Source organism: Theropithecus gelada, chromosome 4 (assembly GCF_003255815.1).
Source record: "Theropithecus gelada isolate Dixy chromosome 4, Tgel_1.0, whole genome shotgun sequence".
In the NCBI taxonomy this organism is placed as follows: domain Eukaryota; kingdom Metazoa; phylum Chordata; class Mammalia; order Primates; family Cercopithecidae; genus Theropithecus; species Theropithecus gelada.
The window spans coordinates 66087147-66231325 of NC_037671.1; positions in this window are offsets into that span (position 1 = coordinate 66087147).

Here is a 144179-nt window from a genome sequence, read left to right on the forward strand (position 1 = left end):
CCAAATTTTAAATATGCAGATTTTTGGAAGTCTAATTATTTTCAAAGATATTAATTCTCTAATTATTAAGACAAGAAAAATACAGTCATTAAAAACATTTCTTATCTTGTCAAGGATACTGATTCAAAAATGCATTTACCATGATAAGCAGCCAAAAGAGAAAGAAGAATGAAAATAATGAAATAATAATATGAAAAAAATGGGAGCGGGCCGGGCACGGTGGCTCAAGCCTGTAATCCCAGCACTTTGGGAGGCCGAGATGGGCGGATCACGAGGTCAGGAGATCGAGACCATCCTGGCGAACACAGTGAAACCCCGTCTCTACTAAGAAATACAAAAAATAGCCGGGCGAGATGGCGGGCGCCTGTAGTCCCAGCTACTCGGGAGGCTGAGGCCGGAGAATGGCGTGAACCCGGGAGGCGGAGCTTGCAGTGAGCTGAGATCCGGCCACTGCACTCCAGCCTGGGCTACAGAGCGAGACTCCGTCTCAAAAAAAAAAAAAAAAAAAAAAAAAGAAAAAAATGGGAGCAATGTGAAATATCTAACCTTAATTTTAAAGGAACAGATAACCATTGTACTTACAGAAATTATAGGCTTAAGTACATACGTCAAATGTAGAGAAATCTGAAAGAGTATGCTTAAAAAGATGGGGAAAAGATGCAAAAATCTGATATTTTCTCTAATAAATTTATAGTATATACAATCTCACAATGAATTACAGTTAAATCACTTTACTAAACAAGACTTACAATAACATAAGAAGTAAGTTAAATACTTACATGCATTTCATCTACTATAGAATGAGCGCTAGCTTCTACCATGGCTCATATTATTTTCTCTATCTAAAATATTCTCCTTTTTTTGCTTTGTCCAAAATTTTTCTTTTCCTGCAATGTTAGTCAGAATTATATCTCTTCAACCAATCATCATTTTTTCCTCCCCAAGTCTCAGAAGGACCACTAACCTCTCTTTTACTTAGGTCCTAAAATATCTTAGTATTTTGCACCTATACAATAGTATCCATTTAATTCTGTCTTGGTTTGTATTTAGTTATATACAGAATTTTCTTCTCCTTTTGACTATAAATTTAAACTATATTAAATTATCTATTTTCAAAATAAGAGACTTGGTTTTATCTTTGTATTACTAACAACACTTACAACCATGCAATGGTTATGGGGATTATAAAAATAACAATATTAGCTAACACATTAATGTATTGCTTACACAGTTTCAGGCACCATTCTAAGGGCCTTACATATTATCATGTCATTTAAAACTTGTCTAATACAATTGGCATTATTAGTACTGAGTTTTCAGTAAAATATTATAAATCATATTAGCTATCTGCCTTAAAGTATATAGTCCACTTAAAAGTTGAGATTTTTTCTGTCATGAAATGTCAATCTTAAGTGAGATGTATTAGAAGAGACCAACTTTATGGTAGATTAGAACACGGCCTTTAGATAAGGTCAATGCACATCTTGGACATTAACTAGTTGTGTGATAGAACCCAAGTTCTTTTAATTCTCTTATTTATAGTTCCTTCAACGTGAAAAAATGATATTTTCCTAATGGACCTAAAAGAAAAGAAATATTATGCGTTCAAGTAACTTCAAATATGTTAGGTATACAGTATATATTGTAAAACCCCACCCATTCTTATTGTCGATGTTTTAGTTTTTACATATTCATTTTTGTAGAGAGAGCTGAAGGCAATTCTAGGGACAACTGAGGGTGGAAAAAGGAAATGTTTTAACTTGGTCATATTTTTCACATACAACCACTATTTTAAAGACATTTTATATATTTTTAAACATTATTTCAAATATGCAGACAAGTGTAGTGAAAAATGTAAGATATGTCTGTAAACACTTCACCCAGATTATTCAGTGTGTCATGGTAAATTTTAGGTAACAATTATAAAAAGATATTATACCTGAAAGACATAATTGAAGCTTCACCTGAACTTATTCCTGTCTCTCCCCAGATTTAACTTTTTCTTAATTTTAATTTTAATTATTTTGTGACAAGTTCTGGCTGTGTCACCCAGGCTAGAGTGCAGTGGCATGTGTTGTCAGCTCACTGCAACTTCCGCCTCCTGGGTTCAGGTGGTTCTCCTGACTCAGCCTCCCAAGTATCTGGGATTACAGGTACATGCCATCATGCCTGGCTAATTTTTGTACTTTTAGTAAAGACAAGTTTCACCATGTTGGCCAGGCTGATCTCTACTCCTGACCTCAAGTGATCCTCCTGCCTAGGTCTCACAAAGTGCTGGATTACAGGTGTGAGCCACCACGCTCAGCTGGTCCCTCCCTAGATTTAACCCAAAGTTGGTATCTATCCTATCCCTTGATGTTTTCACACTTTGACTACATATATAAATATATACAGTGTATCTAAATATATACATTATAATATCCAGCACTGTTATGATGTAAAAAAAATTTCTTTAACTAGGAGTAAAATATGTGTTCACAAGAATAAGTTTCAACTGGCTCTTTAAATTGAGTTACATAACATGCTCTCCATCAGTGTATGAAAACCACTGATTTCCCACAAGTTCTACAATATTTGGTAAGAAAAATTAATTTTGTCAATACATTGGTTATGAAATTTTATCTCATTTTGGCAATAAATTCAATTTCTCTTTCAGATTCCCTTTGCCTTTTGTCTTTCTTTTCTGTTGATATTTTATGCTGATGTTTCTATGTTTTCGACTTTGCACTGGTTATACTAGGTTTTTATATATCTTTATACATCAACTTTTGTCAGTATGTAAGAATGTTTTCATAGTTTGTAAACTTCGTCTTTATTAACTTCATTTAGAATGCTAGTAACTTGACTTCTTATTTCGATAAAACAAATTCAACAAGCCAGAAGAGAACTGCTACGCTTACTTTCCAACAACTGCATCAGTCTACCTTACCCACCAGCATCTATCCCTCTATGTTTTGTCTTCTGTTTTAATCAATGTCCTATGTGTGTTCCTATGGAATGTCAACAATTTCCCTTGTGGACTAAATCCGGTTTCCTCTTCAGCTCCAAAGAAGATAAAAGGATAAATTTTAGGAGTGACCCTCCTTTTCTAGGAGTGACCCTTCTTCTCTAGGGTCATTCCTGAAGTTGCTCCTTTTATCTTCTTTGCTTTCTGCCTTATCATTGTTTCCATTCTACTGGACTGTTACAATTAGCACAAAAACTTTATTAAATGAATTTTTTCTTGATCATGTGTTTTCTTTCAGTTATCACCATATTTCTAAGTTTCATTTTGTACCAGAATGATTTGAACTAATTACTTGTATTTAGGGTCTGTGCTTCAGTATATGATTTTTTTTTTCTCAACAGACTGTAAAACCCATCATTCTTAAATAATACTTACTTGGTTACTGGAAATCTTAATTTTGTCATGCTGATGAACAAGCCTGTCTTCATTTTATTTCACATCTATAAACTTTTCAATAATTTTTTTCTTCTTGAAACATATATTTATTCTTTAGCTTATCTTCGTAATTCATCAGTAGTTCTTATTTAAAAAGCATACTGTCATCCTTTCTGTTTTAAATACTGGAGTAACTTCTCTTTTATTCTCTAACTACACAGCTGACTTATGATTTTCGGTACCATATCACATTGATCATTTCTTTTTTTTTATTTCAGTCTTTGAGTGTAGACTCATGCACTCAGCTGTCTTTACCATCTCCACTTGGATGTTTAGTAAGCATTTCAAATGTAACTCATTCAAGAATAAATCCTTGATTCTTCTGTCTCGAAGTTACTCCTTCACAAATTTACATCAACTAAATAAATTCACCATGATTCCTCCAATTGCTGAGGCTCTAAACAGAATTTAACTTTAATTTTTTTTCCTCACACTCTACATGCAATTAATTTACATTAAGTGGTTTAATTGGTCCTCCTTAAAAATTTATCCTAAACCTCATACTCATTTATTATCTCCACATTCTATCCAAGCTGCAGTATTCTCTCTGCTTGACAACAGCAATGTTCTCTATACTAGTCTCCCTGATGCCACACTTTGCCCTAGTTGTTAATTCTCCAACCAGGGTAACATTTTTATTTCCATTTTACAATTTATTTTAAATTCAGGGGTACAGGTTCAGGTTTGTTATATAGGTAAACTTGTGTCATGGGGGTTTGTTGTGCAAATTATTTTATCACTAATCTCACAAAAATACAAATAACCATCAGAGAATATTATGAACATCTCTATGTATATGAATTATAAAATCTAGAAGAAATGAATAAATCACTGGACACATACATTCTCCCAAGACTGAACCAATGATAAATTGAATCTCTGAACAGGCCAATAACAAGCTCTGAAATTGAATCAGTAATAAATAGCCTAACAACCAAAAAGAAGAGCTAGTATATTCCTACTGAAGCTATTCCAAATAATTGAGGAGAGAATCCTCCATAACTTGTTCTATGAGGCCAACATCATCCGGATGCCAGAATAATATTTTCAATGGCAAGCAGATAATGTGATTCGCTTGCACAGAACTTTGCAAAGTTTTCTCATGACAACTGAGATAAAATCCAAGGTCATCATCATGATTTCTAAGAGTTGTCAAGATATCCCATGCTTTACCTAATGTTTTAATTACTATGGCTAAAATATTTCTTGCTATTCATGTGAATGTTTCTGCTTATATTTCTTACTCAAATTATCCTGTATATTTTTGTTCCTTTACCCCTACACATGCGTTTTTGAAACATATTGCTCAGGTACACAAAACTTATCTTGGAATTTTGACTGGAACTGAATTGAGTTTCAGAAAATCTTTTATATTTTTCTGGTACACATGCTTTGATTTATCAGTCTAATATAAAATATAGGAAACCACATTCAAGAAGAAAAAGAAAGATTAATTAATATAAAAGCATAAAATAAGAAAATTTAAGAAGAGTATAAAACTAAATGAAAAATATAAAAGATTATGAGAAGACATTGAAAATTAAAGAAAATTTAACTTTAGCAGATATAAAGTTTATAAGCAATGGAGATAAAACATTCTTTAAACAAGGCAAATATTAGTTCTACAATATAAAACTAAAAATACACCATTAGTAAATAATTGTTTATGTATGCAGATAAAATGAGAAATTGAAAACTAGAAAGTGAAAAAGATTCTAATAATAAAGTACATACAAATTTAACATGTGCAATGAGGACTAACATAAAAAGAATATAAAATAAAGCATGTCAGATGATAAAAATTATAAAACCAAGTTTTAAGAAAAATATATACATATACTAATTTATCATACAATAAGAAAATCATAAAATGTTCCAACTGCTGCAGAATGATCACCAGATCATTGCAGAAAATAAAAGGAAAACCTTAGCAATGCTAATGATATGTACATTTTTTATTGGTCTTTTTTTTTAAACTTTACATATCCAAACATGAATTTATTTTATCCTTCCAATTAACAAGCTAAATGCAGAATTCTGTTGAAAATCGTGTGCTTTCAGAGTTGTGAGGACAATGTATTAATCTATTGTTTTCTTTGTTATTATACTTTGAGTTCTAGGGTACATGTGCACTATGTGAAGGTTTGTTACATATGTATGCATGTGCCATGTTGGTGGGCTGCACCCATAATGTATTGGCCTTTTAACAAAGGCATTTTCTTGACATAATTTCATATAGGTTCATCCTCAGTTTCAGAGTGGAAAGATTATTGATGGGGAGCTAGCTGCAATGTTCCACACCTGCACCCATTTTGCAGTCCCCACATTCAGCAGGGAACTCTCAGCAACTCCATTGCTCTTCTGAAGCCTGTGACACGCACAGCCTAGATGCTGCTAGCTTCACTGCAAGCAGTCAATTAGTATTCCTGCAACTATCCAGACTTTAATTTGTGAATAAACCAATTTAGAAAAACAAATTCTGTGTAATGTGTACTTCTATTTATATTACTATAATAATACATTAAAATTGGAATTTGAGTGGGAAAATGCAGAGATAATGTGACTTGTTAGAAACAGAAAGTTAATTGAAGCTGATAGTTCATGAAATTGAGTAGGGTTCATGAAGGTCTATGACTACAAAGAAGGGGATACTAGGTTAACAAAAGCCATAGAGTGTGAGGCAACAAGTATATAGTAAGAGAGGCAGATAGTGGAGAAGCAGAAAATAACAGGTATATGGAAACTAACTGAGTCACGATTAATAATAAAGTGACTCTTTATGAAGTCGTTAGCATTTCCAGCGGTCCTAGGTATAAGACCTCTGACATATAACACTTTTTATTTAATGTCCTTGGGGCTATGTCTTTTGTCATATGTATATTTATGCCAAATGTTCATTATTTGAACCAGTCTAAATTGCTTCTTCTTTATAAACTATTATGTTAAAAATTTAAAAACCCTAAAGAAATTGAGTGAAATTGTCTTTGAATAAAGTAAAAACAAATGAAGAATCATAAAACAAAAGAATCATCGTTTGGCCTTGATTGGGATTAATGAAATAATAAACAAAATCAAAGTGCATTTCTGGTCAATATATTGACCAAACAATAGGAACAGTATTATTTTGTAAAAAGAGACAATATTTATGTAATTTTATAAGAATATAGGCCGGGCGCGGTGGCTCAAGCCTGTAATCCCAGCACTTTGGGAGGCGGAGACGGGTGGATCACGAGGTCAGGAAATCGAGACCATCCTGGCTAACACGGTGAAACCCCGTCTCTACTAAAAAATACAAAAAAACTAGCCGGGCGAGGTGGCGGGCGCCTGTAGTCCCAGCTACTCAGGAGGCTGAGGCAGGAGAATGGCGTGAACCCGGGAGGCGGAGCTTGCAGTGAGCTGAGATCGGGCCACTGCACTCCAGCCTGGGCGACAGAGCGAGACTCCGTCTCAGAAAAAAAAAAAAAATATATATATATATATATATTGTTCTTTGCTTTATAATTTTATTTCAAAAGTAATTTTAATTTTAATAATTAAATGCAAACTTTTGCTAGTCAAGGCAAATGATGCTATGATTGCTATTTTCAAACAAAAGGTGGTTTATAATACAATAAGAAAAACAACATAGAAAGCAAATTAATTATGTAAAAGCTGAGTATTTTATTGAGATGCAGAAAATCTACAAAAACTGTGCATGGATTTGCACACATCTGCATTTTGCTTGAGCTTTTATAAATACAAATCCCTTTTACTAAAAAGTTCATCTTTTAGGCTGTGATTAATTTCTCTAGTTATTAGGTTAAGCTTCTTTTCTTAATTATTGCTACCTAAACCTCCCTTCTAGGTCTCCTTTACAATAGTCTCAACTATTGTTGAGTTTTCCTCTGATTTTTCCTGTTTCAGTTATACTTGACTTTTAATACTTCTTCAAACTTATACTGTGTCTTCTTTACATTTTTTCCTCCAGTAATAACTACTTTTTATTCTATTGTTTAAATCATACCATTTTTATTATTAATTAGGTAGGAAACACAGACAAGCCATACATTCTCATTACAAATAACAAAATAGTAAAAGTAAAACTAGTATTATAGTAGAAGTGATTAGCAGTATAATTAAGAGTGGAAATATAGTAAAGAATAATAGAAGCTATAAGAATAAAATTAGAATTATTTCTATCCTTTGAACTGACAGAGTAATATGTATTATGTGCATTCCACTTTCCAATTCCACCAGTTATCCACAGCTGAAACCTGTAAGTTGTGACTAGAATCACTTTAGGTCCACAAGGAAGGTAACTCCCAGTTAATATGATTAACTATTAATATTATTGGGTTAATAAAGCTCTGAGAAATATTAATAATGGAATTTCAGAATTAATTAATTATCTTTTTAAAAATTTATGGGTACATAGTAGGTGCATATGAATATGTATGTATGTATATACACATAAACATACATATATGGGGTATATGAGGTATTTTCATACAGGAATGCAATGTGAAATAAACACATTATGGAGAATGTGGTACTCATCTCCTCAAGTGTTTATCCTTGAGTTGCAAACAATCTAATTACACTCTTTAAGTCATTTTAAAATGTATGATTCCATTATTATTGACTATAGCCACCTGTGATGCTACAAAATATTAGGTCTTATTCATTCTTTCTATTTTTTTGATACCCATTAACCATCCCCACTTCCCCCATCAACTCCCACTACCCTTCCCAGCCTCTGGTAACCATCCTTCTACTCTCTATGAATTTGGTTGTTTTAACTTAGATCCCACAAATAAGTGAGAACATATGATGTTTGTTGCTGAAAATATTATGCCTAAATTTTACATATAAAGACGTTCAATGTAAAAAAGCTACGTAGTCCTGGACAATTCATGATATACTATAAAGGTATGTAATAATCACACTTAGTGTATTCTTAATAAACTTGTCTTTGAAGGAAGCAAGAAAACTAGGAAGATATGAATAACATTGTTTTGATGATTATTATAATTTAATACATAACAATAAAAATGGTCAAAGTACATTTCTGATCAAAGTACAAAAAGAAAACATCTATATGTCTTTCTAGGGATACGAATTAAAAAATTCATGTAACTTGCTAATTTTAAAGAAAACGTTGTATATATATTTCATATATGGTGATTTATATATTTTACGTGTATATATGTGTGTGTGTATGTGTGTGTATAGCTTGTTTATACATTCTCTCACATATTTTAACTCAGAAGGGATATTTATTCTTAGTTCCTTCCATCTCTGCAATTTCTGACTAAACTCACTTGTTTATTGCATAGGCATTAGGTAAGCCACTTTTTGGAGCAATGACATTTTTCCTCCTGCTGATGCCCTTTTTACCAACCTTCATGCTTAGCTGTCTGGAATCTTTATCTTTCACCTAAGTCCTCTCTACAAAGCTCCTTGCTGCTTCCCTGTAGTTGAGCTTGACCACACAGAGCATCATTATCCTCCTGACTTTGCACCACCTAATGCTTCTAGGCTTCTTCCCAATTTTTCATTAGCTTAGAAGGAATATGGAGAAATCCATTTCTTAAACTAAAATAATAGTCAACAGGCAATAGTTTTCTAGTTTTTGTTTGTTTGTTTTGGCACTAGAGGTTAGTTTTATCTATTCCAGGTGGGTTTTCTTGAGTACGTTTACCTCTTCATGTTTGCATAATTCTAATTTTTATTATTGAATTTTATTTAGCTTTTAAATAGGAAGATGAAAATAAGTAAAAACAACACATGTATTTTCAGATAGTTAAGCTAGAGTTTGTTTGCTATTCAAAGTAGATTTGAGTACTTTGATTTGTAGAAAGTCTTAATAAATCACTAAAAAGGGTAGTTTAAAATCCAGTAGAAATTTAAATAGTTAAAAGGCAGACACTAAAAGGCACTAGAGTAACTTTAGTCCACATGTAATTAAATAAACCTCACTATCTCACTATCCCTTAAGAATCTGCCTCCTGTACACCTAAGAAAACCAAGTTTAACAGTAAGTTTTACTTATACAGAGGATTGAATTCTCAAAAGTTATTTTGATAAGATGTTAAAATGATGGCCGGGCACGGTGGCTCACGTCTGTAGTCCAAGCACTTTGGGAGGCCGAGGCAGGCTGATCACCCGAGATCGGGAGTTTGAGACCAGTCCGACTAACATGGTGAAACCATGTCTCTACTGAAAATACAAAAAAATAGCTGGCCGTGGTGGCGCATGCCTGTAATCCCAGATACTCAGGAGGCCGAGGCAGAAGAATCGCTTGAACCCGGGAGGCGGCGGTTGCAGTGAGCCGAGATCGCAGCACTGCACTCCAGCCTGGGCAACAAGAGCGAAACTCAGTCTCAAAAAAAAAAAAAAAAAAAAAAAAAAGATATTAACATGTTGAAATTTGGGGGACAACCAGAGCAATACCTAATGAAATATCTCTGGGAGGATTCCAGTAAATCTAAATATATAACTTAAATTGTTCAAATTACACATGGTAAAATGCATTTCTAAATTTATTAGAATTGATAGCAAATGAATACATGTGAAGTTTATTTATTTATTCATTTTGACACATGGTCTCACTCTGTTGCCCAGGTTTGGAATGCAATGGCAGGATCATGGCTCACTGAACCCTTGATGTTCTGGGCTCCAGCAATTCTCCTATCTCAGTCTCTCAAGTAGCTGGGACTACAGGCATGCACCACCACACAATTTCTTATTTTCTGTTGAGACAGGATTTCATGAATTGCCTAAGCTGTTCTTGAATTCTGGGGCTCAAGAGATCCTCTTGCTTCGGCTCCCCAAACTGCTGGGATGGAAGATGTGAACTACCCAGGATGGCCGAGATGCAAAGTTTAGATGTGATATACTTGTATTAAGCATCAAACGACCCCAATCTTCTCACCTTATGTTTCTGAATAGTTCTTTTAGATTTTTAAATGTCACAGTGACTGAAGATATGTTGACACACAAATTTGTGGAAGAGTTTTTGATAAATATTTGCAAACTTTTTTTTTTCAGAATCTGTTAATTTTGGTGTCTTTTTGTCCCTTTGAGATACACACACACACACACACACACACAAAATGTTTTGCTCAAATTTTGCAACTCTATTCAATCAGCAACCTTATTCGAATACTGTTTTGCCCAGCTTTGGAAAAAAGTAGACAGTGATGCTGCCTCCACATCACTACACCCTTAAGATTATAGTACCCATTTACTACTAGTCATGGCTCACATTTACTCATTTCTCATTATGTGGAAGTGCATGCTACATACGTTATCTTATTTAATCTCCACACCACCCAAGGAAGTTAATATTTATTCTCCGAATTCACAAGAAGTAATTTAACATTTAGAAAAGTTAAACAACATGCTGACTATCAACAGCTAGCACCTAAAAAGTTGAGATTCAAACCCAGATACTCTGACCTCAAAGTGTCTCCTCTTATGTTTACTTATTAAACCACAGGCTTAATAAGTAATTAATTAGTTAATAATTCAAACTAAGAAATAACTTTCATTCAATGTATATACTCTTCTTTCGACCTTAGCTTCTTTAATGAATATTAATTTATTGAAACAATCCTAGTCGTGTTAGAAAGCAGTAGGACTCAGAATGGCAGGAAGTAATATTTTTTAAGGTAGACTCAGGTAGACTCAGGTGAAAAATATTTGATACCTAAATCCTTTTTTTATTTAAAATTAAATAAAAGTAAGAAGATTTGTGAAAGAAATCTAATATTAAAATTTTGGCTACTTACATTAATTAGAGATAAATATCAATAAGAAAATTATTGCTTATTTGAATATTGAAATATTCTAAATTTATCAGTTCTCATCTTGAGTGACTTTGTGTTCTAAATTAAAAAATGAAAGTTACATGTAATTCAGAATCTAAGATTTGTTCTGTATTCCTATATTTGAAAGAACCTCAACACTGAAACTATTCAGAGGTCGGTTGAACTCATTGCTCTGGTACTTTTTAATTGAATTATTTATAAAATAAAGAAAAATAATAACATTATGGTTTTAGGCACTTGTGATGTACACATAAAACAATATACCTTCTGATAATTTTTTTCTAGATGATTACTAAATATTACCACTGTTGAAAACATCTTCCCTCTTCTCCTGTCCCAAAGAAAATAAAACAAGGCAAATGTGACTGAATCAGTCCATAATATATTCTGTTAACATACTCGTTGGTTATAAAGTCATTTAACCAAGACGTTTATTGATTTATTGGTATCTCATTCTTTTCATAATGATGCTGTATCAATGAGACATAGGTAGATGGACTCTTGATAGTGAATAACATGTCTCTGAGATTTTAAAATATTTGAGTAAGATAAAGTTTTCTAAAATTCTATAAGAATACGCAGCTAGCAATAGAAAACATTTTTCATTGCTTTATTAAAACAAATGTTCAATAAATTTAAACTTAATAAAACATCTTTCTAGAACTATTTTTGGAAAAGAGAAGATTAAACCTAAAAATGTTTGGAAAAATATTAGAAGGATGCTTTTTACTAGCTATCACATAAAGATAATTTAAAGTAAGTGTGAAAAATTAAAACAAATATTCAATCTGAAAGTAATATGCCATAATTAAAATAAGTAAAGTAACTCAGAATCAATACAATTTAGTTTCAAGTAAAATATGTATAAATAAGTGTGAACATTTTGTGTGCAATACACTTTTAAAGTGAAAGGGAATATTTGTCAATTTAAAATGCTGAGATAGTTGGCTCCATTTGGAGATCAAAGAATTAAATAACTATCAAGCAAAACACACCAGAAACATGTGCTCTATCTAAAAGTTATTTTTTTGAAATAAACCAATAAATACAAAAATTTGAAAGTGGATAAAGTGAGCATTTTATTTGGGAAAAACATTTCTCAACTTTAGAACTAAGCTAGAAATCACTCTGAAGAATGTTGACTCAAAGTCTAAATATAATTCCCATAAGAAAATCAGTATAAGCAAAATTCAAAGAAGGAAGACAAAATAAATTGACATATATATGTCTTTATATTATTATCTGCAAAAGGAAAATTAATGTCTTCAATGAATGAGGTTTGGAAAACTGAACATTCACAGACAAAACAATAAAATTGAACCTTTGTCTTCCATCACATACAAAAATTAATTCAAAATAGATTAAATATTTAAATGCAGAGAAAACATAGTGGGAAATCTCCTAGATATTGGTCTTTGCAATGCTTACTATTTGTTTTGATATGGCATTAAAAGAACTGACAACAGAACAAAAGTAAACAAGTGGGACTACATCAAACTAAAACACTCTGTATGAGATGGGAATAATGCAGGGTGGTTACAGGAGAATAGAAAATTTCAGGCAGCAGTTTCACATGACTAGCAAAAGGAAACTGTTGAAAGAGCTGCATAAGCTAGAGACTGATAAGTCCCTGACAAACCAGGTTGTGGAATAAGCTGGCTAAGATTGGCTGGACACAACATGGCACCTGATTTGAGCTGCGTTTCACCTACGACCTCATTATGCACTTATCAACATACTAAATCCCACACTCACCAGCACCACGACAGTTCCTGAAATACCCAAATTTGGTATAGAAATAGGTGGTGCCACAGTTTTGAGAAATCCTCACCTTTTTCCAGGAGAAATTGAAACAGAAAATCAGATTAGATTGAGTATTTGATTAATAAGAAAACACTGTCTTTGCAATTGCGTTCCTAAAGATTAGGGCAAAGGCAAGTCAGATGCAAAGGTGCAAGAGGTTCTAAAGATCAATTTGAGCCTTTGTCAAAGTTACAATCAACAGTTTACAAACCAGAAAGGCGATAGAGCTAAGACTTATAACATGGAGTGTGTAGAAGAGAGAGAGAGAGAGAAAGAGAGAGAGACAGAGAGAGAGAGGGATGATCTAGGAAAGAAGAACAATCAGGTAAAGAAGTATCTATGGGACTTTTTGTTTCTATCACCATACTTCCTTTAGCAAAGGATTTAAAAGTTGTGAGGGGACTATTCAACCAGCAATGCTAGTCAAAGGACAATTCATTAAATGAGGGAAAGCATCAGTGAGTTATCTATATCAGTGTCTTTGACTCCTGGAGCACCAGAGGAGGCCGACTTGCAAAAAGACTTGCGAGGAATAAGGCCCTGTGAGGGGCCTGATTCTTCATTAGTCCTAGGCACAGTCACTGTTTTGATCCAGAAATATTTTAAAAAGTAAATACACTGATAAAAAGAGAAATCAGAAAAAACCTGCAGAAGCAAGCAGTGTTCTGAGCTACCATGGAACAGTGGAAATCAAACACTTGGAAGGTGAGACAAGAAGTTTTTTTGTTTTCTGTTTGTTTTGTGAGGAACTTCTAGATTGCTAAGTGAAGGTTGTAGAAAATCAGTTGAATTCCACTGACAGGAAAGCATGGAGTTAGTTTCATTTTCTGAAGAGGCCAAACATGCCTTGTGTAAGCGATAGTAGAATGATATGGAAATGAGATAAAATAGTGTCTTCAAGTAGTGTTTTCTCTCCTGCTTGAATTAAGATGTTGATTGCAAGTCTAGTATTGCCCTGCCACCGGTACAGATCTGCAGCAGTTATTAATACATTTATCTTGTTATTTGGGTTGAGAGAAGGGTTCACGTGAAATAATTTTTTTTTACCATGTTTAAAAGAAAGTCAAGGGAAAACCCCAATTAAAAACTGACTGCTATTTTATCAAAACTCTATCTCACGCCTGAAAAGCGTCTTGCATCTTACCTACAGAATTAACAATAGGTACATCTTTATTTCTTCTCTTTGGTTATTATGCAATTAATATAGATCAAAAAAGAAGGCATGGCATAATGTAGCCTAAGTAATAATTTAGATATCTCAAAAACATTTACAGTAAATTACTATTATTTGTGCTAATTTTTTTAATACATTTTTCTGGATTTAGGACCAAAATGTTTAGAAATTATTCGTAAAAATGCATAAAATAGTAGTGATAAACATAATTCATTGTGAAAACTGGGCATGCGAAAGCAACTCTATATGGTAATATAAATGTCACATGAACTACTGAAATGGAACCTATTAAATTGTTTTAATTGAGCTTTTGGTGTCAAAGTTTACAATTAGGTGGTATTTGCTGGCATTGGTAATTGGATGTTTACAGTAGGACAAACGCAATTCTAGGAAAATTGAATATCTTTTCATCATAAGAACTTTAAATAATGGGAACACCAAATCTACATTGGAAAAAAAGATAAATTAGGACACTAGGGCCCAAGAAACCGCAGGACTTAAGAAAATTTTGGATGAAACATTAAAATTGCATATTTATTCATTGATATTGTCTCTTTCTTCTTTCCATTTTTCAAGAATAAAATATATTATTAACTAGAGTGGCTATGTTGTACAATTGACCTCTTGAGCTTATTTTTCTAACCGGAAATTTGTATTCTTTGATCAATATCTGTCTAACCCCTATGCCCAGCCACCCCAGCTCATGGAACCTCCATACTAGTCTCTAGTATGATCATCTTTTACAATTCCACATATGAGTGAAATAATGCAGCATTTGTCTTTCTCTGCCTCACTTATTTCACTTAGCATAATGTCCTTCAGGTTCATCTATGTTGTCACAAATGATAGGACTTCATTCTCTTATATGGCTGAATAGTAGTCCATCATTCATATTTACTACATTTTTCTTACCCATTTGTCCCTTGGTGGACATTCCTACATTCTTACTGTGTGTGATTCTATCTGAATTTCTAGGTATCCTGGCATGTGTATTTTAATGTTAACTGCAAGAGAAGTAAGAATTTTTATTCTTCTCAGAAAGTTGATGTTCACATTAAAATAACAAGATAAAGGATCAGAAATTGAAAACCAGGGACAAAATCCAGGATGTAAGAGTAAAGGGCCAAAAAGATTAACTAAATTTGAGAAAACATAATTTGAAGTTATTTTTAGTGTTATATTAATATATATAAGAATATCAAAGCTAGTAAAAAGAGGGAAAATTAGAGATAATTACTCTCCTCTCAGGCTGAATATAACAGACTGGAGTTAGGAATAACAGCTGATTGTTTACATTTTAAAGAAAAAAATACATATATATAGCTCTGTGTCTATACTGATTGAAGAAATTCCCACCCTGAGATAAAGTATTTCATAAAGAAGTTTACTTAGAAGCCTATGTAAGATAATGTTTGAGGAAGTGGATGAGGCTGGATTGGGAAGAGCAAGAAGCTAATCGGTAACGTGGTTGCCCTTGAGACCTCAGCCAATCATATAGGGAGCGTGGGAGCTAGGATGGCCTTTCTCAATTGTCCCAAATCAAAGTAAGGCTGCTGCTTTGAATTTCTGCATCACGGAAAACTGGTTGGCTGCAGGGTGAAAAGTTGGTTGCAGGGTGAAAATGCAACTTTGGGCTAGATATATCCCTTTGTCCAAAGCAATTTCAATTGACATTTGAAGCTCTAATCCATCAGTGGCCAAATTTTCTAGCAGCTAGTGGATATATTTGCCCTGAAGTGGGATTGGACAGAACACGGCAGTATCTGCTGCAGGAAATATGTATGTTAGGAGGTGATAAATCTTTCAGAGAAAGGTGAAGCAGGGCAAAAAGTATCTTGTGACTGAAAGGGTCAGATTGTGACAGAATGAGGTTCAAGTACAAAATGGCTTTATGACACATAACACTTTTTGAATATTGGGCATAAATATATTTTTTTTCAAGGAGACACTAACATAATGTTATTTAGTACAGAACGGTTCTCAGTATACAGTTTTACTGCTACTCTATAATTGTTTATTACAATGCTCACAATTAGTTAATTAAAAATAAGACCCAATGAAATACTCAGGTCATAGCTTCTTAAATTGGATGTGGCATTTTCTTTCACACCATTTTTTAACAACATTTCTGAGAGGTCTGCACTTCCTGGTGTCTAGCTCAATTCTTGCATTTTTTCCAATGAGTTCCTATAAGAATTTTTCTGAAAAGGAAGTGGATCACAAAGTTGAAAATACGGTTTTTTCAGTTAGAATTTTTTTGAATTACATATTTCCAATGTGACGTTGGGCATGAACTTAAACATTTAAGCCTCCTTTTTTTTTCTTTGTAAATCCTTTTTTCTTTGTAAATCAGCGAAATCTTGTTAGTGATAAAAAATCGTAAGTATATTAAGTACTTAGCATAGGACATGACACACAATAACTGTTTGTTAAACTGTATATTTATAGTATTATATGTGATTGAAATAGAAACTGCTGTAGCAGTAACAAGATTGCCCTGATTCACTCTTAAGCAAGCTCTTCCAGCAGAACTCACTGTTTCTATTAACTTTATGTGAATAAGTTTACCATAAAAGGACTGAATTAAACGGATCAACCATACATCGCTTTAGAATTTTGCCTAGTGCAAAATTACACAGTGCTACAAATCACCAACATGTTTTACACTTGTTTCTATGAACTCAGTAGATTCTTAGTTATGCATGCATGTTTATAAAGAGTTAATTTAATAATTAGATTTAATTGTAGTATGAACTTCATTAAAAATACCAAAATGTAATACAGGTTATTGGAAGTCTTTAAAACAAATATTCATATGCAAGATATCAGAATACAGATTTTTTAAATGTGAGCAGGACAGATGATGCATGCATGTTACCATGGCAACCCTGTAGAAAGACTTTATTTCAGTGCTTAGTACCACACCAAAGAAAGTGTCCTTTCTAAACCAATGATTCTGTGATAGAGGCACCTATGGAGCTTATCATTTGAATTTAAGAAATCAGAAAAAATAAGTGATTTTGCCTCCTCTAGTGAAATTTCTACCTTATTGCCTGAAAAGCAAATAAAGTGGTTCTTATGAATGATTTATTTTGAACAAGTCACTGTAATATAAATGGAATAATCTTTGGAGAATGAAGAGGCCCTGGGCAGTAGCCTGTTGAAGCAAAAATAACAAATACAAGTGGGTACTTTTGCTTTAGTTCCATAAGGGCAGAGAAACTAATGATTGACTCTAAAAGAAAATTCTGCATTTCAGACCACCTAAAGACTCTGGGAAGCAAAATAAAATGTAACTTATAAAGTTAGATAACTAAATCTGGTCATTTTGAAGATAACTTTAATTTTAAATTTAGATGGCCTCAACTGGGTCCTTGAAAAGTTATGCCCTAATTTTTAATGATTTTCTTTTCCTCTGAACTAGTTACAAAACAGAACATTTACTATTAACACCATTTAAAAGTTACTATGGAATAAGTACATAATTTTCTCTTGGTTGTAAATCTGTATTAATTATGCTTATATAATGCTGAGAATATAGTAGATGTTCAATACATATCTGCTTTAATGATTGAATTAAGACTTTTGGGAAACCTAAAATATTTGTAGTATTGGAAAATAGCTTAAAAAGACGCCAAACAGGAGGTCTACATTGTGAGCTTCACTTTTTAAACTCTATATAGTATTCATATTTGGACCAATCTCTGTTCTGATCATATCTCCTGCATCATACCACTATATCATATTCTCAAGGCAAATTGCAGACACAAGATTTTTATAGTTAATGGTTTTCATGATATATGAGAGAAACACACTTGTATCCCTAGGCCGACACAATGAGGAGTTGAGAAATTACAAGTCTCTCATTACACAGCATCCCCTTGGAGTTAGGAAGTGTTTATTCTTGAGAGTCATATGAGAATTATATCCATGCAGCAGGAAAACCTGATTTAGACAATGAATTGCTTTTCAGATATGCAGAAAAATGTGACTTGGACAATAAATTGATTCAGATCAAGAATAAAGCATTTATTTAATGGCAGAATATATATCTTGTATTGACTCCATTGTATTTAGAACCTTGAGTACCTCGATTCCTCTATATACATATATTTCTTACTTACCTATATATAGTTATATCTATACATTTCTTACACACACACACACACACTCTTACATATATACACATATTTCTTACTAGGAAAACATCAACATATACAGTTTTCTGATTTATTTGGTGTACTGAATTCTGAAGGATAGAACCCCATACTGGTAGAGTATTGTCTTTGAACTAGTGCTTCTGTTGTGCTTTCGATAGATCTTCCCTGTGAACTATCAGGCCAGCAGATTCTGGGTAGCCCAAAAGTTATGTTATGAAGTGACTCCTATTTTACAAGCTTAATTCCCATTTGCTATAAAGTACATTTGTTAGCCCAATGGAATGTTAAGTAGGCTACAATTCTAACAGTTCAAATTCTCTGTAAAACTTTAGGTTGTAGCCAACTGAGGCCCTGATGGCAGAAAATATAAACTCAACAGCAGAATAATTTTCTAAAAAATAAATAAATAAATAAATAAATAAATAAATAGTTTCTAGAATTGAAGAGTTCCAGTGTAGTCAAACTGAAATCATGAGGACAGTTGATATCCTCAAGACATTGAGGCACATCATAGGCATAGTATTGGTGTCTGTTGCTAGGAGAATAGAGATCTAAAAGTAGCAGCAGAGAGCCTTACCTTGGTAACAAGGAGTATGAATTTGCGCCAGTGTAAGTCCCGTCCCTGCTACTGTGGCCATTTTCTTCACATGTCCATCATGCCAGCAAAACAGACAGTCTGTTGTCAACTGATTTGATCATTTGTTGATTTGGTTGGTTAGTTCGTATTTTGTGAGGGATGTTCACTGTTCCACTTTTGCCCACTTTCATATATTCATTTATATACATCTACCTTTGAACTTCTTGATATTGGATTTTCCATTTTTCATCCCCCCAAGGCCTGACCAGCTTGCTAAAGAATTTATCTCTGTTTATGAGTTCATATATTATAAACATGGCCCACAGAAACTGGATGAGTATGTGCACCCTCTGAAGTTATTCCCATCAGGAGGATTTTCTCTTGTTGATATCTTTCAACATTACTTCTGATTAGGGCTGTAGTCCAGTTCCTATTCATTTGTGAAAGGCTTTCATAAAGCAAGCCAACTAATTCATAGATTATGTGCAGGCATTTTCCTCTTTCTTCTACTGGTGAGGCAGGATCTACAATATAGTTAAAGGTATGAGCTGAGTGAAGGCCTCTGATACAACAGTGGAATATGGCATAAATCTCTGGGCTTCCTGGTCATGCAATTTTTGTTTCCCTCAGTTCTTACTCTGCTCAATCATGGATAAAACAACTCCATCATACTATGGATTGTTACTATCCTCTTAAATCTTATTACTCAATGGATCTAACAGTACATGCATGATAATTTATAGCACCAGCTGCACCTGGGCACTTGATGTCCTATAATGAAGCTTCCTGTTTATACCAGGGCTCAGTAGGTCTCGGAAGCTGTTTCTTAAAAGACTCTTAATTTTCTGCAAGAGGGTCAGGAATTTGCTATGTAAATCATCACCTTGCATTATGGATCTCCTCCTGGGGATCCACAAATCGTATACAATTGCCACAATTGTGGTTATTCCCACAACCACCAACACCAACACCTCCAACAGAATGTTTAAGAGTCGCTTTCCTGGCCACTCAGATTTGCTGCAGAGCAAGGTTTCACTCAAAAGCAGGCACATTTTTTTCTGTATCACCCCATATATGATCCAGGTATTATTCTTGATGTGCAATGTACTGCCTCCAGGATTCAAAGTGCCCCACCAATTTTGGCACTACTTTGGTGTATAAAGTTGCAATATTTTTATCTTGAAAAGGATGTCCCAGTACACTGTCTACCACTTTAACCCCCCAAATTTGATGTAGTTTTAGATCCATGATTCTTCATAGAGCTTATTTTATACTCTCTGGAGTGCTATATCTCATAAAGACTTCCAGTAAGCTAGCCACTTCTCACTCATCCTGCCAATCAACCTCATGTTTCTAATGTAATGGATCCATATGAAGCTCTAAGGGATGTGCAGCCACTCCAGATTTCTTTGTACTAAGTCAAAATTCAGAAAAATTAAAGTAGACCATAATAAAAACCGTAAAATATTTTCAATTAATTAATTTTATTGACACACAATTGTATGCATTTATCATGTATAACATAATGTTTTGAAGAATATGCACGTGGTGGTAAATCTAGTTAATTAACAAATGCTCTCCCTTGTAGAGTTATCATCTTTTTACTGAGAACACAACATCCACTGTCAACATTTTTTAATAACACAATGTATTGTCCTTAACTATGAGCACGATGCTATATAGTAGATCCCGTTAACTTATTCCTCCTATCTAATTATAGTTACAGATCCTTTGACCAACATCTCCTTAAATGTGACTGTAAACTCTTTTTATTTCTCTTTTCTGCTTGGAATAGAAAATAGTACATTTACCAAATCAATGGGCAGTGCATCTCTTTGTCTAATTTTCCACAGTACTTAGATTAATATTGTAAAAACAACGGTAATTTTGAGTCCATATTTAATCAATAACAAATATTAGCCAACCTAGCATTATGTGAAACATTAATGCTGAAAGCATTCCTGACACTATAGAAGCAACCAAACTTTCTAAATTACGGTTCTTGCCTTCAGAAGTAAGCATCAAGTTGAAGATCACAGCTATTTAAGTCAAAAATTGTTATTGTTTTTTGAGACAAAGTTTTGCTCTTATCACCCAGGCTGCAGTGCAATGGAGCCATCTCGGCTCACTGTAACTACCACTTCCTGGGTTCAAGTGATTCTCCTGCCTCAGCCTCCCAAATAGCTGAGATTATAGGCACCCACCAGACGTCCAGCTAATTTTTTGTATTTTTAATAGAGACAGGTTTTCATCATGTTGGGGTGGCTGGTCTTGAACCCCTGATCTCAGGTGATCTTCCCATTTCAGCCTCCAAAGTGCTGGGATTAGAGTCATGAGCCACTGCTCCAAGCCCAGAAATTAATTTAAAATACATAGTCACATGTATTCATAGAGAAAATATATGTGTATGAGTGTTCAAAGTTATAATTTCTGAGGAATTTTCAAACAAAACAGCGTGCTTAAAGTTGCCCTGAAAAATTAGAAAATCTTCAGCAAGTTCAAAAGAGTGAATGCCCTTTCAGACCCAGAAAACGTATCAGTACCATTGTAAAAGTAACTAATTTATACATACATCAAGCAACTATTTTGTAACTTGTATATCATGCATCATATGTTTATAAGGTGTTTTGCAAAATTGCAAACACATTTTATATATATGATAAAATTTAATTATCTCAATGACGCTTTAAGGTATTTTTGTATCTTTAGTATATAAACGAAATGAAATATTTCTGGAGGGTTTAATTAACCGTAAGTTTCTAGCTAGAGAGTAACAAAGCACAACAGGTCTCTCAAAAAATTCAGCTTTCCTCTTTTGATTAAAAATCAACTTTTCTTTTTCTCACTGAATTGATGTTGAATGGTATTTTATTCCGTAAAATTGTTCTAATGACAACTAGAACAATTGATTGACAGTCAAATGCGTGACACTTCACAACACACACAATCAGTTCAGTGTTTGCCCAAGATTCTTTTCAGGCAAGATATTAAAGTTTGTGTCATCATTTCCTCTTAGATCCCCTGCCACTATGTTGTTCACCTAAGTCTAAATTGAATGAAGATAAAACTTACTACTCTATACAAGTCAAAATTTTGTAGCATCTCTAAGTAGACAGCAGTGCGTGCAATGTACTAGGGATGAATTAAATGATGAAGAATATTATTTCTGTCCTCTTTAGGCTACAGTGATGTAAATAAATATCCTTTGGATCTACCTGGCATTTTAAGTGTTCTTTCTCTCTAAATTGGGAATCAAATCTATCAGTTTCTGGTGACAATAGAATAATGAATACCTTAAATTATAGAAAACTTGATATTTTATGTTTAGTATTATTGAAGATACTTTTAAAGAAGCTTAAAATTTATCAAACCACCCTAAAGTATTATTTGGACTAATATATTTTAAAATCAATACTTTCATAAAGTTATCAATAGATAGGCTTCACAAGTGTTAAGTAGATAATATTGAAATCCTTTAAATCAGGGAGTATTTTTTGTCAAATTAGTCATTGGATAGCCATTTTTCTCTGGCCAAAAATGTGGTTATTTAGCAAAAGAATAAACTCTGGATTGATTCTCTGTCATGGAACTTTACTCTGAAGAAATGGCATAAATGGCTAAATTGTGTGCAGCATCTATTGTGATGAAGCTTTAATATCCAATACTAATAGGACATAATTCTTCCCATAAAAGTAAGAATTGATACTTCACTAAGACATTCAAGTATTTGTTAATTTATGTATTTATTTTTAAATAATTAATTGAAAAATAAAGGTTATATATATTGAATGTGTACAATGTGATTATTTGATGTGTGTATTATTGTGTAATGATTACCACAGTCTAATTAATTAATATATCCATCATCACCTATGTTGTATATTAGATCCCCACAATGTTTTTATTCACCTGAAAGTTTTATACTTTAACCAATATCTTATGATTACCTGCTCTGATACCCCTGGCAACCACCATTCCACTCTGCTTCTATCTGTCTGGTTTACTTAACCTAGCATAACATACTTCAGGTTCTCTGTGTTTTCGCAAATAACAAGATTCTTTTTTCATGGCTGAATAATATTTCATTATATATGTACCACATTTCCTTTATACATTCATTTATTGATGGATACTTAGGGTGATTTCGTATCTTTCTATTGTGAATAATATCACAATAAACATGGAAGATACAGATACTCTTTAAGATACTTATTTCCTTTGATATATGCCCAGAATATATGCTGGACTGTATGAGAGTTCTATTCTTAATTTTTTGAGAAATTTTCTTAATGTTTTTCCTATGATTCTACCAACTTACATTCCCACCAGCAGAGTACAGGGTTACCTTTTCTCCACACCCTCGCCAACTTTTTTTTTTTTTTTTTTTTTTAATGATAGCCATCCTAACAAGTGTGAAGTGATTCCTCATTGTGGTTTCAACTTGCATTCTCTGATAATGAGTGATGGTGAGAAGCTTTTCATATATTTGTAGACAATTTGCACGTCTTCTTTGGAAACATGCCTATTCAGACACTTTGGCCATTTTTTATTGGGATGGTTGTGGGTTTTTTGTTTGTTGTTTGCTATTGGGTTTTGTAAAATTTATCTGTTTTGCATAATGATCTCTTATTAAGTACATGTTTTGCAAATATTTTCTCCCATTCTGTAGGTTGTATTTTTATTTTCTTTGCTGTGTAGAAACTTTTAGTTTTGTGTAGTCTCAGTTGTTTATTTTTTTGTTGTTGTCGTTTGGGCTTTTGATGTCATATTTTAAAAATTGTCAGGGAAAATTTTTCCATGATTTCTTTAAGAGCTTTATGGTTTTAGATCTTATATTTCAATATTTAATTTATTTTTAGTTAATTTTTGTATGCAATGTAAAACAAAGGTCCAATTTCATTTTGCATGCAGATAGTCGGTTTTTTTCAGCCCAATTTATTGATGAGGTTTCCTTTCACCATTTTATTTTATAGCTGTCCTTGTCAAAAAATTAATTGATCACATATTGGTTAGTTTATTACTTAGTTTTGTATTCTGTCCCATTGGACTGTATGTCTCATTTTATACCAGCACCATCTTCTTTTGATTACTGTAAGTTTGTAATTTAGTTTGACATCAGGCAGTGTCATAGCTCCAGTTTTTTTCTTTCCAAGATTGGTTTCACTACTGATGTTCGTGTGTTTGTGTGTGTGTCTGTGCTTCCATATGAACTTTTGGATTGACTCTTTTTTTGGAAAAAGGCCACTGAAATCTACAGATTGCTTTCTGTATTATGGACATTATAATGAATACACTCAGAAAAGCTGCAATTTACAAAATCATCATACAAATATAAATTGTGTTTCTATACTTTGACAACAAACTGGTGGAAAAATGAAAGCATGATTTCATCAAGAAGTATAAAATACATAGGAAAACATTTAAGCAAGGAGGGGAAAAATCTGTATACTGAAAATGATAAGGCATTGATTAAAGAAATTGAAGAAGGCCGGGCGCAGTGGCTCACGCCTGTAAATCCCAGCACTTTGGGGGCCGAGGAGGGCGGATCACGAAGTCAGGAGATCGAGATCATCCTGGCGAAAACGGTGAAATCCCGTTTCTACTAAAAATACAAAACCAAAATTCGCCAGGCGTGGTGGCTGGCGCCTGTAGTCCCAGCTACTCCGGAGGCTGAGGTGGGAGAATGGCGTGAACCCAGGAGGCGGAGCTTGCAGTGAGCCTAGATCGCGCCACCTGCACTCCAGCCTGTGCAACAGAGTGAGACTTCGTGTCAAAAAAAAAAAAAAAAGAAACTGAGCAGGACAAAAATAAATTGGATGATATCTAATGTCTGTGGATTGGAAGATCTTTTATTAACATATACTGAAATTTTCAGAAAAATCTTCACAGAATTGCATTTTTCTTTTCTATTTTATGGATGATGAAATTGAAACTTCAGGAGGTTGCATAATTACCTTACTATCATATTACTAGGAAATGGATGTCCTGTATTCAAACCCAGAAAGAATGATTCCAAAGCTACATCAAAATGATGCTCTCTCTTCATATACGGGAATGTTTATGAAGAAAACAAGAGTGCCTGTATATGCATGTGTACATGTATATTCATATAGGTATATATTCATATGTGTATGTATATGTACACATTTATATATAAATTCATGTATAAATTTATATGTATGTGTATATATGTATATATAAATGTATACATTTATATATAAGTGTATATATGTATATATAAATATATAAATTTATATATGTATATATAAATATATAAATTTATATATGTATATATAAATATATGAATTTATATGTTTATTTATATATAAATGTGTACATATACATATGTAGATTGTGTCTTATTTACCATAAATATTACTCCCCTTTAATGCATGTCATTCAGTACATTTACTTATTTACAAGCTTGTGAAACTATCACCACTCTCTAATTCTCAAATATTATTGTCAACTCCTCACATTCTGTCTTGGTCAATTTTATGTTGCTGTAGCAGAATAATACAGACTGGATACTCCATAAAGAATAGAGGTTGATTTAGCTTAAATTTCTTGAGACTGGGAAGTCCGAGAGCATGGAATTTACATCTTGTGAGATAATTCTCGCTGTGTCATGATATAAAGGAGGGATTACAAAGCAAAAAGGCAAGAACAAGAAAACCAATGAGGGCTCACTTTTGCAACAAAGCCATTCCCGGGATAATACGCTCACTCTTGTCAAAATGACATTAATTCATTTATGGGAATAGAGCCCTTATTAACCCTTTAATCTATTTATGAGGACGGAGAAATTAAGTTTCCCGCACAAACTTCTAGAGCACACATCAAACAGTAGCATATCCCCCAAAATCTGTATCAAATTGTAGTCACACACCATTCCTACCTCCATCAACTAATCTAACTTTTATCTCTACAGTTTTGCCTGTTCTGAAGATTTCATGTAAACTAAATCATATGATAAGAAAATTTGTTTTCATTGAATTCTTGAACTTACCATGTTTTCAAGTTTCATTAACATTGTAACATGTATTAACGCTTTATTCCTTTTTAAGGTAGGTAGATAGATAGGCACACACATATATACTTGATTAACATTTGTGTTGTTTTTACTTTTGGAGTGTTATGAATAAGGTTGCTATAAACATTTATGCACTAGTTATTGCATGCAAATGTGTTTTCAATTATTTTGGGTACATATTTTGTAGTGGTAGTTTGGGGCCATAGCAATTCAATATCTAACTTTCTCAGTTCAGCAAACATGTTTTTCTTGTCTTTTCTTCCTTCTCTCTTTCTTTCTTTCTTTTTCTTTTTTTTTTCTCTGTCACCTATGCTGGAGTGCAGTGGCATGGTCTTGACTCACGGCCACCTCCATCTCCCGGGTTCAAGCAATTCTCCTGTCTCAGACTCCTGAGTAGGGGCTATAGTCGCATGCCACCATGCCCAGCTAATTTTTTGTGTTTTTAGTAAAGATGGGGTTTCACCATATTGGTCAGGCTGGTCTTGAACTCCTGACATTAGGCGGCTCACCTGCCTAAGGCCTCCCACAGTGCTGGGATTACAGGCCTGAGTGCCCGCCTCAGGCACAAAAATGTTTTTGATGTGCTGATTTCCATCAGCAACTTAGGAGATATCTGATTTCTACATGTTCTTGCCAACATTTGGTTAGCTTTACTATCTCTTTGATCTTTGGCAGGACATGTATTTTCAGCTTTAAGTTCTAACTTAAAAAAAAAAGAGTGCTCATAGCTCCTGATTTACTGTTACTATTTCATAGAGTTACATAAAATATACTTACCTTTTATTTTATATTTCTTTAACTTGGTGGAAAATATTGCATGTCTTTTCTGTTACACTCGTACTAATGGGTGTAAAGTGGCATCTCATGTGCTTCTGATTTGTGACTTCATAACTAACGATGATTAACATCTTTTCTTGTGCTTATTAGCCATTTGTGTATATTATTTGGGGAAATATCTACTTTGCCCATTGAAAAATAGATTTTATTTATAGAACAATTTTAGGTTAACAGCAAAATTGACCAGGAAGTACACAGAGCCCCATATCCTACTTACATATATGCAACCTCTCTCATGTGGAAACCAGCACCAAAATGGTATGTTTTGTTTCACCTACAATTAGACATTGTTATTACCCAAAGCCCATAGTTTACATAAATGTTTCTCTAGACATACATGGTTTTTGAGAAATATATAATTACACGTGTGCACCATTCTAGTATTAAAAAGTGTAGTTTCACTGTCTTAAGAATCCTCTGTTATCTATTTATGTCTCTTTTTCCCTGGCAACCACTGACCTTTTTTATAACTCCATAGTTTTGTTTTTTCCAGAATGTCATATAGTTTAAAACATACAATATGAAACATTTTCAGATTCACTTCTTTCATTTAGTAATATGCATTTAAAGATCTTCCAGCCAGGCATGGTGGCTCACCTCTGTAATCCAAGGAACTTGAGAGGCTGTGGTATGTGGATCATTTGAGGTCAGGAGTTTGCGACCAGCCTGGCCAACATAACAAAACCCCCATCTCTACTTCAAAAAAAAAAAATTCCATGTTTTTCCTTGACTCGATAGTTTGTAATATTCCATTGTTTACATGTGCAACTGTTTATTCGTTCACTTACTGAAGGACATCTTGATTTCCTCCAAGTTTTAGCAATCATGAATAAAGTATCTGCGTGCAGGTTGCTGTGTACGTAAGTTTTCAGTTTATTTGGGTAAATACTAAGAAGCATGATTACTGAATTGTTTTGTAATAGCATGTTTGGTTTAGTAAGAAACTGCCAAACTTGTTCCAAAATGGCTATACTTTTTGCATTCCCACTGCCAATGAAAGGGAGTTCTTGTTGCTCCACATTCTGCCCAGCATTTGGTACCAGATTTTTAAATGTTGGCTATTTTATTAGATGTATAATGTTATCTTACTGTTTTTTAATTTGTATGTCCCTAATGAGATATGCTGCTGGACATCTATATACATGTCATCTGTATATCTTTGCTGAGGTGTGTGCTAATTTTACCAGGTTGTTCATTTTCATAATATTGAATGTTAAGAGTTCTTTGTACATTTTGAATGAGTCTTTTATCACATACGCCTTTTGGAATTGTGTCTCTCACTCTGTTTCTTGCCCTCATTACCTTGACATTGCCTTTTATACACCAGAAATGTTTATTTTAATAAAAAATATAATCAACTATTTATTTCAAGATTTTATTTTTTGCTTTTGGTGTTATATCTAAGAAACCAATACCATACCCAAGGTCATGTGTATTTTTTTCTATGTTATCTGTTGAGAGTTTTGTACTTTTGCCTTTCACATTTATGCTTATGGTTACTTTTGTATTAATTTTTGACGGATATAAGATCTGTTTCTAGATTTATTTTTGTATATAGATGTTCAATTTTTCGAGTGCCATTTGTTGAAGATACTATCTTTTTCACACTGTATTTCATCTGCTCTTTTTCCTAAAGACCAAGTAATTTTATTTTTGTAGGACTATTTCTGGACTTTCCATTATTTTTAGTCTATTTTTCTGTTTGTTTTTTCTTAATCATTACCACATTTTCTTGTATACTTACTGAAGATTTATAGTAAGTCCTAAATTAACATAGTGTCATTCCTCGGGTTTTATTCTAATTCAATATTGAATTGTTCATATCTTAGTGGTACAGTGTTTTAGCAATAGCGAATATGTTAAAGGTGAGTTTATAAAATAGATAGCTTTATCTATTAGACAAAGTCTATTCCTGGTTTATTGAGAGTTTATCATGAAATAATACTGAATATTATTAAAAGCTTTTTACTGGGTCTATTGAGAGGATCATGTGGTGTTTATCTCATTATTTATAATGTCTTATTACAATGGTTGATAATTGTGCTTTGACATAAACTTTTATTCTTTGAATAAATCCCACTTTGTAGTGGTATATAATCTTTTTATATGTTGCCAGAATGTGACTTTCTACTGTTTTATTGAAGATTTTTAATTTACATTTATAAGAACATTGGTTTGTAGTTTTCTTTCCTTGTGATGTCTTTTGCAGGTTTTATTTTTTTTTATTTTTATTTTTGGATTGACATATTTATTATGGTTAAAATGGCAATATTTTACAAAATGACCTTCAGATTAAATGCAATCTACAGAAATAGGCAAACTGAAAATACATATGAAAATGGAAGCATCCCAGAATATTCAAGACAATTTTGAAAAAAAAAATGTTGGAGGATTTATGCTTTCTTATTTCAAAACTTATGGGAAAGTCACAGTAATCAGGACAGTGTAATACTGACAAGAGGATATGCTTATAGGTCAATGCACTAGAATAGAGAATCGAGAAGTAAACCTGAACATCTATGGCAAATTCATTTTCAACATGAATGTAAGACAATTCAATGAGGAAAAGATAATTTTTTTTCAAAAAATGTTAATGTGACAAGAGGATATTCACAAACAAAAGAAAGAATTTGAACTATTGAACTACTACTTTACACTATATACAAAATTATGTCAAAATAGGTAAAATAATCTAAATGTAGCAACTAAAACCAAGACTAATAAAGAAGAAAAGAAAGAAGAATCAAATAGATGCAATAAAAAATGATAAAGGGGATATCACTACCGACCCCACAGAAATACAAACTACCATCAGAGAATACTATAAACACCTCTACGCAAATAAACTAGAAAATCTAGAAGAAATGGATAATTTCCTGGACACTTACACTCTTCCAAGACTAAACCAGGAAGAAGTTGAATCCCTGAATAGGCCAATAGCAGGCTCTGAAATTGAGGCAATAATTAATAGCCTACCAACCAAAAAAAGTCCAGGACCAGATGGATTCACAGCTGAATTCTACCAGAGGTACAAGGAGGAGCTGGTACCATTCTTTCTGAAACTATTCCAATCAATAGAAAAAGAGGGAATCCTCCCTAACTCATTTTATGAGGCCAACATCATCCTGATACCAAAGCCTGGCAGGGACACAACAAAAAAAGAGAATTTTAGACCAATATCCCTGATGAACATCGATGCAAAAATCCTCAATAAAATACTGGCAAACCGAATTCAGCAGCACATCAAAAAGCTTATCCACCATGATCAAGTGGGCTTCATCCCTGGGATGCAAGGCTGGTTCAACATTCGCAAATCAATAAACATAATCCAGCATATAAACAGAACCAAAGACAAGAACCACATGATTATCTCAATAGATGCAGAAAAGGCTTTTGACAAAATTCAACAGCCCTTCATGCTAAAAACGCTCAATAAATTCGGTATTGATGGAACGTACCTCAAAATAATAAGAGCTATTTATGACAAACCCACAGCCAATATCATACTGAATGGGCAAAAACTGGAAAAATTCCCTTTGAAAACTGGCACAAGACAGGGATGCCCTCTCTCACCACTCCTATTCAACATAGTGTTGGAAGTTCTGGCTAGGGCAATCAGGCAAGAGAAAGAAATCAAGGGGATTCAGTTAGGAAAAGAAGAAGTCAAATTGTCCCTCTTTGCAGATGACATGATTGTATATTTAGAAAACCCCATTGTCTCAGCCCAAAATCTCCTTAAGCTGATAAGCAACTTCAGCAAAGTCTCAGGATACAAAATTAATGTGCAAAAATCACAAGCATTTGTATACACCAGTAACAGACAAACAGAGAGCCAAATCATGAATGAACTTCCATTCACAATTGCTTCAAAGAGAATAAAATACCTAGGAATCCAACTTACAAGGGATGTAAAGGACCTCTTCAAGGAGAACTACAAACCACTGCTCAGTGAAATAAAAGAGGACACAACAAATGGAAGAACATACCATGCTCATGGATAGGAAGAATCAATATCGTGAAAATGACCATACTGCCCAAGGTTATTTATAGATTTAATGCCATCCCCATCAAGCTATCAATGAGTTTCTTCACAGAATTGGAAAAAACTGCTTTAAAGTTCATATGGAACCAAAAAAGAGCCCGCATCTCCAAGACAATCCTAAGTCAAAAGAACAAAGCTGGAGGCATCACGCTACCTGACTTCAAACTATACTACAAGGCTACAGTAACCAAAACAGCATGGTACTGGTACCAAAACAGAGATATAGACCAATGGAACAGAACAGAGTCCTCAGAAATAATACCACACATCTACAGCCATCTGATCTTTGACAAACCTGAGAGAAACAAGAAATGGGGAAAGGATTCCCTATTTAATAAATGGTGCTGGGAAAATTGGCTAGCCATAAGTAGAAAGCTGAAACTGAATCCTTTCCTTGTCTTTTGCAGGTTTTAATATCAAGCAAAAGCAGGCCTCACAGAATAAATTTTGAAGTATTCCTCCATTTCTATTTTTTCAAAATGTCTGTGAATAATTGACATTAATGTTTCTAATTAAATTTTAGTTATATGAATTAAATATTCTTCAAATGTTTGACAGAATTTACCGGTGAACTCAACTGAGCCTGGGCTTTAAATTGTTGGAAGTCTTTTCATTACTGAATGAATCTCTTTCACTGTTGTAAGTCTGTTTTTAATAGTTCTTAATTTTTTATTGATATAGAAGAGATGTACATATTTTGTGGGTACATGTGATATTTAAACATTCATCTAATATCTAATAAAATCAGGGTGACTGGGGTATCTATCCCATTAAACTTTTATTTTTATGAATGCTGGGAACATTTGAATTATTTACTATTAGGTATTTTAAATATACAATAACTTGTTATTTACTATAGTCACTCTGTGATTTATCAAACACTAGTTTTTTTTTTTGTTTGTTTGTTTGTTTGTCTATCTGAACTTTGTACCCATTATCAGCCTCTCTTCACTTCCCTTCTCCCAACCTTTCCTGGACTCTGGTAAGTGCCAAGGTACTCATTATCTTCATGAGATGCACTTTCTCAGCTCCCAGATAGGAGTGAGAACATGTAATCTTTGTCCTTCTGTGCCTGCCCAATTTCACTTAATATAACAACCTCCAATTCAATCCATATTGTAACAAATGACAAGTTTTCATTCTTTTTTATGGTTGAATAGTATTCCATTATGTATATATACAAAATTTCTTATCCATTCATCCTTTGATGAACACTTAGGTTGATTCTACATGTTTGCTACTGTGAATAGTTTTGCAATAGACATGGGAATGCAGATATATTGGTTTTATTTATTTTGGTTGTATATCCAATAGTAAAATCGCATGATAGTTTTTTTCTTGTTTGCTTGTTTGTTTTTGTTGTTGTTGTTGTTGTTTTCTGAGACAGGGCCTTGATCTGTTACCCAGGCTAGAATAGAGTGGTGCAATCTTGGTTGACTGCAACCTGTGTCTCCTGTGTTGAAGCAATCCTCCCACCTCGGCCTCCCAAAGTGCTGGAATTATAAGTGTGAGCCACCACACCCAGCCCATATGTTAGTTCTATTTCTAGACTGTGGAGGAAACTTCTTACTGTTTTTCATAGTGATCAGGCTAATTTACATCCTTACCAACTGTGTACGAGTGTTCCACTTTCTCCATATTCTTGCCAGCATTTGTTATTGCCTGCATTTTTGATAAAGGTCATTTCAACCGGGGGTGAGATGATATCTCACTGTGGTCTTAATTTTCATTTCCCTGATGATTAGTGATGTTGAGCATTTTTAAAATAAAGCTGTTAGTCATCCACATGTCTTCACTCAGGTAATGTCTGTTTAGATTTTTGTTGTTTATTTATTTTGAGATAATGTCTTGCTTTGTCACCCAGACAGGAATGCAGTAGCATGACAATGACTCACTGCATCCTCTACCACCAAGGCAAAAGTGATTATCCCACTTCCATCTCCCAAGTGACTGGGACTACAGGCACATGCCACCATGCCCGGTGAATTATTTATTTTTATAGAGAAGGGATCTTACTCTGTTGCCAGGGCTGGTCTCAAACTCCTGAGCTTAAGTGATTATCTTGTCTTGGCCTTGCAAAGCGTCGGGATCACAGGCTTGTTCCATCATGCCTGATCTTTTGCTCATTTTTAAATTGCATCATTTATTTATTTTGCAAATGAGCTATTTGGGTTTCTTTTATATTTTTGTTATTAATAGCTGGTATATGAATAGTTTGTAAATATTTTCTACCATTCAGTGGGCCATGTCTTCACTTTGTTGATGGCTTCCTTTGCTGTGTACAACTTTTTATCTTGATATAATCCTGTTTGTTAATTTTTGCTTTGGTTGCTGGTACTTTTGAGGTCTTACTCAATATATCTTCCTCAGACCAATATCCTGGAGCAATTCCTCAGTGTTTCACCTAGCATTTTTATAGTTTGAAGTTTAGATTTAAGCTGTTCATTCATTTTGATATGATTATTGTATATGCTGAGATACAGGGGTCCAATTTAATTATTCAGCATATGGTTATACGGTTTTCCCAGCACAATTTATTGAAGAGACTGTCCTTTCCCCAATGGTACCTTTGTCAAAAATGACTTAGGTATAAATGCATGAGTTTACTTGGGGTTTCTGTAATGTATTTCATTAGTCAATGTGTCTGTTTTTATGCCAGTGTGATGCTGTTTTGATTACTATAACTTAGTAGTATATTTTGGTTCTTCTGGGTCTTTTGTGGTTTGATATAAATTTTCAATTTTTTTTTACTTTTCGGTAAAGAATGTCATTGGCAATTTGATTGGAATTTTGTTGGCTTTATAGATTGCTTTAGGTTACTGGACATTTTATCAATTCACTTTTTCCAATCCATGAGCATGGAATAATCTTTCCATTTTTTTGTCAACTATTTTCCTCAGTGTTTTATAGTTTTTTTCTTGTAGAAATCATTTATTTCTCTGGTTTAATATATTTCCAGGTGTTGTATATTTTTGTAGCTATTTTAGATAAAATGGCTTTCTTGATTTCTGTTTCAGATTGTTCATTGTTGGCATTTATAAACACTACTGATTATTCTGTTGATTTTATAACCTGCAACTCTGTTGAATTTTAAAAATTAATTGTATCAGTGTTTTGGTGGAGTATTCAGGGTTTTCTACGTATATGATCATGTCTTCTGGGAACAAAGAAAATTTGACATGTTCCTTTTCAATTTTCCTTATTTATTTCTCTTATTTGATTGCTCTGGCTGAGATTTCTGGTGTTATGCTGAATAAAAGTGGGGAAAGTGGCAGAAAAGCCTTTCAATTTTTCTTCATTCAGTATAATGTTAGCTATGAGTATATCATATACAGTCTGTACTCTTTTGAGGTACATTCCATCCATACTCATTCTGTTGAATGTTTTTATGATAAAACGAATATTGAATTTTATTTTATTGAATTCTTTTTAGAACCTATTAAAATAATCATTTTTTGTTATTGGTTCTGTTAATGAAATGTATCACTTTTATTGATTTGCTTATGTTCAACTATCGTTGCATCCCTCGGATAAATCCCATTTGATAATTGTGGGATGATCTTTTTAACGTGTTGTTTAATTCTGTTTGCTAGTATTTTGTTGAGATTTTTGCATATACGTTAATCAAGGATGTAGGTCTGTAGCTTTCTCTCTCTCTCTCTCTCTTTCTTTCTTTTTATTATTTTGAGACAGAGTCTTACTCTGTTGCCCAGGCTGGAGTGCAATGGTGCAATCTCAGCTCACAGCAACCTCCACCTCCCATGTTCAAGTGATTCTCGGTCTCCCAAGTTGCTGTGATTACAGAAGTGTGCCACCACGCCCAACAAATTTTTTTTTTTCTTTTTCTTTTTCTTTTTTTTTTTTTTTTTTGAGATGGAGGCTCACTCTGTAACCCAGGCTGGAGTGCAGTGGCGTGATATTGGCTCACTGCAAGCTCCATCTCCCAGGTTCAGGCCATTCTCCTGCCTCAGCCTCCTGAGTAGGTGAGACTACAGGTGCCGGCCACCATGCCTGGCTAATTTTTTTTTTTTTTTTTTTGTATTTTTAGTACAGACGGGATTTCACCGTGTTAGCCAGGATGGTCTTGATCTTCTGACCTTGTGATCCGCCCGCCTCGGCCTCCCAAAGTGCTGGGATTACAGGCGTGAGCCACCGAGCCTGGTCCTTTTTGTATTTTTAGTAGAAACGAGATTTCATCACGTTGGCCAGACTGGTCTCGAAAACCCGACAACAGTTGATGCATCCACCTCGGCGTCACAAAGTGCAGGGATCACAGGCGTGAGTCACCTGCTCGGCCATGGCCTGTAGCTTTCTTTGTTTTTTTTTTTTTGTTGTTGTTGTTGTTGTTTTGTTTTGTTTTGTTTTGTCCTTGTTTGGTTTTGGTAATAGGTCATTGTTGGATTCAGAGAATGAGTTAGGAAGTATTACTTCCTCATCAATTTGTTTGAACACTTTGAGTAGAATTGGTATTAGTTCTTTAATTGTTCAGTAAAATTCAGCAAGGAAGTCACCGAGTTCTGGGATTTATTTTTTATTTTTATTTTATTTTATTTTTGGGGAGACATTTTACTACTTTTTCTATATGATATGGTTTGGCTGTGTCCCCACCCAAATGCCAACTTGAATTGTATTTCCCAGAATTCCCATGTCTCGTGGGAGGGACCCAAGGGGAGGTAATGGAATCATGGTGGGTTGTCTTAATAAGTCTCACAAGATCTGATGGGTTTATCAAGGGTTTCTGCATTTGCGTCTTTCTCATTTTGTCTTTCTATCTGCATGTAAGAAGCACCTTTTCGCTCCCGCCATGATTCCGAGGCCTCCCCAGCCATGTGGAACTGTAAATCCAATTAAGCCTCTTTTTCTTTCCAGTCTCGAGTATGACTTTATCAACAGCATGGAAATGAACTAATACACTATCGGATTAATTTTTATTGGTTTGTTCAGGTTTTCTACTTCTTCAAGATTTAATCTTGGTAAGTTTTATATGTCAAACAATTTATTCATGCCTTTCAGGTTTTCAATTTTTTGGTGTATAGTTAGTTGTTCATAACAGTTTGTAATGATTTTTTTTGTGTTTGTGATATCAGTGGTTATGAGTTCTTTTTCATTTCTAATTTTATATATTTGTATCTTCTCTATATTTCATAGTCTAGCTTAAGAATCATCAATTTTGCATATATTTTTAAAATAATCTGTATTTTAATTGATCTTTTGGATTGTGTTTTTAATCTTAATTTCACTTTTTTTCCTGCTCTGATTATTACTAAAGTTTTCCTTCTGCTAAATTCAAGTTTGATTTGTTTTTGCTTTTCTATTTCTCTCTGTTACATCATAAAGTTGTTAATTTAAATTTTTTGATGTAGATGTTTAATGCTATAAACATACACCTTAGCACAGCTGTTGCTGTATGTTATAGATATTGTTATGTTGTGTTTCTGTATTCATTTCTTTCAAGAATTTTTTTTTTTTTTAATTTCTTCCTTGACCCAATGGTCATTCAAGAGCATGTTGTTTAATTTCCATGTGCTTGTGTGGTTTCTAAGATTTCTCTTCTTATTGATTTATAATTTTATTTCTTTGTGTTCAGTAAATATACTTGATGTAATTTGGACTCTCGAATTTGTTGAAACTTGTTTCCTGACCTAGCATATGATCTGTTTTGTATAATGTTTCACATCCTATTGAAAAGAATGTGTATTCAGCACCAGTTAGGTGAAATATTTTGTCAATTTAAGTTAGGCCTATTTAGTCAAGTGTGTAACTTAACTCTGATGTTTCTTTGTTGATTTTCTGTCTGGATGATTTGTTTATTACTGAAAGTGTAATGTTAATATCCCCTACTATCATTGTATTAGAGTCCATCTCTCTTTTTAGATGTATTAGTGTTTGCTTTAAATACTTGAATTCTGTGCTGGGTACACAGATACCTGTTTGTTATATGCTGTAGCTAGGTTGAACGCTTCATCATTATATAGTGACCTTTGTAGTTTTTTTTTTATAGTCTTTGACTTGTAGCCTATGTTATCTGATATAAGTGTAGCTACTCCTGTTCTTTTGGTTTCTATTTCCTTGTAATGTGTTTTTCCTTATCTTCACTTCTGGTCTTTATTTTTCTTTACAGATGAAGCAGTTTTCTTCAAAGGCAACATATAGTTTGGTCTTGTTTATTCATTCAGCCATTCTATAACTTTTTATTGGGTAATTCAATACATTTACATTCAAAGTTCTTATTGATAGGTAAGGATTTACCAAAGCAATTTTTTACTTATTGTCTAGTTGTATTGTATCACCTTTCTTTCTTTCTTCCTCTATTACTGCCTTTTTTTTTTTGGTTAAGATATTTTCTCTGAAAGTATGTTTTAATTCAGTGATTTTCTTTGTATATTTATGATATGTTTTTGCTTTGTGGTTATTGTGAGACTTACGAAAACATCTTAATGCTCTGTCTCCCAGGCTGGAGTGCAGTGGCCGCGATCTCGGCTCACTGCAAGCTCCTTCCCGGCTTCACGCCATTCTCCTGCCTCAACCTCCAGAGGAGCTGGGACTACAGGTGCCCGCTACCGCCCCTAGCTAATGTTTTGTATTTTTTAGTAGAAACAGGGTTTCACCGTGGTCTCGATCTCCTGACCTCGTGATCCGCCCGCTTCCACCTCCCAAAGTGCTGGGATTACAGGCGTGAGCCAACGCACCCGGCCCAATTTATGTAATTTTATATTGTCTATCTCTTTATAGATTGATGTCGATATTATTGATTTTGATAGATTTGCCTTTTAGTCTTCATGATACAATTATGAGTGAGTTACACACATAATTATAGTGTTAGAATATTCTGAGTTTTTTTTTTTTTTTTCTTTCAGTATTTACTTTTACCACTAGGTTTTATGCCTTCAAGTGGTTTATATTTGCATATTAGCTTTTTTATTTTATTTTATTTTTTGCTTTTCTTCAGATCGAATAACTGTAGCTTTTTTTTTTTTTAAGATGGGTCTGGTGGTAAAGAGTTCCCTCAGTTTTCGTTTGGAAAAGACTTTGTCTCTCCTTCATGTTCGAAAGATAGCTTTTCTAGACACTATATTTGTGTTTGGCAGTCTTGTTTTTTAGCATGTTAAACATGCTATCCCATTCCATCCTTATGGTGGAATGTTACTTATTAAGAAGCTTTTTTCCAGACACATTGGAGCCCTTTATATATGTGCTTCTTATCTCTTGCTGCTTTTAGAATCCTCTCTTTTCTCTTGACATTTGAGAGTTTGATTATTACATCCCTTCATGTAGTTTTATTTGTGTTGAATCCGGCGATCTCTTACCTTTCTGTGTCTGGATATTTACATCTTTTTCAAATTTTGGAACATTTTCTGTTATTAATCTTTGAATACAATTTTTATTCCTTGCTCTTCCTCAGCTACATTTTGAATACTAATAATTTTTTTTTTCTTTTTTTTAGACGAAGTCTTGCTCCGTCGCCCAGGCTGGAGTGCAGCGATCTTGGCTCACTGCAACCTCCGTCTCCCAGGTTCAAGAGATTCTCCTGCTTTGGTCTCCCAAGGAGCTGGGATTACAGGCACGTGCCACCACACATGGCTTATTTTTGTATTTTTAGTAGAGACGGGGTTTTGTCATGTTGGTCAGGCTCGTCTCTGACTCCTGACCTTGTGATCCGCTTGCCTCGGCCTCCCAAAGTGCTGGCATTACAAGCGTGAGCCACCGTGACCAGCCAAATCCTAATAATTCTTATTTTTATTTTTTTCTTTTGGGGTAATTTAATTATCTGTATTTGGCATGTGTTCTTTATCTTTTTCGTTCGCTTTTCTCCTCTGTGTATTTTATAATAGCTTATCCTCAAGTTCAGTAAGACTTGCCTGTGATTCATCCATTTTGCTTCTGAGATCCTGTAATAAAATTTTCAGCATAGCAAATATACTTTTTACTTCCAAGATTTCTGTTTTATATTTTAAATTATTTCAATTTTCGTTACATTTCTCTGACGAATTTCTGTTGCTTTCCTTTTTTATTTTGTGGATTATTGAGTTTCCTTAAACACGCTATTTTGAACTTTTGATCAGAGAGCTTGCCTTTCATATTCCCATTAGAATAATTCTCTGTCTCCTTGTTTATCTGGGAGGTTTGGGTTTTACAGTTCCCTGTTTTATATTGTTACTCTGCATTTACTTCTATGTCTTCATTGAAGGATTAGTTATTTATTCCAGTTTTCTCTGTTTGGTTTGTTTCGATTTTTGGATATGTTTGTATATAGATTTATTTGCAATATACCTGTTGAATATATTTTTCCAAGGTCACTGCCTCCTCTTCAGCACTAGATGGCACCTTAACCCTGTGTTTACCTCAGCTCTAGAAAAAGTAAGAGCATTGCCTAGCCTGAATGGTAGAAGTCCCCCAGGGAATATTCTGGCAGTGTGGGAAAACTGGCTAGGAGTTTGTGCCTATAGGACTTGTGAAACTCCCTTTTCTTTTTTGAGACGGAGTTTCGCTCTTGTCACCCAGGCTGTAGTGCTGGAGGACAGTGGTGCCATCTCGGCTCACTGCAACCTCCGCCTCCTGGTTCACGTGCTTCTCCTGCCTCAGCCTCTGGAGTAGCTGGGATTACAGGCACACGCCAGCATGCCCGGCTAATTTTTGTATTTTTAGTAGAGACGGGGTTTTAGCATGTTGGCCAGACTGCTCTTGAACTCTTGACCTCGGCAGTGATATGCCCGCCTCAGCCTCCCAAAGTGTTGGGATTACAGCTGTGAGCCGCTGAGCCCGGCCTGAAACTTATCTTCTGTAGTTTGGTGCTGCTAGACAGCCACTCTGTTTTGACTTCTTCTTTGGCCAAAACACAGAGGAAAGTTTTCCTGCCTGGAGATACTAGTCCCACCTTCTCCCCTGTATGTAGCTGTTTTCAAGAAGTTTTCTCCGTTCAGGCCCTCACAATAATTCCTGTGGATTACGGCAGGGATAGGTTTTCTATCAGGGAATAAAAGATGTAGAAGCTGGTGTCTACCTAGATCTACTTTTTCTGATGTAGTAATCTGATGAGTTGGGGGTGGAAGGACATTCTGCATGCTTGGTGCCTGGCAGACTGGGGAAAGAATATTGCAGATATAAGTCTGATTCTCTTACCATATGCTCCTACTTTTTTTCATTTCTCTGTGTTCCAGGGAACTGTCTTTTCCTCATATTTAAGTTCTGGAATATTGCTGGTGATAATCTTGGCAATGTGTATTTGGTTTTGATTTTCTGTAGTTGGGGTGGTGGGTAGTAAAGCCAGCTGGCTTCTACTTTCCCGTTTTGGCTTGTTATAGGTCTTTTTAGATTTTCTCTTTATGGTGAGTAAATTTTGGTACCTTGTATTTCTAGAAATACGTGCATTGCATTGAAGTCATTAATAAAAGTTGTGTAACTCTTCCTTGTAGGCGTTGTTTATATATTTTTGGTGCTACTGGACAGCCATTTATATTTTTGTATATTTATATATATTTATATGTATACATATTTTTGTGTGTGTGTGTATATATATATAAATGTATGACACTAAATTCAACAACCATTATTAATGTGCGTGCGTGCGTGTGTGTGTGTGTGTATAAGGTTCGGCTGTATCCCCACCCAAAGCTCATCTTGAATTGTAACTCCCACAATTCCCACATGTTGTGAGAGGGACTCAGCGGAAGGTAACTGAATCATGGATTCAGGTCTTTCTCATGCTGTTCTCGCAATAGTGAATAAGTCTCACGAGATCTGATGACTTTGGAAAGAGGAGTTCCCCTGCACAAGCTCTCTTTCTTTGCCTACCATCATCCATGTAAGATGTGACTTGTCCCTCCTTGCCTTCTACCATGATCGTGAGGCCTCCCTATCCATTTGAAACTGTAATGCCATTAAACCTCTTTTTCTTCCCAATCTAGGGTATGTCTTTATCAGCAGCATGAAAACGAACTGATACAGTAAATTGGTACCAGTAGAGTGGGGCACTGCTGAAGAGATACCTGAAAATGTAGAAGCAGCTTTGGAACTGGGTAACAGGCAGAATTTGGAACAGTCTGGAGGGCTCAAAAGCAGATGGAAAAATGTGGGAAATTTTGAAACTTCCTAGAGACTTGTTAAATGACTTTGCTCAAAATGCTGTTAGTGATATGGACAATAAAGTCCCGGCTGAGGTGATCTCAGAAGGAAATGAAGAACTTGTTGTAAACTGCAGCAAAGGTGACCCTTTCTATGTTTTAGCAAAGAGACTGGCAGCATTTTGCCCTGCCTTAAAGATTTGTGGAACACTGAACTTGAGAGAGATGATTTAGGGTATCTGATGGGAGAAATGTCTAAGCAGCACAGCATTCAAGAAGTGACTTGAGTGCTCTTAAAGCATTCAGTTTTATAAGGGAAGCAGAGTATAAAAGTTTGACAGCCTGACAATGCAATAGAAAAGAAAATTCTATTTTCTGAGAAGAAATTCCAACCAGCTGCAGAAATTTGCATAAGTAACAAGGAGTGGAATGTTAATCCCCAAGACAATGGGGATAATGTTTCCAGGACAGGTCAGAGGTCTTCACAGCCACCTCTCCCATTGCAGGTCTGGAGGTCTAGGAGGAAAAAATTGTTTTGTGGACCAGGCCCAGGGTCTTCCATTCTGTGTGCAGTCTAGGGACTTGGTGGCCTCTGCCCCAGCTGCTTGAGCTGTGACTAAAAGAGGCCAAGGTACAGCACTGGTTGTGGCTTCAGAAGGTACAAACCCCAAGCTTTGGCAACTTTCACATGGTGTTGAGCCTGTGGGTGCACAGAAGTCAAGAATTGAGGCTTGGGAACCTCTGCTTGGATGTCAAAGAATGTATGGAAACACCTGGATTTCCAGGCAGAGTTTGCTGCAGGGGCAGGGCTCTCATGAAGAACCTCTGCTAGGGCAGTGCCCCTACACAGAGTCCCTACTGGCGCACCATCTGCTGGAGCTGTGAGAAGAGGTCCACCAACTTTCAGACCCCAGAATGGTGGATCCACTGACAGGTTGCAATGTGCACTTGCCGAAGTCAGAGACACTCAATGTTAGCCTATAAAAGCAGCTGAGAGAGAGACTGTACCCTGCAAAGTCACAGAGGTGGTGGTGTCCAAAACCACTGGAACCCACCTCTTGCATCAATGTGACCTGGATGTGAGGCATGACATCAAAGGAGATCATTTTGGAGCTTTACATTTGACTTCCCTGCTGGATTTTTGACTTGCATGGGGCGTGTTGTCCCTTTGTTTTGGCTAATTTCTCCCATTTGCAATGGCTTTATTCATCTAATGTCTGTACCCCCATTGTATCTGGGAAGTAGCTAACTTGCTTTTGATTTTACGGTCTCATAAGTGGAAGGGACTTGCCTTGTCTCAGATGAGATGTTGGACTGTGGACTTTTGAGTTAATGTTGACATGAGTTAAGACTTTGGGAGACTGTTGGGATGGCATGATTAGTTTTGAAATGCGAGGACATGAGATTAGGGAGAGGCCAGGGACAGAATGATATGGTTTGGCTGTGTCTCCACCCAAATTTCATTTTGGTTTGTAACTCCCACAATTTTCATGTGTTGTAAGAGGGACCAGTGGGAGTTTAATCACAGGGTAATTGAATCATGGGTGTGGGTCTTTCTCATGCTGTTCACACAAAAGTTATTAAGTCTCACAGGATCTGGTGGTTTTAAAAAGCGCAGTTCCCTTGCACAAACCTCTTTCTCTTTGCCTGTGGTCATCTATGTAAGACATCACTTGCTCCTCCTTGCCTTCTGCCATTATTGTGAGGCCTCCCCAGCCACGTGGAACTGTAATTCCATTAAACCTCTTTTTCTTTCCAGTCTTGGGTATGTCTTTATCAGTAGCATAAAAATGGATACATATATCTATATATATGTGTGTGTGTGTGTGTGTGTGTGTATAGATACGTGTCATTGTATATTTTTTTTGTAAGGTCAATAATAATGCACCTTCTTTCTCTCTGAGTTTTAGTAATGTGAACCTATCTTTTTATCCTTGTAATTCTAGTTAGCTTTTGTAAATTGTATGGATCTTTTAAAATAATAAGCCATTTTTAAATTTTATAATTGTTCCTTATTTTCCGTTTTTTAGCTGTAATCTTTTTTATAGTATTGATTCAGATTTTTTCTTGTTTCCAATTAATTTTACACTGGAAGTCTGGTCATTGATTTATTTATAGTGTCTACAACTATAAATGTCCCTCTAACACCACTTTAGCGTCATTTCTTTAGTATGCTGTATTTTCGTCTTCCTCTCCAATTATTTTTCAATTTTGATTGTGATTTTATTTGACTCATTCCATATTGAAAAGTGCATTGTTTAATTTTAACCTATTTATACATTTCTCAAATTTGTATTTTCATTGACACCTGATTTTATTCTATTTTGTCTGGAGACCATACATTGTATGAGTTCAATTCTTAATATTTATTGAGAATTTATTTGTGGCTTACAATAGATTTTATCCCAGGGAAATATGTTTTTTAATGTATTTAATATCCATATTATTTTTTTCTCTTTATTATTATCAAATGTGGGGCACTGAAATCAACAACAAATATTTATATACTGTTTTTTTTTCATTAATTGCATCACATTTTACTTCAACTGTCTTGGGACTCTGATGACCGATTCATACATGCTTTTAATTTTTATGTCTCCCTAATTATCTGACCCTTTAATTGTTATAAATTGTCATTGGTAATTTAATCATTACATTTTTTTCTCCAATAATAATTTCCATCTTAAAGTCCATTTTGTCTGATACTAGAATAGCCATCTCATCCATATCTCTTTTGGTTACTGTTTCCATAGTGTACCTTTTCCTCCTTTTACTTTCAACTTAGTTGAGGTTGCATTCTAATGGGTATCTTTTGTATAGTGATATAGTTGAATCATTTTTTAAAAATTTATGTTTTTTGCCTCTGCCTTTCATTTTAATGTTTGCTGTATATACATGTACTTAATTTCTCATAATGTAGAACTTGCCTTATTTTCTATTATTTTTCTATTTGTTTTCTGTATGTTTTATGGTTCTTTAATAGTCCTCTATTAACATTTTATTTTATATTAAATACCGATTTTCTAGGGTATGATCTTAAAATGCTTCTCATGTCTCTTAGTATTTTTATTATTTTGAATGGCTCCACATCTATAATTACTATTTTAGTGTACAACAATCTAGTATGGCAGTAAAGAAAGTTAATTTTAAAACAACACCACCACTTTATTTGTATAGGTTTATTTTCTTCCCTCTTCTTAGTCTATTTTTGTACCACAAATGACATCGTTATACAATAAAAATATATTAACTCATTTTTAAAATTATGTTTATATAGTTATCTTTAAATCACTGAGAAAAAAGTTATTATAAAAATATTATGTATTTTATATTTATGTATTTAGACACATTACTGGTGAGCTTAATATCTCCATGTTGAATGAATTACTTTCCAGTGATCTGCTCTTTCTGCTTAAAGGACTCTTTGGTATTTTCTGTATGGGAGGTGGGTGTGCTAGCCACAGTGTTTTGTTTTTTAGTTTTGTTTATATGAGAGTGTGTTATTTTTCCTGTATTTTTAAAAATTACTTTTGCTGGATATAAGATTATTGGTTGCCAGTCTTTTTATTTCACCTCTCACCTTGAATATAGCAACTCATTACCTTCTGTCCTCTATAGCAACTCACTACCTTCTGTCCTCTATAGTTACTAATAATAAATTAGTTGTTTATTTTATTGTATATTTCTTCTTCATAATGAGTCATTTCTTTCTTTCTGATTTCAGATTCTCTCATTGCTGCCTTTGACAGTTTAATTTTGATGTATCTGAGAATCTCTTTGAGTTTCTCTTATTTAAATTTCTTCAAACTTTTTATGAATAGATTAATTTTTATTCTCTGTGGGAAGCTTTTAGTAATTAGTTTTTTAAATTTAATTTTTATTGATAATTGGCAAATAATTTTACAATACAATCCTTTTTTTTTTTTTTTTTTGAGACAGTTTCATTCTTGTTGCCCAGGCTGGAGTGCACTGGCACCATCTTGGCTCACTGCAACCTCTGCCTTTTGGATTTAAGCGATTCTCCTGCCTCAGACTCCCGAGTAGCTGTGATTACAGGCACCTGCAAACACAAACACCTAATTTTTTGTATTTTTAGTCTAGATGATTTCACAGTGTTGGCCAGGCTGGTCTCGAACTCCTGACCTCAGGTAATCCAACTGCCTCGGCCTCCCAAATTGCTGGGATTATGGGCATGAGCCACCATACCTGGCCAATACAATACATTTTTACAATACAATTTTACAATATTTGTGGGGTACGGTGTGATATTTAATTGCATGTATATATAGTATAAGGGTCAAATTGATGTATTCACCATATTCATCAGTTCAAACATTTATCTTTTTTCTGTGGTGACAGCATTCAAAATCTTCTCTTCAAGCTATGAAGTTATACCACTTTGTTACTTCTGTAGTCATTGTACTATGTAATGGAATACCAAAAGGTATTCTTTCTGTCAGAAAATGATACGATCAAACTAATTTTCTTCTTTCCTGTAACTGGCAGGCTTCTGGTTTTCATGACTACCCTGTTTTTGAGGCTGTTATTTTGCTAGGTCACCATGAAACTTGGTCAAGGAGGATAATAATTAGAGATTATTTTTAAAGGCCATCAAACTCAATATTCTTACAAAGATTTATTATTTTTCTCAAAACAACTCTCGGTATTGTTACAAACCTTTGGTTATTTTTAATAGTTCTGAAAATGCTAATTTTGATGTTTAATCTTTCTTCTTATTCTCATTGGATAGGCAGATGACCTTACTCTGCCCTTCTGCTATCACCCAGCAGAAATGTTTTAATTTCAAATGTAATAATAATTAAAATAATCTAGCAAGCAGTTTTGAGACTTATGTCAGAAATTGAATGAATGAGATTCTGCACTTGACTCAAATAAATATGAGATATATTATAAAGAAATGATTTATAAATAAACTTTTTATTAAAATATGTAAGAAAATACTATTTTGCCAGAGAGAAGAAAAAGCAAAATTTGGGTAGGGTTAGGAATAAAAATTCAAAAATAAAAAAACTAATGAACTGAAACTTGAATGAGAAATAGTAGTTCACCAGGTTAAGAGAAAAAAATAAAGAATATTCTCAGCAGGAAAATTGGTAAAGAATAAGAGTATAGCCAAGAATTTCCTTTCCTTTCCTCTAATAATTACAATATTTGAAAACAAAAAAAGCAATGCTCATAATGTTCTCCCAAATATCAATAAAAATATATAAAATGTAAGATTTAGCATAACTGTATAGTTTTTCTTAATATCATATCACACAATGTCTGGAATCCTTATGTATCTTTCTATCACTTTGATATATAATTATTGCACTTTGCAAAGTTTATTTTCATTAAATATTAATATTAATTTACATAATCACATTCAAGGAATTTATCATAAGCCAGAGAAAAGTATGTATTCAGGTTCTCAAATTTGTCTGACTCAAACATCTAACAATTAGAATAACTTCAGATTAACAAGGAAAGGCAAAAACTTCAGATTCTGAGAATACACACACACACAAATACATACATACAGACACATACACACATACACAAGCACACAGGAGATGAACTGACCAAAAATAAATACTGACTCTTAGAGTAAGCCTATTACAAGTTCAGTAAATACTGCAGAATATACTTGGTGTTTTCTTTGCTCTGCTTCTGTATACCTGTACAAAATCAGATAATCCCTCTCCATTACCTCAGAAACAAAGTATAAAAATTGAATGATGCTCCCCATATGAAAATTTGACTCAGCAATATTGTTCTTATTAGAAAAGAAAGAAGCAAAATGATTAATAGACACAAGAATACTGGCATCAGTAAAAATATTTACAACATTTTTTAACAATAACGGCATGATAAAAATTATGCTGTCCTTACATGTATGTAATACTCTAAGAAATACACATGTTTAACACTCTTTTCTTTTGCAATTGAGTAATGCATGTAGAAATTCAGTTTCAAGCAATATGATAGACTAGGGTCACAAGGAAAACATTCCTGGGGTTAAATTGATAAAATTTTTGCATCTATTTTTTTATTACTGTTGAAGGATAATTTGCATACATTCAAATTGAACAAATTTAGTCAATAATTAGATATTTATTCAATAAAAAATGTGTATGATGATTCATGATTTATCAGTTAATTCTTAAAGAAAATATACCAATTGCAATTAAATATGGATTTAATAACAGAACATTGAGGTATAATAAACAAAAAGCTGAGAGTATGAACATGAAAAGCAAATCCATATTATCTTCATAGAGTTTAACACAACAATCTCACTAGCTAATAAAATAACTAGATACAGTATCTGTGAGGGTATAGAAAATCTAAATGACACTATCAAGCACCTTAAATATTATTTATAGTTTGCTACACCTAACATTTACAGAATACATATACATATATATATATACTTGTGTATGTGTGTGTATACACATATATGTGTGTAACAATGAAAATTTTGCTATGAATACAATTTTATAAAACTTCTTATTGTACCTGTACAAGTATTTCTCTAGGGCTTATATTTAAGGGTAAAACTGCTGGCTCATAGTTTATGAGCAAACTAAAATTTACAGGAGAAAGTGATTACATTAATTTAGTTCCATTATGGGATGCAACAAAATGTTTCATATTAGAAATTTGATACATGAAAAATTAATGACTTGAGCATCTAACTTTAAAACAAATCTAAAATCTGTTGAGAAAGAAAATCATAAACAGAAGTGCAGAAAAAAAGTAACAAAAGCAAATATAAAATATATAAACCAACAAAATCAGAAGTTGATTCAGTAAAGAAATAATAAAATGAATAACTGTAGGAAGGATTTTTAGTGATCAAAAGAAAGAAAGCACACCCGCAAATACCTGCAACAATAAAAACATAATGTATGACAGGTACAGGTAAAGTTACAATTTAGAATTAGACCATTACAAAAACTTTATTACAAATTTTAAAGTGCAAAACTTTCTTAATTTTATAATATGTATTCACCAAAAGTTTATAAAAAGTAGGCCTGTTTGTCAGTTTTTAGACATTATCCATTAAAGACAGAAACAAAAGAAAAATAATTTTTTATTCTCATTTGGAAATGTACTGAAAGTTCAGTAGAGGTCAAAAAGACTGAAAAAGAATTATAAAACTTAAGGAATGAAGAAAAAAATGAAAATATTGTTTTTACATATTATGGTTGTCTACACAAAAATGCCATAAAGAAATATAAATGTTATAAGAATTAACCAAAAAATTTAACAAGTTTTTCAAATAAAATATTAATATTTGAAAAATAAAAACTCATAGAAGAGAGAAAATGAGATTTACTTAAAAATAACATATCTAATAGAAACAAAGTTAATGTATTTGCACAAGTAATCCAATCAGTTATATACAAGTTCTTCATTTTTAAGTTACTAAACTGTGTTTACTTGATTGAAATTATCAATAGAGTATATTCTATGTTCTGTCTGTGAGAATTAAAAATGAAGAAATGTAAATTCTTCCCAAATTGATCTTCTAAGTCAATGTAATTCCAATAATCATTTCATGCAAATTAAAAGAAAGAAAGAAAGAAAAGAAAAGAAAAGAAAAATGAAAGAAAAAGTAAAGAAAAGAAAAGGGAAGGGAGGGGAGGGGAGGGGAGGGAAGGGGAGGGAAGGGAAGGGAAGGGAAGGGAAGAAGATGAATTCTGGTTTTAAATTTCACAAAATATTACTTGTGGATGTATTGAATACTTAAATTTGAGAGGCAAAATTTTAATACTTTGAAAAGGTATTTATTGTACTATGGGAGGAAAATATTTTTAAAACTGTACAGAACAGAAATAATAAAAGAACAGATAAGATAGGCTACATTAAAATTGTTATTATTATTATTATCTTTTACTAAAAAACATGAAAAGCACAGAGACAAAACAAAATCAAGGTGATAGCATCTGTTAAGAAAAAATTCACAAGGTAGGAGAAAAAATTTATAATAGTTGATATTTAACAGAAAAATAATTTGAATCAATAAGAAAAAAACGAGAAGTGAGAAAGAAATATTAATAGGCTTACTGTAGAAAGCATCAGTGACTCAAAATATAAAAAGCTTTTCAACCTTTATTTATCACAAGAATGTTAAATGCAAAATGAGATTTCATATCCACTAGATTTACATGAAATAATGAATCAATATCAAGCGTTGGCTAGAGTGTTGAACAAAGGAAACTCTAAAACTATGGGAACATAAATTAATGCAATCAGTTTGAGAACCAATTTGACATTGTCTAGCAAATATGGACATGACAAAGCAATCTTCTCCAAAAGTATCACCCCAGAGGAAATGATTTTGATGTATCCCAGAAGGCATTTGTAAGTGTTTTAAGAGATGGTCATAATAGATAAAATGAGTTAATATCTGTAAAATACAGAGTAAGGTTATAAATAATAATAATAGTAATTATTTTTTAAAACAAAAATGGAATTTCAAAATCCATGTGTTCATCATTAGTAGAACTGAAATATTCTTGTATATGCATATAATGACTACACAGTATGAGTTAATATGAATGAATTGCAAGTATATACATGAACATGGGTGAATCTCAGAAAATATTTTTGAGTGAATACAATTTGAAGGAATAAATATACAGTATGAATTATTTTACATAATATCCATAAATAAAAAACTAATTGATGTTTCACTTAATGTTTATATGTGGAAAATTATAAATAGAAGAATGAGAGAAACATAAAATTTAGAAGTGTGTTTCTTTCTAAAGGGAAAGAAGTTAATGAAAATGAGAAAGAGCATCCTTCACACTTCAAAGTTACTATAATAGTAATTATTTTCTCTCCATTAAGCTGAGTGATGTATTATGGAAATCCATTTTATTCCCCTTATTAGTATTCCTTTATATTATATACAATCATTTTGAAGTGTATTTCAAAATAAAAACATGTTTAAACATTAGGGGAGAATCTAAAATAATCATGGAAATGAGTCAAATTTGATAATTTATTGCAACAGTTAGTCTTTGAAGCTCTTTTTGTCTACACTGTTTGATTCAATGAAGCATTACCATTCCGAAGCTTTTATTGGTAATCCAACAACATATTATTTCTTTTAAAATTGTCAAGTTTTCAAAACAAGTTGACTAAGTTTTAGAAAATGAAAGATGAGATTGGAAGTGATATTTCAGGATTAGATTCTAAAAGATTTTTATGATGTGATAAAAATGCAGATTGCATTGTTTCAGCAATATAATTTTTAAAAATAATGAATAATGTGTTTATGTTTTTTGGATCAGTATTTGTTTTAAAAGTAATTAATGAATAAAAAATTTATGGAATTTAACAGTAGTTCTGAGGGGAATTGGCCATTTAATCTTTTAGCTAAATGCATATTTTTGACCCAAAAGCCTATGAAATATGAATTTGCATGCTATGAACTTTCACATATATTTAACTTGGGTTTCTCCAGGTGTTAAGTAGAAACATGTATGTTAATATACACACATATTTTTAACAATATATTTTTCTCTATAACTATTTTAGATATTATGATTAAATTGAAAGAATACCCTGAAAGGATAAGACATGGGATATTTTATTTAATTATTAATTCAGTTTGACAAGAATACTCACTCATAACATTTTTGTATTATTAGGTTTTATATTGTTAATAACAAAATTATTAATTGTTAGCTCTTTGTGTAAACCTTAATCTGCATTTTCATTAGTACATGACTTTATTATTAAGTTAAATTATTATAACACCATACTTTGAAAAAAATGTCAACATTCACTTTTTGATAGGGTACATTCTAAAATAGCTATATTTAACTTTGCTTTGGTTTATTTCATTAGTCATAATATTTATGGTACATATGTTGCTGTAATAAACATTTTTTGTCTTTTACTCAAATTTCAGTGTAATGCTGATTGGGATGATTAAAAAACATTTTTCAAGGCCGGGCGCGGTGGCTCAAGCTTGTAATCCCAGCACTTTGGGAGGCCGAGACGGGCGGATCACGAAGTCGGGAGATCGAGACCATCCTGGCTAACACGGTGAAACCCCGTCTCTACTAAAAAATACAAAAAACTAGCCGGGCGAGGTGGCGGGCTCCTGTAGTCCCAGCTACTCCGGAGGCTGAGGCAGGAGAATGGCGTAAACCCAGGAGGCGGAGCTTGCAGTGAGCTGAGATCCGGCCACAGCACTCCAGCCTAGGCAACAGAGCCAGACTCCGTCTCAAAAAAAAAAAAAAAAAAAAAAAAAACATTTTTCAGAAAGTGAGTATCAAAAATCATAATCTACATGTGTATGTAGAAGATGCTAATGAAAATTTTAGAAATTTAGTCAAATAAACACAAGCATATATATGTACATACATACATAAATATATAAATATTAGCCATATTTATATTTTTATATTATTAGGTTTTACATTGTTAATAAACAAAATTATGAATTGTGAGCTCTTTGTATAAATCTTAATCTGTGTTTACTAGAGAAATTAGTATATGATGTTATGATTCTTAAATTAAGTTCTTATAACAGTGTACTTTGAAAAAAATGCAGGCATGAACTTTTTGGTTTGGTGCATTCGAAAGTAGCTATATTTAACTTTACTTTGGTTTATTTTATTAGTCATAATATTTATAGTACATATGTTGCTTTAATAAAATTATTTTGTTTTATGACTTCAGCTCCATTGCTTAACGAAACCTTTAGCTATTAAAATGCTCTTTAAAGTCACATAGATTTATTTTGTTATTTTTGTCGCATTTAAAACATATCACCTTTTGTTCTGTCAGCTTCTCTCAACATCAAGTTGGAACCATCTCATAGTAATGGCCAGATGAGTAACAGCTTTACTTATTTCATTTCTCTAGTGAGTTTTCTGCCTTGCTGTCATCACTTCTACCAGTTTCACTCAAAATTCAAAGAAACTTTTTGCTCTACTTTTTTGTCTTCAGTATTAACATTAGAATAGACCAGTAAGTGCAAATGATTACTCTCTCTCTCCCTAGTCTTCCACAAGATCTGTATCTTGTTCTCCTCAAATATGAACCTGCCTTTCTATAAATTCTGAGAGCAGGTATACTACAGAAGTTACCTTTTTTCAGATGCCAGTAACTGAACAGTTGAGTTTGTCAAGTAGTCTTGTAAGTTCATGCTGACAATTCTTACATCCTTTACTTTCATCTATTCCTCTCTAGTGTCCGTATTTAGATCTGAATCTATGAATATGCTAGTTCCAGTGGGTAGACAAAGCGTCAGGTTAGCCTTTTTCCTCAGGTTGTATAGCAATTGCCTTTAAACCTAAGGAAGGAAATATGTGTGTGTGTGTGTTTGTGTGTGTGTGTGTGTGTGTGTGTGCGCGCTTATTCATTTGACCTGTTTGGAAAGGTCATTTAGATATTTCTTTTGCCTTGTGAAATGGAATTATGGATTTTTTTCTAGTAAGCCAGGCACTTTTCTGTGTTTCTATGTATGATTGATTTATCCAACTATGCCCTAGATTCCAAGTTCAGTTTTCATAGTACTCGTTAGCTTAAAATCCCAAAAGTATATTGTAAGGCAGAATAGTCAATGAAAGGAAAACAGACTCATCAATATTGAATGTACTGTCCAAATAGAATTTGGTGCCTGAGGTCAGCAGAAGAGCTATAGTTCATATCTCTTGCTTCTGGTAATAGCTTCTGGTCCTCTTAGACATCTCGTACGCCTTGTTCTTCAACTCTTCTTTCTATGCTTAGGGTAGCTTTTTGAAATTGAGTGAAATCACAGCTACTATTTTCTTTTTGTTTCTCAAGTCATTATATATGTATGATTTTCTCCATCTCAAAGCTCTATCACCATTGTTTCTCAGGAAAATACCTATCAGTTCTCTCCTATTATTTTCAGTCTCCATTCACTACTGTTTTAGGGGAATAATACCACAATATTTATTATGTTTATGTCTTTAGCGTTCATATTTTAGATAGTGGCATCTTTGGTGCAAAGATTGTTGTTTATGTACTAAATAAAAGTCTGTAGAAAATTCATATTGGTGAAAAAAAATGATAGTTTTTTGATGTTTCTAATATTGTCCATGTCCAAACCTAGACCAAAGATATCAACCTTTTCTCAACATTTTCCTTCTTCAGAAATATATATACCTTGACTAGTCTAGTAATGGCCATGTTGTTTACACAGTTATCTCTTTTCATCATTTGCTGTATTTTCTTATGCATACTTTCCTGTAAAGGCTATCATATTATAGACACAATAAAATTTCTCTGAACTTAATTCTTAGGTTGCATCTGCATAGGCATAGCTACAGCATGAATCTTTTTTTTCTCTTCCATATCAAAAGGAATATAAATTGTATACAGAGAAAATGCAAATTTATAGTGTTCTTCTTTTGCCCATTAAAAACTTTCTGATACTGGCATTTCTTCTTCCCAACATTTTCCAGTGTTAAGAAAAACAAGCATAATAAAATATTTCATCAAAACAGATAGTTGTATTTCCTCGACCACTAAGTTCAAATAAAATCGACCTTTTTTTTCAATCCTGGAAATGAGCCAGGCTTACTTCTGCTTCGAAATTGTGTACCAGCCTTTGCCTTAGAAATCCAGGGACAAGCCTGGCTTCCTGTAATGGGGTGTCAGCCTTACGCCATCTCCTTGTACAGACCTTGCTTGCTGTATGTATATATGTATGTGTGTAAATAATCCTTTGTTATCTCTGCATAAAACAGCAAGGTTTAATTTTAATTCTATGATTTTTATCACTGTGTTTCCACTCAAGAATGTAAGTCTTTAAGAGCAGAGACCTTGTCAGTATGGTTCAAGATTATTTTCAGCATGGAGGAAGTATCCAATAAAAGTTTGTTTAAAGAGTAAACAAGACTCATATTCTTGATATCAGAAATGAAGGTAAATTGCTATTCTATAAGTAATTCCTGAATTTAGGGTGTGAATGATATTTATGTGATATGCAACATGCTAACACATATACACACTACACACACAGGTGATCTACCTATATTTCTAGCCATCTATCTATCTGTCATGATCATCATCTATGAAATAGTCTATTTCAAAAATACCTATTTTCTGTCAGAAATATATTTTTTTCTTTTCAAGATCTGAAAATTACTTGCTATGTGACCAGCTTGGTAAGTCACTTTCTGAGCTTTGGTACATTCATCTCAAAGCAATATCTACTTTCTAGTTTGTTATAAGGCTTATATGAGATAAGGTATGAGACGTGCTTTGCCTGTAGCAGGTGATAATAATAACCTCACACCACAGTTAATTTTTCACCAACAAATAAATAAATAAATTTGACCAAAAATAATGACTATGCAGTAATAAAAATGGTGTGACACAGCCTTTGAGTTAAATTGTTCACACAAGCTACTGAATAGCATGATCATTCTATTTGGATGAATTTGAATATTCTGTATGTCTAAAATCAGATATTTAAACAAATCTTGAATGGAGTTTATAAACGTAATGGTTCCAAATTAAATGCCAGTGATTAAGATTCATGGCCAAATTTGTCTTTGGGAGTTTTTCTGGTATTATAAATATAGTGAGAAATATTTTAATCCTATTTCTCAAAAATATATTTTTTACCTTAAACCAGATAGTCTTTCATGAGTAATAATTGTAGCGCGCACCTAATTCACATAAACTAGCCATTTGGGTTAAATAATGGCTGAGTGTGTTTTCTACTGCTATAAAGTAGTGATTTCCATTTGGGGATCAGCTCAAAGGCTAAATGGAATGTGTTGGGTTTTCCTGTTATCAACTAATTGACTCTTTATGTCTTCTACGCTCCATAACAACTTCGATCAAATTTCAGATTCTTTATATGTATAATATTTACTATATAAAATATATGTTACTTTATGCATTACAAAGAGTATAGTATAGTTTATAAGAACAGACTGCAGCCAGATTTAAAAGAGATGCAATCTTTAGCAAGTACTTAATGTTTTCTGATTTCATTTTCTTTTTCTGTAAAATGGTAACAATAATAGTAATCACTTCTGAATTATGGTGAGGTTTCAGGGAGTTAATATATATGCAGCACGTAGAGAAGCACCTATTACACAGGAAATGTTGAATGTATTGGCTACTATTATTTAGAAATAAAATTTGAACTACATTTTCTGATTGCATTAAACATGGTTATATATCATCCAACAGAATAGTATAATTTGGTTCTATGCTATATATTTATGAATAAATGGCTGTATTAGTCTACAGGTTTGGGCAGAGGTTTTAAACATATAGTGCACCAAATAATCATCAGGTGTGTTAAATGAAATCCAGATTTCCTCACTTGCCTTTGTAGGCTAATAGCATGGGGTGAGGTGGATGTCTGTAGCTTAAAAAATTACAACAAATTATTTTATATAACATGGGGTAAATATAAAGAATAACTTACTTTGAAGATTACTAAGAAAATTACTATGAATGTAGAAAATTATGGACTCCTATAACATAGATCTCAAAACCTACTTAGGGATATAGCACTGCAGCTGTAATCCAAGCAGAGTTGTGACACCAGATATATAAATACATTTTTAAAAAATTATTTGAGTTCACAGTGGAGAAATAGATAAACTTTAATGGATGACATTTTAAAAGACTTCTAATTGGAGGTGAAACTTAAAGCATAAATGGTATTTTAATTAGTAAATCAATTAATTATAAGAGGAGAACAAAAGTTGAGAAGATAATTGAGATTTTTTAAAAAGGTACTGTATGAACAAGGTGACATAAATATATGGGTGTGTGTCTGTGTAAGCACAGCTATTCCCGTATACATATATGTAGATCCATACATATTTTGCATATATACATAGTATACATATACATACAAACCTACATATACCAGTATACACAAATAAGTAGAATAATAAAATCTGAGTTTAGATGGTAAAATAGATTGGGTGAGTTAAATACTTCAAATTATTAGACTTGTTAGGAAGCTCTTAAAGTTTTATACAAGTGAAAGAACAGAAATTAAAATTAAGGTAACGATTCTTGAAACTAAAATAAACTTAGCAAGATGCTGTCAACAATAAGCAGGGGATATTGGAAAGGAAGTAATTAAAAATAATCTATACCCATAGATTATCTGAAGCTCTAATCCACAGTGTTAAAAATAAGAATCGAGTTTACCCTTTAGAGTACAGTGGATGGAAATGAAGACAAGGGGAGACTTTGGAGACTGCTAATCTTCTATTTCTTTATCTGAGTCTGGCTACATGGGTACATTCAGAATCAGTATTCTAGTTACATGGGAGTGAACCACGAACTGGATTATTTCTACTATATCATATAATGTGCCAATGGGAGATATCTGGACTTTCATTTAGTCAACAAACAAATACTCATGACCTACCAAGTGCTGGGCACTTTTCTAATCAAAGAGAATACAATGAGAGAAATAAAAGCACAATATTTTGTCATGACGTACACTTGTGATATACTCTATTCTACAAATAAATTATACTTTTCAAGTTAAGAAATAAGTATGAATATAAAAACAATAATTTTAAAATAACAAATCTAATGTATTCATCAAAATGATCAAAGGTTTTGACCTTTACAAGGGAGATGCTACAAGAGGATATGAAATTTTTCTAAATTTTCACTATTTGTCAAAACATCTTTTAGCTTCTGTTCTTAAACTGCATCATAATTTATAATATACTTTAAAATATTTTTACTGTTGTATAATTTAAATATAGCAAAATGAACAGATTACAGTTATTTGATGAGTTTTCTGCAATCTCCAACACAGCCAAAATGTGAAACATTTCCATCACCCTTGAAAATTTCCCCTATGTCAGTCTTGCAGTCAAATCACAACACTAGTACTTCTGTTCTTTCTGTAAGCTTAGTTTTGGCTTTACTTAGAACTTCACAAAATGTTATCAGCCATAAATTATTTTTATATATTGATACATTATATATGTATTTGTATTCCATATATAGGTATATGTTTATACATGCATATGCACACACTGTTCAGATCTTTTCTCATTTTCTAATCAGGTTGTTAGTTTTCTTATTGTTAAGTTTTAAATTATGTACTATTCCTTCTTTCACTTCATTATATGCCAATAAGATAGAATGCCTCAATTGCTTCCAAGAAAAAAGTAGTAGATACAAATGCGATGGTATCTCCATTATATCAGACATATTCCTGCTCTTGTCTATAACAGAAGTTTATCTATTTTTGTCTGCAGTACCTTCCATTATATAAACACACAAGTTTGTTAATCCAATAACATACGATAGACATTAAATTGTTTTCATTTTGCAGTAATTAATCAGTCTACTAATAATATTATTGTAAAAGTTTTTGTGGCAATTTTATATATATATATATATATATATATATATATATATATATATATATATATATATCTTCTAAATATATATATATATATATATATTCAAAGGGAAATAATATATATATATTCACATAGATGTGAAATTTCTGTGTCATTATTGACATTTTATATACTTCATAATTCATATATTTTTGTTTTTTATGGTGTCTTTGCATCAAATATAAGCTACATAAAAATAGGAAACATTTTGTGTTTTGCCTCAGTGTATCTAATGTGATTTTATAAAAAGTATCTAGCACTTAATAAGTGTATATTTCATTTATGAGAAATGGTCAAACTTTTTTTAACGTGGTGATAGCATTTTTTATTCTCACCAGCAATTTATGAGCACCATTTGTTTCAAATCCTCACTAAAATGTGATATTATTAGGCTTTTAGCTTTTATTTTTAAGAGCATAATGTCATTTATTGTTTGGTTTAAATGTGTTTTTCTTATGGCAAAGACTATTAAGCATCTTTTTATGTATTTAGATATTTTTATATATTCTTTTGTGAATATTTATTCCAAGTGTTATGCTCATTTTTATTTATTCTATGTTTTATTTTTTATTTTTCCTTCCAACTTTTATTTTATGCTCTTGGGTTATATGTGCAGGTTTGTTACATGGGTTAATTGTGTATCATGGAGGGTTAGTGTACAGTGTATTTCATCATCCAGGAAATGAATATATTATCTGATAGGTACTCAATCTTTACCCTCCTCTCACCCTCCCCCCTCAAGTAGGCTTCAGTTTCTATTTTTCCCTTCTTTTCATATATGTGTAACAGTGACTACTTCCCACTTAATAGTGAGATCATCTGGTATTTGATATTCTGTTCCTATGTAGAGGTGCTTAAGATAATGTCCCCTAGCTGCATGCATGTTACTGAAAGGACATGACTTCATTCTTTTTTGTGGCTTCATAGTACTCCATGGTGCATATGTACCATATTGTCTTTATCCAGTCTATCATCGATGGGCATTGAGGTTGACTCCATATCTTTGTTACTGTGAATCGTGCTGCAGTGAATGTACATGCGCATATGTCTTTATGGTAGAACTATTTACACTCCTTTGGGTATATATACTATAATAGGATTACTGGGTCAAATTATAGTACTGTTTTAAATTCTTTAAGAAGTATCGTCAAGCCTGTAATCCCAGCACTTTGGGAGGCCGAGACGGGTGGATCACGAGGTCAGGAGATCGAGACCATCCTGGCTGATACGGTGAAACCCCGTCTCTACTAAAAAATACAAAAAAACTAGCCGGGCGAGGTGGCGGGCGCCTGTAGTCCCAGCTACTCGGGAGGCTGAGGCAGGAGAATGGCATGAACCCGGGAGGCGGAGCTTGCAGTGAGCCAAGATCACGCCACTGCACTCCAGCCTGGGTGGCAGAGCGAGACTCTGTCTCAAAAAAAAAAAAAAAAAAAAAAGAAGTATCCAAACTGCTTTCCAAAGTAGCTAAATTAATTTACATTCCCACCATCAGTGTATAAGGGTCCCCTTTTCTCTACAGTCTTGACAGGATCTATTGTTTTCTAACATTCTGATTGGTGTGAGATGGTATCTTATTGAATTGGTTTTAATTTATATTTCTCTAATCATTAGCGATGCTAAACATTTTTTCCTCATTTTTGGCCGTGTGTAGGCATTCTTTTAAGAAGTGTTTGTACATGTTATTTGCCCTCTTTTTAATGGCACTGTTTGTTTTGTTTCTTGTTTATTGATTTGAGTTCCTTATGAATTCCGAGTATTAAACATTTGTCAGATACATAGCTTTCAAATATTTTCTACCATTCTGTAAGTTTTCTGTTATCTGTTTACTCTGTCGATAGTTTCTTTTGCTGTGCAGAAGTTCTTTGATTTAATTAGGTTCCTCTTGTCAATGTTTGCATCTGTTGCAGTTGTGTTTGCAGTCTACATCATGAAATCTTTGCCAGGGCCTATGTACACAATGATTTTTCCTCAGTTTTCTTCTAGAGTTGTTATAGTTTTAGATTTTACATTAATATCTTTCATCCATCTTGAGTTGATTTTTTTATATGGTGAAAGGAAGGTTTTCAGTTTCAATCTTCTGCATATGGCTAGCCAGTTGTCTCAGCACTACTTATTGAATAGGAATTTTTTTTTTTCTCATTGCTTGTTATTGTTGACTTTGTAAAAGATCAGTTTGCTATAGATACGCATCTTTATTTCTGGGTTATCTAAGCTGTTCCATTGGTCTATATGTCTGGTTTTATACCAGTATTATGCTGTTTTGGTCACTGTAGCCTTATAGCATAGTTTGAAGTCGAGTAGTGTGATGGCTCCAGCTTTGAATCCTTTTGGTTAAGATTGCTTTGAATATTTGGGCTTGTTGTTTGTTCCATATAAATTTGAGAATCATTTTATTCCTAATACTTTGAAGAATGACGTTGGTAGCTTTACAGGAATAGGGTTGAATCTGTAAATTCCTTTGGGCAGTGTGGTCATTTTAATATTAATTCTTCCACATGTCTGGTTATCTGAATCTTTTTGTTGGCCTCTAAGAACTTGTTTAATAAATCTGGTAGCTCCAATATCGAGTGCACATATATTTAGAATCATTAAGTCTTCCTGTTTAACTGAACCATTCATTATAATGTATTTTCCTTCTTTGCCCTTTTTCATCATTGTTGGAAAATGAATCAACAAAGTCTTTTTTGTCTGAAATAAGAACAGTGACAACTGCTCCTTTTTTGTTTTCCATTTGTTTGGTACTTTTTCTCCATTCCTTTACTTTGAGTCTATCAGTATCATTGCATGTGAGATGGGTCTCTTTAATACAGCATACAGTTGGGTCTTGCATCTTTATCCAACTTGCCATTTTGTGTCTTTTAAGGGGGATGCTTAGCCCATTTATGTCCAAGATTAATATTAATATTCATGAATTTGATCCTGTCAGCATGTTGTTAGCTGGTTGTTAGGTAGACTTGATTGTATACTTGCTTTGCAGTTTCTAGGTCTGTGCACTTAAGTGTGTTTTTCTATTGGTTATTAACAAGTATACATATGTAACAAACCTGCACGTTATGCACATGTACCCTACAACTTACAGTATAATAATAATAAATAAATTTAAAAAAAAAAAAAAAAACAATTTTTCATTTCCACAGCTAGCATTTTCTTAGGGACCTCTTATAAAGAAGATCTAGTGGTAATGTATTCCCCTAGGATTTGTTTGTCTGGAAAGAATTTTATTTCTCCTTTTCTTATGAAGTTTAGTTTGGCTGAATATTAAATTCTTAGTTAGATTTTCTTCTTTTAAGAATGTTGAATCTTGTCCCTTAATTTCTTCTGACTTGTAGCATTTATGCCCAAAGGTCTCCTGTTAGCCTAATGGCTTTCTTTTTGTGGGTAGGTGACCAGTTCTTTCTCTCTAGCTCCCTTTAAGATTTTTTATTTTGCATTGAATTTGGAGAATCTGATTACTATGTGTCTTGAGATGATCATCTTGTGTGGTATCTTGCAAGGTTCTCTGAATTTTCTGAATTTGAATGTTCACCTCTCTCACAGGGTTGAGGAAATTTTCGTGGACAATATCTTCAAAAATGTTTTCCACTTGCTTGTTCTCTCTCTTTCAGGGACACCAGTGAGTCATAGGCTTGGTCTCTTTACATAATCCCATATTTCTTGGATGTTTTGTTGATTTATTTGTTATTTATTTTTTTATTCCTGTTGGATTGACTTTACACGAATAACCAGTCTTCATGTTCTAAGAGTGTTTCTTCTGCATATTTTTATTGTTTTTTTGTTAATTAATTTTATATATTCTGAACATAATAAAATGATGGTTTGAATATTTTTGGTGGCAATAATATATTATTTAGCCATATGGGAATTTTAAAACATTTAAAATGTATGGCTATGTATACAAAAATATGAATAATCACAATTGCAAACATAAACAAAAAAGAATATAAAATAATACTCTCATTATTCTATGACATGTAAATCAAAGGTTTAATACAAACAGAAGCTTCAGAGATTCTTTTTGGTGATTGTGTCAATCCATTTTGTATTACTATAAAGTAATACCTGCTATAAAGTAATTTCTAAGGAAAAGAGATTTATTTGTCTCACAGTTCTGCACACTATACACAAAGCATAGTTCCAGCATCTGCTTCTGGTGAGAGCCTCAGGGGGCTTACAATCATGGTGGCAGTCAATGAAGAAGCTAGCATGACACATGACAAGAGGGAAAGAGAGGGAAAAAGATGGAAAAGGTTTCAGGTTCTTTAAAAAGACCACGGCTTGCTTGAATTCATAGAGTGATAACTCATTCATTATTATGAGGGCAGTACCAAGTCATTCATGAGACATTTATCCCCACGACCCAAACACCTCCCGCTAGGCCCACCTCCAACTTTGGAGGTCACGTTTTAACGTGAGTTGCAGGGAACAAAATATCCAAACAATAATAATCATACTTTTATATGTGTCTAGTTTGAAGATATGAGGCTTGTTTGATGGCTTAATACTCGTTTTCATGTATAGTGCTATTCTGGTTGAAAATTTAATTGAATTTTATTATACTATGTATGTTTTTTGCCTTGGGATTAGGTAGTTTAATGGACTGAATTTTTAGAGCATTTTTAGATTTATAGCCAAATTAAGTGGAAATTACAGAGAGTTCCCACATACCCCTAACCCTACATGTTCACAGACTTATCAGCATCAATAATCTGATCCACAGTGGCACATTTTTTACAGTGGAAAAGCCAACACTGACACATTATTATCGCTCAAAGTCCTTAGTTTACATTAAGGTTCACTCATGGTGTTTGTACATTCTGCAGGTTTCAACAAATGTGTAATGACCTGTATCTACAATTATAGTATCATGCAGAACAGTTTCACTGCCCTAAAAGTATTCTGTGCTCCTTTTATTCACCCCTCCTTTCCTCCAACCCCTGTAAACATCTTTTTACTGTCTCCATAGTTTTGTCTTTCCCAGCATTTCATATATTTGGAACCGTATAGTATTAAGCCTTTTAATGTTTACTTCTTTCACTCAGTAACATGAATTTAAGTTTCCTACATATCTTTTTATGAACCAGTAGCTAATTTATTTTTAGTGCTGAATAATATTCTACTGTCCAAATATACCACAGTTTCTTAACCTGTCCATCTTCTGAATGGCATATTGATTGCTTCCAGGTTTTGGAAATCAGGAATAGAGTTGCTTTAAACGTCAATTGCATATAAACTTTTCAACTCATTTGAGTAAATACAAAGCATGGTTGCTGGTTCATATGCTATGAGTACTTTTAATTTTGTAAGAAGCCACCAAACTGTTTTCCAAATCCCACCATCAATCAATGAGAGTTTCTCTTGTTCCATATCCTCAGCACGTTTGATACTGCCAGTGTTTCTGATTTTTTAATAGCTGTGTAGTTGTATCTGTGTTGTGTAAAATTACAATATCTTAGTGAAATATAAAGTAGATCATCTTTTCATATGCCTATTTTCCACTTGTACATCTTTGCTAAAGTTTCTGTTCACTTGTCTTCCCATTTTCTAATCAGGTTGTTAGTTTTCCCATTGTTAAGTTTTTCTTATGTGTTATTTCCCTTTTTACTTCATCGTGTGTTAAAAGATGGAGAGTCTGAATGGCTTCCAAGAAAAAAATGTTGCATCTATAAATGTGATCAAGATATCCATTAGGTTAATAATTCCTAATCAGGCTGATCATCAAAATGTTTTGTTGCTTTTTAAAAAGACAAAAATGTCTCTCTTCATGAGTGACTCAATTTCAAAAATTTGATATTTGTTGTAAAATTTCCCATTAAAAAAGGAAAAAGAAACCATTTTATCATTGTAATAATTGTCTGTTTGGGACAATCACTAGAACAAATAACACCATAGAACTCTAGTGGCATTTAACTGGATAAAGATTTATTGATTCCCTACCAAGTGCCAGGCATTGCGCCAATTGCTGGAAAAAATATGAATTTTCATTCAAAAGTATTACATGGTAATGTAAACACATAAACAGATGAATTAAAGCATAGCATTTTCTCTGATAATCATAAATACTGGAAAATAGAAAAAAAAAAGGTGTGGCCATTTATATTGGAAAGATGAACAGCAACTTTTTAGAGAAGATAATCACTAAACTCTGTCTTTAATGACAAATGGGAATCATCTAGGCCAAGAAAGAGAGATTACTATATTCCAGTATGCTTGCCAAGGGAAAGAGAAATTAAAAATATCTTATGTTAGGAAAAGCAAAAATTCCCTATGAGCTCAGGGTTAAGTTTTAGTGGGAATAATGATAAATCACAGACCTCCATAAACATAACCATATAAAAGGTAGGCAGAGGTATGCTACCCACACCCATGCTGCTCTTGCTCCCTTTAACCCTGCTACTACCTTTCTATCCCTTAGCAAAAAATGCAGTAATATAAAAAATAGAAGCAGCATTAAAGCAGAAATATTTTTGTGTTTTTTCTCTCAGTGTGAATAGAAAAGTACTTAACACTTGGGAGGTGATAATTATTTATTTGTTGAGTAAATGACAGGCCAGATACTTCCTATTTGTAAATTCTGTTATATAGTAGAAAGAATCCAGGACCAGGTATTAGAATATTTTCAAAACCAGGCTGCTCTATTGAACCAGTCTTTTAAATTCTATCAATCAGGTTTCTCATATGTAATAAGAGAAAAGAATGCAGCCCTTGTAGCATCCTAAGATTGACTGTCCTAATATATGTGAAAGAAATAGTGATACATGCTATATAAAACATGGGTTTGTGTTTATGCTAATGATTTGAGTGGCAGCATTGTGTTTCATAGAAAGAGTACAAGATTCGGAGTCCGAAGACTGAAATAAAATCTGTAAAATTTATATTGTTTACTTTTTGATGCTCTATATTCTCTGTAAAATTGCATTACTTAAATTTACTTTAATATATAAGTTAATTATAAACTTCAATATTTCACAAATGTCTTATTTGCCATGTGGAACTATTATATGGACCAGAATTGATAATGTATTAAAAACTATGTGGTTTTGGGGCTTTCAAAGGATACATATTTTGTTGCTATTGTTTCATGTTTGCTTTTACCTCTGTCTTTCATTTGAAATGTTTCTCCTGAGGGTATATCAGATCCTGGACCCACTATGGACTTCTACCACTTAATGTTCAATATAATCATAAGAACACCTTCAGGTGGCGCCAGTATACATTCTCCATTTTGAATGTTGCCAGAGTATGTGTCGGTCCTCACGATGGATTCAGCTGTGAAAATTAGCAGGGATTAGGAAGATGGCTCGTTTGATTGTGTTCATCCAATTAGTTTGCAGTGAAAGTCGTCTTACTGCTTTCTCTGTGCTCAGTGAAAGAAGATTACATGATCTAAATGATGTAGGGTGGAAACTGTAAACCAATTAAGCAGAATCTCACTTCTTTAATCTATTTGTTTGAATTTTCATGAAAAATTTGGCACATATCCTAAAGGTTAGAAACAGTATGATATTAATGTCAGAGAAACTGTTTTTAAAACTGCTGTGGTGGAAAAACAACAACAACAATAACAACATGGCACTAAGAAGCAAACTGTGTATTTACTGGGCAATAATCATTTTGAGGGCTGTTTTGGAGATAGGAAAGGACTGAATTGCCTACCTGGAGTGCAATGATATTATACAAGCTATGGTTAAGCTTGCTTTTGTGTAGTTAGCAACAGCTTGTATTTAGCTATGATAATCTATTTATGCCAATAATTTGGTTGTGGAATAGTTTTAGTGATATAGTACTTATAAGGATGCTTTTAAAATGTCTTTCCACAAATGAAACCAGAGGGCAATCTGTAACAAGTAGATGTTAAGAAGAAAATAAGGAAAATGAGGGATTATGATAAGAACTCAGTATTTTATTAGGAAAAATGAGCTGTGTTCAAGCAAAAAATAAAAAGTTTCACAGTGGATCTGGAGTTATTGGACAGTATGAAGTAAACCTCAAACTCTGCTCTACAGGTAAAAATGTGTCTATGGCTTAAATCATATAAAGACCATGATCTCATAGAATACACTGTCTTTAATTTTACATTGAACTTTAAAAAAAAAAAAAACTCAAAACACATATCTTAGACTAAGAGTAAAACAAAATAAAGTAGTTGGATCATTAAGTAGTATAGCTGTTATATATACTATGGTATAAATCAAGATAAATGTACATTGACTGTACTCAGCTAATTGTAAAATTCCTAAATAAACAAAAAAGAAAATGTTGCAAATATTCTGTTTTGACTCATCTCCCCTCTGTTTTTATGAACCAATAATTTTAATTTTAATGTAATTTACTAGTCTACTAAAGTATGTCCTCTTGCCTTGAATAAATTAATTATTTGTTTAGGAGTAAGCATATTGTTGCCCTCAGAACTTAAAGTGTATTTATTATACTTGCACATTCTTCCAAATATGTATTTAATATCACAGTTTCTAGTTTTACTGCTTCTCTATTTGTATCATTTTACAGAATAAGTTATATAGGGATGATGGTAAATTAGGTGATGTATTATGATTGTAATGCAGTTTGTTTTCACATTAAAACTTTCCAAAGAATAGTTCATGTGACTCTTTCTTTGTAGTACATATGAAAAAGTTAAGGTTTCTTAGTTTCTTGCCATATTTACGTTTTATCTAAATCTGAGTCACATAATCATTTTCCTTTAAAAAATGACTTGTAATTAAGACTTTTTCTTACTCTTGGGATTGTTCTGAGAGTGTGGCAAATTATACTCATTTTTCCATCAGTCCAAAATTTTTAAAGAAAAGGGTGAAATGATGTTAGATTTTGGCAAATGTATTATTCAGGAAAGGTTACTGAACTGCTTGTAGCTGAGCCAGAATACTCAGTCTTGTTCGAGCTTGTAAAAACAAAAGCATACATGAAGATTTCCCTATTGTACTCCACAAGCTGGCTGAAACCACACAGAATGTAACACTTGCTCAGAATCATTTCTAATGATTTCCTCCACAGCCAGACCGGAAACCTAAAGCTCTTTAATATTCTAACCTCATTATTCTCATTTTCTATAATTTAACAACTTTTCATATTATTCTTAATGGAAAAGTCATGCAATATTGAACAGTAACTGCTGTTAATTTCCTGCTGTATATCATTTGCATTTTTTGTTTCTGGTAGAGAGTAATTAACATGCTCTAATTATCATACTGATTGTCTTTTTCAGCTTATAAGGATATAGTCATCTCAACCCTCGTTGATCTCACAATAGTATATTTTATTGTTTCCAATAATAGCATCTTGGGATATATAAGACACATTTTTACAGAAAAATTGTGTGATTCTGCAGCAGCAGGTTTTTTAAATGGTTCAGTTTAGAACAGAATAATGTGAGTTTTTATAGTTCCTATCAAAAAACATAGAATCTTATTTCTGTGGCAGGACAATGCTATCATTTTCTTGTGAAGGTTATTACAGTTATATTACAGCATTATCACAAAAGAAAATGTTTTCCTGTATTCCATTTAAATTGCATATTTTATTCCTTCATATTTTTAAAAGTTCATGTTAAAAATGTTGCTGTAAGTATACTTGTAAATAATATAAAAATCTTACCTTATAAGTAATTGTAGTACATCAGATTCTTTCTACCCAAAATAACATTTTTCTCAATCTAAAAATATTTACTCTGTAATTTTTAACATTAACTAAAATTTTATAAAATAGTGTGAAGACCAGAAGAAAACATAAAGAAAGTCACTCTATATTTTAAAAATAGTATGTGATTGTCTACAATGTCTAACACATATTTTATGTCCAGATAGACTCTGAGCATTGCTAGCTGCATTATTAAGGACTAATTTATATGTTCATTTGGTGAAGGACAGACAGCAAGACAGAATCATTATTTCTAGCAGATGCGTCATGTCTGAAGAGTACTTGTTATCCCTCAAAACTTACTGACATTGGGGAATATAACTCATAACCATATTAAATTCCATTTATTCCCAATCATGAATATACTCTGTATCATGAAAAGGGTGACAAATAAAAAATAAAAAGATGACCAGTTCATAAAAGTCCAGACAGATATTTTTTCATGTATATTGGGAAAGAGAATAAATTGAAATAGAATATTATGAAACAATAGAAGAGATTATAAAGAAGGTAGTAATAATTCCTTACTGCATAAGTAAGGACATTTGCAGTTGCAACAGCAGAAAAACAAGTCATACTTGCACAAAAAAAAAAAAAAAAGTTAGAAATGTTAAACTTAACATTCTGAATGACTGAATTTTAATCATGACATCTACTCCATGAATTCAGATGTGTTACAAGTCTTATAAAACACTCTAGTCCTAATTTTTCTTATCTGTTGAATGAAGATAGAAATAATATATACATCTCAAAGTTGTTTTAAGCATTAAAAATTACTATATCTGATAAAGTACTTAGTGTATTGACTGGCTCAGTGAAGAAGCTCAACAAAAAATAGCTGTTAATAGATGATTGCTAAAAGGAGCTTTAAATGGATATATCTGGCTTTGAGAATCATTGAATTCTGGGTGCTAGACAGATCATGAGAAGTAGATTGGCCCCCATCTCTTGACTTAGCTCTGCCCCTCTCCACGTGCTGACTTTATTCTTCATGTGCCTATGCAGGACAGGTTGACTGCAGCTTCACAAGTGCTCAGGTTCAAAGCCAAATTTGCCCTTGATGCTCTGTACCACCCACCCAAAAAATACACAAATAGCTCTAAGTCAGTCTAGTTGATATGGTTTGAGTCATATGGTCAGCAATGAATTAACTGTGACCAAGGAGGTAAGTCTACCAACTTGTTTAGAACTAGATTACATGTCCCTTTCCTATTTATAGAAGTGATGTCCCACCCAAACTGCATACCCTGAGGGTGAATGGGGTTTTAATCCTCAAATGAAAACTGTGAGTTATTTTCACAAGTATGGCAAATAGGTGCTTAGAGACCAAAGAAACAAAGCAAACATACTAGCAGACAAAATGCAAAAAATAAGAATTATTTGATATAAATATTGTTAAAATAGTTTAGCTTTGGTGTAACCTAAAAGAAAACCATGCAATTACTTAATGTGTGAGCTTCAGTAAACCACCAAAACTTTTAGAATCTCAAGTCCCTCATTAGCAAGAAAAAAAAGCAATGACTTATTCTCACAGTTTTTGCATCATAGCAGAAATGATCATCTACAAAATGCTTAGCTTAATTTGACATAGATTATTATATGTCAGGTAAATATCATATTAAAGTTTAATAGTTACAAAATATAATGAAATTGGTTTTTAAAGAAACTTCAAAATTTAGTAATTAAGAGCTGGTTTAATAAATTATTCTACTTGTGCAATATAAAAGGAAACCATAATTCAAATGGTTTAGAAATGAATAAATTTATCGACATAATTGTTATATAGTTAAAGGAAAATATAAAATAAATAGTGCAATTAGTATAATTTTTATGAACACCTAAAATAATTGTAAATATTTAAAGGAAGATAAATATGAAAAAAGATATTTTTAAAGTCTGTAAGGGCAACCTCAAGCAAACAAGAAGCCCTTTGGAAGCAACTGGAAAGAAGTAAGTTGCTTCTTTCTCTTCCAGTCTTCTCGTTGTTTTCAATCATCCCCATAGGCAGACATTAATGTAGAACAGGTTGGCAAAGCAGAAATGTGTTTTATACATTCTAATAAGAAACCCCACAAATAAATCTGTAGAAAGGTAATATGTAGCTGAAGCACAAGTTAATAACTGGCACAGGTAATTAAACTAACATTAATTTTTTAACAATTAAACCAAAATAGAAACAATGGAAGCTAGAATACAAAGAAATGGTATATCTTAAAGTGCTAGAAAAAAAATAACCATTGAACCAGAATTTTATCTCTGCAAGTATCCATTGAGAAATAAAGTGAAATAATCTGTGGACACACAGAGAGTGTTAGAAAATATTACAAGATTGCCAATACTAAGAACAAAAAATGGAGGTGGGTGCTTATTAGGCAAATGAAAAGCTTTCCAGATGAAAGATGAGAAATTAAGGAATGAATACAGAACAATATACGTAGAAATATGTGGGTCTAAGAAAAATTAATAGTGACTAAAAAGCAGTAATGATGATGTACTGATGGTTTTGAACATATTTATACTTGGAAAACATAGCAACTCTAACATAGTTGATAATATCACATACTAGAAGACAATCAGGAAATGTGTATTCATATACACAGCTGTATGGTAGTGGAAAATAGTTCAACTATTTCAACTATTTTGTTGAAAATAGTTCAACAATAGTTCAGCAATTTTTTTTTTTTTTTTTTTATATTTATTTTGAGACGGAGTCTCGCTCTGCCGCCCAGGCTGGAGTGCAGTGGCGTGATCTTGGCTCACTGCAAGCTCCGCCTCCCGGGTTCACGCCATTCTCCTGCCTCAGCCACCCGAGTAGCTGGGACTACAGGCGCCCGCCACCTTGCCCGGCTAGTTTTTTTGTATTTTTTAGTAGAGACGGGGTTTCACCATGTTAGCCAGGATGGTCTCGATCTCCTGACCTCGTGATCCGCCCGTCTCGGCCTCCCAAAGTGCTGGGATTACAGGCTTGAGCCACTGCGCCCGGCCTTGGAGAGCAATTTTAATCATATATTATATTACTTTAACATTGAAAAATTTAACTTGGCATTTTCACTTCTGGGTATTCAATGTTGGGGACTATAAGTAGATGTACACAAAAAAGAATGGGAATATGTATGAGGAACTCAAGTCAAATATTTCTGTAAAATAGACAAAAATGGAATAATAAAACAGGTAAGATTTGTTTTCAATTTATTTATCATTAACTAAATAAAAATAAGACAGAAAACAGATGTTATTTTATTGTAAATATTTAAATTGAGAATCAACATTGGGAAACTGTAAATTTCCCCTACAAGATCCTTCAGGAACAGAAATCTATTCCCTGTGTTTCTCTGCCCTTCCCTGAAATGTCTCCTCACCCTAACTCCTAAGCTTGACCAACACCACAACTGCGTCCCTGCCTACAAGTAAAATCTGAGGGTGTGTGTTCAGGGTGTTTGGGGGAGAGAATCAAGAAAGGCAAGTAGCTTCCTTTTAAAGATATCGCCTGGAAATTGAACCTAATACTTTTATTTATATCCCTTTATGTATAACTTAATCATCTGGACACTCTTAGCTAAAAAATAATCTTGGAAAGGTTATACAAACATTTAAGGTTGAACATAACTCCAAGTTGTTCATTCTGAGTTGCCTCTTAGATGTATCCTTGCAAATTGGTGGCATTAGCTGGGAAAGGAGTGGCTGAAATTTTGAATAGAACAATAGAAACCAACAATAATTCTGATTTAGGATTTTTTCCTTGAAAAACTGAAAACGCTCTGAACAATTTAAGATTACACATTAAATTTGTAATTCAATTACACATTCAATTTGAGAATCCTTTTGGGCTAAACCAGAAACAACAGTCTCAATTTATAATCATATTTTTCTTATGATAAAGTTTTCAAATTATGATGTCTGTGAGGTTTGATATAAATATGTTACTCATACAGAAATCTATTCCCCACTTACACACATACAAACATTTATCTAGGAGTGACTTATAATAGCAAATAAGATGTAAATCATGCTCATGATCATTAACAAAACTGTGAAAGATTTCTTTCTATACCTCATTTAGGTCTGTTTTGTTTTTATTTTTGATTTCCAGGTGGCATTAAAGACAAGAGGGAATAATATACATTCTTACTTCTACTCCCAGGTCACTAGTTTGCTGAATTTAATTGAGTTAAATAATTGTATCAGTCTTCTTTGAGATCTAATACAAAACCAATTCAACACTAGTTGTTCATTCTTTGCTAATTCACCAGAATTGAAGGACAGATAAAATGAGAAAGAGAAGTAGCTCTTCATATTATTAAAATAAAGAGTTAAATTAGATACTTTGTTGGGTTCTTTTGTGTTAATAATTCTTATTCTTTTTGAAGTCCTAAAAGTTTTGTCTTTGATAATTCTAATGGTATCTCTAATGAGAAACTATGTAACTTCTTCGTGTATCAAGCTGTGAATAGGAATAGGTCTGTGAAGGTAAAGCACAGTGGCAGAATTCCTACTGAGATATGGACATCGTTACTTGTGTAAAGCATTCTACCATGAAACCGGGGCAGCAAACATGTTAGAATCTCTTCAAGGCTTATTTTTGGGCATATGGGCTGTATAATCGTATAAGTCCTGTAGTTTTTAAATTATACTGCTTGATAGAAAATTATAAATGAATTTATTTTCTGATAATTTAACATTTCTGTTAAAAGCAAGAGATGATTAATCTCCAGAATTTATAAAAATACATCTGATATTATCTGCATGTTTGTCCTCTCCAAATATCATGTTGAAATATGAATCCCAGGGAGAGGTGGAGAAGATGGCTAGATACCAGCCTCTGCCAATCATTCCACCCTCTCCACCCCCACTGACAGGAACAAAAAAAACTTTGAATAAATAACTTAGTGTTGCATCTTAAAGAACTAAAAAATCGGCCGGGTGCGGTGGCTCAAGCCTGTAATCCCAGCACTTTGGGAGGCCGAGACGGGCGGATCACGAGGTGAGGAGATCGAGACCACCCTGGCTAACATGGTGAAACCCCGTCTCTACTAAAGAATACAAAAAACTAGCCGGGCGAGGTGGCGGGTGCCTGTAGTCTCAGCTACTCCGGAGGCTGAGGCAGGAGAATGACGTGAACCCGGGAGGTGGAGCTTGCAGTGAGCCGAGATCTGGCCACTGCACTCCAGCCTGGGTGACAGAGCAAGGCTCCGTCTCAAAAAAAAAAAAAAAACAAAAACAAAAAACAAACAAAAAAAAAACTAAAAAATCAAGAGCAAACCAAACGCTAAATTAGTAGAAGAAAATAAATAATAAAGATCAGAACAAAAATAAATGTAAGTGAAACAGAACAATACAAAAGATCACAAAATAAAAAGTTTTTTTGAAAAGATAAAAACCAACCTTTAGCCCAATTGAGGAAAAAAAAAAAAAAAAAAAAAAAAAGAAGACCCAAATAAATAAATTGAAATAAGAAAAAGAGTCATTACAATTGATATTATAGAAATTCAAAGGATCATTAGTGGCTACCATAAGCAACCATAAGCCAATAAAATGGAAAACCTATAGGAAATAGATAAATTGCTAGACACACACAACCTATAATTATTGAATCACAAAGAAATCCAAAACCTCAACAGGCCAATAATAACTAACAATATTGAAGTTGTAGTCAAAATTCTCCTAGTTAAAAAAAAAAAAGTCGAGAACCCATTTACTTCACTGCTGAATTCTAACAAACATCTAAAGAAGTAATGCCAATACTATTCAAATTATTCCAAAATATAGAGGAGAAGGGAATACTTCTACACTCACGTTACTATCCCACTATTACCATGATCCCAAAACCAGACAAAAACACATAAAAATAAAAAAACTACAGGCCCAGGCCAATATTTCTGATGAACATTCATATGACAATTCTCACAATTCTCAACAAATTGCTAGAAAACTGAGTTCACAACACATTAAAAAATTCATTCATTATGACCAAGTAGGATTTACTCCAAGGATGTAAGGATAGTTCAATATACACAAATCAATAAACATGAGACATCATATCAACAGAATTAAGAACAAAATGATGTACTCATTTGCATTGATGCTGAAAACCATTTGATAAAGTTTAATGTTCTGTCATGATAAAAACCCTCAAAAAACTGGGTATACAAACAACATACTTCAACCCAGTAAAAATCATATATGACAAACCTATAAGTAGCATCATACCAAATGGGTAAAAATTAAAATTATTTTTGCTTAAATCTAGAAAATGACAAGATGTCCACTTTCACCACTGTTATTCAACATCCTACTGGAAGTCCTCACTAGAGCTATTAGACAAGAGAAAGTAATCAAGGATACCCAAACTGGAAAGGGAGAAGTCAAATTATCCTCATTTGTAGATGGAAAAACCTAAAAACTCCATCCAGAAAACCATTAGAACTGATACATTCAATAAAGTTGCACCATATTAAATCAACATATAAAAATTAGTAACATTTCTATATGTCAACAATGAACAATCTGAAAAAAAATCAAGGAAGTAATCTTATTTACAGTAGCTACAAGGAAGTAAAATATCTGAGAATTAACTCAACCAAAGAACTGAAAGATCTCTGTAATGAAAACTGTAAACCACTGATGAAAGAAATTGAAGAGACCTCTGAAATGGAAAGCTATTTCATGTTCATGGACTGGAAGCATCAATATTTTTAAAATGTCTATTCTATCCAAATCAGTCTACAGATTCAATGCAATCCTTACAAAAATACCAATGACATTCTTCACAGAAATAGAAAAATCAATCCTAAAATTTATATGGAACCACAAAAGACCCAGAGTAAAGCTATCCTGATCAAAAATAACAAAACGGGATGAATCACATTACCTGACTTCAAATAAAACTACAGAGCTATAGTAAGCAAAACAGCAAGTTACTGGCCTAAAAACAGACACATAGACCAATGGAACAGAATAAAGACCCAGAAACAAATCCACGCACCTACAGTGAGCTCATTCTTGACAAAGATGCCAAGAACATAAATTGGGGAAAGGATAGTTTCTTCAATAAATGGTGCTGGGAAAACTGGATATCTATATTGAGAAAAATGAAACTAGACCCCTTTCTCTCACCATATACAAAAATCATAATTAATTAAAGATTTAAATTTAAAAACTCAAACTATTTACTAGAAGAAAACGTTGGGGGAATGGCCAAATATTTCTTGAGCAATACCGTACAAGTGCAGGCAACCAAGGCAAAAATGGACGAATAAGATTACATCAAGTTAAAAAGCTTCTACACAGCCAAGGAAACAATTAATAAAATCAAGAAACAACCCACAGAATGAGAGAAGACATTTGTAAACTCCCCATCTGACAAGGGATTAACAACCAAAGTATATGAGGAGCTCAAACAACTCTATGGGAAAAAAAAAAAAAAAAAATCTAATGATCCAATTAAAACATGGTCAAAAGGTCTGAATAGATATTTCTCAAAAAAGACATAACAATGGAAAACAGACATATAAAAAAGTGCTCGACATCACTGATCATCAGAAAACTGCAATTCAAAACTACAATGAGATATCATATCAACCCAGTTATAATGGCCTTTATTATAAAATTTTGAAAAGGCAGTAACAAATGTTGGTGGCCATGTAGAGAAAAAGGAATCCTCACACGTTGTTGATGGGAATGTAAATTAGGACAGCCACTTTGAAGAATAGTTTGAAGGTTCCCCAAAAAACTAAAAATGCAGCTGCCATACTATGCAGAAATCTACTTCTAGGTATTAATTTATACCCACAAGAAGGCAACCAGTATAATGAAGACATTTTTGCACTCCCATATTGATTACAGTACTATTCACAATGGCCAAGATTTGAGGCACTCTGTGTCTATCAAGAGACGAATGGGTAAAGAACATGCAGCACACATATATAATTGAGTACTATTCAGTTATAAAAAAGAATGCATTCCTGTCATTTGCAACATGGATAAAACTGGTGGTCATTATGTTAAATGAAATAAGTTAGGCGCAGAAAGGTAAACTACACATGATAGCTTTGTGAAAGCTAAAAATTATAACAATTGAACTCATGGAGATACAGAGTTGAAGCATGTTTATCGGAGACTGAGAAAAGTAGTGGGGTGAGTGGGGAGGAAGCAGGGGTGGTTAATAGGTCCAATACAATAGTAAGAAAGAATGAATAAGACCTAGTATTTCACAGCAAAACAGAGTGACTATAGTCAATAATTATTTAATTGTACATTTAAAAGTAATTAAAAGAGTATAATTACATTGTTTGTAACATTAGGGATAAGTAGTTGAGGTGATGGATAACTCATTTATCCTGATTTGATTATTACACATTATATGCCTGTATTAAAACAGGTACTCCATTCATATAAACACCTACTACGTACTCATAAAATTTAAAAACACAGAGATGTGATTCCAAATGTTGGAGGTGGGACCTGGTAGGCGGTGACTAGATCTTGCGGGCTGGTTTCTCAGGAATAGCTTAGCACCATCCCCTTGGTGATAAGTGAGTTCTCGCTCTGAGTTCAAGCAAGGTCTGGTTGTTTTAAAGAGTGTGGCACTTCTTCCCTCTCTCACTCTTTCTCTAATTCTCACTATGTGACATGATAGCTCCTCTTCACCTTCTGCCATGATTGCAAGCTTCCTTAGGTCCTCACCAGAAGCAGATGCTAGCACTCTGCTACATAAACAGCCAGCAGAAGCATGAGACAATTAATGCTGTCGTTTCAAAATAAATTACCTAGTTTGAAGCATTTCTTTATAACAATACAAGAATGGACTAGCACAACATTTCACCATCTACCAATCATCTTCCCCCCTCCAAAAAAAATATATATACACACACACACACATGCACCCAGGAACCATTTTCTTAAACCAGAATTTTTTTTTTTAATGGAATAGACAACCTTGATGTATTTGAAAATTTAAAACACTTTAGAAAAAAAAGATAGCCCTTAATATCAGACAGAAAATAAACATGTAATATAATGTAATTACATAATTTTTAATAATTAGAAACCTTCCTTTGAAATTAGAACACATACATTACAAATGTTTGGAAAATTTAAATGTAAAATAAATATAAAGAATAAGATAATATAATACAACATAAATGATGCATATGTATTTTAAAATCTAATATTAAAAAATAAGTCTTGTAAACAAGAGCAATAGAGGAAAACATAAAGTGAAAATGTAAGAACAGGTATTCGATAGCACAATGGAGTGACTATAGTTAACAATAAATTATTGTATATTTTAAAATAAATAAAAGTATGGAATTAGTGTTTACCTAATGAAAAGCTATGGTAAATGCTGAAGGCGATAGATATCCCAATTACCCTGATTGGATCTTTACACATTATACGCCTTTATCAAACATCACATGTACTCTAGAATATATGTAACTATTAACTATATATAATAATTACAGAAAAATAAAATGTAGAAAATTATGTTGCAAAAGTTTACAATTTTAGAATATCAACAATACCTTATAATGTTAAAAGGTATAGAGTGATTCTGAAAAATTATTTGAAAGAGATTACAACTTAATATATTTAATACTTAAAGTGTTTTTAGAAATAATTGAGAAAAAGAAGAGGCCCAGCTTAAGGAGATTTTGGGCTGAGACAATGGAGTTTTCTAAATATACAATCATGTCATCTGCAAAGAGGGACAATTTGACTTCTTCTTTTCCTAACTGAATACCCTTGAATTCTTTCTCTTGCCTGATTGTCCTAGCCAGAACTTCCAACACTATGTTGAATAGGAGTGGTGAGAGAGGGCATCCCTCTCTTGTGCCAGTTTTCAAAGGGAATTTTTCCAGTTTTTGCCCAAAGTCTCAGGATACAAAATTAATGTGCAAAAATCACAAGCATTCTTATACACCAGTAACAGACAAACAGAGAGCCAAATCATGAATGAACTTCCATTCACAATCGATTCAAAGAGAATAAAATATCTAGGAATCCAACTTACAAGGGATGTAGAGGACCTCTTCAAGGAGAACTACAAACCACTGCTCAGTGAAATAAAAGAGGACACAAACAAATGGAAGAACATACCATGCTCATAGATAGGAAGAATCAATATCGTGAAAATGACCATACTGCCCAAGGTTATTTATAGATTCAATGCCAACCCCATCAAGCTACCAATGAGTTTCTTCACAGAATTGGAAAAAACTGCTTTAAAGTTCATATGGAACCAAAAAAGAGCCCGCATCTCCAAGACAATCCTAAGTCAAAAGAACAAAGCTGGAGGCATCACGCTACCTGACTTCAAACTATACTACAAGGCTACAGTAACCAAAACAGCATGGTACTGGTACCAAAACAGAGATATAGACCAATGGAACAGAACAGAGTCCTCAGAAATAATACCACACATCTACAGCCATCTGATCTTTGACAAACCTGAGAGAAACAAGAAATGGGGAAAGGATTCCCTATTTAATAAATGGTGCTGGGAAAATTGGCTAGCCATAAGTAGAAAGCTGAAACTGGATCCTTTCCTTACTCCTTATACGAAAATTAATTCAAGATGGATTAGAGACTTAAATGTTAGACCTAATACCATAAAAATCCTAGAAGAAAACCTAGGTAGTACTATTCAGGACATAGGCATGGGCAAAGACTTCATGTCTAAAACACCAACAGCAATGGCAGCAAAAGCCAAAATTGACAAATGGGATCTAATTAAACTAAAGAGCTTCTGCACAGCAAAAGAAACTACCATCAGAGTGAACAGGCAACCTACAGAATGGGAGAAAATTTTTGCAATCTACTCATCTGACAAAGGGCTAATATCCAGAAACTACAAAGAACTCAAACAAATTTACAAGAAAAAAACAAACAACCCCATCAAAAAGTGGGCAAAGGATATGAACAGACGTTTCTCAAAAGAGGACATTCATACAGCCAACAGACACATGAAAAAATGCTCATCATCACTGGCCATCAGAGAAATGCAAATCAAAACCACAATGAGATACCATCTCACACCAGTTAGAATGGCGATCATTAAAAAGTCAGGAAACAACAGGTGCTGGAGAGGATGTGGAGAAATAGGAACACTTTTACACTGTTGGTGGGATTGTAAACTACTTCAACCATTATGGAAAACAGTATGGCGATTCCTCAAAGATCTAGAACTAGATGTACCATATGACCCAGCCATCTCATTACTGGGTATATACTCAAAGGATTATAAATCATGCTGCTATAAAGATATATGCACACGTATGTTTATTGCGGCACTATTCACAATAGCAAAGACTTGGAATCAACCCAAATGTCCATCAGTGACAGACTGGATTAAGAAAATGTGGCACATATACACCATGGAATACTATGCAGCCATAAAAAAGGATGAGTTTGTGTCCTTTGTAGGGACATGGATGCAGCTGGAAACCATCATTCTTAGCAAACTATCACAAGAACAGAAAACCAAACACCGCATATTCTCACTCATAGGTGGGAACTGAACAATGAGATCACTTGGACTCGGGAAGGGGAACATCACACATGGGGAGGGGCGGGGGAGGGGGGAGGGATTGCATTGGGAGTTATACCTGATGTAAATGACGAGTTGATGGGTGCTGACGAGTTCATGGGTGCAGCACAGCAACATGGCACAAGTATACATATGTAACAAACCTGCACGTTATGCACATGTACCCTAGAACTTAAAGTATAATAATAATAATAATAAAAAAAAAAAGAAGAGGCCCATTCTCAGTTAAGACTGGGAAAAGGGAATGAACAGGAAATTCAGGCAGAATTAATGTCTAATAAGCATGAATATTTTAAAGTAACTACTAATTAAATAAAAAATGTTACAGGTATAATTATGGGCAACTGTTTGATATCATGACAACTATAATATGCAATGTATTTCAAAGTTCAGTGACATTGACTGCCATATGTACTCCTGATGTATGTTTACATTCCACAAGTCTTTTGTGAAACATCTGTAAGCATGTTTAAAAGACAAGGTCTTTCTCCCCTTTAATTCATTAATTTCATATAAAGAAATGCTATTAATTTATTTAAATTTTTAAAATGTATTAACTTATCCAAGGAAAACAATAAGCAATATGATTAAAATTTTAGGTACAAAGGTCATCTGTACAATATAATATGATCATAGAATTTGGATGAAATATTCATCATAGGGGATCATTTATATGATTCATAATATTTTTTTTATTGAGAATAAAGTTTTCAAAGAATATTTGATGTCAAAGGAAAATTTCTATATCACTGTAGGAAAAATTGATAGAAATGCATCAATATATACAGAGGTATTATCTCTGAATGATGATGTTACACATACCTCTTTTTAAATGTTTTTATCTTTTATACTAACTTATACTATACAAAACAAAGGGGTTACTATTTCTACCCTCAGAAACCTTGATAATTTACATTTCATTCATGGCTTACAAGGGAGAGCAAAATATATCATGAAACATTCTAGGTATATGATTTTATGGTGTTGCCAAGTATATCTTTAAGAATATGTATTTTATGTTGTATGAACTATTTACACTTAAACAAATTGTAAGTTTAACAGAAGTTTTCTTTTTCATCTTTTAAAATGTCATTCAGAAATGGTTGTCAACAAAGAATCAATGCTAAATAAGTTTCATAAATTGCCACATTAAAAAAAATGATGACATTGAATATGGAAAGTGATTGTGACTATAAAGCCGAGTTGTTTAAACTGTGGCTTTTATTACCTTGAACATTTATTTTCATACTGCATTGCTCGTCAGAGTTCTCTTTCAGGAATATTTTCATACAGTAATGTTTATATTCTGTTTTAAGGAAGAAAGATATCTAAATATTTTTAATGCTATAAATCTATTAAAATATCTAAGCCAAAATACAAAAGATAAATGCTATTTAGAGAATGCCAACTTGCTAGACATAATGTTCAATACAACATAGAAAATAGTTATCAGGCTGAGCATGGTGTCTCACGCCTGTAATCCCAGCACTTTGTGAGGCTGTGGCGGGCAGATCACTTGAGATCAGGAGTTCAAGAGCAGCCTGAACAGCATGGTGAAACCCCCCCATCTCTACTAAAAATACAAAAATTAGCAGAGCATGGTGGTGCACGCCTGTAATCCCAGCTACTCCGGAGGCTGAAGCAGGAGAATCGCTTGAACCAGGGAGGCGAAGGTTGCAGTAATCCGAGATCACACCACTGCACTCCAGTCTGGGTGACAGAGAGAGACTCTGCCTAAATAAACAAATAAATAAATAAAAGCTACCCAAACTACAATTTTAGAAATCTAAGAAGCCTTTTAAATCTGCTATAGTTAGTAATAATTTTAATAATATCATCAGAAAAAAGTAATTGACATTTTAAATAAGTCAATGAAAATGACTTAAAAACTCAAGCAAAAGTGTCTAAATTTAATGTAATAAAGTTTTCAAGAAATAGAATTATAGAATATGTGCACAATGTGTGCTTTCTAAAAAACCCATTGGCTAATATTTTAAAATGATATCCTATAATCATACATCAATCATCAACAGTAACAATATGAAGTTATTTTTTTCAACCACTAAATTGAGACAGGGAGGAAGTAGCTTTTCTTTCACCAAAAATAAAAGAGCTCCCTTTGTCAGGAAAACTAATTACGCACCCAGTGTCTTCCTTATTACTTGGCTCAAGCATGACTGTGCTTCCTCACAGGGACCTCCAGAGACTAAGTTGCTTTTCCTAACTTATGGCTTCATCTTTCATTAAAGTGTTAAGAACAGATACACGCAGTCAAACCACACAATAATTCACTGCATTGTCCCCAACCGTTGTTTGACAATGGACACCATATATATATTACTAATAAGTGCTTTAAGAATCTACTGTAAAGCAATCAGCCATGAATTAATCTACATATTTCTTCATTCTATTATGTTTTGATTTATATGTGCTTCTTGGGGATAAGATTTCCATCATATATTTCCCATACATTTCTGTCAGATAATGCTTTGAAATAAATCTCATCAAGCAATCAAGAAACATTTTAGCTAATATCATATATCTGATATCTGAGTCAGATTCATCAACATTTTTGAATGGCAATCAATTCTTTATTGACAGATTGAGAAGATTTAGGCATATAATACATGTCAAGTGCCCAGCACAGTGCCACTCAACAAATTTAGTTTCATTTGTACTTTCCTATAATTTCCTTAAAATTAGTCCTTCATACTTTAGGGTTTGCTTTCCACTTTAGTGTTGTGGAATTTCAATGTTCAGTTTCTATTCAGTCATATTCACTTATTCATGATTTATAAGTTTCAGACATTAGCCATCATCACCTTCTGACAGAGGTTCAATAATATGTTTTCATTGGCCTCTCTATCTCTGTTTTTACTCCCTTGCAATCCCAATCCTATCCTATGTTGGTTGCAGTTCATTGGAAAACAGCAACAAAACAGCAAAAACATGTAAATCAATTTTCACATTTTGCTGCTGAACTCCAGTGGTTTACCACATATGGCTGAAAAACTTTAAACTCCATATTTTTATTCCTAGTTTTACTTGTCAAACTTTTACTGATTTTCATTTCTGCTCTACCTTCCTGACCCACTTGCCTTTCTTTTCTCCACAACTTTTGCAGAGATAACTTCCCATTACCACCAGATAGCAACTTTCTTTCCAGCTACAACCTATACCAGATGACAGAAAAAGTGAAAGACATTCTCTTACAACATCTCCAAGATTTTCTTAATGGACAACCAAATACGGAACTATATACATACAAAGTACTATAACATAGGAATTTATTATTTAAAGACATTGAAAGAGTAAGCAAGCAGACAGGCAACAGAGAGATATAAAAGTTAGAGGAAAGGATTGTTTTTCCAAGGAAGAAAAAAGTGGTAAGTAAATAAAAAAATTGAATGTAATGACAGAACAATTCACTTGAGATAAATATTTCTTTTCACTTTTAAAATTAAACTTATGTGATATACTAAGAGTCTGAATATCTTGAATTCCAAATGTCAACATGGAACACCAAAAATAGGGAAAAATTATTTGAAGTAAAGTGAAACTTTTTTTCAGACTTGGGCTGCCCAGGTAGTCTTAATTACTTTATGTATTTCATTCATGTAATGCTGACTACACATGTTTATATGATATATTTATCAAACGTCCTTAGAACTTTGTTTCAAATTTTATGTATTTCCCAGTGTTCCAAGGAAACAAAAAGAGGGAGAATATTTCAGGAAACTGCCTTTGAGGGAATTTGTAAAATATTTTCTCTATTACAGTGTGACTTGAAGACAGAAAAAGGATACTGTAGAATTCTCAGGGGATCATCTTGTCACAATGATGCATTTGACAAGTATTTGACTAGTCTTACATATTTTAAAGATGAAAGTGTTTTTATAACTCAATTCCCAAGATTAGAAAACATCTACTTAAATAAATCGCATAGTAAATGATAGTGCCTTTCTTCATTTTGAATTAGGAAAAATCCCAGAAATTTTCCTGTGTGTAGCAAAGTAAGACATGTTTCTATGTGTGCTTTCAAACTCATACACTATTACGATTTTATTTTTGCTTATCTGATTTTTGTTTTGTTTTGTTTCTTTTCTTTTTTCAAAAAGTCTAAGTAACCGGAGTTACCTAACTTTCATTTTCCCTTTTCATTTCAGAAAGCAGAAAATATTTGACATATGATTGTTATTGTTCATGCTGTAGAAACAGTTTACTGTCCTTGGTCATATAATCCTGTATTTTTATTTTTTTCCCAAAAGGGCTGTGATTTTAAATGTTGAAAGCAATAAGCCTCTTTATTTATTTATTTATTTATTTACAAAGTAAACCCAACGAATGTAAGTCTTACTTTTAAGAATAAAAATACTTTTCATTTTGTAAAATTTTTCCAAATATGTTTCTTTCATAGAATTCTATCATGTTACAGTGTAAATCACACTTAAATCAATTTCCATAATAAAGCATTATATGAGTTTACAAGTATCTGGGACATGTCAACCAAAGGGTAATGATAAATGGAAATGCGCAAAATGACACCAATGTGTGCAGCCAAATGGTACAGGATTAGGTGTTACACCTAGTTTTTTAACATTCTCACTAACAAACATTTAGTTGTGGTAAACAACAAATTAATTTACAGTGAACATAATTTTGGAAAATTTTGTATTTTTATAGTCAAAAAAATTATTTAGTTTCTCAAAATATTTTAAAATCAAATTTACATAATATGTTTTATGTATTTATTAAAATAAAAATTAAAGTATATACAGTACAGGTTCTTGGATATTTCCTTTAAAATACATAAAGAAGCTGCATTTGTCTAAGATTTTATAAATGCACCGAAGAGGGAAAATATCTCATAACAAGAAGCCTATCTGTCATTCTGCAGAGAATAATTTCACGAAGGCTTGAAAATTATACATGCTAGTGAGTGGATAATACAACAACCTAGAGGCCTTGTGCACTCAGATTGCCCTATCATAAAAGTGCAAGAAAATTTGAGTAACATAAAAATATTCACAAATTTATTGTAACGGAGCCCACACCAAAATGTGTAAGGCAGAAACAAGGTTAAAGAATAGAAAATGATAATGCTATTAAATTTAGTAATCAGTGAGAAAAGTAGTAAAGAATCATATTTGCTCTTTGACATGTCTTGATTAGTATTCTGGAGAAGAGTTCCAAGACTAGAGATGCACTGGAAACCCAGGATACAGAAGTGGCTATGGAAGGTTGCCTGCTCCAACCGATTAATGTGCCTCTGGCATGTGAGGCAAATGCTGCTCCGTCAATTGGCACACACCTCCTGTACCTAACTTCACAGGAAGGTCCAATCAGTCTCATCGGTCTACTCTAGCTGGATAGGATATAATCTCAAAGGATAAGAAATTGCAGCTATCCTTGTACTAAGCAAATCAAGACTTGTCTTTTTAATCTGCAGGTGAAATTTGATACATCCTTTGAAAGCTAAGTATGTTATTGGTAATTGATTATTGATTTGAAGCATTATCCTAGAATTCCTAAAGGGCCAGATATGTATCTAGCTCTTGGAAATGACACTTGGTTACATTGAATTTCGGAGTCAAAAGCTACAAAGGATAAACAGAGGAAAGAGTAATAGTTTGAAAAATGAGAAAATAACAAAGAAAGTTTATGATAGAATTTATTTGTAAACTGCCATAGACATACTGTCCCTGTTTTTGGTTAATTTAAAAATGAGTAAAATTATTCTTCTGAAAAGCAATTTCTTATAAAATGGGTATGTGAATATAATGCATGAAGAAAGTAGAGCAGAGAGATGAAATACGAAGGGTCTTTAAGCTGTCAGTTAGGGCCAAAATCTCAAGCCACAAGTTGTTAGCCATGTGATGTTTGCTAGAATCAATATAATGTCTGTGCTTCCGTGTTCTCATCTGCAAAATCACATTGCAATAATGTATTCCAAAAATGTTTGTAAATATTAAATCAAATGATATATGAACACTGCTTAGAATATTGTTGGGGAATATGAACACTTTAAGATTATTAACTGCACATACTTTCCAATGGTTGTTCTTTTACTTTCTTTTTATAATGTCTTTATTAAACAGATATTTTTAGATGAACATTATAATGCCATTCGATGATACAATATAGAAATACCATATTGATTTTAGGGTGTTTATAATGCTGTAATTTTAATTTTAAATCTGCAAACTTAGGCACATTTTACTGGAAACTTACCTCAGTTACACTTTAGTGCCTCAACAGTTATCATGAGGTGGAGCATCATCTGTCAGAAACAAACACACAGAAGATTCTGAACTCGTTGCTCAGAGGTTTTATTATAATATTAAGCACATGATGTAAGAAATCTAAATGTAGCGCAGCAGGACAATATTATCTTCTACAAATACAATAATTTGGATTTGTTCCTATTCAGAAGACATGTTGACAATTCTATTGTACAGTGATTTCTTTTTTAAAATTATACTTTAAGTTTTGGGATACATGTGCACAACATGCAGGTTTGTTACATAGGCATACACATGCCATAATCATTCACTACACCCATTGGCCTATCATCTACATTAGGTATTTCTCCTAATGCTATCCCTCCCCTTGGCCCCCACCCACCAAGAGACCCCAGTGTGTAATATTTCCGTCCTTGTGTCCATGTGTTCTCACTGTCCATCTCCCACTTACGAGTGAGAACAGGTGGTGTTTGGTTTTCTGTTCCTGTGTTAGTTTGCTGAGAATGATGGCTTCCAGCTTCATCCATGTCCCTGCAAAGGACATGAACTCATTTTTTTTTATGGCTGCATAGTATTATCGGTGTATATACGCCATATTTTCTTTATCATTCTATTATTGATGGACATTTGGGTTGGTTCCAAGTCTTGCTATTGTGAATAGTGTTGCAATAAACATATGTGTGCATATGTCTTTATAGTAGAATGACTTATAAACCATTTGACCCAGTAATTCCATTGCTGGGTGTGTGTGTGTGTGTGTGTGTGTGTGTGTGTGTGTGTGTATGCTTATAGTACTGATATTATAGAATTATCCCAAAACAAAGAAATAAAAATCATAAATGATTTTAAAAGCAATGTTAATGGGTGCGGCACACCAACGTGGCACATGTATACATATGTAACAAACCTGCACCTGCATGTTGTGCGCATGTGCCCTAGAACTTCAAGTATTAAAAAAAAAAAAAGCAACTTGGAAAACCAGCCCTTCTGTTTGCAGAGTGTACTGGAGGAAAGATATACCTTCTAAACCATTTCATCCCTGATAACCTACTTGAAACTTTTAAGATAATTTTGAATCGGTGAATAAAGCATAATCTGATAATAAATAAGCTTCTGTTAAAAGATCTCTTTTCCCAAAGGATTGGGGATACACACACACACACACACACACACACCCAAAGGATTTTATGTTTTTAAACATTAATTTCTTTTTAAATAGCATGGCTTTGCTGTGCCTCTAACTCTTTAGAGTTTTCTGTTAGCTGAGAATATTTATCTAACATATTTCTCCAGCTGTAACTGCTGTACACAACACACACATATGTATGTCTAATCATATAAACCTATTTGCCATTCCTCAAATGAGATTTCCTTTTTTATCTCTCATTCAGAGATAAACTCTTTTCAACGTTTTTGTTTATTCATCTAAAACCTTAGCACTTCACCTTCCTCAAGCCTCAACTCAATCAATCCCCTTTTTGATACTTTTTTTAAACCACTTCAAAATTCAGAGGTTGATCCCATTTTTCCTCTGCAGTACTAACAGCAGGACATTTCCTTTTATATCTTATGCCTATTGATAAGTCATTTTCTGCTCAATCAGGAAGTTACTTTTATTATTAAGAAGTACTTATATTATAGAATTATCCCAAAGCAAAGAAAGAAAAATCGTAAATGAGTTTAAAAGCAATGAAGAAAACCAGCCCTTCTGTTTGCAGAGTGTACTGGAGGAAAGATACACCTTCTAAACCATTTCATTCCTGATAACCTACTTGAAACTTTTAAGATAATTTTGAATTGGTGAATAAAGCATAATCTGATAATAAATAAGCTTCTGTTAAAAGGTCACCTTTCCCAAACTTAAATGAAGTAAGAACACAATAAAACATACAATTAATAGCAGAAGAATTTGGAAAAGATCAAAACAATCCAGACAGGCACACAATAACGGTGCAGTATTCAGCCATAACTGGATAGATATTTTGAGGAAGGACTAGACATGTAAAACTTCTTAATAATGTCTGTAGCTGATTTATAGTTTGTTATAGACAGCTGTGTTTATTTAACTGCATCATAAAATATATAACATTTTATAAAAGGCATGTATTCTGTATTATAATGTAAGGTTTTTATTGTTCTTAACTAGAAATAGGTTCAGTAGTATCTAGCCCTTCTTTCTTATCAGATGTTAAAGAAAAATTCCACTTTGATAGTGAACTCCAAAACCAATTTGATTTCTTTAAAAATACATTACAGCCTATATTAGGAAGATATATTGACATATATTACACCTAGTTCATCTTGTATGATACAGGAGGAATTAGATTACTTATAATAGATATTCTATTTATTTTCTGATCTCAGTTATTATTACAACTTATAATTAAACTCTTTTGGGGAACAGGAAAACCTGATTTCATATTTTTGGTTGAAGTTCTTACAGCCATATTTTGGGAGTGGTAATTTTGAGCCTTAATTATGAGAAAAATGTGAACACTTCTAATAAGATCATTTATTCACAATGTATCTGTAGATGATATCAACACCATCACCTTATGAACATTTCCTCAAAAGTATGGATATACAGTGAGAAATTAAAAACATCTCTGCAATCCAGTTTCTTCAAAGACAATATCAAATCTATGTTAATTATCAAATATTTGTTGGGAAGAGGTAGATTTCTGTGGAGGATTGGCTGCATGTGTAGTCCCTGCCATTCTCTACATAGTACAATGTGTAATTGGATTAAACTGGATCATCAAAGACCTTTATATATAGCAACATAATTTTCACTCTTTGTAAAGCTTTTTTTTCTTACATATTACTTTAGATTTTTTCCATATGTGTCTTTATGGGAACTTTTTTTTAAAAAAAGATTCCAATATAATTTTTAAGATATTTACCCAAAATATATTATTGAATGTATACCTTCATATATTACATCAATTTATCAGAAGCTAGCAGTCTATTGCACATGATGGCATAGGCACTTATTAAATAAAATCAGCAGTACTTTATGAACCAGTTCAGATGAAGAGAAAATATGAGGCAATGTGGGGATTCGATAGTGGAAATTTGGTTAATAACTTACTACTAAAATAAATAAGACAAAATGAGAAAGAGATTTTTACTTTTTAACCTGCACAACACTGGCAAGTATTGTTACATGTTTCAACAGTCATGAGAAGTCAGTCTAGGGTAACAAGTTAAGCTGTGTTAAAAATGAATATAGTGATCATCTATTTTTTCTCAATTAGTAGAATATTTCTATATTCCTCTAAGAAGAAACTATGTACTTTAAGTAGGGGCAATGTATTTTAGATTACAGTTTCCCCGTGGTTGTTAACTGGTTATGGGTGTGTGCATGAAACAAAAAGTCAGTTGATCAGAAACCCTGATGAGATATTATTTTATCTGAGACCAAAGAGAAAATCTTTCAATTCCTTGCCAGTGATAGACATGTGAGTTTTTGTAGCTGTCAGTGGCCATTCTCCTGCCATGGGAGGATGGTCTGCAGCATAAGAGAATGAGTCAAGAAGAGAAACCAAGGCAAATGTGAAGAGAGAATACTCTGGAAGCCTTTGAGAATTTGACTTTAATTATCCCATAAACCTAGGTGCCCCTCTACTTGTCTCATGTATTATATAAACCAATACATTTTCCCCAGTCTTGTTTTAATTGAGATCCTATAATTTATGTAGAAAAAATCCTAATATCTTGAAAAGACCATATGTCTATGTGTAATGAATACATGAATATACAAACAGAAAAAGATGCTAGAATAATATAGTAGATTCGTAGAGGGAAGCAAAAAGCAGCAACAAACAGAGCCCAAAAGGCAGAGAACACTCTTAGTTTCAAAACTGATAGCTGTCAGGGCCACTTGGCAAAATGCCAACAATACTTTATTTACGTAAAATGTCCACACCAAAATACAGTGTTTAAAATAATTTAGGCTTTGGACTCCAAAACAAACAAACAAACAAACAAAAACAAAAACAAAACTTGTTCACTTACTACATGTATAAATTTGGAAAATCATTTAACTTTTAAAAATCTTTATTTTGCTCAGCTTTGAAGTGGGAATAATGAACCTAATTTTCATAGTTGAATATGAGAATTTTTGCTAATGGAATCTAAAGCACTTAACCCTAGTGCCTAATGTTTAGTAAAGCTCAGTAAAAAATAAATGAAAAGTTGTGGTTATTGCAATAAATAAGAAAAGTTAATTTATTTTTACATCCTACAAACTCCTTGGATAAGCAAAAAGTGGCTTGTCTAACAGAACTCCATTTTTTTTTTCAAAACAAGTTAAAGTATTTAACGAAGAGTTATATACTAGTATTTTTCTAAGTGCTGTAGAAATGTGAAACACATAAGTTGACATACAATTGTTAATTAATTAATTTATTTACCAATTCAACAGGCCAATTAACATTTATACAAATTTGTGGTGGCTCTATTTTATACTGAATTAACAAAGGGATAGAGTTTAGTGGTAAATGCAAAAATATAAAAATTTTATTTTTCTTCAGTTACCTTGCTTAATGAGAAAATAGAAATAATACTGAATTAGTCATGAGTCTCAAAAATAATGTGCAGAACCAATAGAATAAATACATCCATATATAGAGAGATTTATTTTAAGGGATTGGCACAGGTGACTGTCAAGGCTGGCATGTCTGAAATCCATAGGGTAAGCTGGCAGCCTGGAAATTCAGGTAAGACTTGATGTTGCATCTTTCATGCGAAATTCACAAATAGGCTGTAAACGCAGGCAATTTTTTTATTTTAATATTGCAGTTAGGAAGCTGAACTCTAAAACGTCAGTCTTTTCTCTTACTGCGTTTTAGGGAATGGATGAAGGCCCTCGCATTATGGAGGGTAATCTGTTTTGCTCAAGGCCTACTGACTTTAATGTTAATCATATCTAAAAAAATACCTTCACACCAACATCTAGATTAGTATTTTACCAAGCAACTGAGAGCTATGGTGTAGCCAAGCTGAGAAATACAATTCATCATAGAAAGCAATAAACCACCAAATCAGTTGTGTGAATACATTGTTTGGCAAAAACTATTCAGGATGTGTTTCTATGGTCTGAAATAAAATCTCAATTACATAGATTTGACTGATATTATACAAAAATTTACCTTTATTTAATGACATTCAGTTTCTTTCTACAATGTTGAAAAAAACTAGCGCTTTCCAATTTATTAAAACTGACTTTTAGAAACAATGCTTTTAATGTATAAGCTGTATAAAATAAGGTATTATGTTTTATACTGTTATATTAAACTCAGGCTCCCTTAGATAGATTTCCTCATTTACACCATCTATATGCACATTGAGTTTAACCATTTGATGATATTGATCACATACTGACCAAGAATGGGACTTTTAGGAAATAATTAGATTTAAATGAGGTCCTGACATGGACTTCGCATAACAGGATTAGTGAACTTATAAAATGAGACCGGGAAGCTTCATCTTTCTATTCACATGCAATGAAGAATGGAGAGAGCCATTTCCAGACACTGTGTTGGTAATCTCAACGTTGGAATTCCAATCTCTAGAACTGTGAGACATAAATTTCTGTTGTTCAAGCTACTCAGTTTATGCTATTTCATTACAGCAGACTGACCTAATATATTTATGCACGCAGTCTCAATCCTATTTAAGGAATAAATTATATATCTGAACATAGATGATTTACCAGTTCCCTTGATGGCTCCGCACCACATGAGTTGCTCTTGGTATATAACTCAAATGACCCAGCCAGGATTTGAGAACTTATACTCCACCACCCACCTTGAAAACATGTATACACAATATTTTCAAAGAAAATGAATCATGAGGAAACCCACATGTCTAGACAATTTCTGGGCAGAACACCAAACTTTAAGCCTGAGTCTCACATTTGTTATAGTGATAGGGAAATTGTAAAGACTCCTTTTAATGCTATTCCTTTAATTTGGCAAAAGTTTCGTCTTTCTGCTCTCACAAGAAGGCATGGAGCCTGATTACATTTCCCTGGGATTGGGCTAAGTGTTTTTGGCTGTTTTAGCTACCAAGTGATGTTCTCCAGTTCTGGGGAATAGCCTGGAAGAGACCTAGCAACGGGTTTTGTAGTTTTGGGTGTTGAGCTATGATGTAAGACTGGCCACCCTGGATAAAACACATGGAAAGGTCACAGGGAGAGGACTTGGCCTGGAAACTCCATGAAGTCCCAGCCGTCCCAGGATTCCTGCTCACCCCAGTCTTCCCAGACAGCACAACTGTGTGTGAGCTACCTTGCATCTTTTAGCCCAGTGTAGTCAACACCATACTTTGACCCAATTTCTGTAGAAAAATTGACTACTCGGCTAACCCCAACCACCCTCAAGTATTATAAGAGATGTAGAAATGTGTTGCTCCATGTTATACCACTTTGAGGACTTTAAAAAATATATTTTCACCATCCTAGTAGCAAGATTTATAATTGTTTTAAGCAAAAATTCATTGTTATGGCTGATAATGTCTCAGAAGAGAAGAACTTCAACAGGGTCAAGAGGAATACAGTTAAGATAAATTTCCTAATTGTATTCCTGATGCAGTGTTTTCTTCAGTTTCATAATCCTCAACCAAAAGCCTGTCACTGCCTTACTTTCAAGAATATATTCTAATATTTAATAAAGGGTTATGAATAATACCAACATTACACAGTTTTATCAGTTTCCATCACAGCTTAAGTTCAAAAACAATAAGGAATTCTTATAAACTTTATGTGCAGGTAAGTTTGCTGGTCAAATGCTCTATTTTACTAGTTCATTATTTTAGTTGTAATTCATTGAAAATCTTCATTTGCACTGTAAATGTGAAACAGTATGTTTACAACTGTAACAGGCTATAACATTTTAAAAACTAACGGAATTTTATCCAGCAAAAATAAATTCTATGAATTGCTGTGGTTTCTTCCTCAAACTCAATACTTAAAAAGTGAAGTAATTATTTCTCACACCAAATGGATTTCCTTCCTTGATTCTTTGTTTAGTTAATGCTAGAAAATGAAATAAAATGTTTGTTAATTTATGACTGAAACTGAGATTATAATTTTCAAAAACGGTCTGTACCTATCACGTTCTGTAAGCTCCATACTCAAGGTTGTAAATTGATAATCAAATTACATGTATGACCTCTCAGTGTGAATGTGGTGATTAAAGTGAAGTCATATATATTATCTGCAAATTGTAAAATATTACAAAAGTGTAAGGCTAATACAGAGTTTTTCTTAAGAACCCAGCACATTTTTATAACACTCATGATGTTCCAAGGTTAATTTGATACTACATGTTGCGATAATTCAATATTAAGTTAGCCAGAAAATTACAAATTTGATAGCAAATAATCTTTTGTTGTTGTTGTTTTTTGTTCTTCTACTTTCTCCTCCCTTTGAGTTCCTCTCCTGTATCTTTTTTTTTCTCTACTTTTAAATTTGTTTTTCAAATGGGTATAACCTAAGAAAGATTTTTCTAATCTCCACTTTTTTTTCACGTACTCAGAATATTTTCCAGTCACTTCTTAGGCAGACCAACAGACCAACTGCTGCCCAAACTTCAGACACTTGTCCATTTTCTCCTCAATTTTTATTCCTTTTATGTATTAATCTGAGGATACTTTGAAGTATTGGTCTGAACTCAGGGCTGCAAATGTCATTCTTACTATCCCCTGTAAGCCAGCAAATTGGAGATAATAAGAAGAAATTTCTTATCATTCCCATGAAATGTCAGCTTGAGTCTTCCATCACAAATGATCTCTTCTCTTCTCTTTGCTTGTTGCTGCAAATACAAGAGATCTTTTCCTTTTCTACATGTCTATAACAATTATTTTGTGCAATCTGTCTGAGGCTTTTAATAGTTATCAAGGACTTTGTATTCATTTTCTATTGTGTAACAAATTACTATAAACTTAGTGTCCTGAAATAAGAGAAATTTATTGTTTCTTCATTTCCGTAAGTGAGGACTCTGGACACAAGTTTACTGAGTTCTTCATGTAGGGTCTCAGAGGCTGCAATCAAGATGCAGACCAGTCTGTGAACTCATCTGAAGCTCAGGGTCCTCTTCCAAACACTCAGCTATTGGCAGACTATATTTCTGTGTGCTGTAGGATTGAGTTCCTCATTGTCTACTAGTTGTAAGTTAAGGAATACTTTCAGCTCCCACAGAGCATAGCATTCCTTGCCACATGGCCTACATAGACAGTTCACAGTGTGGATATTTGCTTATTTTTCAGGCCAGAAGGAGTGTGCCTCTCTGCCTTTTCATCTTCTTTTTAGGACTGTTATGATTAGGTAACCCATGATAATCTCTCTTTAATTCAGAGTCCACTGAGAAGTACCCAAATTACGAGAGGCATATCCTATCGTAGCCACAGAAGTAGCCCATATTCAAGGGGAAAAATTAACACAGAGTATGTACAACAGAGTGGGAATTCGGGGACCATTTAATAATTTTGCCTAACACAGACTGCTGTTGACACCTTTCTTTATTACTTCTATCTTCCTAAGTATAATTCTTATCCACCCATAGTTTTGTAAATCCTAGATAATAAAAAGGAATGGATAATTATCATAGACTCTGTTTATTAGAAACCATTGTACATAAGAGATATTCATCTCATATGTTGTTTAGATTTTAATTGTATATTGATTAAGTATATAACCTAAAATGTATATTATAAATATATAATTAAAAATATAAAACTGTTTTATATATATATATACACACACACACACACATCAAAAGTACATTTTTTTTCTAGCATTCTCCTAATCTAATCCTAATACACCCAAGAACAGCACTTAAAATCTTCAAATATAGTTTTCCATTTATTTTTCTGTCAAGGAATTAGATTCTTGTAGCAAGAATTCTTATATTTTCAATTACTTCTTTCCATATACCAGATACCAACTTTATGTTATTATACACTCATTCTTATTCTGCACTGTAGCTCGATCACCATCAACTGTTCACTTTATGATGTATATATGAACATTAAAAGTGTTCCTAGCCTACAAAGTTTCCGCTGTCAGGAATATTGTAATCTAGATAAAAAGCAGATATCAATCTTTTTATTTATCAACTATTAATTATTTATCATATCTAAGAGATAAAGGCAATAACTGATAAATCTCAAATAATTAGAATGAATAATTAATGCTACAGTACTTTAGAGAAATGATATGCATACTTTGCTTTTTGGCCATCCTCTATCACTTCATCAATTAAGTCACTGAGGAGATTGAAAACATGCATTAAGAAGAGACCCTGCCATATATTTATACTAAGTTCAATTTTCTTCATCTATGTTTTCCTGTTATATTGAAATATACTACAATATGCCTCGGTAAATTTATTGTAGTCAAATAGATATTTCATGCTTTCTTCTGGTGTCATTGTATCTTGTTTCTTAGTACCAATAGATTGGAGGACTATCAGATGAAATTTCTCATCTTTTACTCAATAAATAATATTCAATTCTTATGTTTTATCCATGGCTTATGAATAACTGTAGGTGGATTATTTGAATGGCATTGCAAAGAGAGTCATATTTATAATGTACACTTGAAAGTAGAGTCAGAAATACATTTAGAATTTGTTAAGGTATTTTGCTTACTGATGTATAACATTATAGAGATACTCAATTTCAGCATGAATCACTATAATTTTCTTCTCTACCAACATTTTATTGCTGATGAACTTGAACATTGTCCAAGTAAAGGTCGAGAATAGACACTCCAAAGCCAGTGCAATTCTGTATTTTATTTCCTCACTGCATACTGACATAAATTTTCATTGCAATGTATAGGCAAATCAGTCCATGAATAATAAATGCACAATTCTGAAGTAATAATCCTTGGAATAGCTTTCATCACCTTCTCTCATAAATAACAACAAATGTAACAAGAAAAGGCAGAACTAGTAAAGACATATGAATAAAATTACTAAAGTTGGGCACTAGTGCTGGCCTTGTTATAAAAACATAAATTATGGCTTATAACCTTTTCTATAGGCATCACCTCAGATTTTCAAATTCCTTTTCATATCACAAGCAGATTTATCACAATGGCCACCTGCATGCTTTCCCCATAGGAATTAATTGCCTTTATCTTGCAGGGGTTAATATTTCCAGATTATGTTTTATTTCACATTGAATCTGACTTGTATAATTATTTCATGTGGAACTGTGCTAATTATTAGAATTATTTCGTATTTTGAAAATATATCGTTTTAATGCAAATGATCAAATGCGTAAAAATGAAACTTATGGAAATATTGCTCAGAGACCACATTTTTTTATTTGCTACCAACTACTGGAAATTAAAAGCTCTTTTATTAATGATGAATGTGTGTATTTTCTTTTTTTTTTTTTTCGTATTTTAGTAGAGATGGGGTTTCACCGTATTGCCCAGGCTGGTCTTGAACTCCTGAGCTCAGGCAATCTGCCCGCCTTGGCCTCCCAAAGTGCTAGGATTACAGGCGTGACCCACCGCACCCTGCGAATGTGTTTTCAATGGATAATGCAATAGCAGACAGAACTCTTCACCTGTAAGCCAACTGGAAGACTCAGTTTGGAAATGCAACACATAATAAAGATCTCTGTTAGATCCACAAATAAAGTAGTTTTGGACAGTCTTCTGTGTCTGCTAATGATTAATAGAGACAAATGTTACAGGAAGGAAAACTACTGAATTTGCAAGCCCTTTTTGGTGAACTAATTTAATATTAATGTTTGAGTTCACATCAGGAGGAATGACAAATACCGGTAACAAATTATTAAGATGTTTTATCCTTGTTACTATTTCTTTAATGTTATGCAATATTATTCAGCACTATTATAATACAGTGCTGATTATAATTTTCTAATTTTTACTTTTATATTTTACTATACAATAAGTAAGAATTTATTTTCTAAAGCATTAGGGCTTAAATTTCATCTTTTCACAGATTTATATGACAATCAAAAGATCTTCCATCAGTTTCTGTGTTCTGGTAATGTGTAAAACAGAATTATCTGTTCTTGGAACTCCGATGTAAGACTGGCTGGAATTTAAATACTTTATGAAACTTCTATTTTTTATTGTATTTCTATTTTTAGACAATTTATTTTTCAATTATATTCTACTCAGAACTTCTGCAAAATAATGCTGGAATTTCACATTTTTTCTAGAACAAAAAATCTATTTCATTGTGTTTTCAAATTTGATAGTATAGCATACTAAAATTATTTGCTTAATATTTTGCATTCTTCATCTCTGATTATATTCAGTCACTCTTATAATGTTATTTATTATTCCCCTTGTTGATTTTCCAAGAGTCTTTAAAAAGCATGCCTATTAAAATAAATAGATCCACTTGTGTATTTTTTATTCTTGCCATTTTCCAAACAATGGAACATGAATTTATTTTTATTCATTGTTTATCTCAATACTCTTCAATATTAACATTGCTGTTTGTTTCAAATCTTAGTAAGCTGAAATTTTAGTTATTTATCTCTTTCTTTCTTGACAACAATAGGATTTAATGTGATACATTTACTGCTAACAGAGCTTTTACTTTTCCTAATGCATTTTTATGTGTAGGTTACTAAATGCATATTTATTATCAAAGTATCTTTCATTGAAGTTTAAATCCCTCTTTCATTTAAAGATATAATATTTCTTTTAACTTATTTATAAATTTCCAAAATAGCTTAAGCTATTCTAAAATCTAATCTAAAAATTAATGTGATTTTATTAATTTAAATGTAATTTTAATTTTTCTTTGCATTTTTAAATGATAATTATCTATTATATTATTTTGCTCTAGAATGTGCTGATACTTGAGTATGTGTGTGTGTGTGTGTCCTAGAATATGATCAAGATTAGATATTTTTATGGATGTGGGTGTGTTGTGTGTGTTAAGAGATAGACTGAGACAGGAGAAAGAGAGTGAGAGAGCATGTTCAGAAGCAGATTCAGAGAAAAAAAAATAGTGTTGCTTAATTGAATTGTCAATAAAATGTAAAACAAAAATTCGAATACTTTTAAATTTATACCTGAAAATGTCTAACTTTTCCTGTATTCCATAAACTATTAATCTTCACAACAATTCTATTATATAACATGTATTAGTAACTCTATTTTACAGATGAGTAAAGTGAGGTATTAAAATAAAGTATCAGCCCCTCCTGGACTAGGTCTTAATTCTGTTAGGCTTGTGTCAGATTAAATAGCAAAGACAACACTCCCTGCATTGAGAGAGAGACAGAGTCTTTGTGACTACTGTAACCACTAGAGTGTAGTGAAATGATGTTCTTGGCTTAGCCTTTACAAAGATTAGTAATTCCTACTGCCTTGTTCTCACACCCCAGAGCTGCCACATCAGATGTCGGAATATCCTGAAGATGCCAAGACGTTTATAGTCTAAGGGAGGCAGGAGGAGAAGCCTTGAGACAGAGAGAGGGAGAGGAATGCCTGGTCAGATCCCAGCTGTTCAAGCTCCCAGACATTTAAGACCACCCATCTGTTGCCACAGACATACATCATGGATGTGCCATCCTTGTACAGCTTTTCAGGTCTTTCAGACTCACACAATGATGGGAAAGAAGAATACATAATAATTGTGGAAAATAACAATAAATTGCTGATTTATGTCATTAATTTTGTTATGCACCAGTAGATAAGCTGAATATGATCCTTTCTTCTCCTCCTCTTTCATACTTTGACAGGCATATAGCCTGTTTATTTTTAATGCTAATTTTTGTTTTTATAAATACATCTAATATAATTTATATAATTATCTTCATATATTAACTTGTATGGATTGTCATAAATATAAATGTAAAATGGACAAATTAGTATCACGTGTCAGTACAATTTTATACCTCAATACATATATCTTTTTAATAGTTTCCTTAATTTTCTAAGTTAAAAAAAAATCAATTGACCAGAATAGTTTTCCATGTAGTAACTAATATTCAAAATGTATCATTTGATTAATTATTATAACGAGCTTCACATGATTTATTTACTTTTATCCACATCAACTATATTATACCTAGAAGTGGCTCCTTACTAACTTGAACACCAACTAGATGAATATGATATTCTGATTTTGTAATTTTTGTAAGTAAAACTACTTTGTTGTATTACTGTTTGTTGGCATTTAGTGTGGAGAGAGGCATTTGTATGTACTTAAGTTTTATTCCTTACTTAGTTGCTTTATATTTTCTACATAGAATATATTAGTGTATTGATTTTTATATATAGAAAATGTTAAATAAAGTCATACATATGTTCAAGTGTAATGGGTTTTTAAAATTTTGTCATTTAGTTTTTCATAATGAAGAAAATCCTTATATCATATTTGAATATTTTGTATTCCTTCTTTCCCAACGCCCTTAGTTAGGGGATACTATCTTATATGAATAGAATAATCTTAGCCCATCTATCATGGTTTTTTTTTTTTTCATTATTTTCATATATTCACTAACATTATCTGAATTCCAGGGTCAGGGAAATTTCTTGCATTTATTTTCTACTTTATCACTTTAGTTTTTAGCAACGAAACAATTGTTGACTGTATATTGCAGTTACTTTCTTTATTTTTTTATTTTAATTTTTATTTATTTATTTTTTTGAGATGAATCCCGCTCTGTCGCCCAAGCTGGAGGGCAGTGGTGCGATCTTGGCTCACTGTAACCTCCGCCTCCCGGGTTCAAGCCATTCTCCTGCCTCAGCCTCCTGAGTAACTGGGACTACAGGCCTCTGTCACCACGCCCAGCTATTTTGTTTGTTTGTTTGTTTGTATTTTTAGTAGAGACAGGGTTTCACCATGTTATCCAGGATGATCTCTATTTCTTGACCTTGTGATCCACCCATCTTAGCCTCCCAAAGTGCTGGGATTGACAGAAGTGACCCACCGTGCCCGGTCATATTGCAGTTTCCAATTCACTATGTGGATCTTTCTTCTCAATGAAATGTTTATGGCTTTGAAAAAAAAAAAATCCATATCTCAAAAATATAAATTTAAAATTCTCTAAAATGTACTCCTTTTTCCTGGAACAATACTATTTATTTATACTGAGGAAAATATTTGTCTTAGCTCACACTTAGAGAATGACTATGCTTTTCTGATAAGGGTTGATCGCAAATTCAAATTGAAGTTGGTTTTGTTAGAGATTGTTATGGGTTTTAGTCCAAATCTGTGAGAAAATAGAGGCGAGAAAAGAAATTTTTATATATACTTTATAGATTTTTACCACACCACAAAAGAGATGTTGTGATAATCTGGGCGAGCAGAGAAAGGAGGAGCTGAAAATAGAAGTAGAGTCAGTCACAGCAGGCAGTTTGCCTTCTGTCTAAGTGTGTCTTTTCAGTGCTTGGTGAGGGAGCCAGGAGGTGGCCTCCTCAGGGTTCCTGGTGATTGCCTGGAATAGATGACTTCCTTAAGAGCCAACCACAGCATACCCCCTGATTTTGCCTGGCAGAGCCTTCTGTTCTAAGCGGGTTCCAAGTCAAAGCCAAGAATAAACCTTGCCAAATGCACTCTTCTTATTTTGGCTTAAAGAAAGAAGAATGCTCCCCCAGTGGTATTGCCAAGGTTGAAAATTCACTCCCAGTTGCCCATGGTTCATCTTATTAAATACAAATGGCATTCTGCCGGGATCTGATCTGGCAGGCTTTCCAGATAGTGAGTGATTCACAGATTTGTTATTATTTGAATATGTTCCTTTATACCCTACATAACAAATAATTACAATAATTTCTTGATGTTTCTAATATAGGGAGCAAATTTGCTCTAATTTTAAATAGTGTTTTGGGTTTATCTATATTTTTTGTATTTCATTTGTCATTATAATTGGAAGTAAAAGTTGGGAAGACATACAGAGCCATTAGGTTGAGGTCTACGTTGAGGTTGTCATCTCCACAGGCATATTTATACTCTATTCTAAGTACAAATATTCTTACCAAAATGTCAGTTTTTCAGGACTTAACATGATATTCTGGTCATAAATTAAACAAAACAAATATAGAAATTTTCTTAAACTTTAGAAGCCATTTTTAATAGAAGATACCTTGATTGTAAATTAGCAACACAAAACCCTTGATATTAACAAAATGATTTTAAAAATTATGTTGAATGTCAGGATACTATATATGAATTATTATCTCTGTTCTTCATTATTTTCAAGATCTTTTTAAAGGAACAGTCTCTGGGGTGGAGCAAACCACCATGGCACATGTACACCTATCTAACAGACCTGTATGTTCTGCACATGTATCACAGAACATAAGGTAAAATAAAAATTAAAAAAAGAAAGAAACCTTCAAAAATAAAAAAAAATAAATAAAATAACAATCTCTGTATCTATATACCCAACGTATTACTTATAAAATGAGTAAATTAGTCACTCTTACCTATTTGGAAAATTGTAGTAACCAGTGCTTATTTACTTTTGCTTTCAAGTTATACATTTTGATGTACAATTCTGATTCTAAGAGAAGAGAGAGAGAGAGAGAGAGAGAGAGAGAGAGAGCCAAGCATATAATATTGTATAGAAAAGAATATATCTCCTTAAAGAAAAGCTGAATTTAGGGTATCAAATATAGGCTCTGTTTATCTATCTGTTGGATTTGCTTCCAGAAGTTATATAACCTAGGACTTAAAGTGCCTAAAGATAATAAATTACTCTGGTGAATATCATCACTATTGTTTGTATTATCATTGGTACCTGATTCTGTGTTACCTCTGAAAGTGTTTTTGTTTTTGTTGTTTCTTTGTTGCCATTTTTGTAAAAAAGCAACAGAATGGCTTCATTGGATGATATTATATTGATCACTTCTAATGTGTCAGACAATGAATTGGCCATTAGGGAGCCCAAAATGAATAAGAAACTCTCTTTGTTTTTGAACCAATCTTTATTTCAGAAAAATGAAATGTAGCACTACTAACAGCTAATTAGTAGAGATGACATATATTAGAAATTAATATTAAAAAGTGCCCCATTCACATAAAACACATTTTACTTGGAAACAATATAATAAAAGCCTTGGTACACCATTCCTTCTTCATTAGATGGAGATTATCTGCAAAATAATTCATTTTGAAACCTGTTGTTATGGAAAGTTATCGGGTTACGGAAGGCTAAAGAAATGTTAATGTACAACTAATATGTTTGTATTAAGCCTCTCCTAATAGAGCAGGAAATAATAACTACCTCTAATGAAACTTTATTCTGTGTCAACCTGTTGGCTTTTACTGGATTGAAACTTCTCCATTTTGACTGTTTAGGTTTTGAATTTATTTACTTCCAAACGCACTGTCTCCAAGATAAGAAACCATCAGCTGCAGCATCTGAGCTTGCAGCTACCCCACATTTAGGCTGGGCCTTTGCTCTTGTACCTATTTATTGTCAAACGCTAAACGGGACAGATTTCAGCTTCCAGCTGTCAAGATGGTTGATTAAAATAAGCCAAAATTAAAGCAACAATTAAGACTTTACTTACTAACTACAATAGTGGAAATAAGAGGCCGGGAAGTCACTACTAACACAATATTCCATTTCCCCCCGCTCACCATGGAAACATACTGAGTTTCAGTAAAGTGCATCAGCACGAGATAGGGAAATCATCTCACCACGGGGGACCTTGAACAAAGGCTTCTGTCATTTCTGGCACAGGCACTAGGGGAAGGAGAGGAGAAACAGGGTAGGAGTGGAAATGTACTGAGCACTGAGTCAGAGTGGAGAAGACTTCAGGGCACTCCTGCCTCTCCCATAATGAGGTCTCAGAAGAGGTAACCGAGCAAGGCCTCAAACTAGGGTCCCCAAATGGAGACATCTGGGCTAGGAACACACAGATATGCTTCGGAGAATGTCAGGGATGGAGAGACTGAGTACTTACTCAACTCCTTCACAGACTCCAAGGCCCTAGCTGTGTGCCCAAATGGAGTGGGGAGCTTCCCTTATGAAGCATGCCAGGAGAGGCATTTGTAATTGCCTATGTTAAAGCCTGAAAAATCACACATAAGACTTTAGCCTGGAGTCAGATGCCTCCTGTATTTAAGAGAGAGACTTTGACATATTTTTCTTTGGGTTTCTCCGGAATTTGACATTTTAAATCTGATTTTAAAGTTTCCCCGTTGTGTTACATTGCTTTGTTTAATTCACTATTCTTCCGCACACCCAGTAAATCATCAGTCTCATGATTGTGTCTTTCAGGATTCTTCCCCATTGTGGAAAATCCCTTTCTTATTTGATTTCAACCACTGCCTAATGTTAATTACCTACAAATGTCTATTTTTTTTCTATAGGCTGCCCTTCTGAATTCAATACTTAATTTCAACTTCCATTTGACCATATTTTCTAGTCTGTCAAACAGGAACTTATAAATAAACACCTCCAGACACAAACCAAATATCCCTCTAATAACTTTTTTTTTCTCCTGGATTGCTTTGTGATTGATTCGTGTCAATTAATCCAGAGATTTTAAGCTAGCAAATTTAGAAACCAATTGGTTAATATTTCTGTAGCTAATGCATCCATTAGTCACCAAGTGTTGTTGAATCTATTTATTACATAATTATTGATTTTTGATTCTAACCGATTTCCTGTTTTCTCCCTTTCTATTTTCAATTATTCTTCCTTTTTACTAAGAGGGTCTTTTCAAAACATTTATTATCCAGACCATTACAGTCTTTTTCTTCTTCTTCTTCTTCTTTTGAGACGGAGTCTTGCTGTATTGCCTAGGCTGGAGTGCAGGTGCGCAATCTCGGCTCACTGCAAGCTCTGCCTGCCGGGTTCACACCATTCTCCTGCCTCAGCTTCCCAAGTAGCTGGAACTACAGGCCCCCGCCACCACGCCCGGCTAATTTTTGGTATTTTTAGTAGAGACGGGTTTTCACCATGTTAGCCAGGATGGTCTAGATCTCCTGACCTCGTGATCCACCTGCCTCGGCCTCCCAAAGTGCTGGGATTATAGGCGTGAGCCACTGCGCCCGACGGACCATTAGAATCTTTAAATCTGTATCACTTTGCTGTGTACAGTATACAGTCATTAGAACAGTTCTAGCCTCAAATTTTCTACTAATTTAAAATTCTCACTAAATAAGAATCAACAAATTGTGCTTTCAACTTTTTCATTAATAGGTTTTTTCCTATGATATTCATTTATTTGTACAAACTCTTTTTCTTGAATAAATTTTCTTTTTATAATTTTATCCACATATGAACTCCTAATAGTTATTAAGATTTAGCTTACATATTACCCTTTACCCTTTCTCAGAGAATATTCTCCATAAATCTCACTGTCCTAACAGCAATCATAGCATTCTTTAATTACGTGTTTACAGATTTACTTATTTTGCTAGGTTGTGAGTTACACAAAGCCTGGAATGTTTTATTCATTTATGTCTCTCAGAACTGGCTATGTGTCTGATAGATAAAAAAGATGAAATATAATTTTTCACAAAGGAACATTAATGTTAAGATAATTATGATCACTAGAATACTAATATTATATATATATATATATAATATAGAAAGTATACAAAACATTGAGATACTTTCACAATTTCCTTGAATAAATATATATTTCCCTGACTGAGCAATGTAGCTCATGCCTATTCCAGTACTTGAGAGGTCATGGCAGTGTGATTACTTGAGGCCAAGAATTCTAGACCAGCTAGGGCCACAAATGAGACCTCCATCTCTACAAAACACAGTTTAAAAAAAAAAAAAAAATGAGGGATGGTGGTACTTGCCTGTAGTATTAGCTACTCTTAGCTACTCAGAAGGCTGAGGCTAGAGGATCACTTGAGTCCAGGAGTCCCATGCTGCAGTGAACTTTGATTGCACCACTGTCCTGCAGCCTGAATGACAGAGCTTCCAAATATATACACACACATACACACACACACACACACACGTCTTTAAAATATATATACTTCCCTCCAAACATATGTATATGTATGTGTACATATATGCACATATGTACACGCTTGTATACATGTTTGTGCATATACATATGCATATGTACATGCATTTACACATGTATATGCACGCTTACATGTACACACATGCATATGTAAATACACACGTGCATACATACATGCATGTATGTACATATGCATATACATGCATGCATACATGTGCATGTGCACACATGTAGGTATGTATATGCGTGTACACATATATGCATGTATGTGTATGTGTGCATATATATGTGCTGTGTGCATGTATGTCTACATATGTGCGTTCATGTGTATGTATGTGTGCATGTATGTGTGTGCATGTATACATATATGCATGCAAGTGTATGTATACATATATGCATGAGTCTATGTATTTATAAATATATGTGTGTATGTATATGTGTATAAGTGTGTATGTATGTTTGCATATGTGTATATATGTGTATGTATGTATACACATATGTATATATGTATATTCCCCTCCGAATATATACACACACACACACTCTCTCTCTCTCTCTCTATATATATATATATAGGAATCCACGCCACCTCCCACCCAACAAAACATACTAGCTATATATGTAAAATACATGTGTGTGTGTATATATACATATATTTCTCTTTCTTTTGAAGTTAATATTACCTTTTGTTGAAATATTCAAAAGAAATTTTTAAGTGCACACATTTGTCAGTATAAACTACTATATAAAATGTAAAATGCTTTAAACATATTTCTTCTCATCTAGAAAATTTAAATTTAAAACATGCTTTTTCCCTAAATTAAGATAATTCACCAAGTAATTTTCAAATAACTTATCTTAGCTGTATGAAAAAATTAATATACTACATAAAATATTTTCAATAAGCCAGGTTTATTCTCCCTAAAGTGAAATTTACAAATCCAATGAAGCATGCAAAATAATTGTACAGCTTATCTTATAAAAATAACTTATATTTTATTTCCTCACATTAAAATATAAACTACTGGCCAGTCATGGTAATCCTAATACCTTGGATGGCCAAGGTGGGCAGATCACCTGAGATAAGGAGTTCCAGACGAGCCTGGCCAACATGATCAAACCCATCACTACTAAAAATACAAAAATTAGCTGGGCGTGGTGGCGGGCGCGTGTAGTCCCGGCTACTCGGGAGGTTGAGACAGGAGAATCGCTTGAACACAGGAGTCAGAAGTAGGTGACAAGAGTGAGACTCCATCTTATAAAGAACAACAACAACAAAAAAAGAAAATACACATACACACACACACTCTATAAATAGTGTGTGTGTATATATAGTGTGTGTGTGTGTGTGTGTGTATGTACTATTTAAAAATCTAACCTAAAGGGTTCTCAATATAATTTAGTTTTAAGTATCAAACTTGTTATGTAACAAAGTACAATTACTTGACAATACATTTGTAATGGTTTTATTTAACACAGTAATAATACAAGTTATCAACAAAGTTAAAAATTTAAACCCTGCCGGGCGTGGTGGCTCATGCCTGTAATCCCAGCACTTTGGGAGGCCGAGGCGGGCGGATCACAAGATCGGGATATCGAGACCATCCTGACTAACACGGTGAGACCCTGTCTCTACTAAAAATACAAAAAATTAGCCGGGCGTGGTGGCGGGCGCCTGTAGTCCCAGTTACTCGGGAGGCTGAAGCAGGAGAATGGCGTGAACCTGGGAGGCGGAGCTTGCTGTGAGCCGAGATCACACCACTGCACTCCAGCCTGGGCGACAGAGCCAGACTCGGTCTCAAAAAAAAAAAAAAAAAAAAAATTTTAACCCATGGCAGCTTTAATCAGATTACTCTTCATCACCTGAAATTTTGCACCAACCGTGTTTTCAGTATGCAAATTTAGTGTCATGAAAATTTTTAGTCATACAGTATTTAAACTGTAATATAATTGTTAATTAAAAAAGAATTTCTTTAATGTAAATCACCATTTTGACTCAACCAAATTTCCACAAACTCTTTAGAATATTCAGGAAAAATATTCAGAATCTGGTAAAAATAACTAACTTTAGTTACTTCTAAATTGAAGATTAATTCTAGATGATTTAATAGTCAAACATTTTTGGTTGTTGAAAAATACACAGTATTTGAAGTATGATGAATATATAGGTTCTAGGTCAGGCTCTAAGGCTTACTAATGATTTTACCCATGGGGATGTACTTAACATTTTTGACAATACTCATGTGAATTAAATATATGTTATATATGGTGTGAACTTATTATATTAAATACATATTATATATGGTGTGAACTTTGTGTGTGTATATATATAATGTACATATATGTATGTGTATAAAATATATATCCAGGGTTATGCTAACTCTTCAAATATTAGCTATATGCAGGAAAATTCAAGTATGTGAAAATTATTATTTTTAGATGATGAGCAGATAATGATACTGTATGAAAGCAGAAACAGTCTATAATAGACATTCTTGATGGGCAACATATAATCAGAGATATGGAATTAGGAAAAAGATGGATTGCTTAGAGTCCATGCCATCTCTCACCCACCAAAATATGCTAGCTAAATAAAAAGACAAATAAATATATAATTATAAATTAATTACCTTTTCAGAGTTGGCAATTGACATAAATTCTATTGTCAGACAGTTCTTCTAATTCTGACTCTACTTTTGTAAATATGAGGCAATTTTTTAAACCTTTGTGTGTCTTAATATCTGTTTACAGACAAAATGGAGACACAATATCATAAGGGTTTTCTTAGGAACTAATTAGGTAATCTACAACTGTAAAGTACTTAGAAGAATGCTGGTCATATAGCAATACCTCAGAAATGTTAGAAATGATATTGTTACTATTACTGGTATTATAATTTCATTCTTTTCCTCATTGTCATCTTTAATAGGTTAGTTAAATGATGAAAGTTTTATTTATAATTCTTTAGTGAGGGATAGTTGCTATATGATTTCATATCATCTAACTTTTATCCCAATGATGACTTCAATGCAAAAATTTCAACAGTATTATCATTTTATGGATGACCAAACTTAATTAAATTTAAAACAGTTTACATGTTGTTGTCTGAGATAGCAGATAAGTAAGTGGTGGCACTTGTTTTTAAATTCTTGACTATCTGTTTTTAATGTTTATGCTTTTTTCCTTTCACTACTCTGTGAAAAATTTTAGGAGATAAATTTTGGAAATAGGTTTTTGCATATAAGCACATAGAGTCCAAACTAATTGGTCTTTTATTATTTAAACAATTTAGCAGAATATATAGTATTTTATAATTTTCCATAATAATGTATTATATATATATTTAAATCATTTTACTCTAAATTATGTTTTAAAATACTTTCAATGAGCTAGACTCTAGCATACAATCACTTATCTTAATTTTAAGTTAGTATTAAAGTTAGGTTACTATTTTAAACACAAATTTGCTTGGTGTGCTTTTCCTCCCATGGAGAATACAATAGCTTTTCTCAGCTCATTTTCCCATTTTTGTATGTTTTGCTTTGCAACTAGTTAGTATAAATGAATTATTTTACTGATATGTTTTTATGAGTGAAGTAAGTACAGACAAAACCTCTCTGAATCATTGTCATGTCCCTGGAATACAGTCTCTAATGAAGTCTTAAAATGACCCAGTTTTGGTGGGGGCTACAAATGCCTATGCAGAAGCACTAGAACTGTATAAAGACAAGTTGTGCCGATGGATAGCACTTTCTCGACTTCCTTGTAAACTTATTGCAGAGCTTTAGAAGAATATACTCTTGAGTTCCCTCTTTGAATGAAAATATTTTAAAGGATCAAAATAGAAATGATTTCTAAGAGAAAAGTAAATGATTTAAACTTGAGACAAAAATAGTTTAAAGTAACTTCAGGCAAACTTTCATAAAATATTCTTTTAGAATATATAATTGAAATAAAAATTTCATATTTTATCAGTAATACTCACCTATCTACAAAGGGGAAACCGCACATATTATTAATTCGACAGTAAAATTTATGGCATGTATAATGTGTTTCCAGTACATATTTTAAAATAATTTTAGGTTTCTTTAAATATTTCATATTGGTGTGTTAAGCTCTATGCAAATCAGGTGTGAGAAATTATTTCTTTTAACAGACCTCATTTTTTAGCCATCATTTAACTAACTTCAATATTCAGATTATATTTTGTTTAAATTCACTTCATTATTTTTTCTACATTCATCAGGTCTAAACTCAACCACTAGTCCATCCCACATAACACATTCATGCATATTTTATCTTATCAATGAATATATGACAACACTATAAGTGTTTTTATTCATTTTATAAGGATAGTGGTAAATGGCTCTTTTATACTGATGAACAAAATACACAATGTAGATAAAACCATTCATTTTTACAAAGTTTTTGTAATATCTATGAATCTGTAGCAATTATTAAAGACTGTTTCAGAACTATGTTCTTAGTTGCATATATGCATATGCGAAATTGCCCATATAATTCAGATCCGAAAGCTCCATGAGAATTGCATTACTAAAAGAACATATTATTTGTAACATGGGAGGTAAATACCAAGGTAGACTTTCCCTTCATCAATGGAGAGATCAAAATGGCATAGAAACTGTCCCAAGTGCAAATTGAAATGAAAAAAAAGTATTCTTTATAAATTACAATTAGAATATTTTCCTTTTGCAAATTCTACAAAAAAAAAGTTACTATATAAACACATGACTAAGGTCTCATGCAACTTAGAGTTCCTAAAATTCAAACTTTACTAACCTTATGGTAAATCTGCACACTTCCATAAGCTCGTGTTACCTCCTGTTCGTTCATTAGCCTGAAGTTGCTGGATTATAAATTTGAATAGAACACTCCTAAGAAAAGGTTTACCGAGTTGAGTCACGTTATATGCTAATTTTACTTTTCCTGTCTCACACAATTTTGCTTGCTTCTTTAGCTGCTTCAGTTAATATTTGTCTTATGTCTATGTTTACTTAGTTTTCTACATACTTATCATTCAGTCACTTCCAATGCTTCCCTTCAGTTGTATAAATTTATCCTCAATACTTTTAAAACATCACGTTTTTTAACAACTTTTTCTTCCTTTTAAAGTTATCTTTCCTGGAAAGATCTGATGCTATGAAATCTAAAGATCTGCTGTAGAGCTCTTATGCTGACATTTCCTTGGCTCAAATCCTAAAATTTTCCTGTCTGTATTTCTTTGTACTGAGGTCCTCTGTTCACTGGATTTCTTGCTTTTATCCTTCTTAGTTTCCTTTCTAGTTTTATGTGAAATTCTTCCTTGTGTACCTTCTTGACAAGTTGTATGTGGCCATAAATTTCTTGAGAATCAAGCACTAGAAAATCATTTAAATTAAACACATAATTATTAATTTGCTGAGTATATAATTTGAGGCTGTGTTTACATTTTTATTTTGGATTTTTTTTGTTGTTCAAATTGTAAAGACACTGTCCCATGGCCTTTCAACTTCCAATATTGCTGAAGAGAAGTATTGTGACTGTTGAACTTACATGTATGTAAACTTTCCCAAGGAATAAATCAAAACAAAACAAAATCATTCTGTGTTCACTTCTGGAGAGAGAATATAGGCAAGAAGTTGCAGGGTATCCCTTCTGCAGTCATGAAGTATAGCTAAGATGATGGAATGCAGAGCAAAAGAAACATCTGATGTGTGGATATAAATTAAAGTACATCCTTGAGAAATTTTAGAGCACTATATATATATATAAAGTTCCAAAGAACTTTGCCATAGAGGTAGAAACCAAGTTACGTAAAACATCAACAATCAGGATATTTGGAACTTTATAATAACAATATTGGAGACCAAGCTATGGTCCTGGAGTACTGGGAATTTTCAAGCCTTGGTACATTCCTCAATACATCCCCCAACAAATTGATACAGATGGGATACGGGGAAATACTGAGTAAAAGAGGGAGGTTCCCCTAGCAAAGGCCCCACCCTCAAGTCTGGATACTTATGGCCCTAAGTGAGAATAGGCATTCCTGGTTTTGCACACAAAAGTTGCCTTTTGGCCTGCTACACCCTGCTATCCTGTAAACAGCAAACCCCAGGATCTAGGAGGAGACAAGGAGATAAACAGACAAATGACAGAACAGCATGACAGGGAAGGAAAGAAAAGGAGTTATCTGAACACTGAGAGGAGTTTGACTGGTGGCAGTTGAAGAGAAGTTATGCCAAACTCCAGAGGAAGATCATCTTTCCACTCCATCCCCTTTCTAGTTCCCCATCAGTACTGCTGAGAGCCTCCACCACTCAATAAAGTGTTCACATTCATCCTTCCTGTCCCTGTGTAACTCAAGTTTTCTGGGACACTGGACAACAGCTTAGGATACAGAAAGCTCTCTGCCCTTGGGAAAAGGCAGAGAGTTCACTACGCTGATTAACCTGTAAGTTATCTGTGGATGGCAAAGCTGAAAGAGTGCACTGTAACATGACCACTTTGCTGTGAGAGTTGCAGACACCCACTCACCCCTAGATACTACCAGTGGAGGAGGTGGTCGAGAGCCCAAAGCACTCACTCTGGCTCCTGCACCTGCTCATCCATGTTCCCCCTCCCATAAGGGGTTTGAGCTCCTGGTGACTGAATGGAGAGCCACATCTTTGTTGCAGGTCCTGAAAGGGGGAGTCAAGGAACTCTCTCATTTCAAAATTGTGGAAATTAATGGAGAAATGATTCTCACTGTTTTGTTTTGTTTTGGCTTGAAAAATTCTAGAAAGCATTCCATGTGTTCCTCAGAACACTGCAATGGAACTGAGCTATAGTTGTCCATATCAGTGGTTACATATTCTTATGTTATCCTTTCTTTCTTACTGTTTTCAATTTCCTTGATCCCTCTTTCTTCCTCTCAGTTATCGACATGTAAATAAATTACTTGAGATCAAACTCTTGTCTCACACTTTCCTTTCAGAAAAACAAAAAAGCAAACAAAAAGAAAAATAAACAAGTTAACAGAGTACATTTATTGTACTGCAGGCTACATGGGCACTTTTAGATCAAATATCCAAATGTATTTAACTTTGAAAAATTTGATTGTTTGTTTGAATAATTCCTCTATTTGGGTGTTTGTTTTGCTTAAAAACTCATTTTATTTTAATATTGAGTCTCTGGAACATAAATTTTATTATTATTTATCAATCTATATTCTTTAATTTCAGTCCTTCCTTGTCTTCTTGTGCACTTTATTTTAAACTTTTGTTTTTTGAGAATTGTAGATTCACATTGCATCATAATAAATAGAGAAATCCCATTACTCTTCACACAAAATTAACATTGTTTGAAAATATACTACAGCATCACAACCAAGATACTGACACTGATATAGCCACAATATAAAATAATACAGAATATTGTCATCACCACAAGGATTCCCATGTTACCCATTTACAGCCTACACACTTCAACTTCACACCCTCCCACCTCAACTCTCATTACTCATGGGTGATTACTAATATGTTCCCATTTTCTATAATTTTGTTATTTCAAGGATGTTATAGAGACAGAATTGCACAATATGTACCTTTGATATTGACATTTTTGCTCAGCATAATTACCTGGAGATTTATTCAACTTGTTGTATATACCAATAGTTCATCCATTGTATTGCATTTTTTGAAGTATTAGCTTGCTTTAGTTTTTAGCTATTTGAATAAAGCAGCAAGAGACATAGGTAGACACTCTTTGTTTAATCATAAGGTTTTATACATTTGGAATAAAAGTTCAGGAGTGAAATTTCTGTGTCGTATGATAGTTATATTTTTAGTTTTTTGTTTACTTGTTTTAATAAATGACCAAAGTGTTTCCTTAGAGGGGTATTACCTTCCAAATAGCAACAGATGAATTATCTGATATCCTCACATTCTCACCAATATTTGACGTTATTAGTATGTTTTATTTTAGTCATTCTGATAAGTGTGAAGTAATAGCTCAATGTGGTTTTAATTTGCATTTCTCTAATAGCCAATGATGTCGAATATTTTTTCATGGATTTTTTTTTTTAACCATAGGTATAGCCTCTTAATTTAAATCACTTTCTTAACATCTTTTACTCAATTCTCAATGACTTTTTTTTTTACTTTAAGTTTTGAGGCTTCTTTGTATATTGTAGAAACTAACCGTTTGTCAGTATCATTTGTATATATAGTCTCCTAGTTAGTAATTTGTATGTATATATTTTCAGTAAGGTCTTTAACAGAACAACATTTTAAATTTTGCTTAATTTATCATTTTTAAAATTTAATTTCCTTTGTATTTATTTTAATATTATTCATTTTCTTTTATCATATTTTCCTTTTATTAATTGCATTTTTGTTATAACATCTAAGAAATTTTTGTCTAGCCCTATATTCCTAATATTTTTTCTATGCTATTTTTCCAAAAGTTTTATAGTTTTGTGGTTACATTTAAATCTGTATTATGTGTTCAATTATTTTTGCCTTATATAACTTGAGGTTATTTTGCCTTATTAGACGAGATTAATTTTTTGCATATATTCTCTCTTCAGTACTATTTATTGAAAACTGTATTTCTCTTCCATTGAATTGACTTTCTACCTTTGTCAAAAATTGATTAGGCATATTTATGTGGGTTTACTTCTTGGATATCTGTTTTATTTCATTGATCTGTATGTCTATCTCTCAAAAAATATCACACAGTCTTTATTGCTGTGGCTATATAACAACCATAATTGCAGAAAGATTATTCTTACGGGTTTATTCTTATTATTCCAAATTGTTTTGGTTATTCAAGTACTTTGTCTTTCTAAGAATGTTTTAAAATACTTTTGTCTAAATATACAAGATAGCTTGCTGGAATTTTGATAGGAATTTAATTAAACATTTATTATCTATTTGGAAAGAAATGACATTTTGTTATGTTGAGTCTTCCAATCCATAATGGTACCATACCTCCATTTATTTAGATCTTCTTTGATTACTTTCATTAATGTCGTGTGGTTTTCAGCATACTAAACCTATATAAATTTTGATAAATTTGCATATATAGAGCAGTTGTAAATAGTACTTTATTTTTAATTTTGTTGTCCACATATTAATTGTCCCTGTCTTTAAATATCATTTGGGTTGCCAAAACAATATCATAAACTGGGTAGTTTATTTACTAGGGAAAATTTTTTCTCACAGTTCTGGAGTTAGAGAAGTCCAAGATCAAGGTACTGATAGATTTGGGGTCTGGGGAGAGCCTACTTTGTAGCTTTCAGTTTCATAGGTAGCTGTCTTCTCACTGTGTCTTAACAGAGTGGAAGAGGAGAACTGTAGTCTCTAGCTCTTTATAAGTGCACTAGTCTCATTCATCAGGGCTCCACTCTCATGACCTTAACACCTCCCAAAGGCCGTACCTCCTAATCTCCTAATAACAACACATTGGGGATTTGGTTTAAACATTTAAATTCGGTAAAGGCATAAACATTCATACCTTAGCAGGACTCCTCATTACAATTTGGAGAGAGTGAAGGTCTAGGTGCTTCACTCATCCTTTACTGACAAGGATGGGAGAAGGATCACAAGTTTCCTGTGATTTGTCTGGAGTAGTGCAGTCATTGTCTAAAAATTCACTGTCTCGTTAAACTGACTTTTCCTTCTTTTGGCTAGAGATAGCAGGATTTTGTTAGAGCTTTATTTGTCTACACCATTGGAGTATATAGGTTTATGGCTTCTTCAGCATCCACTTTGGGATATGTGAGGCAAAAAAAGAAACACAAGGAACTCACCACTATGTTATTTGTCAGGTCCCAGACTCTCCAGCTTGTCTGCATTTTCTCTATCTTCAAAATATCTTTTATGTTTTTAAATAATATTTGTAAAGCCTTAAGTTTTTACTGTACTTTTTGGGAAGAATAGGGAATTGTATGTCCACTTCATTTTCCAAAAGTAGACGTTGTTTATTCTTTAGTTTATTCCACTTTGGAAGATTTCAATTTTTGTACTGAGATATGTGTGTATTTTAAAATTATGTTATCACATTTTTAATCTTCAAGAACTCTTTTTTATTACTGTAAATATTCCAAATTTGTAATATCCTGTTTCTGTTTCATAAATGTGTTATAGCTCTCTTAATATCCCAGAGGACAATTTTGTTTTAAGTTTTTGTCTTTGTGCATTGTTTTATTTGTTTTGGACGATTTTCAATGATTATTTTGGTTTGACTATTTAAGTTAAAGAGGTTTATTGTATATCTGCTGATTCTGGAGTTTCCCTTCATATTTAAGATTAAGACAACATTAATTGAACCGAAGATGTTTCCTCATACACAAGATTCATTAACATAAAGCTCCATTTTGCTGAAGTATGAAGACTTTTTTAACTTGTACTAATCAAATCTCACAGATAAAAATGTCTTAATATTCTATTTGCAGTACACCACTTTATTGTCATTTGGTAAACCAGTAATGTGGAGACCTTCTAATCTTGGTATACGTTACAAAATATGGTTATCTGTGTTTATAATTTTTTTAAGAAAGTAATCTTCTCCTTAACATCCATATCCAGTTAGTCGTACCTGGGATTCCTACAATTCCTACAACAAGAAACTCTCTGATTTTTCTTCAGGGAGTAAAAGTCTATCATGTTCTTTACCCCCATAATTATTTATGTATAATTGACAAATAATATTGTATACATTTACTGTATACACCACTGTGTTTTGAAATATATATATATATCATTGTGAAATGATTACCACAATCAAATTTATATTCCTTAGTTCAAATAATTACCCCTTTTCGTGTGTGTGATGGGAAAAATAATTAAGATTTACTCTTTTAACACAATTTAAATTACAATACAGTATTATTAACTATAGGCACCACAATATACACCAGATCTTCAGAGTGTATTCATGCTGCATAACTAAAAATTTGCTGTAATTTACATTATCAGGGTATGACCAGGGCAGAGAAGCACTGTCCTGTGTCAGTAGTTAAACACAGCAATTTCTTGGCCTTTTGGTTTATGTGTGCTGAAAATTGGCTTACTTCATTATGTTTATTATTTTATGATCTTATTGTCCTTTTCCTGGATATTTAGTGTGGTTTCAGTACCAAGCAGAGCTAAAGGTTTACATTAGCAGAGTTAAATCTAAAGCTTTTAGGTAAATAGCCAGTATTTTTGATGAATCTTTAAAATGGTTTGTTCATGTTAATATATAATAACCCACTAGTTATTTTTTATTTGTTTGTTTATTTCATTAGACTAATTTTGTCACGATTTTTTCCAAAGTTTGCCAGTTGATAAAACATAGTCCTGGGGTACTTTGTGTGAATATTTTATATATAAGTATCATAAACCCTTGACACACTAGGTGGGTTTAGTCAGTGTAAAATTGTATATAATCTCATTGTGAAGTTGGAATTTCAAGAAAAGTTTGAAGAAGGTTCAGATTTAGATATATGTTGCTCTTTCATTTCACTTTGTCTTTTTCAGTTGAAAAGTTGAAGCTTTTCTGGCTTTTCTAACAGTATTTTAAAGAGCTGTACATAGTAGATAAATGTGTGTGTGTTTGTGTGTGTATGTGTAGGCGATTACACTATTTGATTTTATAAAACAGCGAGCATATTAGAAATAAAGGTATAATTTTTGTCTCATTCAGCTTTGAACAGGTTTCTTCTATTAGTTTTCTAATTTTTTGATATATCAGAGTTTCTATGTTGCTTCTTGTTACAATTTCTTATTTCTGTATTTGTAGCTGAAATTTTTATTTCAACTGGCAGCAGACCATTTTATTCCCCCTATGTCTTCTTACAGACACATTAAGAACAATCTCAGTGGTGCTTTTGGCCTGCTTAGAATTCATGATTAGAAGCTTTCAAGCTCTGGATACCTAGGAAATTCTCCACTCAACATGTGCAGGGAAGTTTGGCAATTCCTTACTGGCGAGGAATAGAAGATTAAAGGAGGTCCACTACTCCTCACATGAGCGTCTCTTCAGATACAATGTTTTTAGTTCATTGAAAAATCCTATTTCTGTTTTGAAATGTTTGAAAGTGAGCAATTTTGACCTGAATATTACTGGTGCCTCCAGTAATGGCATATCCAAAGCCCACTTTCAACACACAGGGAAGAATATTAATTTATTACATAAGTGCTTAGAAGTACTTGTGAAACTTGTTGTCTGACAGAAAAGTTGTACTGGAATCAAGACTTATGTGTGCATGATATAAATAATTCTCCCTGCCACGATACCTTCTCCCTCAACAGGAAGATCATCTCTCTTTACGTGGGACAATAATAGTGCAGATATTCTTTTAAGTATTAGCTAAGTATTAGCTATCTCTAAAATCACTAATTGCATTTTTGATACTTTATGGTCACATTTACATATGTTATTTAATCTTTCGAGAACCCAAAATATTTTGAAGACCATAATATGCATTATCAAAAAACTAGAAAGATATTCAGTTTTTTCATCTTAAATTTAATCACAATTTATCTGTTTCTAACCCTTACATATGTTCTGTTTAACCTGGAGAACTTCCCTCTCAGCAAATCATCATCTTAATTATGCCCTCAGTTCTTCTTCCTCCTTTTTCACTTTGTTTCTCTGCCTGTTCAGTTCAATCTATCAAGCACGTTTGTAATATGTGCTCTGCAGAAGCAAGAGGTGTAGTCACAGTGTGCTAGAGCAGAGTGTTGGAGACCAGGAAGAATCAGAAAGGCATCAAGAAGGAAATGGAATGATGTGGTATGTTGGCACCTGAGCAGAGATAGGAGGGCATCAATACAAGTTGAGGTGGAGTGGAGCTCATAGTTGTGATGAAAGATTGGTTACATGCACAACTATAAGAGGAAATACAGCTAAAATAAACTCAGGAAAATTAGGCAAGAAATAAAAATCAATGACATTTATATGTATTATATAAAATATCTGCATTCATAAGTCAACAATATTATATATTTAGAATATCCTAAACAATTCTCCTCCCCACAAAAAAAATGAACCAAAAAAAACACTATTAGATTTAATAAACTAGTTTGTCAATGTTTCAGGATGTATCTTTATAGATGATCTATAACTTAGAATGTCTCAACGTATTATTTTTCAACTTTATGATAGATTTATCAAGGTATTAATTTATTTTCTACTTACAATATTTTCAACATACCATGGCAATCGGAGCCCCATGATATTAGGTTGGTGCAAAAGTAGTTGAGTTTTTTGTCATTACTTTCAGTGCAAAAACTGCAATTACTTTTGCACCAAGCTAATACATTAAGGAACATCTGTATATTAAAAAATAATACTTTGCCTAATTGTCTTGTATGAAGATATGCAAATATTCACAAAGAAAGGTAAGTATAAACATATATAGAATATGCCACATAATTAATAAGCTGGCATTCACATCATAGTTTCTAAATATCATTGTCCAATAAAATGATCTGAAATTTAATGGAGAATGGCTGAGTTAGTTTGTATAATTTATTGAGTTACTGATTGCGTTATGATATATTTTCTTATCTTTACATTTTACTTAAATACAAACTAAAAAGAAAATCACTACAATTAATAACAGTGTTAACAGATGAGCTAGTTTTGTAAGATTGATTGCCCATGTCCTAGAGAACATGATTTTGCCAACTGTATATATAGTTCTAGATATATATGTATTTTTTCCTTTTTCTGGCAAAAATATTATAATATTGTTTCCTCTACTTCTTCATCATTTATACCATAAAAAAATTACTATTACAAAACTTACAATAAGTACATAACATACAGGACATCCTATGAAATTTGAATATTAGAAAAACAATTTTTTTAGTGTAAATATTCAATATACTTTATATGAAATACTTTATACTAAAATGTTCTTATGTATCTAAATTTTTAATTTAACCTATATTTTTGCTTTTGGTAAATTAGAAAATCCTAACTGAAGCAGATCTGCTCAAGTCAAAATGAATTTCAAATAAAAATAAACCCATGGAACAAAACATATAATATTGAATAGATCTGCTGAGATAATTGATAAAACTTCCTGACTTCCCAGTGTTATGCTACAAGATTGACAATAAATGTAATTTTTATATATATATATGTGCAAATAATTATGAGTTTTGCCTCATTAACTATCTTCTATAGTATTTCAAAAGCTAAATTTAATAGTGTAATATCTCTACCATTATCAAAGCAAATATAAGATAATGTTTAAAAAGGTCAAGATGCCAAGAATAGTTTGTCAACAATTTGATTCTATAATATGAATTTCATCAGACACTTCCAAGCCTTTAAAATCAATAACATTGCTTTCACTTCTGAGTTATAGTATTTTAAAGTTATTTTCTGCAACTACAGTTCACTTATATTGGAGTTAATGATCTTGAGTAAACAGAATTTATTGACATTGATAAATGAATAACTACAAAGGAAACATTACAGCAAAAGCAACTGTTCATCTGAACTTAAATAATTGAATCACTGATTTTCTAAACAGAAAGTGCTATAAAACTTCAGCCGTTTAGGTGTCTGTTATTCTTAACATTATGAAAAACCCGATATTTATAAAGTTCTGTAAAACTCAGTAAACATATTTAGATGGAGAGTTAGAAACAAAAATAGAAATAAATAGGAATAATCAAATAGACCAGTCCATGGGAGTCTAGGGTGTGGAATCTACACTAGACAGTTGCAATGAAAGATGAGAAAAGGCTGAAGGATCAAATAGGCACAACAGACTAAATCATTTCATTATGGGAAGTGGGTAGGAGGGAACTTGATGCTCTTAGTCATGGGAGTAGGTTTCTGTGATGGAATTACAATTTCAAAGTAGGTAAGAGAGACAAGGCAGGAGGACAGAAGGTCAGGTAGAAAAGAGAATTCAATTCAAAATATATTTAGTGAGCTCATAATTTACAAAGCTGATGGCTGGTGTTATAGGAGTAAAAATTTTTAAAAAGCATATATTTTTATCAAGGAGGTTTGGTTTGGTATAAGGGACCGAGTTTTGTAGAATAATAATAAAAACTATCTCAAAATGTAATTAGATGGTATAGAACCATTAATAAACCAAGAATCATGTAACCTAATTTATATATGATCAGTTCAATTTTCATAAAGCATCAATGTAAAATTTGGCTCCCTTTATTTAACTACACTTGAATTTTATCAGAAAAGTGTGGAGAAATATTTTAAATATTATGCCACTAATCTAATTGCCTTAAATTGAGTTTCACTTCCATTCTGACTTATCTAGGTTTGATCTCACTTTCGTGACTTCTTTTTTCTTCTGTCATTCCTTATTTAAACTTCTCTGTATCATCCATAATATTTTATTTCAACTTTTGCATTTTGAAAGACATCAAGACTCCATGCTCCCAAAAGGCAAAACTTTAATTAAATTCTCAGTATTATAATGCAAAGTTTTGTTTGTGATGAAATCCTTTCCAACAATATATCTATAGGAAAGTTCTGCAGAATGATGTTCTGAATGGTAATTTAAGGAAGAGATGTGGGTCTATTTTATTTTGCTATAGGTATTTCTTTTTTTTTTTTTTTTTTCCTAAATCTAGGTTTAGGCGAAAATGGTATGTGAGGATCATGTACTTCAGTATCCACCTATCTGTTCTGCAACTGCTTGCTAATAGGTATATTACAGTTAATAAACCCAATGTGGGACTCTTAAACAATAATTTTTTTCTTATTTATTTATTTATTTTTGAGACAGAGTCTCGCTCTGTCGCCCAGGCTGGAGTGCAGTGGCGCGATCTCCGCTCACCACAAGCTCCGCCGCGTCCCGGGTTCACGCCATTCTCCCGCCTCAGTCTCCCGAGAAGCTGGGACTACGGGCGCCCGCCACCACGCCCAGCTAATTTTTTTGTAGTTTTAGTAGAAACGGGGTTTCACCATGTTTGCCAGGATGGTCTCGATCTCCTGACCTCATGATCCGCCCGCCCTGGCCTCCCAAAGTGCTGAGATTACAGGCCTGAGCCACCGCGCCCAGCCAAACAATAATTTTTTAAAACTTAGGTATTTCATTATTTGAAAAAATAATGCAGTAATTCCTCCTTGTCCACCCAGTCCATGGAATCCTATATATATAGGAATATATATTATATATAAATAAATACATGAATATATATATTTCTCTATAGGAATATATATGGAATCCTATATATATAGATGATATATATAGTTATCCTACAACTATAGGTATATATATATGAATATAGGAATATATATAGTTTTCTTTATATGTACATACCTATGATAAAGTTTTTTTTTAGTTTTATTTGTAAATTAGTCACAACAAAAGATTAACAACAATAAATAACACTAAATAATATTACAATTATATTACTATTAATAATATTAATAAACAATATTAAAAATAAACAATTATAACAATATGCCAGCATCACTACTCTGTGCTTTGTGGCCATTATTAAGTAAAAATGGGTTATTTGAACACAGGCACTGCAATACTGTGACAGTTAATCTGATAACCAAGAGAGTTACCAAGGGACTATACAGTATGGATTTACTGGACAGAGGGATGATTGATGTCCCAAGTAGGACAAAGCCAATGCCGTGACATTTATTCATGCTACTTGGAATGGTGTGCAATTTAAAACTTATGAATTGTTTATTCTGGAGTATTCCACTTAATATATCCAGACAGTGGACAACCATAGGTAACTGAAATCATGAAAGGTAAAAGTATGGATATAGGGTGACTACTGTGAAGTGATCATAATATAATGTGTAAAACCACAGAAAGTCTACAGAACCACCCATTATTAAAAACAATACTATTCTGAAGTAGTCCATACATTTTGCTTCAATAAATTGAATAAATAAAACTATAACTTACTTCAGGACATATTTGTGCTAAATGAGTTTGTCACCAAAGTTATAAAATATTCAGTTTTGAATACTTATATGGATAAGTTGTTGTGGACTTATACATTCTTTCTAAATAATAGTCACTGTGCTAATATTCTCCTTGAGGGCACTTCCTCCTCTATTAAAGGAGATACAATGATTTTAGAGAAATATAAAGTTCAGCTTTTAAAAAATACACAAGCTCACAAAACAGGTAAGAAGCAAAGACAAATAATTGCTCCAGGATTCAGATGTCACTGGATTCCCATGCTCTCTTAAGCACCAAGGAGTTCTGAAGTCCCTTAGGCTGGCCACCTCTCTCCATTTTTAGTACCATAAAGAAAGTTACATGCCTTAAGTTGATATTGTCAGCCTATTTTCCTCCACTATATGCAATTACTTAGACACAAAGAATTATGTTTCCATGGAGCTTTGAGTGATAAATTATGTGTAATTAAGAATTTCTGACATACACACACACATATATATATATACTCTCTGTTAATACTTATCAAGATAAAATTGATATATTTTGGCAAAAATTATTTTAGTCTCTAAAACACAACATACAAAAATGTTTTATTTCACATATTGTTGGAGAAAGGTAATTAAAACATGAATTATTTCACAGACTAAAAATTTGGAACTTTCAAATTGCACTTTTTACATTCCAATGGCCTTTGTTGAGATCCTCTTATCATTTAAAACAATTTTCTTGTTCTCTCACATTTATCTGTAGGATTATATGCATTTCATGTCATGTAGTTATCTATACCTATTTGATTTTACAACATTAACATTTCTATACTATTATCTAAATCTTGATAATAAAACTGCCACAAGTATGTAATTCTGTGTTTCACCTTGTACTGGCAAAGTGAAAGATGTAACCTAAAGCTTTTAGAAGTAGCTGTTTGGAAATTATGGGTAACTCCTCCCAAGCGGCTTATTGTTTTAAAATATTAAACAGGTAGCTATTATATTTACATTGATGTTTTCATTGTTTCTTACTGATTTGTCTGAAGTAATTGTATGTGTATATTTGAGATAGATACTAGTTGAGATAAATCTTGAATAATTTACTTTATGAATCATTTTAGTAAAAAAAAAAAATCACTCACAGTGCCTTTAACTCTATATTTGTTTGCTGGGGAAATGTCTTGTTTGGAGTTTGATGTCAAAGCAACCTGGTTTATTCTTGAACTAGGGTCAACATGTTTCATCTCCGTTGATAATGTCTCCCATTCTTAGAGTGTGGCTAAGTTCAAGAAAGAAAAAGACAAAATTTAAGATCAAAGAAACTCTAGGCACAGCTGGGCATTGTAAGATAGCATAGCACAATATTATGTTCAATGAGGAATAAGAAAGATAATCAAATGATCGTATCTTTTTTACAGGTATAATGACTGGAATATTTTTAAATGACCCAGACCTATTTTCTTGCACTGATAGTCTTTAGGATACTGATTAGAAACCAAAGACATAGCTACATAGGAATGGGAAAATCTTACTTGATATTATTTCCAAATGGTTACTCTCCCATTGCAAGTCAATCAATGCTCAGGCTTAAACCATCTTTTGAGAAAGAAGCTTTCTCAGGCTTTTGTAATCCAAACTAGACCAGTCATGTTCCACAGATAATATCTCTTTCTTCATATATAATAAAAGCCACCTATAGAGTATTAGGATGGGAAAAACATATCGAAAGGGGAATACTAAAGACATTGTTGCTGGCACTTTTAATATGTTGTCTTAAGTTTGGGTTCACATCTTCTCAAAAGGTTGTGCCTCATTCCTTATTTTCCAAATTCAACTTGATAAAACTCCTGCCAAATTTCAGAAGTAAATAATGCAGTCCTTCTCCACTTGCCTTTTCTCAGACACTTAGGTATTCTTACTCAATGCAAATGTCTGGCAGTAAATTTGGAAGATTGCATATCTTTTTTTAGCTCTTCATCTGGATTTCTTTAGGAATACTAGCTGGGGATATGTTTACAATGAAATCTTAAGGAAGAATAACAATAATGATGAGAAAATAGCTTTTGTATGAAATTAGTTTTGTTTTGCATTCACCATTCATTTATTCAACAAATAAATATTTTGAACTAGGCCCTGGAGATGTACCTGCAAAAAAATATTTAAAGTATACAAAGCAATTCTTGCCTTCATAAGGTTTACATTGTAGTGGTCATGAAGACCAAAAGTAACCTAATTACTGAATTGCTTAACATATTCCTCTTTCCACAGCTGTTTTCTTTTTTTTTTTTTTTATTGTCCAAGTATCTCCAGATAAGGATTGGTAATCTGACTAAATCATGGTTAATTAATAGCATGCTAAAATTGGTACATTTTTGGAAAAGGCTCAAGATACAAACCATTAAACAAAGCATAATATTCTTATCTGGCAAGAAATAATTTCATCTTGCAAAGCAATTGACATTTTCAGAATTAATTTGGAAACTGATTTGTTAAATTTATGTTTTGGAGAATTTGTTTTCTCATAATAGTTGTAAAATAAATTCATTTCATAATTCAGAGTGTGAAAGCAAGTTCAAGTTCAGAATTTTGTCACCCTAAACTATTTTTCCAAGCTAAGCTTTACTTTTGTTCTCCTGACTTGTAAAGAAAGTCAAAAATTATCTTTACAAATGTATATAAAATAACAAATGTGAATATTTGCCTCCAACCTAAAGAGTTGTGAGAGTAGCTAAGTTCAAGAAACTTGCATTTAAACTAATATAATATGAATATATGTTCAAAATAATTAGCAGTAAATATAATTGGCTATCATATGACAACTTTAATTTATTTCCAAAAGTGTTTACTCTGCAAGAGAATGAGAAAATTAGTAAAATATGTACACATATACACATATATACATAGACATACATATATACACACACATATGTGTGTGTGTGTATATATATATAAAGTTAATATAGCAAGTTTTAAGCTAAATAATTTACCATATTATTCTGGGAGGTGAGGTATGGTGGATGATTATCTAGATTTGTATTTCACAAATCATCCAGCCTAACCATTCTTAAAAGTAGAACAGAACAAATGCTTTTTTTAACCTCAAGAATATGAGGAAACCCCTGAGACCTCTCGCTAAATTAAAAGAAATTATTTTAGTGTCTTATAATTAAAAGTGAAAATTTAGATAAATTTTATTTTCTATGTCTTGATACAATAATTTTTTCCTAAGATTTTATAATTCCCAGATCTCAAAAATCATCAGGTAGACGTCCTATTTATCAACGTCAACTAACTTTGCCATATTCTTATGACTTAGCAAGATACGAAGCACTTCAGTAAACTATTAACATTATTTTTAATATGAAAACAATGTCATATTTGCACTGCTTTAATGAAATGATATTCCAAGTTGCTGTGTTTTACATGTCAATTTCTACAGCTACACCAGTGGGCAGTGCTTGTCAAAGGGTAATGTTTCATCTGTCATCTAGGGAGGGAGCTCAAAAAAGCACATGTAAAAATCCCGTGGAGCTTTCCTACCATTTTAAAATGACCATTGCTTTGATTCAGTATTTACTTGAGTGCTACAAACCTTTGACTGTTTTCCAGAATTCTGACAAAGTTAGTTCTACAAGTTAATGCTCGATTTTTTTCTTTTTCTTTTTTTTTTTTTTTTTTTAATTTTTTGAGACTGTCTTGCTCTGTCACCCACACTAGAGTGCAGTGGCACGATATTGGCTCACTTCAGCCTCTGCTTCCTTGGTTCAAGCTTTTCTCCTACCTCAGCCTCCTGAGTAGCTGAGACTAGAGGCGCATGCCACCATGCCCAGATAATTTTTGTATTTTTAGTAGAGACAGGGTTTCGCCATGTTGGCCAGGCTTGTCTTGAACTCCTGGTCTCGTGATCCACCTGCCTCAGCCTCCCACAATGCTGGGATTACAGGTGTGAGCCACAACGCCCAGCCAATTTTTTTTCCTTTTTTATGTTTCCATAGAAGAACAGGTAATTGGAGCGACCTACTCCATCATTTTCACTGACATTCACAAATATCTTTTAACACCATAATAAAATGACTATGATTATTTTTAGCAAATAAAATCTACTTTGTGTATATCTACTATGTTAACTAAGCAAATGCATATTTAATATACAGCACAATATTTAATTTTTAAGTAAATTTACATAGTAATAAAATAAATACTTTTAGCTGAAAAAACAAACCCACTCTTTGGAGGTCCCCATGAGGAGCTCCTTGATTCAATCATCTTTCAGACTTTAAAGATGTAGGCATCTTTCATTTTAATTCCTTTAGTAAGTTAATCACTTATAATTTTTTAACATCATTCTACAATCCTAAACAGCATAGTGCTTAAATATTTTATCTCCCAAACTGCATTAAGAAGAATCTCACAGACTTATGTTGAATCAATATATGCATCAAAGAAAAATACATAGACTGTGACAACTTACCAAGGAAGAGGAGCTGCCTGTGTTTTACTTATCATTTTTTTAATCCATCTCTACTCTGACATTTTGAGATGTTTCTCATGTGCAGCATACGGTTATCTTTCTTTTTTACATTTAGTCTTAAAATCTTTGTGTTTTGAGGGGAGGGAAGTATAATTAATTGTCCTAGTTGTAATTACTGGTATATATGATAAATTTCTTGTCTCTTTATCTTCTTTTTTTTTTTTTTTTTTTAATTTATTTATTATTATTATACTTTAAGTTGGAGGGTACATGTGCATAACGTGCAGGTTTGTTACACATGTATACTTGTGCCATGTTGGTCTGCTGCACCCATCGACTCGTCATTTACATCAGGTATAACTCCCAATGCAATCCCTCCCCCCTCCCCCCTCCCCATGATAGGCCCCGGTGTGTGATGTTCCCCTTCCTGAGTCCAAGTGATCTCATTGTTCAGTTCCCACCTATGAGTGAGAACATGCGGTGTTTGGTTTTCTGTTCTTGTGATAGTTTGCTAAGAATGATGGTTTCCAGCTGCATCCATGTCCCTACAAAGGACGCAAACTCATCCTTTTTTATGGCTGCATAGTATTCCATGGTGTATATGTGCCACATTTTCTTAATCCAATCTGTCACTGATGGACATTTGGGTTGATTCCAAGTCTTTGCTATTGTGAATAGTGCTGCAATAAACATACGTGTACATGTGTCTTTATAGCAGCATAATTTATAATCCTTTGGGTATATCCCCAGTAATGGGATGGCTGGGTCATATGGTACATCTAGTTCTAGATCCTTGAGGAATCGCCATACTGTTTTCCATAATGGTTGAACTAGTTTACAATCCCACCAACAGTGTAAAAGTGTTCCTATTTCTCCACATCCTCTCCAGCACCTGTTGTTTCCTGACTTTTTAATGAATGCCATTCTAACTGGTGTGAGATGGTATCTCATTGTGGTTTTGATTTGCATTTCTCTGATGGCCAGTGATGATGAGCATTTTTTCATATGTCTGTTGGCTGTATGAATGTCTTCTTTTGAGAAATGTCTGTTCATATCCTTTGCCCACTTTTCGATGGGGTTGTTTGTTTTTTTCTTGTAAATTTGTTTGAGTTCTTTGTAGGTTCTGGATATTAGCCCTTTGTCAGATGAGTAGATTGCAAAAATTTTCTCCCATTCTGTAGGTTGCCTGTTCACTCTGATGGTAGTTTCTTTTGCTGTGCAGAAGCTCTTTAGTTTAATGAGATCCCATTTGTCAATTTTGGCTTTTGTTGCCGTTGCTTTTGGTGTTTTAGACATGAAGTCTTTGCCCATGCCTATGTCCTGAATGGTACTACCTAGGTTTTCCTCTAGGATTTTTATGGTATTAGGTCTAACATTTAAGTCTCTAATCCATCTTGAATTAATTTTCGTATAAGGAGTAAGGAAAGGATCCAGTTTCAGCTTTCTACTTATGGCTAGCCAATTTTCCCAGCACCATTTATTAAATAGGGAATCCTTTCCCCATTTCTTGTTTCTCTCAGGTTTGTCAAAGATCAGATGGCTGTAGATGTGTGGTATTATTTCTGAGGACTCTGTTCTGTTCCATTGGTCTATATCTCTGTTTTGGTACCAGTACCATGCTGTTTTGGTTACTGTAGCCTTGTAGTATAGTTTGAAGTCAGGTAGCGTGATGCCTCCAGCTTTGTTCTTTTGACTTAGGATTGTCTTGGAGATGCGGGCTCTTTTTTGGTTCCATATGAACTTTAAAGCAGTTTTTTCCAATTCTGTGAAGAAACTCATTGGTAGCTTGATGGGGATGGCATTGAATCTATAAATTACCTTGGGCAGTATGGCCATTTTCACAATATTGATTCTTCCTATCCATGAGCATGGTATGTTCTTCCATTTGTTTGTGTCCTCTTTTATTTCACTGAGCAGTGGTTTGTAGTTCTCCTTGAAGAGGTCCTTTACATCCCTTGTAAGTTGGATTCCTAGGTATTTTATTCTCTTTGAAGCAATTGTGAATGGAAGTTCATTCATGATTTGGCTCTGTGTTTGTCTGTTATTGGTGTATAAGAATGCTTGTGATTTTTGCACATTAATTTTGTATCCTGAGACTTTGCTGAAGTTGCTTATCAGCTTAAGGAGATTTTGGGCTGAGACAATGGGGTTTTCTAAATATACAATCATGTCATCTGCAAACAAGGACAATTTGACTTCTTCTTTTCCTAACTGAATACCCCTGATTCCTTTCTCTTGCCTAATTGCCCTAGCCAGAACTTCCAACACTATGTTGAATAGGAGTGGTGAGAGAGGGCATCCCTGTCTTGTGCCAGTTTTCAAAGGGAATTTTTCCAGTTTTTGCCCATTCAGTATGATATTGGCTGTGGGTTTGTCATAAATAGCTCTTATTATTTTGAGGTACGTTCCATCAATACCGAATTTATTGAGCGTTTTTAGCATGAAGGGCTGTTGAATTTTGTCAAAAGCCTTTTCTGCATCTATTGAAATAATCATGTGGTTCTTGTCTTTGGTTCTGTTTATATGCTGGATTATGTTTATTGATTTGCGAATGTTGAACCAGCCTTGCATCCCAGGGATGAAGCCCACTTGATCATGGTGGATAAGCTTTTTGATGTGTTGTTGAATCCGGTTTGCCAGTATTTTATTGAGGATTTTTGCATCGATGTTCATCAGGGATATTGGTCTAAAATTCTCTTTTTTTGTTGTGTCTCTGCCAGGCTTTGGTATCAGGATGATGTTGGCCTCATAAAATGAGTTAGGGAGGATTCCCTCTTTTTCTATTGATTGGAATAGTTTCAGAAGGAATGGTACCAACTCCTCCTTATACCTCTGGTAGAATTCAGCTGTGAATCCATCTGGTCCTGGACTTTTTTTGGTTGGTAGGCTATTAATTATTGCCTCAATTTCAGAGCCTACTATTGGTCTATTCAGGGATTCAACTTCTTCCTGGTTTAGTCTTGGAAGAGTGTAAGTGTCCAGGAAATTATCCATTTCTTCTAGGTTTTCCAGTTTATTTGCGTAGAGGTGTTTATAGTATTCTCTGATGGTAGTTTGTATTTCTGTGGGGTCGGTGGTGATATCCCCTTTTTCATTTTTAATTGCGTCGATTTGATTCTTCTCTCTTTTCTTCTTTATTAGTCTTGCTAGTGGTCTGTCAATTTTGTTGATCTTTTCAAAAAAACCAACTCCTGGATTCATTGATTTTTTGGAGGGTTTTTTGTGTCTCTATCTCCTTCAGTTCTGCTCTGATCTTAGTTATTTCTTGCCTTCTGCTAGCTTTGGAATGTGTTTGCTCTTGCTTCTCTAGTTCTTTTAATTGCGGTGTTAGAGTGTCAATTTTTGATCTTTCCTGCTTTCTCTTGTGGGCATTTAGTGCTATAAATTTCCCTCTACACACTGCTTTAAATGTGTCCCAGAGATTCTGGTATGTTGTATCTTTGTTCTCATTGGTTTCAAAGAACATCTTTATTTCTGCCTTCATTTCGTTATGTACCCAGTAGTCATTCAGGAGCAGGTTGTTCAGTTTCCATGTAGTTGAGCGGTTTTGATTGAGTTTCTTAGTCCTGAGTTCTAGTTTGATTGCACTGTGGTCTGAGAGACAGTTTGTTATAATTTCTGTTCTTGTACATTTGCTGAGGAGTGCTTTACTTCCAATTATATGGTCAATTTTGGAGTAAGTACGATGTGGTGCTGAGAAGAATGTATATTCTGTTGATTTGGGGTGGAGAGTTCTATAGATGTCTATTAGGTCTGCTTGCTGCAGAGATGAGTTCAATTCCTGGATATCCTTGTTAACTTTCTGTCTCATTGATCTGTCTAATGTTGACAATGGAGTGTTGAAGTCTCCCATTATTATTGTATGGGAGTCTAAGTCTCTTTGTAAGTCTCTAAGGACTTGCTTTATGAATCTGGGTGCTCCTGTATTGGGTGCATATATATTTAGGATAGTTAGCTTTTCCTGTTGAATTGATCCCTTTACCATTATGTAATGGCCTTCTTTGTCTCTTTTGATCTTTGATGGTTTAAAGTCTGTTTTATCAGAGACTAGGATTGCAACCCCCGCTTTTTTTTGTTCTCCATTTGCTTGGTAAATCTTCCTCCATCCCTTTATTTTGAGCCTATGTATGTCTCTGCGTGTGAGATGGGTCTCCTGAATACAGCAGACTGATGGGTCTTGACTCTTTATCCAGTTTGCCAGTCTGTGTCTTTTCATTGGAGCATTTAGTCCATTTACATTTAAGGTTAAGATTGTTATGTGTGAATTTGATCCTGCCATTATGATATTAACTGGTTATTTTGCTCGTTAGTTGATGCAGTTTCTTCCTAGCCTCGATGGTCTTTACATTTTGGCATGTTTTTGCAATGGCTGGTACCGGTTGTTCCTTTCCATGTTGAGTGCTTCCTTCAGGGTCTCTTGTAAGGCAGGCCTAGTGGTGACAAAATCTCTAAGCATTTGCTTATCTGTAAAGGATTTTATTTCTCCTTCACTTATGAAACTTAGTTTGGCTGGATATGAAATTCTGGGTTTAAAATTCTTTTCTTTAAGAATGTTGAATATTGGCCCCCACTCTCTTCTGGCTTGGAGAGTTTCTGCCGAGAGATCTGCTGTGAGTCTGATGGGCTTCCCTTTGTGGGTAACCCGACCTTTCTCTCTGGCTGCCCTTAAGATTTTTTCCTTCATTTCAACTTTGGTGAATCTGGCAATTATGTGTCTTGGAGTTGCTCTTCTCGAGGAGTATCTTTGTGGCGTTCTCTGTATTTCCTGGATTTGAATGTTGGCCTGCCCTACTAGGTTGGGGAAGTTCTCCTGGATGATATCCTGAAGAGTGTTTTCCAACTTGGTTCCATTTTCCCCCTCACTTTCAGGCACCCCAATCAGACGTAGATTTGGTCTTTTTACATAATCCCATACTTCTTGCAGGCTTTGTTCATTTCTTTTTCTTCTTTTTTCTTTTGGTTTCTCTTCTCGCTTCATTTCATTCATTTGATCCTCAATTGCTGATACTCTTTCTTCCAGTTGATCGAGTCGGTTACTGAAGCTTGTGCATTTGTCACGTATTTCTCGTGTCATGGTTTTCATCTCTTTCATTTCGTTTATGACCTTCTCTGCATTAATTACTCTAGCTGTCAATTCTTCCACTTTTTTTTCAAGATTTTTAGTTTCTTTGCGCTGGGTACGTAATTCCTCCTTTAGCTCTGCGAAATTTGATGGACTGAAGCCTTCTTCTCTCATCTCATCAAAGTCATTCTCCGTCCAGCTTTGATCCGTTGCTGGCGATGAGCTGCGCTCCTTTGCTGGGGGAGATGTGCTCTTATTTTTTGAATTTCCAGCTTTTCTGCCCTGCTTTTTCCCCATCTTTGTGGTTTTATCTGCCTCTGGTCTTTGATGATGGTGATGTACTGATGGGGTTTTGGTGTAGGTGTCCTTCCTGTTTGATAGTTTTCCTTCTAACAGTCAGGACCCTCAGCTGTAGGTCTGTTGGAGATTGCTTAAGGTCCACTCCAGACCCTGTTTGCCTGGGTATCAGCAGCAGAGGCTGCAGAAGATAGAATATTTCTGAACAGCGAGTGTACCTGTCTGATTCTTGCTTTGGAAGCTTCCTCTCAGGGGTGTACTCCACCCTGTGAGGTGTGGGGTGTCAGACTGCCCCTAGTGGGGGATGTCTCCCAGTTAGGCTACTCAGGGGTCAGGGACCCACTTGAGCAGGCAGTCTGTCCCTTCTCAGATCTCAACCTCCGTGTTGGGAGATCCACTGCTCTCTTCAAAGCTGTCAGACAGAGTCGTTTGCGTCTGCAGAGGTTTCTGCTGCTTTTTGTTGTTGTTGTTGTTGTTGTTGTTGTTGTTGTGTAGCTGTGCCCTGTCCCCAGAGGTGGAGTCTACAGAGACAGGCAGGTTTCCTTGAGCTGCTGTGAGCTCCACCCAGTTGGAGCTTCCCAGCAGCTTTGTTTACCTACTTAAGCCTCAGCAATGGCGGGTGCCCCTCCCCCAGCCTCGCTGCTGCCTTGCCGGTAGATCACAGACTGCTGTGCTAGCAATGAGGGAGGCTCCGTGGGCGTGGGACCCTCCCGGCCAGGTGTGGGATATGATCTCCTGGTGTGCCTGTTTGCTTAAAGCGCAATATTGGGGTGGGAGTTACCCGATTTTCCAGGTGTTGTGTGTCTCAGTTCCCCTGGCTAGGAAAAGGGATTCCCTTCCCCCTTGCGCTTCCCAGGTGAGGCGATGCCTCGCCCTGCTTCAGCTCTCGCTGGTCGGGCTGCAGCAGCTGACCAGCACCCATCGTCCGGCACTCCCCAGTGAGATGAACCCAGTACCTCAGTTGAAAATGCAGAAATCACCGGTCTTCTGTGTCGCTCGCGCTGGGAGTTGGAGACTGGAGCTGTTCCTATTCGGCCATCTTGCTCCGCCCTCCACCGTCTCTTTATCTTCATGCTGCATTTTCTGTTTACTTTTTCATGTTGTTGCCATTGATTGTGGGCTTTTACTCTTTTCCTTTTTTAAAACAAATTGGAAATTATACAAGTAGTAGATACCCATCAGCTTTAACATTCATATATCATGAAATTCAGAGTTAAACAATATATTTACCCATATCTCAAAAACTAAATCAAGAGATATTATATGTTGGATAAGATATTCTCCCCTTTTATTTTATTTCGGTCTAGAAATTTAGCCTTTTTAAAATGCCAAATAGGCCGGGCGCGGTGGCTCAAGCCTGTAATCCCAGCACTTTGGGAGGCCGAGATGGGCGGATCACGAGGTCAAGAGATCGAGACCATGCTGGCTAATACGGTGAAACCCCGTCTCTACTAAAAAATACAAAAAATTAGCCGGGCGAGGTGGCGGGCGCCTGTGGTCCCAGCTACTCGGGAGGCTGAGGCGGGAGAATGGCGTGAACCCAGGAGGCGGAGCTTGCAGTGAGCTGAGATCCGGCCACTGCACTCCAGCCTGGGCTACAGAGCGAGACTCCGTCTCAAAAAAAAAAAAAAAAAAAAAAGCCAAATAACCGTTATTATTGTTACTTTTTCACGTAATAATTTATATTTAGCTATACATGTATTTGTTAGGTTAATATTGCTAATGAGATTAGTCTTATGAGCTCCACTTTAAAAATAAAGACTGGATACCCATAGAAGTCAAGGAACATAGGAACATGTCCAAGGATATTTAGATAAAAGGAGTTGAAATTGTCCTACCTTCCTCATATGGTTTGGGTGTGTTCTCACCCAAACCTGATCTTGAATCATAGTTCTCAAAATCCCCATGTGTCATGGGAGGGACCCGGTGGGAGGTAACGAATCATGGGGGCAGTTACCCTCATGCTGTTCTCATAATAGTGAGTGAGTTCTCATGAGATTGGATGGTTTTGTATGGGACTCTACTCCCTTTGCTCAGCACTTTTCTCTCCTGCTACCTTGTCAAGAAGAATGTTTTTGCTTCCCATTCCATCATGATTGTAAGTTTTTTGAGGCCTCCCCAACCATGCGAAACAGTGAGCGAATTGAACCTTTTTCCTTTATAAGTTACCTAGTCTTGGGTCTGTGTTTATTATCCGCATGAGAACAAATAATACAGTAAATTGGTACTGAAGAGAGTGCAGTGTTGCTGTAAAGATATCTGAAAATGTAGAAGCAATTTCAGAACTGGGTAACAGGAAGAGGTTGGAACAGTTTGGAGGACTCAGAAGACAGAAAGATGTGGGAAAGTTTAGAACTTCCTAAAAACTTGTTGAATGGTTTTGACCATAATACTGATAGTGAGATTGTCTCAGATGGAGATGAGGAACTTGTTGGGAACCGAAATAAAGATAACTTGGTATGCTTTAGCAAAGACACTGGTCAACATTTTGCCCCTGCCCTAAAGAGCTGTGGAACTTTGATGATTTAGTATATTTGGCAGAATGAATTTCTTTTCCTTTTTCTTTTTTCTTTTTTCTTTTTTTTTTTTTTGAAATGTAGTCTCACTCTGTTGCCCAGGCTGGAGTGCAGTCAGTGGAAGAAATTTCTAAGCAGCAAAGTGTTCAAGAGGAAGCAGAGCATAAAAGTTTAGAAAAACTTCAGCCTGATGATGCAATAGAAAAGAAAAACTCATTTTCTGGGGAGAAATTCAAGCCTGCTGCAGAAATTTGCGTAAATAACAAAGAATGGAATGTTGCTCACCAAGACAATGGGGAAAATGTCTCTATGGCATGTCAGAGACCTTCATGGCAGCACTTCCCATCACAGGCCTGAAGGCCTAGTAGGAAAAAATGGATTTAAGGGCTGGAACCAGGGCCTCCCTGCTCTGTGCCGCCTTGGAAAATGGTTTATTGCATCCCAGCTGCTTTAGCTCCAACCAGGTCTAAAAGGGCACAAAATACATCTCAGACTGTTGCTTCAGGTGGCATAAGTCCCAAACGTTGGCAACATCCATGCAGTGTTTGGCCTCTGGTTGCAGAAAAGTCAAGAATTGGGGGTTGGAAACCTCTGTCCAAATTTCAGAGGATGTATGGAAATACCTGGATGTCCAGGTAGAAGTTTGCTACTGCAGTGGAACCCTCATGGAGAACCTCTGGTAGGGGAATTCAGAAGGGAAATGTGGGGTAGAATCTCCCAAACAGAGCTCCCACTGGGACACTGCCTAGTGGAGCTGTGAGAAGAGGGCTATCATCCTCCATACCCCAGAATGGTAAATCCACCATGTGCCTGGAAAAGTCGCAGAAACTCAATGCAGAGCCTGTGAAGGCAGCCTGTAGAGGAATAGTACCCTGCAAAGCTACAGGAGCAGAGTTGATCAAGACTGTGGGAGCCAACTTCTTGCATCAGCGTGACCTGGATATAAGGCATGGATTCAAAGAACATCATTTTGGAGCTTTTAGGTTAAATGACTAACCTATTGGATTTCAGATTTTTATGGGGCCTGTAGCCCCTTTGTTTTGGCCAATTTCTCCCATTTGGAATAGGTATATTGGCCCAATGCCTGTACCCCCATGTATCTAGGAAGTAACTAACTTGCTTTTGATTTTACAGGCTCATAGGTGGAAAGGACTTGCCTTGTCTCATATGAGACTTTGGTTTTGGACTTTTGGGTTAATGCTGGAATTAGCTAAGGTTTGGGGAGACTGTTGGAAGGGCATTATTGTGTCTTGAAATGTGAGAATATGAGATATGGGAGGGGGCAGAGATGGATTGATTTGCTTTGATATGATGAGATTTGGTATGTCCCCATCCCCAATCTCATAATCCCCATGTGTCATGGAAGGGACCCAGAGGGAGTTAATTGAATAATGGGGATGGTTAACCTCATGCTATTCTCATGATAGTGAGTAAATTCTCACAAGGCCTGATTGTTTTATAAGGGGCTTTTCCTCCCTTTGCTCAGCACTTCTCTCTCCTGCTGCCTCATCCAGAAGAACGTTTCTTCTTCTCCTTCCACAATGATTTTACGTTTCCTGAGGCCTTCCCAGCCATGCGGAACTGTGAGTCAATTAAATCTCTTTTCTTTATAAATTATCCAGTCACAAGTATTTCTTCATAGCAGTATGAGAATAAACTAATATGCTTCCCAATACCTCGCTGTATATCCAGTTTTATGTAAATGTGTAAACAAACTTTCTTTTTAATCAATGTAGTTTTGGCCATGATGACATTAAATCTTCTCTCTTAATTTCTATAGATGGCCACCATGTACTCAATTTATCAAGTACCAGTTATTATATTTGTTTATTTCAACTCTCACATATTTGATGAATTTTATTTTCCTCCTCATTCCCATTATGCCTGCTTTAGTTCAGACATGAGTGAATTAGACACTACTTTTATCTGTAGCTCATTTTTTTCTGTACCCTGACATAAATATCACACTGCTTTACAGACCTGATTTTTTCTAAAATGGAATCTAATCACAATATTCTCCTACTTTAAAATATATAATACCATTCTAATACCAAAAATAATAAACCCTAAATCTCTTGGTTATTTTTCCCTAATATATGTATTTCATAAAATGCTTAGTGGCAAGAATGATATATACAATATTTACACAGACTAAGATGCAGCTAGTAACTGATCGGGACCAGCTGACTGAGATGCTGCAGTAGAGTATCTGTGATACTTCCTTCTCCTATTCCCAAAACAGAATTAATAAGCCTTCTGAATTGACACACAAAATTATACACAGAAACTTGGGCAACAGCATTCTTGATTGAAAGCTGAAAAGTTGAAAAGCTGGTGATGCATAGCTGTGATCTCAAGTCTTGCTTCTCATTGCTTTTTACACACTTAACAATTTTTGAATATCCCAGCTAGAAATTAAAACTGGAAATCTTAGAGTATTTTAAATAACTGATTTAAAAATCAATCATATGTCTATTACATGTTAACATGAATACATTTTTATAAAATGTGAATATGAATCAATTTTATAAAATACAGCCATCTTTTTTAAGAGAGTAAAAATTAGTGAAAAGTAACTCTCTTTTACATTTCTAAATCTCTTTAATGTCTGTCTTAATAGAAGACAGCTGGATTTTCATTTGCTCCTGCATTCAATCTGTAATGACGAAGCTTTTTTTTTTTTTTGAGGCAGTCTTGCTCTGTGCCTAGGCTGGAGTGCAATGGCACAATCTTGGCTCACTGTAAGCTCCACTTCCTAGGTTCACACCATTCTCCTGCCTAAGCCTCCCAAGTAGCTGGGACTACAGGCCCCCGCCACCATGTCCAGCTAATTTATTTTTATTTTTTATTTTTTTGTATTTTTAGTAGAGATGGGGTTTCACTGTGTTAGCCAGGATGGTATCGATCTCCTGACCTCGTGATCCACCCTCCTCGGCCTCCCAAAGTCCTGGGATTACAGGCATGAGCCACCGTACCTGGCTGATGTATCTTTTTTATTTGCAAAAGAATGAGAATGAGGCAGTCAGATTATTTTGTTTTAGTATTATTATAAAATTAGTTTTGAGCTTGTAGAGACCCTGAAAGTTTAGGGGTGCACAGAAACACTGAACCACACTTTGAATCCTAGCATGGAGCCATTACAGGAAACATGTTACTTATTTTAAATATATGTCTTAGAAGAAAGCTTGAAACCTGCATTTCTTTATTAAATAATCTGTAAAATCAAAGTTTGAAGATTTGACTTCAAGAATGTCAAATTCTGCAATTGTTTGTATATGTGTCTTCTGTTCCAATAGACTGTGAGCATCTCACTAGTAATATTTTTAAAAAGTTATGTGTCTACAGCATGAAGTCGATTATAAGTGAGTATTTATTGAATTAATCTTATTTTTCACCCGATTGCAAACATCCATTAAAGCAATTCAAAGTTCTATTTATCTTACTGTGGTTTATAATGTTTAAATGGTTAGTGAATGAAAATTGTGAGGGATTATAGTACTTCTGAGTGACTACTGCTTACAACAGAAAAAAAAAGTGTTCTAACAAATTCTTACATCTTGTTTCTAATCTAGCAAGAAAAAAAAAAATTCTACACTTCGATCATTCAGACCTAGGTTAATTGAAATGGCCTCCACATGCTTTGGATCTAATTAATTGCATTCTCTTTAATTGTACTTACATCCCATGTAGTCTCTTACCAACACCAAAGTTGTTTTATTTTTTTTTATATAAATGTGCTATTTTTGTCTGTCCACCTAGTATCCACATTTCAGAAGAAAATTTAACATATTTTTACTTCAGGGTATAAAAGTTGCATTGAATTGATAAATCACAGAGGCAACTTAAAAGTATTTATGAAATAGAATTTTGTCCAAAACCACAGAAAATTACTTAGTACCCATCAATCCTAGTATCCTAAGTTACTACAAATAAAATTGCTAGAAGAAACCTATGATCAAAATAAATATTCAAACATATGTATATATTATTATAATAATTATTTCAGACAGGTATTATTGACTTCCTTTTCATTTTCCAGAGATAAGTCTTTGAGCAAAACTGAACCATCTACTATTATCATCTCAGTTCCATTTAAATTTGTCCCAAATGTTTATATTTTCGTAACAAACAAAGTTAAAAGCAACTGAACTGGTCAGACAAAGCTAGGTTGCAATACGATCTTCTCTATCTACTATTACATTTACCTCTCTTGCATTTAATGTTACAGAATTTGTGAAGTGTTTTTATAAATGCTGACACAAGAGAGAACCATCTACTTTGACCTCTTGTCTTTGACAAGCTCAGGATTATTTCTAAGCAAGTGCTCAGCAGATCTGTGTAAGCCAGGATCTTTGGATAAGTGGGTGTACTTTCTGAGTTAGGTAAATTAAATAATGATTCAGTCGATGATATAAATATTTGCATATTCTAGGAGTGATAAACAAGTCCTAAATCCAGATAAATGACAGTGACTACTTGGTGGCTACTTAACACTAGGAGGCTCCAGAACAAACAAAATGAAAAAGCAGTAGTGGTGTTTTACATACTCAGACACTGGTTTATAACTTGACAAAATTCAGATATGATTATGTAGAAATGATAATATGAGAAAACAAAACATCAGAAATAAAGTGTAGAAGGTAAAAAACTGGAATTGTAGGGTTGCAAGGATGATTTTCTTTTTCAGACTAGCTTGCAGAGAATCTTGAGTAAGTCTCAAATGCTTTAAATGTAATTTGATAGTTAATAGAAACCATTAAAATATTTTAGTGATTTTCTCAATTCCTCAACAACAGTATTTGATTAGAATATTGGCCATGTCTGTAATGCTTAGAATACCCTCTTTATGTGTATTATTACTTTTTTCAAATTCAGCTGATATCGATGTTCTTTTTATACACATACTCAATGTCTTCTCTCTTCCTCCTCCAATAAACACAGAAAACAATATCTCTTCTCTCAAAATGTCTGTTACTTAATACACATTTCTATCAGGGCATCTTGGACATACTCTGTCGTTGTAATTGTTTATATACATGCCACATATCTACTGTGGGAAAATATAATTATTAAGTTTGAAATCGTTGCCTGATTCTGGGAGGCTGAGGCAGGAGAATGGCCTGAACCCAGGAGGTGTACAGATTGAGACTCCGTCTCAAAAAAAAAAAAAGAAAAAAAAAGAAAAAAATCAGTGTCTGATTCATTTTTCTGTATTTTCTTTTAGAGTAGTTTCTTTAAAAATATTCAATACATATTTATCAATTGACTAAATTACTTTGGAAATACAAATTATCAAATAATTGTCATAATGCAAAAAAAAGCAGAACTATCATAGCAGACTGTCTTACTCTATTTTGTTTTGCTATAAAAGAATACCTGAGACTTAGAAATTGTTAAAGAAAATAAGTTTATTTAGCTTAAAGTTCTTCAAGCTGAGAAGTTTAGCGGCAATCTTTTGATATTTGATGAGAGCGTTCATTCTGCATTACAACACAAGATAGAAGGTCAAAGGGGAAGTGGATAGATGTGAAGAAAGGGAACACAGAGGGGTGTCCTGGCTTTATGATAACACATTTCGGTACCAATTTCTTGTCTTAGTCCATTTTCTGTTGCCTATAACAAAATACCCAAAACTAGGTAATCTGTAAATAAAAGGAATTCATTTCTTACAGTTACAGAGACTGAGAAGCCTGGGGTCAAAGGACTACAGTAAGAAACTTCTGGCTTTCAATGACTCTCTGAGGAGTCCTGAGGCAGTACAGGGTATCACATAGTAAGGGTCTGAAAATGCTCATGTCCTAACATGTTAGCTTAGGTATCTCTTCTTCTTTTAAAGCCACCAGTTCCCAACCCATAAGTACCTATCAACCTATTAACTCACTAATAAATCCAATGTACTAATTCATGAATGTAATTGACAATTCATGGTGGGAAAGCCTATATGATCCAATTACTTCCTAAAGTACTCACTTCTCAATACTGTCACATTGGGGATTCAATTTCAACATGATGTTTAGAGGGAACAAATATTCAAACCATCGCAAAAACACATCAAAAAGCACTTACATGTTTGAGGTGATAAACCACATTTTCACTCTTACTGCATGTTTTGACATTGCATAGATGATTTATGATTAACTAAGCCCAACCTCCATATCCATGACTACCATCTTTTGGGGGAAAAAAAAAAAGAAAAAAACAGTCATTGCAGAAAAAATAGATAGGCAGGGGAAAGCAAGGTTTTCCCTTTCATCTTATTTGCATGACTATGCCTTATGTCTCTTAAAATGCTTCTCCGGAAATACACTGAGATACCTGCTGAGAACCTATAGCTGCATTTCTTTCCATGCAGAGGTAAACTTGGCTTCTGATGATAAACATTTCACTTTTTCGTCCAATAAAGAAAAATACAAACTTATTTGAGGCAAATTATGCAATATATACATGGAAGAACCACTGTCTAGTTAAATCACAATCTCTTTCAAATTACTTTAGTATTACCTTCATATAAAATTCACTGTTTAATTCTGTTTTATCTTTCCTTCTCCTAGGTATAGTATAATATCTAATTTGGGGTCAAGGTAAGATTTAAGAATTCAGTTTCTCTTTCATAAATGTGCAACAGATTATAACAATGACTTTATTGTGCTTTTTGACTATATTTCATGAAAGCTGTGTCTTAAACTGTCCACTGAAAAAAAAATAAGATAATTATCATTTAAATGCATAACAAGTATATCATATTTACCTTTCACATAATGCATATAATTTTTCTCAATATTCTGGGCTCCTAGATGATACAACCAATGGAGTGGAAACACCAAGATTGGATGTGAAAGAATCTGCACCATGATTATAGAGCATGCTATTCAGTTAAAATATTTTAAAATAATAAAACATTGAAAATTTCAAAACCAGTGATTTATAGTAGTGTAGTGTTAGTTGTCCACATTTTATAAAACTTTCAAGATTCTATTAAGATTTAATTTTGGAGGAAAAAAGAACTTGAAAATTATTTTTTAAGAGCTAGTTTAAATTCTATATTCTAATAATTATGAAATTTGATGTTAAGCAAGTTGAATTTCTGGTTATTACTACTGTTCTTGGTTGTGAAACACACACAAACACAGACCTTGGGTTTTACTGTTGTGTCATATATATATATATATAGAGAGAGAGAGAGAGAGTATACACTAGGGCATCCTCTATATTTCCCTCCAGTGATTATTAGTCCCATCTTCTCACTCAATTTTTTTTCCTTTGGTTGAGCATGGCTACTTCTAAGGTATTGTTGCCTCCATATAATGATAGCCAAAATGGGGTCTGCTTTTTTAGATTACTCTCTTGAGAATTGGACCCATTCAATCATTTTCTTCTTGGATATCTTCCAAGTAGTAAAAAACAAGTTTATATCTGAAGTTTCAGCTTCTCTTCCCAAAAGTTCTCTTCTTCCTATTTTTCTTAATGTCTCTACCATTTACCTCATTTCTCAAGCTAGTCTCTGTCTTGCTTTCATTATCATTGGCAAAAATCTATGCTCTTTTCCTTCTTTTCGGTGTACTTTCTTAATGACTTGAATTTTTCCTCCTCTTAGTTCCAATAATAAACAATCTAAACTAAATTCTCATGATTGATTGCTTTGGTTAGGGTAACAATTGCCCAACTACTGATAAAGATTCAGCCTTTCCCCATGTCCACAGTCCATGCTATAGAATACATCTATTATCTTGACAATTGTCGATGCTGCATATCTGCATCAATAATCCAAAATGGATATTATATTAGAGTTGGTAGAAGCCCTCCCAAGAGGAAATTCATTTAACTTTTCCTAAATGTGAATTTTTAAAACCTACTTTTTGGCCAGACACAGTGGCACATGCCTATAATCCCAGTACTTCAAAAGGCTGAGATGGTATGATCACTTGAGACCAGGAGTTTGAAACTAGTTTGGGCAACAATAAACAATTAGCCAGGTACAGTGTGGCACATATGGTCCCAGCTATTTGGGTGGCTGAGGAGGCAAAATTGCTTGATCCCAGATGGTCAAGCCTGCAGTGAGCCGTGATCATCTCATTGAAATCCAGCCTAACGACAGAGTAAGATCTTGTGAAAAAACAAACAAAAAACTTATTTTCAAAAATAATGTGGTTTTTGTTAAATGATAAACATTCATTATTAAGGGAATACACTTCAAGTCGTATTGTATAAAACTATCCAAAATTTTAAGCATGATGATAGTTAGCAACATCACGGATGAAGGGAGAGAAAAATACATGAAAGATGCGATAATATCAAAAGGGCCAGAAAGCTAATATAAAACATTTATATCAAAAATAACTTTTGAGATTCTTGAACTTTAACAATTGTGGAATGATATGAGGAAAAGTAGTGATAACTGTGGCAAGCTAGTTCTTTATTATATTAAACTTATTTCTGTGTAAAAGAGAAAAAACAAAACTTTCAATAATAATCATCATCTGAAAACCTCTACTACTATTTAGAAATATTTTAATAATTAAAAATTTAAAAAAAAACTGAGACTCAAACTAATAAAATACATGCATTACAAAAGCCTAATCCTGACTATGTGTTTGAGTAAATATGCTATGAATGATTAATGCAATTGAATTACATGTATTTGATTTACTAGTGAATATAGGCAGCTAATACCCATTGATTAGAAATAGTCCAATAATATTTAAACAAGAAAAGATATAGAATTATACATTCAAAATGATAGATGGTAATACCCTAGAATATGCAAGCATTTTAACCTAAAAAAGGGAAATGCATGGCCTCAAGTTTCTTTTCAATTTAAGTGTCATATAATTAATGAAGAATAAGTTCAAAAGATCTATTGTGCATCATGGTCACCATAATCAATACAATAGATTATGAAAATTGCTAAGAGAGTAGACAATAAGTACTCTAACCACAAAATTCATAAATATATACAGTAATACATAAGATAATTAGCTATTCCATGTGTACATATTTCAAAACATCACATTATATACCACAAATATATATATATGTATTTGTGGTATTAATTAATTAAAATATTCAGCTTAAATTAAGCGTAATTCTTGGATCCCAGTCTGAACTTACATATCTCATACACCGTTTCATTCTATACTAATCCTTTCTTTTGCCTGCTCCCAAACTAAATTCAGCTGAGGCTTCACTGTTGCTCTATAGCTCATTGGTCATGGAGGCCTAGTTCTAACTGAACTTCTATCCACAAGACAGTGCAAACCTTACACAAAACATAGCACAACCAATCAATATTGTATTATTGAACTTGGACAACAAGTGGATGATACCGGGAAAGTAGCGATAACTGTGGCAAGCTAGTTTTTTTTTTATTTCATTAAACATATTGTTTTGTAAAATGGAAAAAAAAAATCCACTAAGAAAGAGTTATATACTATTCCATCCATTTGTCTCAGGCATTAAAACCCACAACCTCGCAAGATTAAACCAGAAATAAAATGGAAACCTGACAAGACCAATAGCAACTTCCAAAACAGAATCAGTAATTAAAAAAAAAAAAAAAAAAAAAAAAAAAAAAACACTTGCCAACCAAAACCAGCCCTGAAACAGAGGGATTCACAGACAAATTCTACCAGATGTAAAAAGAACTGATACTAATCCTACAGAAACTATTCCAAAAAAATCAAGGGGCAAGGATTCCTCTCTAACTCATTATTTGAAGCAGGCATCATCCTGATACCAAAATCTGGCCCAGACACAATGAAAAAAAGAAAACTTTAGGCCAATATCCCTAGTAAACATAGATGCAAAAATCTTCAACAAAATACAACAAAATACTAGCAAACTGAATACAGCAACACATCAAAAAGTCAATTCAACACGATCAAGTAGGCTTTATTCCTGGGATGCAAAGTTGTTTCAACATATGCATATCAATAAATGTAATTCACTATACAAACACAATCAAAACCAAAAGCCATATGATCACCTTAACAGATGCAGAAAGAACGTTTGATAAAATCCAACCTTCCTTCATGATAAAAACCCTCAACAGGCCATGCATTGGAGAAACATACTTCAAAATAATAAATGCAATCTATGAAAAACACACAGCCAATGTTATACTGAATAGGCAAAAACTGGAACCATTTCCCATGAGAACTGGAAGAAGAGAATATTGCCTACTCTTGCCTTTCCTATTCAATACAGCATGGGAAGTTTTAGCCAGAGCAATGATAAAGAAATAAAAGGCATCCAAATAAAGGGGAAAAAAGGTCAAACTATCTCTCTTTGCAGATGACATGATTCTATGTTTAGAAAACCCTAAAGACTCTATCAAAAGGCTCTTGGAACTGATTAGCAACCTCAGTAAAGTTTCAGGATATAAAATCAATGTACAAAAATTAGTAACATTTCTATATGCCAATAATAGTCTAGCTGAGAGCCAAATCAAGAGCACAATTCTATTTACAATAGTCACACCAAAAAGATGAAATACCTAAGAATACATCTAAACGAGGAGGTGACAGGTCTCTACAAGGAAAACTAGAAGACACTGCTGAAAGAAATCAGAGACAACACAAATAAATTTAAAAACATTCCATGCCGTTTTAGAAGAATCAATATCGTTAAAATGGCCATTTTGCCCAAAGCATTGTACAGATTCAATATTCTTGTAAATATATCAATATCATTTTTCATATAGTTAGAGAAATTCTACCCTAACATTTATATGGCACCAAAAAAGAGCTCAAATAGCAAAAGCAATTCTAATCAAAAACAAACAAACAAACAAATAAGCAAAACAAACAAACAAAAAAACAAAGCCAGAGGCATTGCATTACTAAACTTCAAACTATACCTTAAGGCCACAGTAACCAAAGCAACATGGTACAAAAACAGACAACAAGGCCAACAGAATAGAATAAAAAACTCAAAAACAAGACTGCACATCTACAACCATCTGATTTTTTTTTTTTTTTTCCACAAATAAGTAATGAGAAAAGGACTTCTAGTCAATAAATGGTTCTGGGATAACTGGCAAGCCATATGCAGAAGAATAAATCTAAGCCCATATTTCTCGCAATATACAAAGATTAGCTCAATATGGATTAAATGTTTACATAGAAGACCTTAAAATATAAAAATCCTAGAAGAAAACCTATGAAATATCCTTCTTCATGTTGACTCTGGCAAATAATTTATGACTAAACCCAGAAGCA